The sequence below is a fragment of the Schistocerca nitens genome, chromosome 1, assembly GCF_023898315.1.
Source record: "Schistocerca nitens isolate TAMUIC-IGC-003100 chromosome 1, iqSchNite1.1, whole genome shotgun sequence".
Taxonomy (NCBI): Eukaryota; Metazoa; Arthropoda; class Insecta; order Orthoptera; family Acrididae; genus Schistocerca; species Schistocerca nitens.
This window is the reverse complement of record NC_064614.1, coordinates 1,106,392,935-1,106,537,113: the sequence shown is the minus strand read 5'-3', so window position 1 is coordinate 1,106,537,113 and position 144,179 is coordinate 1,106,392,935. Positions and strand designations below refer to the sequence as shown.

General features: G+C 43.3%; 1 protein-coding gene across 1 annotated transcript; it reads left to right on the top strand.

Annotated features, from left to right (window-relative positions):
- Positions 1-41,840: 41,840 nt before the first annotated feature.
- Positions 41,841-103,867, top strand: LOC126238458 (uncharacterized). The gene is made up of 6 exons (XM_049947792.1): positions 41,841-41,882; positions 49,311-49,405; positions 59,145-59,262; positions 70,758-70,932; positions 95,925-96,123; positions 103,615-103,867. The coding sequence occupies exons 1-6, from the start codon at positions 41,874-41,876 to the stop codon at positions 103,814-103,816; spliced, it is 798 nt and encodes a 265-aa protein (XP_049803749.1). The 5' UTR covers positions 41,841-41,873; the 3' UTR covers positions 103,817-103,867.
- The last annotated feature ends 40,312 nt before the right edge of the window (positions 103,868-144,179 follow it).

Sequence of the window (144,179 nt, the reverse complement as noted above, 5' to 3'; positions counted from 1 at the left end):
CTGGACTTAACGGCGCCATTATCAAAAGAGCAACCACATCCAACTCCAAGGAGGGATCTTATGTTTCGAATTGTCCAGGATGTGGTAAAGTCTACAAGGAGCACAGTACGGACGACTGAATTATCAAAATTACTGAATTATCAAAATTACAAAATCTCCAGGGCTAATCTGGACTTAATGGCGCCATTATCAAAAGAGCAACCACATCCAACTCCAAGGACGGATCTTATGTTTCGAATTGTCCAGGATGTGGTAAAGTCTACAAGGAGCACAGTACGGACGACTGAATTAAGGGGAGCCGGAGGTGCCTATGCTGCCCATGTTAAAATCACTAACTTTGAGGAACATTTATGAATAAACTACCAAATAGAAAAATTTGATTTTTTTTTACATATAGAGTGGTTTAGTATTGCAGTTATGACAGAGGGATTTTGGAGTATCTTTTCTAGTTTCCTTCCAATTATTTTTTTTTATTAATGACCCAATTTTTTTTACAAATAATTGCTTTATAATTAAACTGAAATGAAACTACTGAACATATTGCCAAATGGCTGTGTTACAATGTAAGTTTGACCACTAGGAGTGCTGTATAAAAATTTCATGTCTCCAGCTTGAGTGGATTTTGAGAAAATGTTCCTTAAATTCGAAAAATTCTAATTTACGGGAAATGGCTATCAAAGTTTCTCAATACATTCCTGCACTATAGGATGGATTATCAGGGTCTTCTTCTTCATCCTCCAAAAGCTTCCTCTTCTGTCTTCTTTTCTGGCCTGTTGTTCCATCATACTTCATATGCCTTTCTCTTCTTTCTGCTCCTCTTATCCTTTCTCTGTCAATATTTCTTAGTGCTCGTACAGTGTTCACCCCAGTTGTAAATCCTAATGCCTTCAGAACTTTACACTTCACACTGTTCCCTTGGTTGTAGGTTGCTATTGCATCATAAATGCCAAAGTGCAGTGTTTTTATGCTTACAAACACCCTTTTAGGAATCACTTTCCAAATCAAATTGTTTACGCTCTCATTAGGATTCTGCGTCTTTCCGTGTAGACATTTGTGTAACAATTCTGGCTGTGCTAAGTCATGAAAAATTGGTTTTATTGTTCCCTCCTGATTCTTGTACATACTGCATATTACCCGCTTTACACAAGAAGTATAATACTACCAACAACAGGCGCAACACTGAACTAATTCGAAACGGTAAACAGCAAAGAGACGATGTTCCGCGCTCTTATTCATTGTAGTATTGCAGCTTGGTATTGGTGTTAATTTTCTTTTCCCTACGTTCTTCCTCTTCTTATATACACGGTTACTAAAACGTGGCATCGTAACCAGAACAAAAGTGTACGACAATATTAAATGGAGCAAGATGTTCGAAATTCTGAGGAAAATAGGAGTAAGCTGTAAGGAAATACGGGTAATATTTGTCACAGAAAACAATGTAGCCAACCCTTGCACACTCGCTGTATGCGTAAGTAACATAAGGCGCTGTATGCGTAACAGGCCGAGAAAATCCCAAGCAGTTCGCCAGGAAGTCACGAGAGGGTGTTAGATGCATTCAGCGGCCGCCCATTTCCTCTGCAGGCGTGGGGGAAAATGGTAATAACTCTACTTCTAGGGCGAATAGAACAGTAATTCAAAGTTTACATTAAAGAGGAATGTTCGAATTAATTTTCGGTATCAAAAAAAATCGTAATTTTTTGGATTTGACCACCTCCGGCTCCCCTTAAGTGTGATAATTGCTCTGAAAGGTGGAATGAAGAATGTTCAGGTTATGAAGGATATGGTGAATTTTCTTCTGATTTATGTCAGTGAGTTCTCCTTGACTACATGTTGCGTACTCTTACCAGACGATGTGGCTAAGAGTACGGACGAGCAGTGTCATACATATATTGACTTTTTTTAAGATCTATGTTGAAAGTTAGGCAGTCGTACGTTTACAAATATACCAGCAATAATTTGTTATTAGAAAAGTTTGTTTTCTCTTTCTCATCTAGTAGACATAAGCGGTTGAATACTAAGTGCGTACTCTTTCCCGACTTTCCCCTACTAATAGAGAAGATCGAAAAGAAGACAACACATGGTCACGGAAAACGTTGAAATAAACAGCCAGATTCATGTTCACAGTACCACAAACACCCCAAAAATATCGCAAAACCAAATCCAGCCTCAATTACTACCTCCGCAAACTGTAATGGGTCTTCAATGCTTGGTGTTCAATATCGGTCTGCTAACAAGAGGTTGATTATTTATTTTAAGTAAGTTGCATCGAATCCCTCCTCCACGTCTAAAGCTAGAAAATGTTACAGTACTTATCTTGTTATTTCGTTGGTGGCTTCGTTATATTCTATGGGGTACGATGCTAGTCTCGGATTATTTTTCTGATACTAACAAAAATTAACTGGTGAAATGATTGTGTTATTCAGATGGCTTCCAACGATAATTCAATGGAATAAAGTTTAGTTGTTGTGACCAGTAGTGGCGCTAGAGCTCCACAACACCGACGTGGTCTGTTAAGTCACGTTAGTTGCTGGCGAAATGGTGTCGAAGCAGGAGAAAGCGCAATGTGTGCTTTGTTTTCACGGAACGACATCGCCCATAAGTGTTCAGCGTAAATTTCGGGCTTCTTACAGACGCATCCCTCCTGCAATGTTTAACGAAACAGGCAGCGCTGAAGATCGTCCTCGAAGTGGCAGACCTTGTGTGAGTGATGCAACTATTGATCGAATTCGGCAATAGTTACAACGGAGTCCGTCTAAATCAACTCGTCAAGCATCACGTGAATTTCAAATACCGCAGGCAAGTGTGGTGAAGATTCTTCATGAAAGGCTTAGGTTGCATGCTTACAAAGTGCAAATCGTGCAGGCCTTGCAACCGAATGATTTGCTGACACGTGCTGAATTTGCAACTGAGATTCTCAACAGGATTGATGGCGCTAACGATTACTAAAAACGCATATGCCTTACCGATGAATCCACCTTTCATAATGTCCGTATATGGGATTCAGAGTCTCTACATGCTACTGTACGGTTACAGCGAGACAGCGAAATAGTGAATGTTTGGTGCGGCCTCATGCACAACAAGGTTTATGGAACGTTTTCTTCGCGGAAAAATCCATTACCGCTAACATTTACTTAGACGTTTCCTAAAAGTTTATTGCCCCACAGTTAGAAGAATATCAACCATGGATAATTTTCCAGCAAGATGGAGCACCTCGGCCGGCCGGCGTGGCCAAGCGGTTCTAGGCGCTTCAGTATGGAACCGCGCGACCGCTACGGTCGCAGGTTCGAATCCTGCCACGGGCATGGATGTGTGATGTCCGTAGGTTAGTTAGGTTTAAGTAGTTCTAATAGGGGACTGATGACCTCAGATGTTAAGTCCCATAGCGCCCAGAGCCATTTTTTCGAGCACCTCCCCTCCCCCCCACCCCCCACTGGGCTTTGATAGTACGTGATTTCCTGGATCTGGATGAAACATTCCGGATCGTTGGATTGGAAGGAACGGTCCAACACCCTGGCCACCCCGCTCTCCATACATTACGCCCCTTGACTTTTTTTCTGGGGCTATATCTAGGACAGAGTCTTCGTCACACCATTTGCTGACGTCGACGAACTGAAGGCTAGGATAGAAGCTGCTGTGGGTACTGTGACAGAACACACGTTACGAAACACCTGGCGGGAAGGTCGTGCGGTAGCGTTCTCGCTTCCCACGCCCGGGTTCCCGGGTTCGATTCCCGGCGGGGTCAGGGATTTTCTCTGCCTCGTGATGACTGGGTGTTGTGTGCTGTCCTTAGGTTAGGTAGGTTTAAGTAGTTCTAAGTTCTAGGGGACTGATGACCATAGATGTTAAGTCCCATAGTGCTCAGAGCCATTTTTGAACCTGGCGGGAACTGGAATACCGCCTCGACATTCTGCGAGTTACCAAGGGAGCACACGTTGAGGTTTACTAACGTAAGTGGTCTTAAAAAAAAACTAGTAACACCAAGCTATGTAACGGTATCAAATGTAAATTGTTATGTCAAACAGTTATTCTGTTATAATTTTTATAATCAGGGCAAGGCTTTTTGCTCACCATGTATTTAGGCCTATATACGAAGTTATTTATAAGGTATCGATATACACTGGTATCTTAGGTTTCTCATTGTACGAGGGTTGCCCAGTAAATAATGCCCCATATTTTTTTTCTCCGAAATAAAAAATATTAGAAATGTGAAACTTTAGGTGCGAGTTATTTGAAGTTTCCCGCGTGTGTACGCAAAGTTTCAATTTCCTCCGACAGAGAGCGGTGGTGTAGGAATGTTCTAAAATGGCGTCTGCAAGTGACATCCGTCAGAAACAACGTGCAGTGATTGAATTTCTCGTAGCAGAGGAAGAAACCGTGGGCAATATTCATAAACGCTTGTGCAACGTCTACGGAACATCTGCAGTCGATAGGAGTACTGTTGGTCGCTGGGCACAGAGGGTGAAAGCATCAGAGGGCGGTGCTGCGGAGCTCCGAGATTTGCCGCGGTCGGGAAGGCCTCCCACGGCTGTCACGCCTGACATGTTGCAGCGGGCTGATGTTCTCATTCGACGGGATCGACGCATTACGACTCGACAATTGGCACTGGAGTTGTCAGTAAGCAAAGGAAGTGTGGATGTGATTATCAATCAGCTTGGATACTCAAAAGTGTGTGCAAGATGGGTTCCTCGGTGTCTTACCGTCGATCACAAATCCCAAAGAAAAGACATTTCTTTCGATTTGTTGCGACGCTTTCACGTTGACGGGGAGGCCTTTTTGTCACGGATTGTGACAGGTGATGAAACTTGGGTGCATCATTTTGAGCCCGAAACAAAAAGACAATCGATGGAATGGCGTCATGCTTATTCTCCACAGAAGAAAAAATTCAAAACAGGTCCTTCAGCCGGAAAAGTCATGATGACTGTGTTTTGGGATTGCGAGGGCGTAATTCTCATTGATGTGATGCCAAAAGGCAGTACCATTAATTCAGAGGCTTATGTCAAAACATTAGACAAACTTAAGCAGCGCTTCCGGCGCCTTGGGCGTCATGTTAACCCACAGGATGTTTTGATTCAGCATGATAACGCTCGTCCTCACACAAGTTTGAGGACTTGTGAACACATCGCGAAACTGGGTTGGATAGTGTTACCCCATCCACCCTACAGCCCCGATTTGGCTCCTTCAGACTTTCACTTGTTTGGGCCAATGAAGAATTTCATTCGTGGAAGACGTTTTGCCGATGACGAAGAAGTGATTCACGAAGTGACAACCTGGCTCCGTAGGCAGAGTAAAGATTTTTACCGGCAGGGAATACACGCTCTTGTGTCTCACTGGAAAAAGGCCGTCGAACTTGAAGGAGATTATGTGGAAAAATAAAGCAAGTAGACAAAACATCAGTCTTTCACATATGTAAATTTGATTGTTGTGGAATAAATACTTCTGGAGAAAAAAAATATGGGGCATTATTTACTGGGCAACCCTCGTATTATTGCCTTGATTGCATTACTACACAACGGTTTAACGCCCAATTGCTCTGTTGCAGTTCTCGAGGTCTTTAATTATTTGAAAAGAAGCAAAGCCGTTACTAGTCGGAACACATGATTCGTCTCCTGTCAGTTACTGTCCAGTTTCGGTGTTGTTCGGCCCACTGAAGGCGTGCAGATTTGTGCCTCGCTCTGAGCAATGGCGTTTTGCAAGGTACATGACTGCAAATGTACATTGTATACAGGTCCCTTCGCAGTATTCGCTCGAAAGCTGGTTGAGATGGACATGCAATCACGAACAGTTTACGTCAAGTTTGAAACTGTGTCACTGACAAGGTGTGGTACTTGTTTCTGGTTCATGTCGGTCAGGATCTCCTTACGACCAATGTTCTTAGGCCGTGTTACATGACTGAGTGATACACAATTCCTTGTAAAGTCATTAGACAGTCCGAGTGGACACACCAATACATCGGACAACATCACATAAGGTGTAGTCATGAATAAACCAAAACACGATACCTTGTTTCATCAATTCCGTCACGTTTCTATGTCGATCCATCTCACTGCGCTGAGCCCATACAACCGACTGCACATGCAAATTACTTCAATGCCATGACTCATATCAGTGGTGGAGCGTCATGTGACCACCAAGTGCCTGCTCTACACCACATACAGGGTTCCGAAGCTTTTTTTCCCTTTATTGTTATTTCATACCGCACTTGCCGCATACGGGCGGCGGGGGCGGGAAATGCACTTAGCGGTACAATCAACCTGATCTTCGGCCACGTGAGAGGAAAATCTGGATTTCAAAGAATAGTAAACAGAAATGTGAGATATTTACAATGAATGTAAAACTTTTTAAATGTGAAAATAAAACGGAAGTATTTGTAAATAAGAGAAATGACTTCCGTACTTTTAGTGAAAAATAGTTGTAATAAAAGGTAAAAATCAGAAACACAGAAGATTACATTCAAAAAAGCATTTTAAAAAACCTTGAAGCACAACACTGTTAAAAAGAAACACATCAGCACTAAAGCTGGAAGGCCCTGCTCTGAGGTAGGGACGGGCTATGATCGCGCTCGAGAAACGCGCGACGCGAAGGCAATTTCTCGAGAATGTCTCGGGTACGCTCGAGAAGTTGACAGTGCTGCGCTCTCTGAGAAGTTGCGCAAACCTTCAGTACACGAAGCATTAAGTCGCAGCAGTCGTACTCGTCGTACGTACGTGCATGGAAAACTTTGAAATTCTATAATTGATATCAACTGCACTACCGTTATTAATGTGTACGGAAGTATTAGTATATGTCTCATAAGACAAAAATCATAGAATTGTTGTTTAAAACAAAGCACAGAATTCGCATGAAACAGAAGCTTTATTCTTACAAAATAAATTACCTTGTACATTCTGCATGTATGCTTGCATGCTTAAACGTAAAAGAGAAGTGCTATAACCTTTTATATACAGAAACTGCGCACATGCGTTTACTTACTGAAGAAAGAAAGGAAACAAAAGTTGTTCAGCATAAGGCATTTTTACATCCCATTGCTGCACTGCCGTCGATTTTTGTTTAGAAATATGATTTTATTAATCAATTGGCCTTTTAGTCTGCTTCTTTGTTTGTTTATAAGTAGTCCTGTTTTCGAAAATATTCTTTCACTGGGAACAGAAGTTGAAGGTATTGCAAGATATTTTTTTTTGCCACGACAGCTAATCCTGGGTAACGGTTTTCATTTTTTTTCCAGTAGTGCGTTGTAGGTACGGTTCTTCCAAATATCGTTGTACCTCCAGGTCTATGCTATCACAACCGCTTTTCATTAGATTTTTATTGGAAACCGCTTCATCGAAAGAAGCCCATAAGGAACTACTGGCGTTTTGCACGAAATGGTACTCGCTAGTGTCGTTATCAGCCGAATGAGTGGACCGTACGGTCTCTACCACGTTTGTGCACTCTGCAATTAGGCTTGCAACGGCATGTTTTGAATGAATGGGATTCCTAAATGGTAACGTTTTGAATCTTGGGTCGAGAACGACGGCATGTACTTTCTTTGTTTCTATTAATCCTAGCCGGTCTATTAGTGAGTTGTGCAGATATTGCTGTTGCTCTTGCGCTGTCGTGGTATCCCACTTCCCATTGCATACGGTTAGGATTAGGTGTCTGATTATTGGAATAGCTTTCGAAAGAGAGGTATAGTTTTCAGTTGAGATTTCACTTTTTACCACTTCAAATGGCTCCAGTACACATAAACATTCGCTCAAAATTCGCCCGCTGTGAGGTTCTCTACACCTGAATACAAAGATGATAAACAGGATGTAATGCATTCCTTTTGCTCTACTAGACGTTGTAGCATATAAAACGTACTGTTCCATCGGGTTTCGGTTTCCTGAATCAATTTATGAACAGGTTTTTTCATTAGATCCTGGATCTCATGGAGTTTTTCATTAGCACTGAAACTTGTTTTAAAACAGCTAACAATTTTTCTGGCCTTTTCCCGCATTGTGCAGAGCTCACTGTTGCTGTTCAAAGAACTTTTCACAACTAAATTGATGGTGTGTGCTAAACAAGGCACATGTTGCATATCTGTGTTGCCACTGTGAATAAGTTGTACGGCGGCCGTCATGTTACTGGCGTTGTCACTTGTGGTGCTTAGAACTTTGTTTTCAATAGTCCATTTTGAAATCACGTTATTTAGCGCTGTATGCTTTTCCGGGAAACGGAATGTCTCGAGAGCTTAAGCTTTCAGGCACCAATTAGTGTTAATGAAATGACCAGTTACAGCAATATATGCCCCACTATTGAGTGAGGTCCAAATATCGGTCGTTAAAGAAACAGAAGTAGAGTGTTCCACGGCCAAGTTTACAGCCTCTTTCTGTTTATGGTAATCGTCCTCAATCATGAGGTGCATTTTTTTCGATTTGGTATCGAGTATTGTGGGTCAAACAGTGAAACAAAACGTCGAAAACCAGTGTCCTCGACGATTGAAAGCGGTTGAAAATCGTCTGTTATCATGGCCACTGGTCCTTCATCTAGCTGTTGTTGCAGTTTACTTCCCTCTATGAAGAGAAACGTAAGATTTAGATCAGTGCTCCTGCAAGGGGATACGTTATGCTCGACAACTAGTCCAATAAAATTACATATCGTATCGTGCAAAAGCTAGGATAGTATAGGTTTGATTTTGGGGTATGTTGTATGTTATCGGAGTACGATTAAAAAATCAATGTTTTTTAAGCGTGTCGCAAGGCTTCGGACACTATCCGAACTTTTGCACGGAATTCACCTTTTGTACCATACGTACCTGGATATTTTGTCTGCCTCGCACTACTGGAAGAATGAGCCTCTGTATCCACGGAAGTCGCTGTTTTATTGCTCGATAAATTGTGCAGTTTAAGATGTCTAATCATGCTCGTTGTTTTTTTTTTCGGTACATTACGGAGATTTTTACGACAAATGTTGCAAGTAACGTTATCTCCATCCTCCGTAAAGTATTGCCAGCACCATGATGTTCGTTTTGAGTGTCCATATTGATTTGAATAACAACTTTACTCGAATGAAACCTGGGACATACTATTTAGGAGCACAGCGAGCAGCGAACGTGTTTGTCTAGCGGCGGCATTCATTCATAAAACAACAGCGGCGCGGCGCATGTTGTCGCAGGCAACTGGCGCGCAGCGGCACACGCCGCTGAGCCGTTTCTCGTGAGCTTCTCGAGAATTGCTTGAGAACTAAAGGCTCGAGGAATTCTCGGTGCGCTCGAGCCGCCGCGCCTCGCCATCCCATCACTGCTCTCAGGTAGTCCATTGTTGAAGGCGCAAGGTTGGTTGTTGAGGAGGGTAGAATGGAGGTAGTATATGGATGGAGGACTGGTTCGGATTTATCGCTGAGGCAGGAGTGGCTGTTGGGATACAAAGTAGGTTGGAGCAGAGAGGGTGTTAGTGAGGCTGAAGTTAGATGGGTCAAGGAGCTATGGAAAGAATGGTGTAAGGGGTAAAACACGTGGGGGAGGTAGGAAAAGCATGAGGGGGTAGGGAGGGAGGGAGAGAGAGGACGCTCTGACGACGTGGAGTGGGTGGTTCAAATGGCTCTGAGCACTATGGGACTTAACATCTATGGTCATCAGTCCCCTAGAACTTAGAACTACTTAAACCTAACTAACCTAAGGACATCACACAACACCCAGTCATCACGAGGCAGAGAAAATCCCTGACCCCGCCGGGAATCGAACCCGGGAACCCGGGCGCGGGAGGAATGGGTGGACTGGGTTTAAAATTGGTAGGAGCACACCGAAGTGATCAATCTGCTCGTTTAAGGGGACCATTTTTATTTGGCCTGCTGAGCATATCCTGTAATCTCTCTATTGCTCAGACGTAAGCCCTTTCGTGTATTCGTCCACTGTCGTGGATAATTTTATTTTCACCTGTACGCGCTGTATAAGATTTGTTAGCCACTGGGCGTAGCGTACCTTATGGTGCACACTCTCTTCTATGAGTCTGAATGCCAGTGCCATCTGTTGACCGATATTTGACCTCCCACTGCAAGTGTCGACCGTGCAAAGCGTGTAGCTGAGTGTGACTACTTAACTTTTAGAATTGTATAAATATATTTTTTCTAAATGATCAGCGAAGTTCTGGTATTTTTTCCTATTGAAAGAGGTCTCCATAATTTTAAAACTAGTTACAATCACAAGTTAGCGAAATTACAGTTGCCATGACAAAGTTTCAAAAAATCGTGAAGGACAGTGGACAAAGTGTCAATAGCCATCCTCATCCCTGATTTTCTATGACAATTCACGTGTTGCGTGTGTGCTGGTTCTAAATGTTAATTTTTATTTTTTCATTAGGTTGTTGTTAGTAACCACTTGTTATTATCACCACAGTAATCAAAACTTATAAACAATAACTCAGCGTGGAAGAGATATTAGGAATTGTGGAAAACAGTGATATGTCTGATACTGAAGAACTTGAATATGGTGACAATTTTTCTTCAGTGGCTGACAGCAATGCTGGACTTCCCCAGACAGTGGGTTATCTCGAGGAGGAAAATTTAGATGAAGATAATCATGATGCTCAGCCCAGTTTTAATACAGTAATATACGAGGGTCAGTCAAAAAGTAATGCCTCCTATTTTTTTTTCTACGTTTAATTGTCAGGAAATTTAAATGCAATTACATAGGTTGAAAACCACAACATTGAGGATCATTTTGTCATTTTTCAATGTAATCTCCGCCCATCTCTACAGTTTTGGTCCATCTTTGAACAAGGGCATGTATCCCAGCACGGTAAAAATCACAGCTCTGCTTCCTAAGCCATTGACGCACGGATGTTTTGACGGCCTCCTCATCTTCAAAATGAATCCCACGATGAGCTTCTTTTAGTGGCCCGAACAGATGGAAGTCTGATGGTGCCAGGTCAGGGCTGTATGGGGGATGAGGCAAAACTTCCCATCCAATTTTGACAATCTCGTCAGAGGTGTGACGACTGGTGTGTGGTCTTGCATTGTCATGCAAAAGAAGAACATCTGCCATTGATTTTGTTGGGCGAACTCGCTGAAGACGTGCTTTAAGTTTTTTGAGGGTTGTGACGTATTGAACAGAATTTATTGTGCATCCCTGCTCCAAAAAATCAACCAGAATCACACCCTCTGTATCCCAGAAAACTGTTGCCATAACGTTCCCTGCCGATCGCACAGTTTTGAATTTTTTCTTCCTCGGCGAGCTTGTGTGACGCCACTCCATTGACTGCCTCTTTGATTCGGGTTCAAAAAAATGCACCCATGTTTCGTCCCCGGTCACAATTTTTTTCAGAAACTCATCTCCCTCCAAACGGAAGCGCTGCAAGTGTTGGGAGGCTAGTGTTTTCCTTGCCTCTTTATTCTGATCGGTTAACATTCTTGGAACCCACCGTGCACAAACTTTTGAGTACCCCAATTGTTTAATAATCGTGATCACACTGCCTTTACTAAGAGAAATAATGCGACACACTTCATCTGCAGTCACCCGACGGTCACCACGAATGATGTCATCAACTTGCTGAATGTTGTGTGGAGTCACTGCACTCACCGGCCTGCCGCTCCGCTTTTCGTCAGTCAACGGTGTTTGCCCTTCAGCTTCCTTACAACGACGAACCCATCGTCTAACAGTGCTGACATCCACTGTCACAACACCATACACCTTCTTCAGTCTTTCATGAATGCGTATGGGCGTTTCACCTTCTGCATTCAAGAATTCAATCACACAACGCTGTCTCAAACGAACATCGATGTCGGCCATCTTACAAACTTCTGCTGTGCTGCCACCTGTTGACATAGAAAGTTACTACTGCAGTGGATTGCAGAAGAAGGTTTGAGGAATGGCGCCAAATTCAAATTTTTCACTTAACTTAATTTCTTTAAGTAGAAAAAAAATGGGAGGCATTACTTTTTGACCGACCCTCGTAGACAGAAAGAAAAATGAACCTCAAGGACTTACGCAGGATGTTATCAGCAATGGCGATGCCGTGATCCTCACAAAGTGGTTTGACAACAACTCACTTTGGGTTCAAACTTCGAAGCTATTGGAACCATGGATGTCCGTAGAAGTTGGGAGAAGACGAATAAATTGTACATTGATGCTCCGAGAACTGAGATTGTGGAACTGTACAACGCTGACATGGATGGTGTTGGCAGGTATGACTTTTCGATTTCAGTTTATAGAACATTATTTCGACCACGAAAGTGGACAAGCGCATGGTTACTCAGGCCATTGATTTGGCTGTAACTATAATCAGTTCATGGCTGGAATTCGTACACGAGGTTTCCTGGAAAGAAAATTTTGGATCTACACTATTTTCGGCAGTATATTGCAGTCGTGGATTATGGCACGAAAGAGGTCTATAAAGAACAGAGGCAGACCTTCAAATGAAGCTACCCCGGTGTATGTATCTGTAAAGCGTAGATTATTTACCGTGCTATGATCAGCAGAAATCGGCAGCTGGATGCAAAAATCCTTGGTGCAAGGCTAAAACGCACATACAGTACCAAATGAAAGCTCCGTCTTCGTACAGCAAGAGGGCACAACTGCTTTCTACATTTCCACAGAAAATATGCTTTCCGTGGAGAAACTGTCTCACCAGCATCATTCACTTTTGTAAAGCCTTTTCTAATAAATTTTCATCCCTCTTTTACAAGAGTTTTATTTAAATGTTCCATTCCTTTGAAAACAGATGTCACAGTAGGTTTAGACATTAAAAGTACACAATAAAAAATTCTGAAAACTGTGAAGAATTATAACATTAGGTCATAGTGTCCTCTGTAGTGGACAATCCATATCTCGGATATGGATCGTCCAATTTTGGTTTCTGCTGTATCATAAATTTTCTAAAAATAGTTTTTGTTTGGCTACCAAATCACAAAATTTTCATCACATCCTTTCTTCATGTTTGACAAGTTTTAACGCCGTTCAGTCGCGATATCGCAATGAGTATAGACCTAGGTGTGCTTGTGTTAGCGAGTTACTACGTTTAAAGGAAACACATCTTCCTAAAGACGAAAACAGAATTCCGGAAACTGGTTATCACTGTCCTGTTTACATGTTAAGAACTGAAGCGGATTTGGTAGCTCAGTTAAATATGGTGCCTGATAAACTGCTATTATAGTTTCTGAGCCGGCCGGTGTGGCCGTGCGGTTCTAGGCGCTTCAGTCTGGAACCGCGTGACCGCTACGGTCGCAGGTTCGAATCCTGCCTCGGGCAAGGATGTGTGTGATGTCCTTAGCTTAGTTAGGTTTAAGTAGTTCTAAGTTCTAGGGGACTGATGACCATAGATGTTAAGTCCCATAGTGCTCAGAGCCATTTGAACCATTTATAGTTTCTGATTTAGTCAACACAATCGCTATTTCTCTTCAATTAAAAGAAGCGTAAACAGTTTCAGTCTAATATTTCAACTATCCTCCACTGTAAAAAAAGCCACTATGTTCATATTAACCGAAAATTTTTAAAACAAAACGATACCTGAGAGCCGAGGCATGTTGCAGAATCGGCTGCGTTTACATGGGAACGAAAATCGGTTGCGGAATTGGATAACCGGTAATTAGAAACGAATTTCCAGAATCGATTTTGAAGTGTTTACATGCCCGCCCCGAAACAGTATTGGGAAATCCGGTTTTGGGAGGCCCATGTAAACGGGGTGAGTGATCGCCAAGGAAGCGGTGCGCGCCCAAAACAAAGGGCAGGGCAGAGCCGCATTGTGATCGCGCGGCGTGACGCTTTCACTCTCTCCCGAAGATGTCCCTGCGCTCGCCATTGTCAAACACACTCGCTTTCTGCGACAAGGTCCGCGTCGCGTGCTCACGGCCGCCCGTGTTTGTAAGCGAAAGTCGCTCCGTGTTACGGTGCTCAGCAAGCAAAGCGTCAGCAACGATCTTCTTCCCGTTTCCGGTTTGGCAGACGAAGAATGAACGTCTATTGCTACTACTAGAGGACTGTAATGTACGCGCCGGCCGTGGTGGCCAAGCGGTTAAAGGCGCTACAGTCCGGAACCGCGCGACCGCTACGGTCGCAGGTTCGAATCCTGCCTCGGGCATGGATGTGTGTGATGTCCTTAGGTTAGTTAGGTTTAAGTAGTTCTAAGTTCTAGGGGACTGATGACCTTAGAAGTTAAGTCCCATAGTGCTCAGAGCCATTTGAACCATTTTTTTGTAATGTACGCCTGTAGTTTAATTATCTTGGCGATTCGCGCATGCCCGCCCAGATGCGGGAGATTGCTGCGTTGCCAGTTGTACGTGCCAAGAGAAGCAGCGCCATAGTATAGTTCGCAAACTTACGCTTACGGGGGAGCGCGCAGTTTATGAAGTAAAGCCACAACGGCCGCATTAACCCCTTCGCTGCTACAGAGATGTGCTCCCCGCATTCCGATATGTGCGCGATTTTGTCATCATTGCACTGCTCGCCTGTGGACACACATGGTGTTTCGACTGCTTTGACACACTTTATCATTCGATTTCATAAAAACTATTTGGCCCAAAAATTTCATTTTTACAAATCTTCTAGACTGATACCTTCCCCCCATAAATGACTTAATTTTTTTTCGATGTTCAACGCAGTTATTGTGCAGCACTAGATGTAGTAGACCATTGCACGAAATTTTGAAGAGTTTGCAGAGGTAAAAGTCCATAGCGTATACTTTCCGTATGGTCGATTTTAGTTGCCACTAGAAATTTCAAAAAATTACATTCAAACGAATAAAATTCTTGAAGTAAGACACTTCGATATTGTTTTTAAATAAATAAAATATTAAGCATCGAACAAGGTGTACAATAGGAAATAAACAATTACCACTGTTCTTTATTGCGAAAACCGGTTCGTGAGAATGATACAAACACCTTTCCTTGCTATTGCCTGAATTAGGAGGCTTATTGCTTGTTTTGTTTAATTAATTAATAGAATATGAAGCAACTGATATAAAGAATGTTTTTTTCCAAACTTTCTATAAAAGAAAGTCTGCTATCAAGATATTGCTTTTGTTCAATTACTTTATTTATGACTGAACGTTTCTAAAACTGAAGACACTCGTCCGTGCTCTTCACTGCAGTCAAGCTCTGGCAACATCGTTCTCTGTTCATTGGCTGACTGTGTTTTGTGACGTCAGATGCGCAGAGCGAACCTAAACTGCGCTGCCATCGTAAATGACGCGCACTATAGTAACACATCTCGTATTACAGTACCGTGCAGGAAAGCGGGGATTATTGAACGTTGGTGTTGTCAACACTGTAGTACCAGCAGTTGTTTCGGAACAGATGCCCAGCTGTGGCCACATTGCCGTTTAGTAATCATTAGGGGCCGGATTAATATGTAAATAGCTATTTTCAATCTCTCTGTAGTTTTTACACAAATCCTGACATTTGGAGTCTGAAAATGTAGCTTTCATTTTCCATATTTCAAAGTTTAGTCCATATTTTTTTTATCAAAATTGCTTAAATCTGTCTTTTCAATGCTACGTCATATAATACAGATCTTTTTAAAACGTAACAGCATTAAAAAATCATTAAATGACACTTCGAAGCGCGATTCCTGCCCTCGGAATGGACGACCCGAAAACACAAATCGCACTATCATTCAGATAGCTTGCAAGACTTTTAGTTGCTTCCCAGGGATTATGGGAAGAAGGTAAGAAACGAAAGGGAAGTGAAGCATTCAAATAATGTTTTCGGAGTGATGGGGAGGGGGGAACAGTTTTTGACATGTTGTCCACTGCTGTCACATTTCCTGTAGTGAAAACGTCTCACCGAAGTTACAACCTTTCGTGGAAGCACATTTATTAAACACGCTATTATCAACTGTGGTACTTGTCTGTAGTAATGAACATGATATTAAATTAAGGCAGTTAAAATGCTATTTCTTTCGATGGCAAAGGTTTTTGGTGCCCTCGACGTCCGCGAAATATATCAATCGAAAGTAGGGCGCAACGGATCACTAAGAAGTTTACAACCGGTACATTACATGCCGTCTTCGTGATTTCCATTCCTCCACGTTTTCTGTTTCGTCATTCGATTGTCTTTCGCATAGAATGCAAAACAATTAGGCCTTACCATCAGGCGGGCTAATTCATGCCAGCGATGCGAACAATAAGGCTGCAACGTTAAACGATTCGTCATTGTTATACTCGAGTGTTTCGTTCAACGCTCCTGACGCGCAGCCCCACATGTAGCTATTCACTCTTGATATCGACGAGATTTTCCCCTACGATTCATTGAGTTATTTACGCATCTCCGTTCTTTAAGTATAAAAGTTCTGTATCTCAGTCTGTGTGCGTGTGGTTTTTTTTTACACGCATAAAAGTTTCGAAGGATAAGCAACTTTTGTGTTTCAAATTACAAAAATTTGTTGAAGATTTCCCAAACCAGTCTTTGAGTACAGATGGTAAAGTATTGTTTTGTAAGGGTTCTGAAAAATCCGTGTCGACTGATCAATGGTTTCTAATACTACAGTACATATCAACCACAAAACGTAAGGTAAACATTACAAGGAAGCATAAATTCAAACAACAGTTTTTTCTGATGTAACAGAATTTCTGCCCTCTCGATAGGTTTGCGTTATGTCATGTGCAGATATACTTTTATGGGAATTAAATTACCCAGTGTTTAAAAGTTTCCTAGAAAAGTATTCAGGCAAACATATTCCTGACAAATCTACACTTAGCAAAAATTCTGTCAGCAGTATTTACGAGCATTGTTTCGCTTTGATTCGAGACGTAACATACGGAGGTCCTGTATGGGTCGCAAACGACAAACTGCAGACACCCAAGGGCGGTACATCGGTAATGTTGTAATTGGACGACTATTTGAAGATGAATAGAACAAATCCTTTCTGTTGGCGCGTGAAGAACTTCGTAAGTGTAACCACCAAACGTCAGTAAAGCTATTTGAAGATGCTATGAGAGTTTTATGGCGTGGAACAAGAACCAATTTTTTGGTAGTTACGGAAGCTGTTCCTTATTTTTGTTAAAGCTGCAAATATCCTGAATGTTTTATATCCCAAAATGATCGGTGTGACGTACCTGGCACACGGAATAAACAGACCAGCTGAATTCACAAGGATATATCACTAACGCGAAAAAATGTTTTTCAAAGCTTTCAGTGGAATATCAAAATTTAGAGAGATGCATTACAACCAGAACCAGTACTGTCACATTGGGGTACATGACTAGAAGCAGTTGAATACCAAGCTGAGCATTTCAGTGACATTAAAACAATTACTTTTCATTTGGAGATGAGTCTGCTTGTATTTTGGATGCAAACGAACTTTTTGAAAATGATACATTCCAGAAGAGGATAATGGAATGTAGTCAAATTAAATCGGGTGATGCTGAGGGGATTAGATTAGGAAATGAGACACTTAAAGTAGTAAAGGAGTTTTGCTATTTAGGGAGGAAAATAACTGATGATGGTCGAAGTAGAGACGATATAAAATGTAGACTGGCAATGGCAAGGAAAGCGTTTCTGAAGAGAAATTTGTTAACATCGAGTATAGATTTAAGTGTCAGGAAGTCGTTTCTGAAAGTATTTGTGTGGAGTGTAGCCATGTATGGAAGTGAAACATGGACGATAACCAGTTTGGACAAGAAGAGAATAGAAGCTTTCGAAATGTGGTGCTACAGAAGAATGCTGAAGATAAGGTGGGTAGATCACGTAACTAATGAGGAGGTATTGAATAGGATTGGCGAGAAGAGAAGTTTGTGGCACAACTTGACTAGAAGAAGGGATCGGTTGGTAGGACATGTTTTGAGGCATCAAGGGATCAGAAATTTAGCATTGGAGGGCAGCGTGGAGGGTAAAACTCGTAGAGGGAGACCAAGAGATCAATACACTAAGCAGATTCAGAAGGATGTAGGTTGCAGTAGGTACTGGGAGATGAAGAAGCTTGCACAGGATAGAGTAGCATGGAGAGCTGCATCAAACCAGTCTCAGGACTGAAGACCACAACAACAACAACATTCCAGAATAATTTAGTGTACACCAAAAGCAATTATTGTTTTCTGTCGCGTCAAATTAAGTCACTGAAAAACCCTTCGACATCATTGAAAGACAATGTAAAGATTATGGAAGGCACAAAAATGAAAATTTGCGTAGCGGAAGGACCTGTTGCTGCAAAAATTGAACTACGTACTTGAGAAAAATAAAAATTTTAATCTAGTGAAAAACAGTATACTCTGTGGAAGAATAGATGACAAACTTCACATCCCACTCTCACTTCCAGAATTGTGCAAATTTAAGTTTGCTTCAATCACATCCTGCGACGTTGAAAGATCTTTCAGTCAGTACAAAGCCTTGTTCCATTCAAAAAGAAATAGTTATCATTCTGAAAGGTTATAAAGAAACATGTGATTGTGTATTGTAACAATACAATTAATGCTAGTGAGAGTGAAGAAGCATGAAATTATTAATTTTTGGTATAATAAAGTGAGGTTTATAGCAGTTTTTTATCTTCATATTTTTCCATATTTTACATTTTGAAGTCCACATTATATTCACATATTTTGTCATTTTTAATACATATTTAACCGAACCCTAATAATCATGCAGCATTGTAGCGATGCGGAACGTGCTATCGCAGTGAGAGCGTTTTACAATTAGGGTCGTAGAGAGACTGTTGTGCAAAGGATGTTTCGACAGCATTATTAGCTAGGATGCCAGGCTTAATTTCGGCCGGAACTCGCCAGTACGGCGTCCGACAACTACCAGGGAATTTTCCTTGGACTCATAAGAATAAGCTGGCACCTGAGAACTGAGAATGAAAATAGTATGCGTGCATTAAATCGTGACATACCTATAACTTGCCGCTGCACCGGCACCAATTATAATGGCTGATCAGTGTGATGTGACTGGCAGAGGTGTGGGTCTACCATCTCAGGCGCCACCCACCGATCAGCTGCTACGGTACAAATGTCACACGGAATTTACGTTTCATGAAGACGTATTATAGGAACGATCGAGTTCAAATGTGTTGCTAATGAACAGGCCCGAAACAAGGGGTGGGCGGGGGAGGGGGTGGGGGTAAACTGGGGTATCTGCCTCCGGGCGGCAATTTCATGGGGCGTCAAATTAATGTTCTTGGAGAAAAAAAAAAAAACATTGTTGATCGAAGCGACTAGGATCCGGCGCACTTTGGGCCGCCGTTTGTTCATATGATTTCGAAACACATCCCTGTTGGTTTGTGAACATTTTTAACACATTCTAAGCTGATATCTGACCGAATCATAAATTGATTTTTGAATGCGTGCATAGTGTATGTCATGTTCCTGCCAGGAGAATCCCTGTAGCATCTAGACATAAAAAACTTTCCCGCAGACAAAAGCGGCCGGGGCTATACGAGCTGAACCGAATAAACCCGAACGGTTGAATGCCCATCGCTGTTTGTTTACGTGATTGACTGGGTGTGCGACTGATAAGCGTTGCTATATTTACTAATGAAATTCGTAGGTTCAGAATATCAGAGTGGAAATAAACGACTAACAGGAACAAGTGGTAAGAAAGATTACATATTATCTTTTCGGTGTATCAAAGAAAATGAAATTTTGACAGAAAATTTTTGCCAGATCGCTACACTACTAAGGGCCAGATGTTTAGTCCCCAGTTAGCAGCGCCGCGCGGATTGGCCGCCCGGTCTTAGGCACCTTGTTACGGACTACGCTGCCCCTCCCGCCGGAGGTTCGAGTCCTCCCTCGGGCATGGGTGTGTGTGTTGTTCTTAGTATACGTTAGTTTATGTAGTGTGTAAATATAGGGTCAGATGACTTCAGCGGTTTGGTCCCTTAGGAATTCACACACATTTGAACATTTCCGATTAGCAAAAAATGTTCAAATGTGTGTGAAATCTTATGGGACGTAACTGCTAAGGTCATCAATCCCTAAGTTTTTTTTTTTTTGTCATCGGTCTACTGACTGGTTTGATGCGGCCCGCCACGAATTCCTCTCCTCTGCCAACCTCTACATCTCAGAGTAGCACTTGCAACCTACGTCCTTAATTATTTGCTTGACGTATTCCAATCTCTGCCTTCCTCTACAGTTTTTGCCCTCTACAGCTCCCTCTAGTACCATGGAAGTCATTCCCTCATGTCTTACCAGATGTCCTATCATCCTGTCCCTTCTCCTTATCAGTGTTTTCCACATATTCCTTTCCTCTCCGATTCTGCGTAGAGCCTCCTCATTCCTTACCTTATCAGTCCACCTAATTTTCAACATTCGTCTATAGCACCACATCTCAAATGCTTCGATTCTCTTCTGTTCCGGTTTTCCCACAGTCCATGTTTCACTACCATACAATGCTGTACTCCAGACGTACATCCTCAGAAATTTCTTCCTCAAATTAAGGCCGGTATTTGATATTAGTAGACTTCTCTTGGCCAGAAATGCCTTTTTTGCCATAGCGAGTCTGCTTTTGATGTCCTCCTTGCTCCGTCCATCATTGGTTATTTTACTGCCTAGGTAGCAGAATTCCTTAACTTCATTGACTTCGTGGCCATCAATCCTGATGTTAAGTTTCTCGCTGTTCTCATTTCTACTACTTCTCATTACCTTCGTCTTTCTCCGATTTACTCTCAAACCATACTGTGTACTCACTAAACTGTTCATTACGTTCAGCAGATCATTTAATTCTTCTTCACTTTCACTCAGGATAGCAATGTCATCAGCGAATCATATCATTGATATCCTTTCACCTTGTATTTTAATTCCACTCCTGAACCTTTCTTTTATTTCCATCATTGCTTCCTCGATGTACAGATTGAAGAGTAGGGGCAAAAGGCTACAGCCTTGTCTTACACCCTTCTTAATATGAGCACTTCGTTCTTGATTGTCCACTCTTATTATTCCCTCTTGGTTGTTGTACATATTGTATATGACCCGTCTCTCCCTATAGCTTACCCCTACTTTTTTCAGAATCTCGAACAGCTTGCACCATTTTATATTGTCGAACGCTTTTTCCAGGTCGACAAATCCTATGAAAGTGTCTTGATTTTTCTTTAGCCTTGCTTCCATTATTAGCCATAACGTCAGAATTGCTTCTCTCGTCCCTTTACTTTTCCTAAAGCCAAACTGATCGTCACCTATCGCATCCTCAATTTTCTTTTCCATTCTTCTGTATATTATTCTTGTAAGCAGCTTCGATGCATGAGCTGTTAAGCTGATTGTGCGATAATTCTCGCACTTGTCAGCTCTTGCCGTCTTCGGAATTGTGTGGATGATGTTTTTCCGAAAGTCAGATGGTATGTCGCCAGATTCATATATTCTACACACCAACGTGAATAGTCGTTTTGTTGCCACTTCCCCCAAAGATTTTAGAAATTCTGATGGAATGTTATCTATCCCTTCTGCCTTATTTGACTGTAAGTCCTCCAAAGCTCTTTTAAATTCCGATTCTGATACTGGATCTCCATAAGCTTACACACTACTTAACCTAAATTATCCTAAGGACAAACACACACACCCATGCCCGAGGGGGACTCGAACCTCCGGCGGGAGGGGCAGCGTAGTCCGTAACATGGTGCTTAAGACCGGGCGGCCAATCCGCGCGGCGCTGCTAACTGGGGACTAAACAACTGGCCCTTAGTAGTGTAGCGATCTGGCAAAAATTTTCTGTCAAAATTTCATTTTCTTTGATACACCGAAAAGATAATATGTAACCTTCCTTAACACTTGTTAGTTGTTTATTTCCACTCTGATATTCTGAATCTACGAATTTCACTAATAAATATAACAACGCTTATCAGTCGCACACCCAGTCAATCACGTAAACAAACAGCGATTGGCATTCAACCGTTCGGGTTTATTCGGTTCAGCTCGTATAGCCCCGGCCGCTTTTGTCTGCGGGAAAGTTTTTTATGTCTAGACTGGATTCGAACCTCCGCCGGGACCAGCCGCACAGTCCATGACTGCAGCGCCTCAGACCGCTCGGCTAATCCCGCGCGGCTCCGATCAGCAGCCGCTTAAGATCTATTGTAGGAATAGCGAGGAAAACGTTATACAAGAACGTGATAACGCCTAGCCGGAGAATAAATGCGAGATAACTGAACCTGTGATTCTAGCTGGGTTAGCGAAGTTAACTGGAGAATAAATTTTGACAATGGTAGAATTGGCGATGACAAGATTGTTTATTAGAATGAGGAAGGAGAAGAAACGGGGACATCACTCAGATTATATGGTAAAATATGATGATTTGAAATTTATATAAAAATTTCGTACTACTATTTTTCGATCTCATGCTTGAGAAAGGGAGCATATGAATGAACCATGAATTATATCCTGTGTGTTATTTATGTAAATGAGGTAGATAAAATAACCACTTGTGACAAACAGTCTGGCGTATTTGGCATGTATTACAAGTATTAGACAACGACATTTTGATTTTTCATGTAGCAAAACGTTTGACGAGTTTTGATGAGGTAATTGATTCGTTCGCAGAAAGGAAAGCATGCCGTGTAAAGCTCAACAAGCTTAGACAGAAAAAAATGCTGGGACCTAAGGATCGAAGAAATGTGTACTGTCTCTCTTGTCTCTTATCTTTCCTGCTTTTATGTTTCGTATACTTAATTTTATGTCACACCATAGAGAAAGTTATGAGCTAACAGGTAATAAAGAGTGCAAATTTTCGGAAGAGTTCTTATTTTTTTTAAGGGGGTAGGATGTCAAACTGGCCGACTCGGGGCATGAGAGCACCACAGGAAATTTTAATTTCCAATGACCTGAATATAGGTTTGATGGCTTCCGTTACAAAATATAAACGTTTGAATTCCACAGACTGAAATACAGTGACGTGTGATAGAAGAATGCTGTGTGAAGAGGTGTGGCACTGCACTTTGACACACTTAAGACCAAATAACGTCTTACATTTCCTCGAACATAAATGTTTCACATATCAAAATCTTCAAAAAGGTCCGCAGCTGGTGGTCTCGCGGTAGCGTTCTCGCTTCCCGGGCACGGGGTCCCAGGTTCGATTCCCGGCGGGGTCAGGGATTTTCACCTGCCTGGATGTGACTGGGTGGTGTTGTGTCGTCTTCATCATCACCACTCATCCCCATTACGGTCGGAGGAAGACAATGGCAAACCACCTCCGCTAGGACCTTGTCTAGTACTGCGGTGCGGGTCTCCCGCATCGTCCCCTACGCTCTATCACGGAGTATGGGACTTCAGCATCAATCTTCAGAAAGCTGCGATTTTTCAAATTTTTGGCGTACTATCTCAAACCCTTGAGGGGAGGGGAGTGGCGTCTCTTTCAAGTTTCTGCCGCGGTTCGGAAATATTGTCGATCCGAGGCCGCTTATGAATATGAACTTAAATAAACCCAGATGTAATACAACTTAGTGAGTAGAAGACGGACGACATTTAAAGCATTTACTAAACGTCTGACTCCGTGCCTCTGTTACATCGTGTTTTATTGGAGGATGAAGAGGGGGAGATTTTAACATCCCTTCGACAATGAAGTCATTAGAGACGGAGGACAAGCTCGGATTAGAGAGGGGTGGACAAGGTGAGCGGCTGTGCCCTTTCGAAGGAAACATCCCGGTATTTACCTTAAGCGATTTAGGGACATCACGGAAAACCTAAATCAGGATGGCCGGACGCGGGTTTGAACCGACGTCCTCCCGAATGCGAGTCCAGTGTGTTAACCACTGCGCTACCCTGCTCGGTTGTTTTATCGGGGAGCTGGAATCGTGAGTGACTCCGAAGCGCCAGGAATATCTTCATCGTCAGTCGTCGATAAATACTCTATTAATTAATACTGGACACACGTTCACCGAGCTGCTACGGACGTTGTGTCTGTCAGCATATGAAAACGTGACCTCACAGTCACGAACAGTATCGACTTCTGCCTGCATGAATCGAGCAGAACCAGAGAACAAACTGACACTGCTACGTGGACAGACGGTAGCACTTGTTGTTTATATCAAATCTCGCGGTTTGATTACTAGAAATTATGTTTCAAAAATCTTTATTTAAGAACAGTATTTTCTAAAGCAGATTTCTCGTTGTACGTTTTATAACAAACAAATTTTCAAAAATCGAAACTTGTGATTTCTATGATCGGAGGGGAGTGAGAATGGATGGTGGCGGGGGGGGGGGGGGGGATTGTATGGTTGCAGAGGTGTGTTCCTGTACCTAAAATTTTAGAAATTAAGCATGCTAGGACACACTAGACATATCCGATCTGCTAATGCGATTACAATATGGTTGCGAAATTTTCAAGAAACTGGTTCAGCCTCGAAAAAAAACCTCCAGGTGGCGTTCGAACGCTGCGTACCCGAGAGAACATTGCAGCTGTTCGAGTTTCCATCGAGAGGAGCCCTCGCCGCTCTATTGGACAACGCGTCCGCGCTAGAGATCGAGCGACGAGCGCGGATTAACGTTCCATCCTATGAGATACACATTGTGCAGCAGCAAAATCTACGAGAGACCGTGCCGTATAAGGAGTTTAGCGGAAGACTGTTGGCTAAAATCTAAGGGGCCCACAATTTCCTTAATAAAATCATGGACATAAGACGAACCACATGACCAGCTTAACGGATATGTTAACAAACAGTTTGCGCTACAGGACACAGGAAAATGGTTGTGAGTTTGTTCAAAAATGTTCAAATGTGTGTGAAAGTCTTATGGGACTTAACTGCTATGGTCATCAGTCCCTAAGCTTACACACTACTTAACCTAAATTATCCTAAGGACAAACACACACACCCATGCCCGAGGGAGGACTCGATCCTCCGCCGAGACCAGCCGCACAGTCCATGACTGGAGCCCCCAAGACCGCTCGGCTAATCCCGCGCGGCGCTTGTGTGTTTGACGAGCGTCCATTACATAACGCCAAGGTTACAGTCTGATGTAATGTGTGATGTCATGGTGTCACTGACCCTACTTTTTTGAACGCGAGGGTGACACTGCATCAACAGTAATATCCGTTCGGTATGGTGATAGGCTTGAAATATTCTTTACACCGAGACTGCACGATATTAATATAGAAAACACGGGGTTTCAGCCGGATAGAGGCACATCACTTATTGCTCGACAAATCTTTGAAGCCATTCGAGAATTGCACGAAACGGTGACATTCCACGGCCTGCGTAGATCCCCTAATGTTACTGTACGCGATTTCTTCCCGTGGGTACATCTTAAAAACAATGTGTACCGCACGCGTCCTGCAACTATCCACGAAAAGAAGATTGAAGACAATATCACTGCCGTTGTCCCGAGAGACCGTACACCGAGCATACTGGCTATTAGAATGTCAACGACAAAAGGCAGCATACCTTCCCGATGTCAGCTGTAAGAAGTAAAGAGGCAGTTGAAACACGTATGTATTCAGTGTATTCATTAACAGCGATGGCGAGGCATGACAGAATCTCTGACCAGAGAGTTTTTTATCGTTGCTAGTCTGCGCTTGACCGCGCGAGTGTTCAGTTGCGAGTGGGCAGTTGCGTGTAGGGAGTCGCGAGGAACAGTTGTGAGTTGGACTCAGTCGGAAGTTGTGTGTGAGGAGTCGGCAGTAGCAGTAGCGAGTGGACGGTTGTACTGAGCGGGCGTCGAATGGGCCTCTGGTCATGGTTCTGGACGAGGTATATTGTTATCGAAGGTAATGAAGCAGCATTGCGCTCAGCTAATAACACATGTTAATTGTAATTAATTTGTTCAACAATTGCCCCAACAATAATTTTTCTACAAAGTTACCTTTTTTAAAGAAAAAGATTCATTTCAAGTTAAATAATATTTCCTATGCATTCCCTCCAAGAATCAAAATTAAACATGGGCCAGCATTGCACGAAGCTGTGCCATAAAATAAGAGCAGATATAGATGCAGTTTAGTGAGGTAAGAATTTTGGTTTTTGTGTTCAGGTTTAATTATTGCACAGGGCCGAAGGTCAGCACAGCTGCCCTTATAAAATTTATCAGGTTCATCTTAACGTTAATTTTGTGGGGACTTAACATTTTTGCACATTTTTATTATCATTGAGTTTTATTACTGTGGGAAGCTGACATTTGGCACTATTTGCATTTTTATTCAATTATTGTCTTTTAAAATTTTGCGGGGATTATTATTCGCTTTTGTGGGAAGACAACATTTGGCTCAATTTCATTATCATTGTCTTTTTTATTTTCACGGGGAGGTTACACAGTTTCTGGTATTTTGTTATTAAAATAAAAATGGCATACTGCGTACATGCGCTTTCGTCACTAAGAATGTCCTTGCTGTGTTCATTCGTACAAATTACGTTACTATTGCACCTTCCCCGTTCCTCTGTTCCTCGCGTACAAATTCAAAGGAGGAAATCTACCACTAACCGAGGAGACAAAACAGTGATTTATCAGATTTTTGTCCGTAACGTAATGAGAAGAAAGCTAGGGCTTAGCCTTATCTACATGTTACTAGAGATACAGCACAAACCAGGTTCGAGAAGAATATGGAAAACAAACTGACTGTGCTGTTGAAGCACCAGTCCCAGTATTTATTTGAAGTGTTTTAGAGAAACCACAGAAGTGGTCCAAACGAGAAATGGCACTGTCGTTCTTCTGATCCATCTATATTTTAAAAGGCTACAGTCACTCAATCCCATTTGCAGGGTTGCGGCTTCTAAGAACAATAAAAATTTGATTTTTATTATTTCATGAAATTATTAACCCAATTCAAAAGTTTAAAATACTGTCATCTACTCAACAAGAGGTACAGCCTTACTGAGTGAAGCATAAAAGTTAAAAACTGAGTATATATCTTGAGACAGTGTGATACATGGCGCTCAATTTACCCATATTACACTCCTGGAAATGGAAAAAAGAACACATTGACACCGGTGTGTCAGACCCACCATACTTGCTACGGACACTGCGAGAGGGCTGTACAAGCAATGATCACACGCACGGCACAGCGGACACACCAGGAACCGCGGTGTTGGCCGTCGAATGGCGCTAGCTGCGCAGCATTTGTGCACCGCCGCCGTCAGTGTCAGCCAGTTTGCCGTGGCATACGGAGCTCCATCGCAGTCTTTAACACTGGTAGCATGCCGCGACAGCGTGGACGTGAACCGTATGTGCAGTTGACGGACTTTGAGCGAGGGCGTATAGTGGGCATGCGGGAGGCCGGGTGGACGTACCGCCGAATTGCTCAACACGTGGGGCGTGAGGTCTCCACAGTACATCGATGTTGTCGCCAGTGGTCGGCGGAAGGTGCACGTGCCCGTCGACCTGGGACCGGACCGCAGCGACGCACGGATGCACGCCAAGACCGTAGGATCCTACGCAGTGCCGTAGGGGACCGCACCGCCACTTCCCAGCAAATTAGGGACACTGTTGCTCCTGGGGTATCGGCGAGGACCATTCGCAACCGTCTCCATGAAGCTGGGCTACGGTCCCGCACACCGTTAGGCCGTCTTCCGCTCACGCCCCAACATCGTGCAGACCGCCTCCAGTGGTGTCGCGGCAGGCGTGAATGGAGGGACGAATGGAGACGTGTCGTCTTCAGCGATGAGAGTCGCTTCTGCCTTGGTGCCAATGATGGTCGTATGCGTGTTTGGCGCCGTGCAGGTGAGCGCCACAATCAGGACTGCATACGACCGAGGCACACAGGGCCAACACCCGGCATCATGGTGTGGGGAGCGATCTCCTACACTGGCCGTACACCACTGGTGATCGTCGCGGGGACACTGAATAGTGCACGGTACATCCAAACCGTCATCGAACCCATCGTTCTACCATTCCTAGACCGGCAAGGGAACTTGCTGTTCCAACAGGACAATGCACGTCCGCATGTATCCCGTGCCACCCAACGTGCTCTAGAAGGTGTAAGTCAACTACCCTGGCCAGCAAGATCTCCGGATCTGTCCCCCATTGAGCATGTTTGGGACTGGATGAAGCGTCGTCTCACGCGGTCTGCACGTCCAGCACGAACGCTGGTCCAACTGAGGCGCCAGGTGGAAATGGCATGGCAAGCCGTTCCACAGGACTACATCCAGCATCTCTACGATCGTCTCCATGGGAGAATAGCAGCCTGCATTGCTGCGAAAGGTGGATATACACTGTACTAGTGCCGACATTGTGCATGCTCTGTTGCCTGTGTCTATGTGCCTGTGGTTCTGTCAGTGTGATCATGTGATGTATCTGACCCCAGGAATGTGTCAATAAAGTTTCCCCTTCCTGGGACAATGAATTCACGGTGTTCTTATTTCAATTTCCAGGAGTGTATATTCATCCAGTATCTGAGAATGAGAGTACAAGGCGGCCTTCAACATACTTTACACATAACTTCAAACCATTTCGAAACTTTACCTGCCTGACACCCCTCACAATAATAATGAAAGGAAAAAAGTTTATCTCTTGCTACAAGGAGCAATCAAAAAGTTTCCGTTTGAGTATATTGCAGCTCTACCCCCATGAACCATGGACCTTGCCGTTGGTGGGGAGCCTTCGTGCCTCAGCGATACAGATGGCCGTACCGTAGGTGCAATCACAACGGAGGGGTAACTGTTGAGGGGCCAGACAAACGTGTGGTTCCTGAAGAGGGGCAGCAGCCTTTTCAGTAGTTGCAGGGGCAACAGTCTGGATGATTGACTGATCTGGCCTTGTAATACTAACCAAAACGGCCGTGCTGTGCTGGTACTGCGAAAGCCTGAAAGCAAAGGGAAACTACAGCCGTAACTTTTCCCGAGGGCATGCAGTTTAACTGTATGGTTAAATGATGATGGCGTCCTCTTGGCTAAAATGCTCCGGAGGTAAAATAGTCCCCCATTCGGATCTCCGGGCGGGGACTACTCAAGAGGATGTCGTTATCAGGAGAAAGAAAACTGGCGTTCTACGGATCGTAGCGTGGAATGTCAGATCCCTTAATTGGGCAGGTAGGTTAGAGAATTTAAAAAGGGAAATGGATAGGTTAAAGTTAGATGGCTGGCTCAAATGGCTCTGAGCACTATGGGACTCAACTGCTGTGGTCATTAGTCCCCTAGAACTTAGAACTACTTAAACCTAACTAACCTAAGGACATCACACACATCCATGCCCGAGGCAGGATTCGAACCTGCGACCGTAGCAGTCGCACGGTTCCGGACTGCGCGCCTAGAACCGCGAGACCACCGCGGCCGGCTAAAGTTAGATATAGTGGGAATTAGTGAAGTTCGGTGGCAGGAGGAACAAGACTTCTGGTCAGGTGAATAAAGGGTTATAAATACAAAATCAAATAGAGGTAATGCAGGAGTAGGTTCAATAATGAATAAAAAAATAGGAATCCGGGTAAGCTACTATAAATACCATAGTGAACGCATTATTGTGGCCAAGATAGACACGAAGCCCACGCCTACCACAGTAGTACAAGTTTATAAGCCGACTAGCTCCGCAGATGACGAAGAGATTGATGAAATGTATGATGAGATAAAAGAAATTATTCAGATAGAGAAGGGAGACGAAAATTTAATAGTCATGAGTGACTGGAATTCGATAGTAGGAAAAGGAAGAAAAGGAAACGTAGTAGGTGAATATGGAATGGGGGTAACGAATGAAAGAGGAAGCCGCCTTGTAGGATTTTGCACAGAGCATAACTTAATCATAGCTAACACTTGGTTCAACAATCATAAAAGAAGGTTGTATACACGGAAGAATCCTGGAGATACTGAAAGGTTTCAAATAGATTATATAATGGTAAGACAGAGATTTAGGAACCAGGTTTTAAATTGTAAGACATTTCCAGGGGCGATGTGGACTCTGACCACAATCTGTTGGTTATGAACTGCAGATTAAAACTGAAGAAACTACAAAAAGGTGGGAATTTAAGGAAATGGGACCTGGATAAACTGACAGAACCAGAGGTTGTAGAAAGTTTCAGGGAGAGCATTAGGGAAAGATTCAGATGAATGGGGGAAAGAAATACAGTAGAAGAATAATGGGTGAAGGCAGCAGAGGATCAAGTAGGTAAAAAGACGAGGGCTAATAGAAATCCTTTGGTAACAGAAGAGATACTGAATTTAATTGATGAAAGGAAAATATACAAAAGTGCAGTAAATGAAGCAGGCAAAAAGGAATACAAACGTCTCAAAAATGAGTTCGACAGAAAGTGTAAAATGGCTAAGCAGGGATGGCTAGAGGACAAACGTAAGGATGCAGAGGCGTATATCACTAGGGGTAAGATAGATACTGCCTACAGGAAAATTAAAGAGACCTTTGGAGAAAAGTCAACCACTTGCATGAATATCAAGAGCTCAGATGGTAACCCAGTTCTAAGCAAAGAAGCGAAAGCAGAAAGGTGGAAGGAGTATATAGAGGGTCTACACAGGGAGGATGTTCTTGAAGACAATATTATGGAAATGGAAGAGGAGGTAGATGAAGATGAAATGGGAGATACGATACTGCGCGAAGAATTTGACAGAGCACTGAAAGACCTAAGTCAAAACAAGGCCCTGGGAGTAGACAAGATTCCATTAGAACTACTGACAGTCTTGGGAGAGCCAGGCCTAACAAAACTCTACCATCTGGTGAGCAAGATGTATGAGACAGGCGAAATTCACTCAGACTTCAAGAAGAATATAGTAATTCCAATCCCAAAGAAAGTAGCTGTTGACAGATGTGAAAATTACCGAACTATCAGTTTAATAAGTCACAGCTGCAAAATACTAACGCGAATTCTTTACAGACGAATGGAAAAACTGTTGGAAGCCGACCTCGGGGAAGATCAGGTTGGATTTCGTAGAAATGTTGGAACACGTGAGGCAATACTTACCCTATGACTTATCTTGGAAAATAGATTAAGGAAAGGCAAACCTAAGTTTCTAGCATTTGTACACTTAGAGAAAGCTTTTGACAATGTTGACTGGAATACTCTCTTTCAAATTCTGAAGGTGGCAGAAGTGAAATACAGGGAGCGAAAGGCTATTTACAATTTGTACAGAAACCAGATGGCAGTTATAAGAGTAGAGGGGCGTGAAAGGGAAGCAGTGATTGGGAAGGGAGTGAGACAGGGTCGTAACCTATCTCCAATGTTATTCAATCTGTATATTGAGCAAGCAGTAAAGGAAACAAAAGAAAAATTCGTAGTAGGAATTAAAATCCTTGGAGAAGAAATAAAAACCGAGAGGTTCGCCGATGACATTGTAATTCTGTCAGAGACAGCAAAGGACTTGGAAGAGCAGTTGAACGGAATGGACAGTGTCTTGAAAGGAGGATATAAGATGAACATCAACAAAAGCAAAACGAGGATAATGGAATGTAGTCAAATTAAATCGGGTGATGCTGAGGGCATTAGATTAGGAAATGAGGCGCTTAAAGTAGTAAATGAGTTTTGCAATTCGGGGGGGGGGGGGGGGGGGCACAATAACTGATGATGGTCGAAGTAGAGATTATATAAAACGTAGACTGGCAATGGCAAGGAAACCGTTTCTGAAGAAGAGAAATTTGTTAACATCGAGTATAGATTTAAGTGTCAGGAAGTCTTTTGTGAAAGTATTTGTATGGTGTGTAGCCATGTATGGAAGTGAAACGTGGACGATAAATAGTTTAGACTAGAAGAGAGTAGAAGCTTTCGAAATGTGGTGCTACAGAAAAATGCTGAAGATTAGATGGGTAGATCACATAACTAATGAGGAGGTATTGAATAGAATTGGAGAGAAGAGAAATTTGTGGCACAACTTGACTAGAAGAAGGGATCGGTTGGTAGGGCATATTCTGAGCCATCAAGGGATCACCAGTTTGGTATTGGACGGCAGCGTGGAGGGTAAAAATCGTAGAAGGAGACCAAGAGATGAATACACTAAACAGATTCAGAAGGATGTAGGTTGCAGTAGGTACTGGGAGATGAAGAAGCTTGCACAGAATAGAGTAGCATGGAGAGCTGCATCAAACCAGTCTCTAGACTGAAGACCATAACAACAACAACAATAATTCAAGTGCACCAGCGGAATTTTCCGCCTTGTGGCCGTTAGTGTTCCTGTTACCTGCCCTGGCCACTAACGTTATTTCACGCAGTGTCCTTTCCTCACCTGTTATCGCTGTCCAACACGGTGTGTGGTTTTGATAGCTTAATAAATATACATATTTGATTGTGGATATTCACACCCGTAACATTTTGCGTTTGAATTCTCATGTACCGATTGGTGGCAAGCAAGTCGTTTGTCGGTCGGTCCGTGGCTGTCTCTTAGTTGGGTTCCGACGCATCAAGTGTAGTTGGGCTCACCACCTGTCTCACCTAAGTGAACGAGGGCAGACCGATCCCCTGGAGGTTTCTGAGAGCTGTTGTCTTTGCTGTCTTTCTCACCGGTGTTTAATTGTCTGTTTATAATCTATCAATGCCAATGATAAAAGAAAAATTCTTGTTTTACTGTGTTTTATGTAAGTAAGTTTGAATTCCGGCAAGTGGATATTTGCTGAACGGTTATTTCCATTGTGTTGTCTTTTCTTTTAGTCCGCTTTCAGCTACTTAAAACTTAAGACTTATAGTTATATTTTTTTTTAAATTTTGGAAAATTAATTGTGGGCCTTCAGCCTTGGAACCTTATTCTTAAAATTACCTTTAAAGCTAGAACATTGCGGCTTGGAACCTTATTCTTAAAATTAACTTCCAAGTTTAAACAATGCGACCTTCTGCCTTTGAACGGTTATGGTAATTTATTTTAAAATCTTGAAAATTTTATTTTGGGCCTTCAGCCGTTTTTATTGCATCTTGTTTGTTTGTCTATCCATCGTTGCCTTGAGGCTTTCAGCCTAGCTGTGATATATATATATATGTATATATATATATATATATATATATATATACATATATATATATTTTAATTATTTTAATTGTTTTATTTGTAATTGTAAGTGCCTGTTTTCAGTCACTTGAAACTTATCTTGTTGATTTTTAAGATTTCCTGTTTGGAGGCCTTCAGCCGTGAAAGATTTGGAGTTTGAAACTCGTAGTTGTAGAGGTTCGGCTGTGTGCTGCTTTGGTTGTAAATGTGCTATTAAATTACAATAAATTACAATTTTAAGGTGAAACTGACCCCAAGAGAAGGTCCATTCCACAATCCTAATCACCTGTTCTGCCCAGCGGGTTTCCAGGCAGTGCATTGGTGGAACTGTTATTTTTCTTAGATGATTCACGTGAAAATGTTTTGCGACCGTCCTTCACTCTGATCCCGGCGGAGGTTCGAGTCCTCCCTCGGGCATGGGTGGGTGTGTGTGTTTGTCCTGAGGATAATTTAGGTTAAGTAGTGTGTAAGCTTAGGGACTGATGACCTTAGTAGTTAAGTCCCATAAGATTTCAAACACATGCGAACATGCGTCCTTCACATAACGACCGAGAGCAGTGGCGTTCATGTAGAGTTTTCATTGCTAACCGATAAGGAACACTGCGTGAAACAACCGCAGAAATCAATGTGAGGCTACGACGAAGGTATTCGTTAGGACAGTGCGGCGAAACTTGACGTTAATGGGCTGTGCCAGCAGACGACTGACGCGAATGCTTTTGCTAACAGCACGACATCACCTGCGGTGTCTTTCCTGGGCTCGTGAACATGTCAGTTGGATCCTAGACAGCTGGCCTGGTCGCTTGAGTCCCGATTTCAGTTGGTGAGAGCTGATGGTAGGGTTCGAGTGTGGCGCAGACCCCACAAGCCCATGGACCCAAGTTATCAACAAGGCACTGTGCAAGCTAGTGGTGGCTCCATAATGTTGTGGGCTGTGTTTACATGGAATGGACTGTGTCCTGTGGTACAACTGAGTTAGTTGGAGAACATTTGCAATCTCTCATGGACTGCATGTTCCCAAACAATGATGGAATCTTTATGGATTAAATTGTGCCATGTCACCAGGCCACATTTGTTCGCGACTTGTTTGAAAAACATTCTGGACAATTCGAGCGAATGAGCACACTACCTAGCTCTCTCGAGATGAATCCCATCGAATATTTATGGGACATTATGGAGAGGTCAGTTCGTGCACAAAATCCTGCACCGGCAACACTATCGCAATTATAGCCGGCTATAGAGGATTAATATTTGTGCAGGGGCTTCCAACAACTCGAAGTCTGTGTAAAGTAAGGATAAAAAATGGCTCTGAGCACTATGGGACTCAACTGCTGAGGTCATTAGTCCCCTAGAACTTAGAACTAGTTAAACCTAACTAACCTAAGGACATCACAAACATCCATGCCCGAGGCAGGATTCGAACCTGCGACCGTAGCGGTCTTGCGGTTCCAGACTGCAGCGCCTTTAACCGCACGGCCACTTCGGCCGGCCTAAAGTAAGGATATTTGCGCGTCATGGATTACACTAGTTTTCACTCCCACCCCAATCCCTTTGATAAATAGGTGGTTCTTACCCCCTACAGTGATGCTTTCCAGACATCAAATGATATGTGTACTAATTTTGGCTGAAATCGAGTCTGTGGTTTAGTAGGATATGTGGTAGAAATATACATACACATGTACTCGTACATACATAAATAATTACATACGTCCATCCATATTTATAATACGTATGGCTCCTTCCAATGAATCCTAGCCTGTCGTCTGTTTTTCGTACGATAGGTTTTATGTGTCCTTTCCACTGTAGGTCATTCCGGAGGGGATACTCCCCAGTGTTGTAAGGTAGTTGCTGTTTCGGGCAATTTGGCGTCAGTAGTGTGATGGGACAGTAATGGAGCTCTTAGCCTATTTATGCCCAGTACGTTACATCTACTTCTTCAGGATCAACTGCCGGACGCTGCACCAATAGTCAGTCCTCTGTAGGCCTTCCTGCATTTCGCTACGATCTTCTGGCGTTGCAGCCTTCGTAAGGGCAACACAACTGCCTAGGAACAGCCTCGCGTAACTTCCGACGCTATTCCCTGCAAAACAAACGTATATTGTAAACAGTAGCGCCGCTACAGCACTCCTCTGGAGTAATCTCTAAATTACCTGTCGTCGATTGATTTTGTCCCATTAACGACGACTCCATTATTGGCCGCCGAGTTTTTCGCTTGATTTAAGATCCATAGTTTTTTTATATATATATACTTCGTGGCATCTATAAAGTGTTGTCAAATGAAAACCAGAGAGATAGGAAAAGTAAGCAAACTTTTTATTATTTCAAAACTATTCGCCATAACTGTTAATACATTTATCCCAGTGTGAGACAAGACTGTCAATGCCCAGTCATGCACCTCGACGTCCAAAGGAAATCGACGGCCTCAAATGTCTTTCTTCAGGTCTCCAAAATTACGGAAATCGCTTGGGGAAGGATAGGCACTGTATGGAGAATGTGTAAGGGCTTCCCAGCGAAACTTCCGCATCGTAGTCGAAACAAAAAGCATACCATCTCCTGGAAAATCATGATAGGCCTAACCTTTTCTCTGACTGCAACGGCCCGCTACTCACTGGCTTTCTGGAGCACGTCATCACAATGAACGCACAGTAGTACGTGAACACGTTGCAAAAATTGAAGTCCAAACACTCGGCTATGTTGACGGTCGGCGACATTCTGTTGCAGGATAATGCCCGCTCACATGGTGGCATGATTGTTTCGAGTATGCTGCACGCTGGTAAGGCCTTGCACGTTCTCCATACAGTCCTGATCTCTCCCCATGCAACTGCCATACTTTTGGTGCCCCGGAGGAAAACATTCTTGTCCGTCGGTTTGCTTCGGACGAAGAGGTGCAAGTCTGGGTACAGTCACGGTTCCCTAGGTAACCCCAGACATTTTTCCACGAAGGCATTGACCGTCTTTTGTCACACTAGAATAAACGTATTAATAGCTTTATGAACAACAAAAAGTTTCCAGAATGAGATTTTCACTCCGCAGCGGAGTGTGCGCTGATATGAAACTTTCTGGCAGATTAAAACTGAGTGCCGGGCCGAGACTCCAACACGGGACTTTTGCCTTTCGCGGCCAAGTGCTCTACCATCTGAGCTACCCAAGCACAACTCACGCCCTGTCCTCACAGATTCACTTCTGCCAGTACCTCGTCTCCTACCTTCCAAACTTTACAGAAGCTCTCCTGTGAACCTTGCGGAACTAGCACCCCTGAAAGAAAGGATATTGCGGAGACGTGGCTTAGCCAGAGCCTGGGGGAGGCTTCCAGAATGAGATTTTCAGTCTGCAGCGGAGTGTGCGCTGATATGAAACTTTCTGGCAGATTAAAACTGTGTACCTGACCGAGACTCGAACTCGGGACCTTTGCCTTTCGCGGGCAAGTGCTCTACCATCTGAGCTACCCAAGTACGACTCACGCCCCGTCCTCACAGCTTTGCTTGTGCCAGTATCTCGTCTCCTACTTTCCAAACCTTACAGAAGCTCTCCTGCGAACCTTGCAGAGTCTCGGCCCGGCACACAGTTTTCATCTGCCAGGAAGTTTCAACAAAAAGTTTACTTACTTTTTTCCATCTGTCTTGTTTTCATTTGACTGCCCCTTATACGTTACCGAACGACTAAAACGGTCACCTGATCACACGTACAAGTTGCAGGATGCCTATCTAGCGTCATCCAGGGGCAACAGAAATTTAATTTTCAGTATTTCATATAGTTATTGAACGAATAAAAAAATCCAAGGTGCTGTCATAAACTACTCATTAAGAGGTGTACTCTTACGTTAAACGTTTAACGCAGTAAGTCAAGTATTAAAGTTAAAAACTGTGGATAGGTGTCGAGGCAGTCTAAACTCGGAGCACACAAATTATTGAGTCTAAATTCATCCTTTATTTGAGAATGAGAGCATTAGAGACCTCCAGTATACCTTACACATAATTTCAAACATTTTCGAAACATTTCTCTCTGATACCTTCCAAAATAAATTTAAAGGAAAAAAGTTTATCGCTTACTACATCTTCGCTGATCGTGCAAGCATTACAAACTATTCACTACTACTCTCGTCGTAATAAATTTTACGTACAGTATCCATGTATAACATTGAATCTATCTGCAATGTTATATCATTGTACGACACACAGTTCAGGAGACGAAAAACTATCTTTCTTAAAACGGAGCGGAAATTATCCCAAACTGATCTAATTCTGTGACGGATAATAAGAGCACTTACCGACCTCCAACAAACTTTTAACATTATTTCAATGAAAGGAAATTAGTTTTTCGCTTTTATTGCGTTTTTCGCGAGGTAAAACTTCAGCATCAAGTTTGATGTTCTAGTTTATTATGTCTTTACTTCTAGCTCTATCCGCTACCCATTTCAGAGACAGTATCCACTTATACCATTGAAGCGGGTTTGCATCTTCAACCATAAACGTTAAATATTTAAGACATTAACTTACTTCTAAACTAATCAGACGTTTGATGCTGTGTTATGCGTGAGAGTTCGAGTCTTTGGAGCCCCCCCTCCCCAATTCCCTCCCCCTCCGGCTTACTAGTGTACTGAAAAGAAAAACAAAAAAGACACTTCTGACAACCACACAAACATTATTTTTATGAAATTTATTTTCAGTTGCAGAATCTTCCTGCCATTCCCAGAATGAAGTTTTTACACTACAGAGGAGTGTGCGCTGATATGAATCTTTCTGGCTGATTAAAATTGTGGGCAGACCATGAATCGATGACTCGATTTTGGAGCCAACTTCTTTTTTTTTTGCATTTCGTTCGTTGTGTTTGGTCGTAGCGGACGTCACATGACATCCGTTGAAGTTCGTTGTTGATCCTTTCACTCAGTTTTTTATTACAGAGAGCAGCCAAATCTCCGACCGAAGCGACTGAGCTACCCAAGCAGGGCTCGCGACCCGTTCTTACAGCTGTACTTCTGTCAGTACCTTATCTCCTACCTTCCACATGTCACAGAAGCTCTCCTGCGAAACTTGCAGGTCTAACACTCCTATAAGGAAGAACTGGCTAAGCCATGTCTCCGCAATATCCTTTCTTCCAGGAGAGCTAGTCTTGTAAATTTCGCAGGATAACTTCTGTGAAGTTTGGAAGGTAGAAAATGAGGTAATGGCAGAAGTAAAGCTGTGACGACGAGTCGTGAGTCGTGCTCGGTCGTGAATCGCGCTTAAGTAGCTCAGACGGTAGAACACTTGCCTGCGAAATGCAAAAGTCCCGAGTTCGAGTCATGGCCCGGCACACAGTTACATTCTGACATTAGCTGCAGCACGTGTGAAGATGTTACCCATCGATGACGCATGAAAATTTGTGTCGGACCGGGAGTCAAACCCAGATTTGCCACTCGTCACCAGTGCTCGCCTTTGCAACTTCGGGTATTCGATCATGTTTCCACGACCGACTCCAACTTCCGCGCGTCATACTGCCTACGACCCCATCGTTCGCAACTTCATTTGGTTTCCCGCCACAGGGTTTGAAGGAGACAAACATATTCAACGGTAGTATTACAATTGTCATTTAGCCTATCTAGGCTTCTAAATTTAGTACAGCTGCAAGATTGCCGCCAATGACTGTTTCTTCAGACTTCGTTAACAATAAAACATTATTTTAGTTTGTAAGATACACATGATGCAGTGTGGGGCGATATGTACGGTTGGCAGTGAAGAACGCATTTCGTAAGCCGTGATGGCTGTGCTGACATTTTTATTGTTCAGAGGAGACCAGTTTCAACAGTCTAATGCTACCATCGAATGATCTCATGGAATGTGTTATAAAATTGTCATGTTACAATACATGAAGTCAGAGCACAAAAGACACTCCATTGGTGCACATACGAGAGGCGTTTGAACGTGCAAAGTCCCAGAGATGGCACCACCGACGCGTATCGAGGACATGTTTAGTTAGTAGCATCTCTGGAAAGAACGCACACCAAGTTTCAGCCATATTGATCTATTTATTTGTGTTTGGCATTCGTGTGAATCAAGGAAGTCGAATGATTGTCAAAGAATGGACGAAAAAGAATTTAGTGTGGTGATTAAATATTACTTTATGAAAGGCAAATCGCCTCAGGCGACTAAAGAGAAGCTTGATAAACATTACGGTGACTCTGCACCTTCGATTAGAACAGTTTATAAGTGGTTTCAAAATTTTCAGAGTGGCCATATGGACACAAGTGATGCTGAACGTTCTGGACGCCCTGTGGAGGTTACGACTCCAGAAATCATTGATAAAATCCATGATATGGTGATGGGTGACAGAAGAGTTAAGGTGCGTGAGATTGCTAGTGCTGTGGGCATCACGAATGCAAGAGTACATAATATTTTGCATAAACATTTGGACATGAAAACGCTATCCGCAAGATGGGTTCCGCGATTGCTGACGACCAAGAAGGGAATCATGTGAAGTGTTGCAAGGATGGTTTACAGCTGTTCAGGAAGAATCCGCAGGACTTTAAGCGTCGTTTCGTCACTGTGGATGAAACATTGATACATTACTATACTCCTGAGACCAAACAACAATCTGAACAATGGGTTACCAAGGGAGAATCTGCGCCAAAAAAGGCGAAAACCATTCCTTCGGCCGGAAAGGTTATGGCGACTGCCTGTTGGGATTCGCAAGGGATAATCCTCACCGACTATCTGCAATGGGTAAAACTATTACAGGTGCATATTATTCATCGTTATTGGACCGTTTGAAAACCGAGCTGCAAGAAAAACGCCGACGATTGGACCGCAAAAAAGTCCTTTTCCATCACGACAATCCACCAGCACACACCTCAGCAGTTGTGGTCGCAAAATTAATGGAAATAGGATTCCAACTCGTTTCACATCCCCCCTATTCTCCAGACTTGGCTCCCTCGGACTGCTATTTGTTCCCCAATTTGAAGAAATGGCTGGCGGGTCAATGATTTTTTTCAAACGAGGAGGTGATTGCAGCAACTAATAGCTATTTTGCAGACTTGGACAATTCCTAATATTTGGAAGGGAACAACAAATTAGAACAGCGTTGGACGAAGCGTATAAGTGTAAAAGGAGACTATGTCGAAAAATAAAAAAAGGTTTACCCCAAACACGTAAGTAGTTTTTATTTTTGCACGGGCTTTTCAAACGCCCCTCATATTTGGACAAAAATCCAGTTGTTAAAATGCACGCATTTTGTAAAATGGACACAGTTCATAACATGCGCGTAACATGCATGCATACCAGCGACGAACATGACACTCCAAAACTCGCCTCACGCCTGTAACCACAGAAAATGATCAGTTCGCTTGTACTAGTGCATTACGCCATCCAGCACCGAGATAGGTAACTTTTTAGCGGGTCCGACTTTGTGTTAACACTCGCCAGCAGCTGAGTGCCGTGCGGCAAGCATGGGACCGAGCATTTTATCAACTGTGTCCATTTTAACAACTGGGGCACTTTTATAAGAAATCAGATGATGGCAGCAGAAGAGTGTTGAAACCGGTCATCTTTGAACAACAAAAGTACACTACTGACCATTAAAATTGCTACACCACGAAGGTGACGTACTACAGACGCGAAATTTAGCCGACAAGAAGAAGATGCTGCGATATGCAAATGATTAGCTTTTCAGAGCATTCACACAAGGTTGGCGCCGGTGGCGACACCTACAACTTGCTGACATGAAAGTTTCCAACCGATTTCTCATACACAAACAGCAGTTGACCGGCGTTGCCTGGTGAAACGTTGTTGTGATGCCTCGTGTAAGGAGGAGAAATGCGTACCATCACGTTTACGTTTCCGACATTAATAAAGGTCGGATTGTAGCCTATCGCGATTGCGGTTTATCGTATCGCGACATTGCTGCTCGCGTTGGTCGAGATCCAATGACTGTTAGCAGAATATGGAATCGGTGGGTTCAGGAGGGTATTACGGAACGGCCTCGTATCACTAGCAGTCGAGATGACAGGCATCTAATCCGCATGACTGTAACTGATCGTGCAGCCACGTCTCGATCCCTGAGTCAACGGATGGGGACGTTTGCAAGACAACAACCATCTGCACGAACAGTTCGACGACGTTTGCAGCAGCATGGACTATCAGCTCGGAGACCACGGCTACGGTTACCCTTGACACTGCATCACAGACAGGAGCGCCTGCGATGGTGTACTCAACGACGAACCTGGGTGCACGAATGGCCAAACGTCATTTTTTCGGATGAATCCAGGTTCTGTTTACAGCATCATGATGGTCGCATCCGTGTTTGGCGACATCGCGGGGAAGCGTGTATTCGTCATCGCCACACTGGCGTATCACCTGGCGTGATGGTATGGGGTGCCATTGGTTACACGTCTCGGTCACCTCTTGTTCGCATTGACGGCACTTTGAACAGTGGACGTTATTTTTCAGATGTGTTACGACCCGTGGCTCTACCCTTCATTCGATCCCTGCGAAACCCGACATTACGGCAGGATAAATCACGACCGCATGTTGCAGGTCCTGTACGGGCCTTTCTGGATACAGAAAATGTTCGGCTGCTGCCCTGGCCAGTACATTCTCCAGATCTGTCATCAATTGAAAACGTCTCGTCAATGGTGGCCGAGCAAGTGGCCGTCACATACGCCAGTCACTACTCTTGATGAACTGTGGTATCGTGTTGAAGCTGCATGGGCAGCTGTACGTGTACACGCCATCCATGCTCTGTTTGACTCAATGCCCAGGCGTATCTAGGCCGTTATTACGGCCAGAGGTGGTTGTTGTGGGTACTGAGTTCTCAGGATCTATCGCCCCAAATTGCGTGAAAATGTAATCACATGTCAGTTCTAGTATAATATATTTTTCTAATGAATACCCGTTTGTCATCTGCATTTCTTCTTGGTGTAGCAATTTTAATGGCCAGTAGTGTATTTAGATTAGTGACATCCTTTAGCTATGAATGTGGCGTTATTTAACCACGGCCGTTGTACGGGCGCGTTGCGTGACGCGGCGTTTGGCCTTTCTCCTCCCCCGGCAGAGAGCAGCATCCGCTACGCAGGAGCACGCGTGCGTAAAAGAACGCAAGACAAGAGGAGGCGGCGTGACGCGTCCCGCGACAGCCGCGGCTATAAGTGGGGGCCCACGTCCTGCAGCCGAGCACTCACTCACCGCACCACGGCACCTCAGGACGGCGAGACATGGCACAGGTGAGTCACACAGCTCGCGCGGACTTACCAGTACGGCAGTGATAACGAATTTCAAGGATCCACCTCCTTGCTAAAACACAATTTATATTTATTCCATTTTTGACCTTTGATGTAATCGCAACACCAAAAAATAATTAATGTAATATGTGGTGTCACCGCCATACGCCACACTTGCTAGGTGGTAGCCTTTAAATCGGCCGCGGTCCTTTAGTGTATACGTCGGACCCGCGTGTCGCCACTATCAGTAATTGCAGACCGAGCGCCGCCACACGGCAGATCTAGTCTAGAGACTCCCTAGCACTCGCCCCAGTTGTACAGCCGACTTTGCTAGCGATGGTTCACTGACTACAGACGCTCTCATTAGCAGAGACGACAGTTTAGCATAGCCTTCAGCTACGTCATTTGCTACGACCTAGCAAGGCGCCATATTCAGTAACTATGAATGTCTTCTGAACAGATAATATTGTGAATCATGTACCGTCAAGAGCGACGTTCATCATTCATGGATTAAAGTTAAATATCGAACTAATTACGTCCGCTTTGTGAATTCTAATTCCTTGGCATGTTCCAGACCTCACGTCAGTATAGTCCTTCCCTCCTCACGACTGCCTGCGTGAGCTAAAACGCGTGGATTTCGGCCTCCTCTACTAACACGTTGTTGGCTCTTCTGCCAACACAACATAATGAAATTTGGGGAATAATTTGTCTAACAAGGGAACCTCCCCATCGCACCCCCCTCAGATTTAGTTATAAGTTGGCACAGTGGATAGGCCTTGAAAAACTTAACACATATCAATCGAGGAAACAAGAAGAAGTTGTGTGGAACTATGAAAAAAATAAGCAAAATATACAAACTGAGTAGTCCATGCGGAAGTTAGGCAACATCAAGGAGAACGTGAGCTCAGGAGCGCCGTGGTCCCGTGGTTAGCGTGAGCAGCTGCGGAACGAAAGCTCCTTGATTCAAGCCTTCCCTCGAGTGAAGAGTTTAATTTATTTTATTTTATTTATGATTATCACATCCACAAGAACACCTAAATCGGAAACGTAGAAGAATCTTTTTACCCATTCGCCAAGTGTACAAGTTAGGTGGGTCGACAACATATTCCTGTCATGTGACGCACATGCCATCACCAGTGTCGTATAGAATATATCAGACGCGTTTTCCTGTGGAGGAATCGGTTGACCTATGACCTTGCGATCAAATGTTTTCGGTTCCCATTGGAGAGGCACGTCCTTTCGTCTACTAATCGCACGGTTTTGCGATGCGGTCACAAAACACAGACACTAAACTTATTACAGTGAACGGATACGCCCACGAACGAACGGACCGATCATAACTTTGCGAAAATAAAGAAAGTAAACGTTTAACTCGAGGGAAGACTTGAACCAAGGACCTCCCGTTCCGCAGCTGCTCACGCCAACCACGGGACCACGGCGTTCCTCACCTCTTATTATCCTTGATGTTGCCTATCTTGCGCATGGACTACTCAGTTTGTATATTTTACTTATTTTTTTCATAGTTCCTGTTTTCTCGATTTATATGTGTTCAGATTTCAAGGCCTATCTAGTGTGCTAACTTACAACTAAATCTGAGGGGAGTGCGATGGTGAGGTTACCTCGTAAGTAACACATTTAAATCATTTACATTGCAAGATCACAGGTTAATATGAGCGTGAGATGAGCCACTGCAATTGTGAAATGCTGATACATTAATAACAGATGTAGCCGCCAGGATGTTGAATGCAAACGTGCATGCATTGTGTTGTGCAGTTGTCGTATGTTAGTTTGTGGGACGGCGTTACGTGCTTGTTGCACTTATTGGTCAATCCAGGGACCGTTAATGCTGTTTTTGGATGACGCTGCAGTTGTCGTCCGACGACTGGAGACAAATCTGGTGGTGGAGCACGCTAAGGCAACATGTCGACGATCCGTAGGGTATGTTGCTTTACAAGAGCGGCGTGTGGGCGAGAGTTACTTTGTTTGAAAACGTCCTCTGGAATGCTGTTCATCAATGGCTGCACAACAGGCCGAATCACCAGAGTGACGTACAAATTCGGAGTCAAGGTGCATGGGATAACCATGAGAGTTCTGCTGCTGTCATAGAAAATCAAACCCCAGATCATAAAACAAGGTGTAGGTCCATTGTGTCTAACACGCAGACTGGTTGGGTACTGAAACTTCCTGGTGGATTAAAACTGTGTGCCGGACCGAGACTCGAACTCGGGACCTTTGCCTTTCGCGGGCAAGTGCTGTACCAACTGAGCTAGCGAAGCACGACTCACGCCCCGTCCTCATAGCTTTGCTTCTGCCAGTAAAGTTGCCTATAAGATGAGCGACTATGAGCCGCAGACATTATTCAAACCAGTTTCTTTTGAGCAGTGAATATTTTTTGTCTAAGTGTTGAGTTACCCCAAAATATTATTCTGTGTGACAGCAAAGAGTGAAAGTATGCAAAGTATGTTATCTTGCTAATTTCTATATCCTCAAAATTAGCAATTATTCTGATTGCAAAAGTTGCTGAGCCTAGTCACATTAGGAGATCCAAAATATGAATTTTCCAATCAAGATTTTCATCTATATGTACACCCAAAAACTTAGTATGCTCTACTCTGGCTTGCGACTTCTGTTGATGTGTCATATTTACTCAAGGAACTGTACTCCTTGCAGAAGAAAATTGGATGTAATGTGTTTCTTCAAAGTTCGGAGCAAGCCCATTCGCAGAAAACCAACCAATAACTTTTCCAAAGACATTATTTGTATCATTTTGTATTGGAGTTTCTTTTACTGGATTAATAATGATGCTTGTATCATCAGCAAACCAGTGTCAGTTTAGCTCCTTGTTTAAGATAAGAAGGGAGATCATTCACATATATCAAGAACAGAAGGGGACCCATGATCGAACCCTGTTTGACGCCTAACGTAATATCAACCCAATCAGATGAAATGTACTGTGGAGTGCGAATATGAATATGAATGGTGAGCTCCATGTGGTTCCCAAGCCGTGCAGCGACCGTAAACCATAAAATTACCAAATATGCAGCAACCAGTCGCAAAATCATCTTTTATTTATTCGCTTTTGGAAATCGATTTCAACTGATTAACAGCCATCATCGGTACTTTAACCTGTATGTCCAGTGAGTAGTAATACTGTCTTAAACAGAGGTCAAACATAAAGGCAATAAAAGTGAATAAATAAAACATGATTTTGCGACTGGTTGCTGCATATTTGGTAATTTTATGTATATGAATATGTTGACATCTGAATTTTGTTGTTGTTTAGATTAATTATTGTGGCCGTACTTTTCCTTTTGTTACATTATATGTAACCTATGGCTGTCAAATGAAATGAGTCACAAGTCTGCATCAATACGAGATGTCATCTGCAACACAGATATGTCTATACTCCATTTTTTCCTAGAATATAACCTCAAAACTATGTTGTTGTTGTTGTAATGTTCAGTTCGAAGATTGGGTTGATGCAGCTCTTCACGCTAGTCTGTCCTGTACAAGCCTCTTCATCTCTCGCCGGCCGCGGTGGTCTCGCGGTTCTAGGCGCGCAGTCCGGAACCGTGCGACTGCTACGGTCGCAGGTTCGAATCCTGCCTCGGGCATGGATGTTTGTGATGTCCTTAGGTTAGTTAGGTTTAACTAGTTCTAAGTTCTAGGGGACTTATGACCACAGCAGTTGAGTCCCATAGTGCTCAGAGCCATTTGAACCATTTTTCTTCATCTCTCAATAACTACCGAAGCTCACATCCAGTTTAGCCTGCTTCAGGCCTAGATATCCCTCCACAATTCTCACTTCCCATACTTCCCTCCTTTATCAAACTGACCATACCTTGATATCTCAGGGTGCGCCCTATGGACCCATCGCTTCTTTTAGTCAAGCTGTGACATAATTTTTTTTTCCTCAATTCGATTCAGTACCTCCTAATTAGTTGTTAAATCTGCCCGTCCAGTCTTCAGAAATCTTCTGTAACACAACATTTCAAAAACTTCTATTGTCTTCATATCTAAACTGCTAATCGACCACGGTTCATTTCTGTTCAAGACTACGCTCCAGACAAATACTTTCAGAGAAGACTTCCTAATAATGTAAGGTAAATTATATACTGATGTAAGAAATCTGACGTATGCTCCATTTTACACTTACCAATGTTCCAGTTAATATATTCCGAACTGTACTTGATTTGTATTTGGCTGCTAAATGAATTGTTATTGTTAATCTTCTATATAAAGTTACCTGCGACCGTCAGAAAAAAAAGATTAGTTTTTGTTATGGAACACTGTCTAGTATGCTGTGCTATTTTTGACAGAGTTGTGGATTTGTAACAGCATTTACTTACGTTTTCTCGTGCTGACTGGCGAATTGCGGTTGATTTCTCTCTGTGTGGCTCACTCGCACTCTCACTACATATCTACAAATAAGCTATTGGCAGTCATCTGTTTCGCCGTTTTGTTTACGACCGTCGCCAGTGTAGTTCACTTGTCTCTTGACAGCTAAACGATGCAAGGTCCAAGTGCCGATTGTGAATGTTGAAGGCGCCTTTTGACAACGTTCCAGCTTGGAATCTACACCACTAGATCGAGAAACACGTGTTTTGTCTAACTGGAAAATCAATACCTTAATAATGTAATGATCACTCGCTTCCTTCTTCACCCCGATCATTATCACGTCCTGAATAGCACGCACCTACGAAACATTAATTCATTAATGTTCTCTGTACGTTTCATACACTTGACGGAGGCAGTCCACTATAGTCAGCTCCGCGCTTTAAAAAATCGAATCCCGTGGCCATTTCGAATCTGTATAAACGTTTTACAGGAAAATACCTGAAACTGTTATAATGTTGTGCGGGACGGCATATTAATCCTTTTACAAGAGGGGACCTCTGACAGGAAATGCATTCTTTGAGCCCTGCGGGGCGTCAAAATTTGAGAACGATTCTTTCAAATTTTCTTTCGCTTTTTTTGTCGTACCATAGTTGGTTATGCAGTCCAGTAGCCATCGGTATAAGATGGACGCATTGAGAGTGTCTAATAGCCATCCTGCGCCTGATTTGCATGTTTCCATAGACCACTGTTCTCATTATAATTTGGTAGTTGTATTCTGTACCAGTTCAGTGATCTTACAGGCATCAGCAAGACATGCACTATTGCATTTTTTTGTTTGTCCTCTTTATCAGGTGCCATCGATGGTGGCCTGTATGCCCAAATACCGGTCTTACAATTAACTGTTTTTCATGCAGCTCACCGTGTACAGCAATACGTCTTTTAACAAACACTTAGAAGCTGCGGGCCACCGAGCACACAAGATTTTCAAACAGGTGGTTCTCCATACGGCAGTGAGACCACTAGAGGACCGAACATGATGCAGGATAGGGGTCTGCCCTGCCACAACGAATATACAGGGTGATTCAAAAAGAATACCACAACTTTAAAAATGTGTATTTAATGAAAGAAACATAATATAACCTTCTGTTATACATCATTACAAAGAGTATTTAAAAAGGTTTTTTTTCACTCAAAAACAAGTTCAGAGATGTTCAATATGGCCCCCTCCAGACACACGAGCAATATCAACCCGATACTCCAACTCGTTCCACACTCTCTGTAGCATATCAGACGTAACAGTTTGGATAGCTGCTGTTATTTCTCGTTTCAAATCATCAATGGTGGCTGGGAGAGGTGGCCGAAACACCATATCCTTAACATACCCCCATAAGAAAAAATCGCAGGGGGTAAGATCAAGGCTTCTTGGAGGCCAGTGATGAAGTGCTCTGTCACGGGCTGCCTGGCGACCGATCCATCGCCTCGGGTAGTTGACGTTCAGGTAGTTACGGACAGATAAGTGCCAATGTGGTGGCGCTCCATCCTGCTGAAATATGAATTGTTGTGCTTCTTGTTCGAGCTGAGGGAACAGCCAATTCTCTAACATCTCCAGATACTGTAGTCCAGTTACAGTAGCACCTTCGAAGAAAAAGGGACCAAAAACTTTATTGGCTGAAATGGCACAGAAAACGTTCACCTTAGGCGAGTCACGTTCATACTGAGTTGTTTCCCGAGGATTCTCAGTGCCCCATATACAGACATTGTGACGGTTGACTTTCCCGTTAGTGTGGAAAGCTGCTTCATCACTAAACACAATCTTTGAAACGAAAGATTCATCTGTTTCCATTTGAGCAAGGATAAAATCACAGAAATCGATTCTTTTAATCTTATCAGCTGCAGACAGTGCTTGAACCAATTTCAGACGATAAGGTTTCATAACTAACCTTTTTCGTAGGACTCTCCATACAGTTGATTGTGGAATTTGCAGCTCTCTGCTAGCTCTGCGAATCGACTTTCCTGGGCTGCGAACAAATGCTTGCTGGATACGTGCTACATTTTCATCACTCGTTCTCGGCCGTCCAGAACTTTTCCCTTTGAACAAACACCCATTCTCTGTAAACTGTTTACACCAACGTTTAATACACCACCTATAGGAGGTTTAACACCATACTTCGTTCGAAATGCACGCTGAACAACTGTCGTCGATTCACTTCTGCCGTACTCAATAACACAAAAAGCTTTCTGTTGAGCGGTCGCCATCTTAGCATCAACTGACGCTGACGCCTAGTCAACAGCGCCTCAAGCGAACAAATGTACAACTAAATGAAACTTTATAGCTCACTTAATTCGCCGACAGATAGTGCTTAGCTCTGCCTTTTGTCGTTGCAGAGTTTTAAATTCCTAAAGTTGTGGTATTCTTTTTGAATGACCCTGTATACCAATTGAAATGAATCACTGACAAGTAGGTAGAGCTAATGGGAATTAAATCAATGCATACGCAAAAGATATGAAATGATGACAATAAAATAATGATAATAAAACCTTACTGCCAATGTAATGAATATTTCGTGATAGGCGGAAGCAATGATAATGAATGCTGAATCCGGCCTGGAGGAGTGCGTTAAGGCGACTGGTCATGAAACGAGGGTTCAAGTCCTGGTCATTAGCCACAACAAATTCATTTCCAGCATCTGCTTACAACTGGACTAGCGGCTTATTAGACGTCACTTGATTGTTGTGATGCTCACAATCCTCAGATTGTGAGCGTGCTTGCATAGTTCAAACTGCCTGATTGTCAAAGAATCTTCATACTAGACCGACAGAAACTTGTATTTCGACCCGACTATTCGTTGCATCAATTAGTGCGAAACCTTTTAAATCTGCTTGTATACGCTCGCGGCAAACCTGAACGAAGTCTGAGATGAGCCTACATTTCATTCAGCTGCAAGTTCTGCGCGATCACTTACAGACTGCTACGTACATAGTTTCATTGGGATTTTCGAAAGTTTGACGTTCTCCAAGCTCCCAGAACTCTCGAACTTAGCTGCGAATGATATTAAAGACTGATATGCCCGGTGTGCTTGCGTTTTTTTGCAGAATAAGGCGTTCGCCTCGGTGGCATTAACGGCCATTGTGCTGGCGCTTCTTACTCAGGGAAGCAGCGCAGGGCCCAAGAAGTACGACTCCCACAGGTAAGTCTGCAAATCAAGCAAGCTGGTTTTTTATAACAATAAGTTCTGACATGAAATCACTTTTAATCGCAGATTAATAGCATACCCGTGTAAAACATTCATCCAAACCGTATACGAGGGAGAAGAACTGTTACACTGCATAGCAGAATTACAGAAAGAGGTGGACGTGGAATGTACAGGAGGAAACGTTGTTTAACGTCCATTCGACAGTAAGGTCATTAGAGACAGAGAACAAGCGCGGATTTCGAAAGGCCGTGCCCTTTTCAAAGGAACTGTGGTGTGCGTACTGGAAGACCTTCAGTACACACCCCATCAGATTATTTGACTTGTCGCTCTAACGAAGCAGGCGAGTGTCAGCAATATGTCTCGTGGTCTTATCGTGGCGTGTTTATCTTCTGCCGTTAGGTCAGACAATAGAAATGCCACTTGCACGCTTAGAGTAGCAGATTGATGGTGACCAACTTTAAACAGAACTTTATTAATTTTCACACACATTTATTATAATAATAACAAGCATAAAAATTACTTAACTTGGTTCTGGGTGCTATTTACAATTGACAATCTGAAGTTCCTTTGGTGTTGGTACGTTAATCTTAGTCTCACATATATGTCTGATACTTGACAAAAGTGTCTATACATTTATCTTCATGGCTATGTACAGGAATATGGTAATCTTATTAGGCGCAGACTGGAACTTGACAATAGACTGGTACAGACAAATGTAGAACTCGTACAAACTGGTACAGACTAATGCTGACTGACTAATCGGAGGTCTGTACAGTCGTTATAATACCTGGCGCATTCATGTATCACTGCGCGAGTGTGATCCGAGAGGAGAAAATGTTCTACGTAAGCAGCAATCTCATTGGCTGCGTTACACGTTAATACGCGGATTGGCGGAAGCAGAATTTGGTCCGTCTCTATAGCAGCGCCATCTCGTAGTGCGGAGACGGACGAGCGCTGCGCCTGCGCTGTTGTGCTTAGCGGGGCGCGCTCTAGTGGGAAAGTTGTGTACGTGCTGACTACGCGGAACTATGTACACAACAGGAACCGTCCCGGCATTTTGCTGGAGTGATTTAGGAATATCACAGAACACTTAATTCTGCATGGCCGGACAGGAATTTGAAACGTCGTCCTCCCAAATGCGAATCCAGCGTGCTAACCACTGGGCCAATTTGCTTCGTTGGAATGTTTATATGATCTACAGCGGTCTCTAAAATGTGACATGACACTGAAATACGTAAGCTCAAACGAAGAGGTATCGATAAAACACTACCGAAATTACTAAATCTGAAACATATTTAAGGTTAACAGGCACTAGAAAATTTAGGCCTGGAATTCAAATTGCGGGGAGGACGTCACGCTGTTGAAGCAAGCATAGGCGGATAATGGCGAGCACTGAGGTGCGGTTGGTTAATATGGGATTGATGTAACTACAAAGCACATTTGGGAATTTACGTTGGAAAAGTCAAACCTTCGATAGTAAAAGTGTTGAAGTGCAAAGGTAGAGGAGTGACGACAAGTATCTAAAATAATTTAAGTGAGAAGTCATGTCGGTAAGGAGAACTAGCAGCACGTCTAAATGCAACAATGGCCAGCTACGAGTTGTCAACCATTCTGGTGAAGGAATGGAACGGCCTGCCACAATAACTCCTTACCAACCTCGTACCCTGCTTGGCAACAGGTTGCAGAGCATTCACTGAGATGACAAAAGTCATGAGATACCTCCTAATATCGTGTCGGACCTCCTTTTGGCCGATTTAGTGGAGCTACTGGACGTGGCATGAACTCAACAACTCGTTGGAAGTCCGCTATTGAAACATCAAGCCGTGCTGCCCCTATAGCTGTCCATAATTGCGAAACTGTTGCCTGTCCAGGATGTTGTGCACGAACTGACCTCTGGATTATGTCCCACAAATGTTCCATGGAATTCACGTTGGGCGATCTGAGTGGCCAAATTCATTCGCACCAATTGCTCAGAAAGATATTCAAACCAATCGCGAACTATTTTGACCCGGTGACATAACAACGTTGTTAGGGAAAATACACTCCTGGAAATGGAAAAAAGAACACATTGACACCGGTGTGTCAGACCCACCATACTTGCTCCGGACACTGCGAGAGGGCTGTACAAGCAATGATCACATGCGCGGCACAGCGGACACACCAGGAACCGCGGTGTTGGCCGTCGAATGGCGCTAGCTGCGCAGCATTTGTGCACCGCCGCCGTCAGTGTCAGCCAGTTTGCCGTGGCATACGGAGCTCCATCGCAGTCTTTAACACTGGTAGCATGCCGCGACAGCGTGGACGTGAACCGTATGTGCAGTTGACGGACTTTGAGCGAGGGCGTATAGTGGGCATGCGGGAGGCCGGGTGGGCGTACCGCCGAATTGCTCAACACGTGGGGCGTGAGGTCTCCACAGTACATCGATGTTGTCGCCAGTGGTCGGCGGAAGGTGCACGTGCCCGTCGACCTGGGACCGGACCGCAGCGACGCACGGATGCACGCCAAGACCGTAGGATCCTACGCAGTGCCGTAGGGGACCGCACCGCCACTTCCCAGCAAATTAGGGACACTGTTGCTCCTGGGGTATCGGCGAGGACCATTCGCAACCGTCTCCATGAAGCTGGGCTACGGTCCCGCACACCGTTAGGCCGTCTTCCGCTCACGCCCCAACATCGTGCAGCCCGCCTCCAGTGGTGTCGCGACAGGCGTGAATGGAGGGACGAATGGAGACGTGTCGTCTTCAGCGATGAGAGTCGCTTCTGCCTTGGTGCCAATGATGGTCGTATGCGTGTTTGGCGCCGTGCAGGTGAGCGCCACAATCAGGACTGCATACGACCGAGGCACACAGGGCCAACACCCGGCATCATGGTGTGGGGAGCGATCTCCTACACTGGCCGTACACCACTGGTGATCGTCGAGGGGACACTGAATAGTGCACGGTACATCCAAACTGTCATCGAACCCATCGTTCTACCATTCCTAGACCGGCAAGGGAACTTGCTGTTCCAACAGGACAATGCACGTCCGCATGTATCCCGTGCCACCCAACGTGCTCTAGAAGGTGTAAGTCAACTACCCTGGCCAGCAAGATCTCCGGATCTGTCCCCCATTGAGCATGTTTGGGACTGGATGAAGCGTCGTCTCGCGCGGTCTGCACGTCCAGCACGAACGCTGGTCCAACTGAGGCGCCAGGTGGAAATGGCATGGCAAGCCGTTCCACAGGACTACATCCAGCATCTCTACGATCGTCTCCATGGGAGAATAGCAGCCTGCATTGCTGCGAAAGGTGGATATACACTGTACTAGTGCCGACATTGTGCATGCTCTGTTGCCTGTGTCTATGTGCCTGTGGTTCTGTCAGTGTGATCATGTGATGTATCTGACCCCAGGAATGTGTCAATAAAGTTTCCCCTTCCTGGGACAATGAATTCACGGTGTTCTTATTTCAATTTCCAGGAGTGTACAATCAATTGATGGCTGGAATTGGTCTCCAGGTAACCGAACATAACCATTTCCAGTCAGTGATTGCTTCAGTTGGACCAGAGGAGGCAGTCCATTTCATGTGAACACAGTCCACACCATTATGGAGCAACCAGCAGCTTGCCTAGTGCCTTGTTGACAACTTGGGGATCCATGACTTTTTGGGGTCTGCGCCACGCTCGAAGCCTACCATCAGCTCTTACCAACTGAAATCGGGACTTATCCGATCCGACTACGGTTTTCCAGTCCTCTAGGGTCCGATTAATATGGTTACGAGCCAGAAGCAGTGTCGTGCTGTTAGCGAAGGCACTCGCGTCGGTCGTCTGGTGCCAGAGCCCATTGACGCCAAATTCTGCCTCGCTGACCTAACGGGTACGTTCGTTGTGCGTCACACGTTGATTTCTGCGGTTATTTCACACAGTGTTACTTGTCTGTTAGCACTGACAACTCTGCGAAAACGCCGCTGCTCTCAGTCGTTAAGTGAACGCCGTCGGCCACTGTGTTGTCCGTGGTGAGAGGTAATGCCTGAAGTCTGGTATTCTCGGCAGACGTCTGACACTGTGGATTTCGGAGTATTGCATTCCGTAATGATTTCAGAAATGGAATGTCCCATGGATCTAGCTCCAACAGCTATTTCGCTTTCAAAGTCTGTTAATTCCCGTCTTGCGGACACATTTTCACATGAATCATCTGAGCACAAATGACAGCTCCACCAATGCACTGCCATTTTATATCTTGTGTAAGCGACACTAATTCATCGGAGCTGAGGGTATCGTCTGCAGTGCCCCAGGGAAGTGTGGTAGCCGGCCGAAGTGGCCGTGCGGTTAAAGGCGCTGCAGTCTGGAACCGCAAGACCGCTACGGTCGCAGGTTCGAATCCTGCCTCGGGCATGGATGTTGTGATGTCCTTAGGTTAGTTAGGTTTAACTAGTTCTAAGTTATAGGGGACTAATGACCTCAGCAGTTGAGTCCCATAGTGCTCAGAGCCATTTGAACCATTTCTTTTTTTTTGAAGTGTGGTAGGTCCGCTGTTGTTTTCTATCTACATAAATGATGTTTTGGATAGCGTGGATAGCAATGTGCGGCTGTTTGCTGATGATGCTGTAGTGTACGGGAAGGTGTTGTCGTTGAGTGATTGTAGGAGGATACAAGATGACTTGGACAGGATTTGTGATTGGTGTAAAGAATGGGAGCTAACTCTAAATATAGATAAATTTATATTAATACAGATGAAAACGAAAAAGAATCCCGTAATGTTTGAATACACCATTAGTAGTGTAGCGCTTGACACAGTCACGTCGATTAAATATTTGGGCGTAACATTGCAGAGCGATGTGAAGTGGGACAAGCCTGTAATGGCAGTTGCGGGGAAGGCGGATAGTCGTCTTCGGTTCATTGGTAGAATTTTGGAAAGATGTGGTTCATCTTTAAAGGAGACCGCTTATAAAACACTAATATGACCTATTCTTGAGTACTGCTCGAGCGTTTGGGATCCCTATCAGGTCGGATTGAGGGAGGACATAGAACCAATTCAGAGGCGGGCCGCTAGATTTGTTACTGGTAGGTTTTATCATCACTCGAGTGTTACGGAAATGCTTCAGGAACTCGGGTGGGAGTCTCTGTAGGAAAGGAGGCGTTCTTTTCGTAAATCGCTACTGAGGAAATTTAGAGAACCAGCATTTGAGGCTGACTGCAGTACAATTTTACTGCCACCAACTGATATTTCGCGGAAAGACCACAAAGATAAGATAAGAGAGATTAGTGATCGTACAGAGGCATATAGGCAGTCATTTTTCCCTCGTTTTGGTTTGGAGTGGAACAGTCCGCCACGCACCGTATGGTAGATTGCGGAGTGTGTATGTAGATGTAGATGTAGATGTAGATGTAGATCTGTATATGTGCATGTCTCTGTCCCGCGATTTCTGTCTCCTCAGTGTACATTGCCGTCCGTGGGAACCACACACCGTACTAAAAACCACGTCTCGCCGTTTGTAATGTGCTGGGGGCCATCATAACTCGTGGTGACTCCAGTGTAATTGTTGTCTTTGAACGGAAGTGTAATTTCTGTTCGTTTCATGGCGTATTTCTTACAGTTATCTTCTGTAGCAGATCTTTCTATGTATAGCTGAAGTTTCGTCGAGCTATGTTACTTCGCAGTGACACCTCACGCGAAAGTTAGTTTCGTCGCTGAGTTTTGGACACCAATGTACATCGCGACTGAATGTTTTATAGTGTGACTGGACTGTAGCCGCGCGGGGTAGCCGCACGGTTCGCGCGGATCCCCCCGTCGGAGGTTCGAGTCCTCACTCGGGCATGGGTGTGTGTGTTGTCCTTAGCATAAGTAAGTTTAAGTTAGATTAAGTAGTGTGTAAGCCTAGTGTGACGTCCCTTTTCTCCTTCTTCACTCGCCGGTAGGAGACGCGACTCGTAACAATGTTCGTCCCCGTCGGTGTAACGTGGAACAGCAGCTGTAACTCTCGTAAGAACACGACTCCTCGCGTGGTTTAGAAATATTCTGTTATCTGTCCGCAACAGTCTTCTCAGTTTGTGCGAACTGGTAAACTGCAATAGTTTATTTTTATTTTTATGCCCGGTTACTTCCGTGATGAAATAAAATCTTGAGTCTTGATTTCATCATTACGGTCGTTTTTCACATCATACACAGCGAGGATAAAAATTTGCTGTCTACTATTCCGTTGCTATGCCGTTGCTACCTACGTCCAGTTATTAACAACGGTCCGACGTAACTCCAGAGATATGTTGGAGTAAATGTTCTTTTTTTTATACGCCGTAATACTGCTTTAAATTAATCACTCTTCACTGTCCATTATTCATGCATTCACTAAGTCACTTAAAATGTTTAAAGAATTAAGCGACACGTACGATTTACCTTTTGACTCAGATTTTATTGTTCTTTCTGTAATTAAATGTTTGTCCTTACAACACACACACACCGATATGTCATTCAAGATTAACTTCAGTTCAGTAATCGTGACGCTGACGACAACTTTTGACTAATCGGCGTACTTGTCTTTCTTCGTGTCTTCGTTTTATTGTGTCCTACTCAAGACAACGAATTGTTTTTCTGTCCTTGATCCATTGCTCTCAAAGTTTGTGACTGTTCATGAGTACGAAGGCTACGTCCGATAAACCAATATCACTTAATTGAAGTCTAACACTCGTCTTACTATACCGTCGCGTTGAGAACGGTAAAGATTAACTTTCATCAGTTGAATGACTGAGCAATGCTTCAGTCTCTACCTCAAGAATTATCAAACTTCCACAATCTAATAGCGTTTGCGTCCAGACAACTATCGCAAAAGTACTCTAGAGTGACTCAAGAGCAACTAACCAACTGACAATTCCATATCGGAGTTGCATTGTAGTCGCGTTGCATTTCCTTTTCGATGTGGTTACAACTCTCTTCCGTGGAAAATGTTATCTTTGACTGAATTACTTTCTTGGATTTAACCTTCGTTCATATGATTTTGAATTTATTCTATAGATGTTTAATAAAGAATGTATGATAATCCTTTCCTTTTATCTCCCCTTTTTGTATTCTATTCTCAATATTGGAATAATATAGGTGTTAATCAACATATTAGCAGTGTAGATTTTATCGTCAATAGTTACCGTCACTGTGTGGTGTGCGTACTGTAAGACCTTCGGTACACACACCATCAGATTACTTGACTTGTCGCTCTAACGAAGTAGGCGAGTGTCAGCAATATGTCTCGTGGTCTTATCGTGGCGTGTTTATCTTCTGCCGTTAGGTCAGACGATAGAAATGCCACTTGCACGCTTAGAGTAGCAGATTGACGGTGACCAACTTTAAACAGAACTTGGATTAATTTTCACACACATTTATTAAAATAATAAAAAGGATAGACATTACGTAACTTGATTCTGGATGCTGTTTACAATTGACAATCGGAAGTTCCTTTGGTCTTCGTACATTAATCTTATTCTCACATATCTCTGATACTTGACAAAGTGTCTATACATTTCTCTTCATGGCTATGTACAGGAATATGATAATCTTATTAGGCGCAGACTGAAACTTGACTATAGACTAATGCAGACTGAGTAATCGGTGGTCTGTACACTCGTTATAATACCTCGTGCGTTCATGTATCACTGCGCGAGTGTGATCCGCGAGGAGAAAAGGTTCTACGTTAGCAGCAATCTCATTGGCTGCGTTACATATTAATACGCGGATCGTCGGAAGCAGAATTTGGTCCGTCTTTATGGCAGCGCCATCTCGTAGAGCGGAGACGGACGACCGCTGCGCCTGCGCTGTTGTGCTTACAAGGGGAGGCCGCCAATTGTGAAATTCAGATTCGATTCATACTGCGCATAATAAAAGCTCATGGCCAGAGGTGTAATGTGGCAAAGCACCAAGATGCACTTCTCAGCCGTTGTCGAGAAAATCGACAGTTAAACAAACCGTTGCTGTGAAATACTCTCTACGATCATTAAATTTCTAAAGCGTCGTGGCGCAGCGGTACGCGCTCGGGTTCGTAATCCGAAGGTCGCCGGATCGAATCTCGCGCCATGCAACATTTTTTTTAGTGTTAGTTTATATATATATATATATATATATATATATATATATATATATATATATATAAACTATTAATGAATTGCTTATGCATGTTGGTGAAGGCGGATCGCTCCCAAATTGTACCGCCTCCATTTTTCCGTTTGTTTAACAGGGTGTACCAAAGCTCTCACGTCCGCACTGATTTTCGGCGATGTTATAAGTTGCGCTAGGGACCGCATCTACCTTCTTTCGAAGTTAGCAGGCAGCTACGCTGTTATGCGGCGGCTCGTTTCGGCCCATTCGACGTCTGTCCTTCAAGTGTAACGAGCGAGTAACGGAGTTTATATTTCATACCTGCCACAGCAAATTTGTGTTCATGGGGTTTCTATTCTAATTCGAACATTTGACTTACGCTATACGTATTCGTTTCGGAATATCGTTTCTACGTCTTCCGTTAACTATACGTGGGTATCATTATGAAGACAATTAATAACATTTGTGAAATACAACTTTGTTTTTCCACGACAAACGACTTTCAACAACTTATTATATGCATAATTATTGCAACTGATTGCCGGGAATTGCATATATATATATATATATATATATATATATATATATATATATATATATAGAGAGAGAGAGAGAGAGAGAGAGAGAGAGACTTACCAAACAAAAGCGCTGGCAGGTCGATAGACCCACAAACAAACACAAATATACACACAAAATTCAAGCTTTCGCAACAAACTGTTGCCTCATCAGGAAAGAGGGGAAGGAGAGGGAAAGACGAAAGGATGTGGGTTTTAAGGGAGAGGATAAGGAGTCATTCCAATCCCGGGAGCGGAAAGACTTACCTTAGGGGGAAAAAAGGACAGGTATACACTCGCACACACACACATATCCATCCACACATACAGACACAAGCAGACATATTTTTGTGTGTATATTTGTGTTTGTTTGCGGTCCATCGACCTGCCAGCGCTTTTGTTTGGTAAGTCTCATCATCTTTCTTTTAGATATATTTTTCCACGTGGAATGTTTCCCTCTGTTATATATATATATATATATATATATATATATATATATATATATATATATATATATATATAATTCAAATGTATATGTATATATATATACACATTTGAATTACAAAAAAACACTTAAAAAAAGTTGCATGGCGCGAGATTCGATCCGGCGACCTTCGGATTATGAACCCGAGCGCTTACCGCTGCGCCACGACACTGTAGAAAATCGTTAATCCTAGAGAGTATTTCACAGCAACGGTTTAACTGTCGATTTTCTCGACAACGGCTGAGAAGTGCATCTTGGTGCTTTGCCACATTACACCTCTGGCCATGAGCTTTTTTTATGCGCAGTATGAATTGAATCTGAATTTCACAATTGGCGGCCTCCCCTTGTTAGCGGAGCGCGCTCTAGTGGGAAAGTTGTGTACGCGCTGACTACGCGGAACCATGTACACAACACACTGTCAAGACTCACTTCCCTACTTTACGTTTCCACAAAGTTTTTTTTAAATTGGGGTTTTCTGTCCTTGCGGCGTTACACAAGGGACCGATTAGCTCAGCAGTTCGGTCACATAGGAACTTACTACAAATTTCCCCAAAGTGTGACTGTATTTTGATCTACTACATTTGAACCCGTCCCCAATATTTTCCAAGCGCCGTGCGTCAGCGAGTTGTTTGTACGCAGCACGAAGCAGTCGGTGGAGCAGGTGGACCAGCAGGCGATGGAGAGCCAGGGCGTGGCCTCGGTGTCAGCGCAGGACCCAGAAGCGCGCTTCGGGTTCGCCACCACCGGGCTGGGAGCGGTAAGTACACCAACCAAACACATGCCCGCTACTGCTACACAGTCTGCAAATTACGTTCCTCACACTGCGTTGTATCGTGCATGCAATGGCCGGGACTTGATACAGCAGGCAACTCCATCTGTGGATTAGGGCGACTCAAACTGCTTGCCGCTGGTGCACGTGGAAAACGCGCTTGCGATTGCACCGACAGTCTGCCGTCCTTACAAGCCTGTTATATTTAGTTTTCCCAGTAACAGTCACAGATCTGCTACGGGTAACTATAATGAACGCTGACATTGCTGTACCTGGTGTGTGACAATCAACAGCGAAATCTGACACTGATGACTGCTGCTCACGTGCGCAGGTTTAATCACATAATTGCCATGCAAGTGTGCCCTGGATCGTGCCAAACGAGCAACAAAATACTGGAAACTAGACAATCCTCGAGATTTCCTAATAAATTTCGGCTCACTCATCAGCAGGTGAATAAGTCGAAAAATACGGCGTTAGTAAAGTGAAATGCCAACTGTTGCATAAGATCTTGTATTGTATAGTATTGTATGTTAACCGGGGACCTAGGAACGACGAGGATGCTCCGTCCCCGCCGCAGCAGAAGTGGTCCACAACCCCACGACGACCACCGCGGTCCACTTCACCCCTCCGCCGCCCCACACCGAACCACTCTTTCAGGGTTATTGTGCGGTGACCCCCCCCCCCCCCCCCCCATGGAACGTCTCACACCAGACGAGTGTAACCTCTATGTTTGCGTGGTACAGTAATGGTGGTGTACGCGTGCATGGACAACTTGTTTGCGCAGCAATCGCCGACATAGTGTAGCTGAGGAGGAATAAGGGGAACCAGCCCGCATTCGCCTAGGCAGATGAAAAATCGGCTAATAACCATCCACAGACTGGGCGGCTCACCGGGCCACGACACAAGTCCGCCGGGCGGATTCGTGCAGGGGACCAAGCGCTCCTTCCCGCCCGTAAAGCCGTGCGTTAGACCGCACGGGTAACCGGTCGGGCTGCATAAGATCTTAGTTGACAACAAAACTGATTTAGTTGAAATCCAGGAAAACAACGAAGCTAACGAAGCTCAACTCAGTCCAAGAGGACTATTACCCGGACATTACTTATGCCTACTACCTATGACAACGTTTAAGGTGTGTGAATACACATATAATTCTATATTTTGATACAGACAACTCACACCTTACTCTTGAAGTTGTAACAGGAGTAGCCGATATGACTGTACTTTTATGAGCCTCAGTTGGTCTTCTAAAGTGCTTAGAACTCTGGATCAGCCTACAATATCTCTGGAGGACTTGAACAGCCATCATGAACTGTGGAAATGCAGGGACAGTAATGAAAAGGGAAACGCTTCGGTGGACTGGCCCGAAGAGCATGACATTCATCTTATCTGCGAGGCTAAGTATCAGGGAACTTTCAACTGAGGTGCCTGGAAAATGGATCATACTTCTGATCTTTGCTTTGTCTCATTTAACAGGAAAAGCCAACCACTTTTAATATCGAGAAAAGTCTTTCAATATTTCCCACACAGCGCTCAATTTTTCTTGTAATTAGGATTAGTAGGCCTTTAACAACAGCATTTCCTAGGCCGAGATGGAATTTTCAAGAGTGCGATTGGGACACTTTCTCAGAAAGTCTGGATAAATGTGTAGGATGGATCCCACCAGTAAGTTCAAGCTACAAGTGGTTCTTTGAAGCTCAAATTAGCACAGAAAAGAAGTGTACTCCAAGAATTATATATTCTTGGGTGGAAAGAAGAGTGTGGAAAACTATACAATCAAACGGCAGATGCGATGCGGCGTAAGATCGGTACAGCTACACGTATAACATGGACTGAGACCGTTGAATCCGTTGACTTCCGCAAATCTAGTAAAGAAGTTTGGTTCCTGCTCAGAAAACTACGTCGAGGCACTCCGCGAGATCACACCTACGATTCTGTTACCACCAAACAAGCTGCAACCATCATCGTGTCCAGTTCCAAATCTTCTAAAGTCCGAAGGCACACTATTGCGGCTAAGAAAAAATCAAATGAGCCTAAAGCAACTTATAAAGTCGAAACTGAATATTCTCTGTCATTCGACATTGAAGAAGTAACGACTGCCTTAAAAGAAATGAAACCAGGGAAAGCATCGTGCTTTGATGCCATTCACGCAGAGTTGCTTTTGCACTGTGGCAAGTATGTCAAAAAGTAGCTAGCTGAGGTCTTCATAAATATTCTGCAAATGGGTAACATGCCATTTGAACTGAAACCACGTAAACCACATGACAAGCCAGAAAGTTATAGCGTTACTTAGTATGTTGTATAAGCTCCTGGAAAGAATGATCTGCGATACAGTATGTCACAAGATCTTTGAAAATAAACCGGTTGAGCGGTCAGGATTCAGACCTAAACGCAATCGTGCAGGTGAAGTTCTCTCCCTAACAACCTTCACGGAAGCTGGCTTCCAGAATCAGAATATGTGATATCCATTAATCCCACAGCTGCATATGTTCCTGTGTGGAGGCAAGGTGTCAAACTGAAACCTCCGCAAGTTATCCCAAACCTAACAATAAATGAAATGCTCAATAACCGATGTTTTTAAGTACTAATGGACAACAAGATGAGTCCACAGATGAAGGTAAAATAATGGGCTGCCACAAGGTTCAGTACTGGCTTCTTTGCTGTTCAGTTTGTACACATCAGATGTACCTGGAACATCATCGAGAATGTTTGGGTATACTGACGATTGGGCATTCATAATGAGGCATTTAGATCTTGAAGTTACCGACTCCGAATTGATCAAGGATTTGGCAATTACTGGTAAATTTTCCCGCAGCTAGAAGTTGCTGCCGAATGTCGATAACACAGAAGTGCCAACGTTTCACCCAAACAAGTTGGCCATCAAAGACCTAAGGGTCTACTGTGAAGGGAAGCTACTGAGACATAACAGAAACCCCAAATACCTAGTAGTCACGCTTGATAGAATGCTCAGTTACGAACAACGTCTTTTAAGGATAGCTCCCAAAATCAAAACCCGAAATAAAGTTCTTCAGAAACTCAGTAGCACATCATGAGGATCCTTTGCATCAACAGTGCGTATTTCAGCTCTGAGATTTCTCTACCCATTTACGGAATATTGCTCCCTAGCTTGGGTGAATAGTGCTCACACAAGACTTCTTGACACAGCTCAGCCATACCACAAGTCTTGTAAATGGCGCTATCAAGCCTGCATCTACTTTCTGGCTACTCATACTTAGCTACAGACAGGAGCTCTGCAACCGGAAAGTGCACTAGTATGGGAGCACAGAAAACTACAGAAAAATACTTACTTCCCTGTTCACGCAGACATTGAAAATATCAGGAAAGGGAGGCTTTGCTTTCATCAGGCCCCTGGAAATTGCAAGGATGTTACTTAGCAACGGCTTTAATGCTAATGACTGCTGCAGACACTCACGGTAGATTAAAGCTACGACAGAGCAACTTAAAATGTCGTGCACATCGACCAAGCCACCTGATTTTGAATTACCACGCAAGATCTGGTCGGTTCTTAACCGAATAAGAACTAGCACTGGCAGATGTGTCGATTTTATGAACAAATGGAGGAAAATAACGTCTCCTAGTTGTGACTGTGGCGCTGAAAATGAGACTATTCGCCATGTTGTCCAAGTACGACCTGTGAGAGCTTTCCCAGGCGATTCAACAGAGTTCCTGATGATGACAGAGGGATCAATAGAGTACATTCGTGGCCTTGATATTTATTTGTAGTCTGAGGTAATTGTCAGTCTTACTTTTTATAGATGTAGCCATAAGCTAAATAAATAAATTGACATGGATGAAAGTATGCGATAATAGAAGCAAAAACGGGTCTGTAAACGTGTCGTTTACAAAATAATTTCAGATGTGGAGTTAAGCGCCTCCACTGACTTCAGTAAGTAATATTATCCTACTTAGTACAAATGTAGCAAACGCCGGCTTGCCGTTGTAGGTAATGTACGGTTTTCATCAGACGCGAGTATCGTCAGAGAATCATTGGCCTGGTGCCTGGTTCCCAACGAACACTGGAATAGAACCGTGCTTTTACCCCCTAATTTGCTGCTACCAGAACAAAGGTTATCTGACAATGGTCGCGTCTGATGGGCGATACAGGTGATAAAATAATGCGAATTGTGGTTGTTCTATCTGTATCTTAGCAAACACGTGTTTTAAATGTAAACTCTTCAAACAATTGACTCTCATCGATGTGTTAGGCAGTCTTTTTTCTATGAAACATGAACAGTTGATAATCACGATTCTCACATGGATTGTTCGTTCAAGGTCTCATACTGCCTGAACTATTCAATTCCAATAACTGATTACTTATCTCAAAATACTGATTTTAGAAAGCTCTGACTGTAATTTTGACCCTACTGTTTTGGGACACCGTACATATCATTTTAGGTGAAAAATAGAAATGGCACCACTAATATTAGCATAGTAACAGCTAGACTGTAATAATAGTTATGAAAATAATGTACTTAAACACGTGGAGACTGGTATACACAATTAGAACGTTAGAAAACGACTAATCTCTGGGTGGTGCACTACAACATTAGAAACTGCTATTCATTTTAATGTCTTCAAAGGTTTATCTCAACAACAGTGGACAAAAATTTCAGAAAGAAATCACTGTTATTCTGTTGTAAAGCGCAATAGATCCTCATTGTTTTCAATACGAGTTTCGTTTAGGCAGAAAATCATCTTCATGTCCCATTGCACGTAATGTTGAGATGGTAGCGTTACCCACATCTAGTTATTATCAAACTAACTACATGGTTTTATCCATTCCAATAGGATACATAGAATTTTTGGGAACATCGTCTGAGAATTGTGAGAATTATTCTGAAAGCTAATAAACAATTTTTTTTCATTCAAACTCTATTCCAAAATATTTTATCGCCATATGATTTTAATAGTTCCTAAAGATTTAGAGAAAATTTGTAGTGAGATTATGTTGTTATTAATACGAATAGAAAGTATTTATAATTTTCAGTGCGATAAGGTTCGCAGCTGCAATGAATTTTTTGAAAGATTTCGCGATGCCTTCAGCTGCCAGTCTCTTTATTTCATGTACAGTTGTACAATTTCGGCCTTAAGTCATTTTCAACTATTTTATGGATGACTTAAGTAGTAAATTATGCCATGTATGGCTCCTATGACTCCATGTTATGCCCATAAAATAAATCCGATATGTTCTGTGCTATTTTAGGAGCACGCTACTTTCGAGCACTTGTTGCAAAGCTCTTCCAGGAGCTTCATTGAGAATTTTAAAAATGTACCTGTACTGAGACAGTCTGTGAAGTATTCCTAGTTGCCTGCAGGCAGGCAAACCCCTCGACACCCTTCTGTCCGAGACGCCTGCTAGTAGGCGCCTAGGACTGCTTCACAGGTTGTCTCAGTACAGGTATGTTTTAGAATTCTCAATAAATTTGGGCAGTGCCCCCGAGGCTGCTGTCGAACAGTGGGCGTCTTACAGAGAGACTCTTCGCCGTTTTATTGACATATGTGTCAATGTTGCATTGCCGCTCCTCCTCCCTTTCCCGTGATCACGTCACAGAAGGGTGCCAAACAGGAGGGCTGAAAATGCATAAGCACCCTCTGCTGCTCCGGATCACGTTCAAATTTCGTCGAATGGCTTTCAACGGTCCTTAGTGGCTTCAAACTGTACACAACAGCAAAAATAGCGGTCAAAGGGGTGCGATTGGGTTCAATTAGGAAGGAGCTCCGCACGGTCGTTAGAGAAGGGTTAAAACTTCCAGTGATGTTGTTGTTGTGGTCTTCAGTCCTGAGACTGGTTTTATGCAGCTCTTCATGCTACTCTATCCTGTGCAAGCTTCTTCATCTCCCAGTACCTATTGCAACCTACATCCTTCTGAATCTGCTTAGTGTATTCATCTCTTGGTCTCCCTCTACGATTTTTACCCTCCACGCTGCCCTCCAGTATTAAATTTGCGATCCCCTGATGCCTCACAACATGTCCTACCAACCGGTCCCTTCTTCTTGTCAAGTTGTGCCACAAACTCGTTTTCTCCCCAATTCTATTCAATACCTCCTCATTAGTTATGTGATCTACCCATCTAATCTTCAGCCTTTTTCTGTAGCACCACATTTCGAAAGCTTCTATTCTCTTCTTGTCCAAACTATTTATCGTCCATGTTTCACTTCCATACATGGCTACACTCCATACAAATACTTTCAGAAACGACTTCCTGACACTTAAATCTATACTCGATTTTAACAAATTTCTCTTCTTCAGAAACGCTTTCCTTGCCATTGCCAGTCTACGTTTTATATCCTCTCTACTTCGACCATCATCAGTTATTTTTCTCCCCAAATAGCAAAACTCCTTTACTACTTTAAGTGTCTCATTTCCGAATCTAATTCCCTCAGCATCACCCGACTTAATTCGACTGCATTCCATTATCCTCGTTTTGCTTTTGTTGATGTTCATCTTATGTCCTCCTTTCAAGACACTGTCCATTCCGTTCAACTGCTCTTCCAAGTCCTATGCTGTCTCTGACAGAATTACAATGTCATCGGCGAACCTCAAAGTTTTTATTTCTTATCCATGGATTTTAATGCCTACTCCTAACTTTTCTTTTGTTTCCTTTACTGCTTGCTCAATATACATATTGAATAACATCGAGGATAGGCTACAACCCTGTCTCACTCCCTTCCCAACCACTGCTTCCTTTTCATGCCCCTCGACTTTTATAATTGCCATCTGGTTTCTGTAGAAATTGTAAATAGCCTTTCGCTCCCTGTATTTTACCCCTGCCACCTTTAGAATTTGAAAGAGAGTATTCCAGTCAACATTGTCAAAAGCTTTCTCTAAGTCTACAAATGCTAGAAACGTAGGTTTGCCTTTCCTTAATCTATTTTCTAAAATAAGTCGTAAGGTCAGTTAGCAGTGTCAAATGTTATCAAGAACGTTGTCCTACTGCTCGTCGTACTATAAACTGTCGTTTTCGACCGCGAAATCTTTGAAATCAACGCCCCAAGAAAAGGGATGGTTTGACGCCATTTATGCCACCCCCTGAGGCTCTGTCGCGTCGTTTTTGAGCGGCGGTCTGTCTGAAATGTTTTCCTCGGCCACCCACAAGAAAACGGCTAACTTCAACGCTGGGCGTTGCGGTTCTGACCTCCATCGCAGAGGCGTCAAAAGAAGGTTTGAAACGTGGGTAAGAGGGCAGTGACGATCTTCCCATCGTGTGACTTGGAGCAGAACTGATGCGAAATTTGTTGCCAATGTGACGTCATTAACCCACGCTCTGGCTCTTTTTTTCGCAAATGTCGACACCTTGTTTGAAGCGTCTCCTTGGTCGACAGTGAGGTCTCTGGGCGCCAAGCTTTTGCACCGATACAGAGAAAGGTTGTAGACACCTTTGTGCCAAATCTCTAACTTCTGCGCCACGTTGGGAGACAATTACAGGGTTTCAAAAGCTGATCCTTTAACTCTGTTGCACAATAGTTGCCTGATATGTCATATCTACATCTACATCTACATCCGTACTCCACAAGCCACCTGACGCTGTGTGGCGGAGGGTACCTTCAGCACCTCTATCGGTTCTCCCTTCTGTTCCAGTCTCGTATTATTCGTGGAAAGAAATATTGTCGGTATGCCTCTTGTGGGCTCTAATCTCTCTGATTTTATCCTCATGGTCTTTTCGCGAGATATGCGTAGGAGGGAGCAATATACTGCTTGAGTCCTCGGTGAAGGTATGTTCTCGAAACTTCAACAAAAGCCCGTACCGAGCTGCTGAGCGTCTCTCTTGCAGAGTCTTCCACTGGAGCTTATCTATCATCTCCGTAACGCTTTCGCGATTACTAAATGATCCTGTAACTAAGCGTGCTGCTCTCCGTTGGATCTTCTCTAGCTCTTCTGCCAACCCTATCTGGTACGGATCCCACACTGGTGAGCAGTATTCAAGCAGTGGGCGAACAAGGGTACTGTAACCTACTTCCTTCGTTTTCGGATTGCATTTCCGTAGTATTTATCCAATGAATCTCAGTCTGGCATCTGCTTTACCGACTATCAACTTTATATGATCATTCCATTTTAAATCACTCCTAATGCCTACTCCCATATAATTTATGAAATTAACTGCTTCCAGTTGCTTACCTGCTAAATTGTAGCTAAATGATAAAGGATCTTTCTTTCTATGTATTCGCAGTACATTACACTTGTCTAAATTGAGATTCAATTGCCATTCCCTGCACCATGCGTCAATTCGCTGCAGATCCTCTGCATTTCAGTTCAATTTTCCATTGTTACAACCTCTCGATATACTACAGCATCATCCGCAAAAAGCCTCAGTGAACTTCCGATGTTATCCACTAGGTCATTTATGTATATTGTGCATAGCAACGGTCCTACGACACTCCCTTGCGGCACACCTGAAATCACATTTATTTCGGAAGACTTCTCTCCATTGAGAATGACATGCTGTGTTCTGTTATCTAGGAACTCTTCAATCCAATCACACAATTGGTCTGATAGTCCATATGCTCTTACTTTGTTCATTAAACGACTGTGTGTATCCGATTAATTTTCTTTCAGTATTATGACAAAACACAACGCTGCAGAAAAGTTTCATGTGCAAACTTTTTCTTTAAAACAATCTATGAAGCTTATTTTATGAATATTTTAACTTTCCCATTATATTTCCTTTCTGCATCTTGTAGTTCAGTTGCTTTGCAATTACATATTTCAGGAGAACGGCTATTTTGTAGGAGTACACAACTGAAAACCGCTGCCTGAATTCCCATAGTAGCCAGCAACTGTCCTCAACCCTGTGTCGAATGTCGCCATTATGTATCAAGAAACAGGAGGTGTGCTTACGGCAAGAAAGGAAGAATGAATTGATTGATTGATTGTTGGTGTTAATAACGATCATCCTCCTTTACCTCCTCTCCATTACTGCAAATGACGTGTCACTGAGCACATTTGTTCTGTGCATGCAGTACACGTGAGGCGCCTATTGTTTCCACTGCACTGTGTGGAATACGAAGGTATTGTTATACTTCACTAACCTGCTGTCTTCAAGTTGATGTCCCCAGCGCATAAAACAGCACGCAGATCGTAGGTTCTGTATCTTGAGGCTGAAACTGACTTTTAGCGATGTTCTGTTCTGAAATAATGTATCACTTCTTTGGTTTGGCATGCCACTCGCGTATTTTAATATAGCCACACGAGAAGACTACATGATCTTAATACAACACCTTCTGCTACAGCAAAGTACATGATCAAACACAATGTTTACGAAAATGTATCTTTACACTATTTGTGGCACGTGTCTGTGCCTCATGACTACTGGAGTGAATCTTTTAATACTGAATACTGACAAACACATCCTGCCACAGACAACATGACTGTACATCTCGACTGCCTAATCCAGAGTGACGAACAGGAACTTAAATAAAAATTGGAAACACATCCTACGACAGGCAACATGTGTGTTCTTCTCGACTGCCTAATCCAGAGCGACGAACAGGAACTTAATTAAAAATTGGAAACACTTACTACGACATACAGCAACATGTCTGTTCTTCTCGACTGCCTAATCCAGAATGGCGAACAGCCCGAAACACTTCGCGCGCCATACCAGAAAAGGCGTGAACCGAACACTTCCGAAGTGCTTCGTCTGCAATTTCTTCAGTCTTTTGTTTTTGATTTAAATTGTTTTTAATAATTCTTAAATGACTGATTGATAGGCAGCTGTTGAGAGTATTTATATTAAAAAGTGGAGTCATTCCAATGAGTAATTTAACTGATACACTACTGGCCATTAATTTTGCTACATCACGAAGATGACGTGCTACAGACGCGACATTTAACCAACAGGAAGAAGATGCTGTGATATGCAAATGATTAGCTTTTCAGAGCATTCACACAAGGTTGGCGCCGGTGGCGACACCTACAACGTGCTGACATGAAGAAAGTTTCCAACCGATTTCTCATACACAAACAGCAGTTGACCGGCGTTGCCTGGTGAAACGTTGTTGTGATGCCTCGTGTAAAGAGGAGAAATGCGTACTATCACGTTTCCGACTTTGATAAAGATCGAATTGTAGCCTATCGCGATTGCGGTTTATCGTCTCGCGACATTGCTGCTCGCGTTGGTCGAGATCCAATGACTGTCAGCAGAATATGGAATCGGTGGGTCCAGATGGGTAATCCGGAACGCCATGCTGGATCTCAACGACCTCGTATCACTAGCAGTCGAGATGACAGGCATCTTATCCGCATGGCTGTAACGGATCGTGTAGCCACGTCTCGATCCCTGAGTCAACAGATGGGGACATTTTCAAAACAACAACCATCTGCACGAACAGTTCGACGACGTTTGGAGCAGCATGGACTATCAGCTCGGAGACCATGGCCGCGGTTACCCTTGACGCTGCATCACAGACAGGAGCGCCTGCGATGGTGTACTCAACGACGAACCTGGCTGCACGAATGGCAAAACGTTATTTTTTCGGATGAATCCAGGTTCTGTTTACAGCATCACGATGGTTGCATCGGTGTTGGCGACGTCGCGGTGAACGCACATTGGAAGCGTGTATTCGTCATCGCCATACTGGCGTATCACCTGGCGTGATGGTATGTGGTGCCATTGGTTACACGTCTCGGCCACCTCTTGTTCGCACTGACGGCACTTTGAACAGTGGATGTTACATTTCAGATGTGTTACGACCCGTGGCTCTACCCTTCATTCGATCCCTGCGAATCCCTACATTTCAGCAGGATAATGCACGGCCGCATGTTGCGGGTCCTGTACGAGCCTTCCTGGATACAGAAAATGTTCGACTGCTGCCCTGGCCAGCACATTCTCCAGATCTCTCACCAATTGAAAACGTCTCGTCAATGGTGGCCGAGAAACTGGCTCGTCACAATACTCCAGTGACTACTGTTGATGAACTGTGGTATCGTGTTGAAGCTGCATGGGCAGCTGTACCTGTACACGCCATCCTAGCTCTGTTTGTCTCAATGGTCAGGCGTATCAAGGCCGTTATTACGGCCAGAGGTGGTTGTTCTGGGTACTGATTTCTCGGGATCTATGCACCCAAATTGCGTGAAAATGTAATCACATGTCAGTTCTAGTATAATAGATTTGTTCAATGAATACCCGTTTATCATCTGCATTTCTCCTTGGTGTAGCAATTTTAATGGCCAGTAGTGTAATAATAACTATACTTTAACGTTTTGGCGCCCTTGCTCCGATCACAGCAGCCATTCACAGAGCAGTAGCACTATGCAGGCGGTCTTTCTCACGGGAATGGTACCGAATCTAACATCTGTCACAGGTACCTCACACCACATTTCGTCATCTATATGCTTCTTGCATCTCCACTGCTCTGGGAACAGCTTCTTGTAGCCTAATATGATGGTTGACTAAGCCAGAAATATTACATGCTTCTGAGTTGTTTTGGCTGGCAGTGCGTTCCTGGAGCTGGCTGGGTTCTTGCAGGTGGGCGCTACGAGTCTCCTACCTACGGTTGGCAGCACGCTGCGCCTGGACCTGGGCGGCGTGCTCCTGGGGGCGGCGCTTGGCTTCGGCGTGGTGCTGCTGCTGCCGAAGCTGCTGCACGTGCTCGACGTCCAGCCGCACTCCTACCACGGCTACGACGGCGGCTACCACAGGAGTGAGTAACCAGCCCGCCACCATCTCCCACACTCTCACTGCCCTTACTGCCCGTGGGCTGGGCTCACGCCTCTACACTCTCATTAAAAACTTCTTGTTCTTCGACCGTTTGTCGTGGGTCAGTGCTGCATTGTGTAGCGACCCTTTTTTCTATCCCAACTTCCATATCTTACATGTAAGTAGGAATGTTAATTTATCTATACAATGACTGGTATTGAGGGGTTTTGTTTTATCCCGGCTAGTTCTTAAATTAACCCCAGTGAGTCACTACACGTATTGTCTTCCCAGTTCTGAAGGAAAAAGCCATAAGTAAATTAATACTAGTGTTTTCAATAGATTCTCAAAAATGGCTCTGAGCACTATGGGACTCAACTGCTGTGGTTATCAGTCCCCTAGAACTTAGAACTACTTAAACCTAACTAATCTAAGGACATCACACACATCCATGCCCGAGGCAGGATTCGAACCTGCGACCGTAGCAGTCGCACGGTTCCGGACTGCGCGCCTAGAACCGCGAGACCACCGCGGCCGTCAATAGATTCTCGTTCATTTGTTTGTTACTAGTCTCCAGTTTATTCTTGGTGAAATAGTCAGTTTCAAATTAACACGTTGTTTTATTTGACAATAATTATTAATAAATCAGTTCATTCACACGATCGCATTCAAAGGGGTTCTTTGAATAAGTATCTAATCTGGTATCCCGTCAATATCAGAGATACTAAACAGTGTTCTGTCACTTTCGATAAAAATATTGTTCCCGTTTAATATCCATAAACTGTCACGAACTATGATTGCTAGTCGCGTGAAGTAAAGCTTTTCCACTATCACAATACAAAGTCCGAATCTGTCCAAAAATCGTTAATTCCGTAAAATATTTAAATCTTCATACGAAGTGACGTTACAGTCAGAGAGATTATTGATCACCTCCCCGTTCCTCTAATATGACAAAAGTTCTAATTCTGATCTGAAATTAATGCTTCCCAAAAAACAATCTCGTCGCGATTTATTCTTGCGCCCTGGTTTAATAAAGCTCCTATTGTTGCTCCCTAAAGCTGTACGTCCTAATTGACTTCGAACAGACTAGAGAATAGAGACTGGAGTATCATAATTGCATTGTATGTCTATTTATACTTTAGTAAACGCTATCTTTAATGTTCAAGACCTATGTTCTGTGACTATAATATTGATTTTCTATATATAAGAATAACTAATAATTTAACCATTTCTATCGTTTTTCCCCCTCTCATGCTTCCAAAATTTATGATTAAAATTCTTTTCTTTTTCTATTATTTTTCTACTATAGATTTCCCTCTATTTGCATCTTATTTCTATTTCGTAAATTACTACTTGTGGAGGGGCTTGTGACATTTTCTGAATTTATATTTCGAGGACATGGGAGCTAATTTGGGAGGTATTTTGGTTTATTAACACCGAGACGCGTTGTAGGTGTTACAATTGCCACAATAGATATCAGGTGCCTTTCTTTTTTCCTTTTTTGTTATTTTATCCCTCTTCGTCCCAAATGGGCTTTCTGTTGGATGAACAGCCAGTGAGGTTTCCACGTTAGCAGCCGGTCAACTATTAGTACAGTCAACCTGCTCTTCAGACAACTGACAAGGAAACTAAATGGAATGATAAACACTAAACGGAAAGGTGAGATACTGACAGTGAATTTAAAAAATTGTTTAAAGTGAAAAGAAATTAAAAGTTTTTATGCACACACCAAAAAAAGTTTTGCATCTCCTCGGTTCCGAGAGTTTCGGAATCTGTACACAAAACTAGAATAGAGATCAATATAAACATCATTTCCACCCTCTTTATTGCTCATGAAAACCACACATTGCATGTTGACCCACCAAAAAATGTTCAAATGTGGGTGAAATCTTATAGGACTTAACTACTAAGGTCATTAGTCCCTAAGCTTACACACTACTTAACCTAAATTATTCTAAGGACAAACACACACACCCATGCCTGAGGGAGGACTCGAACCTCCGCCGGGACCAGTCGCACAGTCCATGACTGCAGCGCCCAAGACCGCTCGGCTAATCCCGCGCGGCGTTGTACCACCATACAGCGAGACCTTCAGAGGTGCTGGTACAGATTGCTGTACACACTGGTACCTCTAATACCCAGTAGCACGTCCTCTTGCATTGATGAATGCCTGTATTTGTCGTGGCATACTATTCACAAGTTCATCAAAGCACTGTTGGTCAAAATTGTCCCACTCCTCAACGGCGATTCGGCGTATCCTTCAGAGTGGTTGGTGGATCACCTAGTCCATAAATAGCCTTTCTCAATCTATCCCAGGCGTGTTCGATAGGGTTCATGTCTGGAGAACATGATAGCCACTCTAGTCAAGCGATGTCGTTATTCTAAAGGAAGTCATTCACAAGATTTGCACAATGTGGGCGCGAATTGTCGTCCATGAAGACGAATACCCGCCAGTATTCTGCCGATATGGTTACACTATCGGTCGGAGAATTGCATTCACGCAATGTACTGCCGTTACAGCGCCTTCTATGACCACCAGCGGCGTACGTCGGCCCCATATAATGCTACCCCAAAGCAGCAGGGAACCTTGCTGCACTCGCTGTACAGTGTGTTTAAGGCGTTCAGGCTAACCAGGTTCCCTCCAAACACGTCTCCGACGATTGTCTGGTTGAAGGCATATACGAAACTCATCGCTGAAGAGAACGTGACGCCAATCCTGAGCGGTCCATTCGGCATGTTGTTGGGTCTACATCTACATCTACATTCATACTCCGCAAGCCACCCAACGGTGTGTGGCGGAGGGCACTTTACGTGCCACTGTCATTATCTCCCTTTCCTGTTCCAGTCGCGTATGGTTCGCGTGAAGAACAACTGTCTGAAAGCCTCCGTGCGCGCTCTAATCTCTCTAATTTTACATTCGTGATCTCCTCGGGAGGTATAAGTAGGGGGAAGCAATATATTCGATACCTCATCCAGAAACGCACCCTCTCGAAAACGGGCGAGCAAGCTACACCGCAATGCAGAGCGCCTCTCTTGCAGAGTCTGCTACTTGAGTTTGCTAAACATCTCCGTAACGCTATCACGGTTACCAAATAACCCTGTGACGAAACGCACCGCTCTTCTTTGGATCTTCTCTATTTCCTCCGTCAACCCGATCTGGTACGGATCCCACACTGATGAGCAATACTCAAGTATAGGTCGAACGAGTGTTTTGTAAGCCACCTCCTTTGTTGCTGGACTACATTTTCTAAGCACTCTCCCAATGAATCTCAACCTGGTACCCGCCCTACCAACAATTAATTTTATATGATCATTCCACTTCAAATCGTTCCGCACGCATACTCCCAGATATTTTACAGAAGTAACTGCTACCAGTGTTTGTTCCGCTATCATATAATCATACAATAAAGGATCCTTCTTTCTATGTATTCGCAATACATTACATTTGTCTATGTTAAGGGACAGTTGCCACTCCCTGCACCAAGTGCCTATCCGCTGCAGATCTTCCTGCATTTCGCTACAATTTTCTAATGCTGCAACTTCTCTGTATACTACAGCATCATCCGCGAAAAGCCGCATGGAACTTCCGACACTATCTACTAGGTCATTTATATATATTGTGAAAAGCAATGGTCCCATAACACTCCCCTGTGGCACGCCAGAGGTTACCTTAACGTCTGTAGACGTCTCTCCATTGATAACAACATGCTGTGTTCTGTTTGCTAAAAAATCTTCAATCCAGCCACACAGCTGGTCTGATATTCCGTAGGCTCTTACCTTGTTTATCAGGCGACAGTGCGGAACTGTATCGAACGCCTTCCGGAAGTCAAGGAAAATAGCATCTACCTGGGAGCCTGTATCTAATATTTTCTGGGTCTCATGAACAAATAACGCGAGTTGGGTCTCACACGATCGCTGTTTCCGGAATCCATGTTGATTCCTACATAGTAGATTCTGGGTTTCCAAAAACGACATGATACTCGAGCAAAAAACATGTTCTAAAATTCTACAACAGATCGACGTCAGAGATATAGGTCTATAGTTTTGCGCATCTGCTCGACGACCCTTCTTGAAGACTGGGACTACCTGTGCTCTTTTCCAATCATTTGGAACCCTCCGTTCCTCTAGAGACTTGCGGTACACGGCTGTTAGAAGGGGGGCAAGTTCTTTCGCGTACTCTGTGTAGAATCGAATTGGTATCCCGTCAGGTCCAGTGGACTTTCCTCTGTTGAGTGATTCCAGTTGCTTTTCTATTCCTTGGACACTTATTTCGATGTCAGCCATTTTTTCGTTTGTGCGAGGATTTAGAGAAGGAACTGCAGTGCGGTCTTCCTCTGTGAAACAGCTTTGGAAAAAGGTGTTTAGTATTTCAGCTTTACGCGTGTCATCCTCTGTTTCAATGCCATCATCATCCCGGAGTGTCTGGATATGCTGTTTCGAGCCACTTACTGATTTAACGTAAGACCAGAACTTCCTAGGATTTTCTGTCAAGTCTGTACATAGAATTTTACTTTCGAATTCACTGAACGCTTCTCGCTTAGCTTCTGTTTGTCTGAGAGGTTTTGGCTGCGTTTAAACTTGGAGTGAAGCTCTCTTTGCTTTCGCAGTAGTTTCCTAACTTTGTTGTTGTACCACGGTGGGTTTTTCCCGTCCCTCACAGTTTTACTCGGCACGTACCTGTCTAAAACGCATTTTACGATTGCCTTGAACTTTTTCCATAAACACTCAACATTGTCAGTGTCGGAACAGAAATTTTCGTTTTGATCTGTTAGGTGGTCTGAAATCTGCCTTCTATTACTCTTGCTAAACAGATAAACCTTCCTCCCTTTTTTTAAATTCCTATTAACTTCCATATTCAGGGATGCTACAACGGCCTTATGATCACTGATTCCCTGTTCTGCACTTACAGAGTCGAAAAGTTCGGGTCTGTTTGTTATCAGTAGGTCCAAGATGTTATCTCCACGAGTCGGTTCTCTGTTTAATTGCTCGAGGTAATTTTCGGATAGTGCACTCAGTATAATGTCACTCGATGCTCTGTCCCTACCACCCGTCCTAAACATCTGAGTGTCCCAGTCTATATCTGGTAAATTGAAATCTCCACCTAAGACTATAACATGCTGAGGAAATTTATGCGAAATGTATTCCAAATTTTCTCTCAGTTGTTCTGCCACTAACGCTGCTGAGTCGGGAGGTCGGTAAAAGGAGCCAATTATTAACCCAGCTCGGTTGTTGAGTGTAACCTCCACCCATAATAATTCACAGGAACTATCCACTTCTACTTCACTACAGGATAAACTACTACTAACAGCGACAAACACTCCACCACCGGTTGCATGCAATCTATCCTTCCTAAACACCGTCTGCGCTGCATGGTGTCGTGTTCGCAAAGATGGACCTCGCCACGGACGTCGGAAGTGAAGTTGCGCATCATGCAGCCTATTGCGCACAGTTTGGATCGTAACACGATGTCCTGCGACTGCACGAAAAGCATTATTCAGCATGGTGGCGTTGCTGCCAGGGTTCCTCCGTGCCATAACCCATAGGTAGCGTTCATCCACTGCAGTAGTAGCCCTTGGATGGCCTGAGCGGGGCATGCCATCGACAGTTCCTGTCTCTCTGTATCTCCTCCATGTCCGAACAACATCGATATGGTTTATTCTGAGATGCCTGGACACTTCCCTTGTTGAGAGCCCTTCCTGGCTCAAAGTAACAATGCGGACGAAATCGAACCGCAGTATTGACCGTCTAGGCATGGTTGAACTACAGACAACACGAGCCGTGTACCTCCTTCCTGGTGGAATGACTGGAACTGATCGGCTGTCGGACGCCCTCCGTCTAGTAAACGCTGCTTATGCATGGTTGTTTACATCTTTGAGCGGGTTTAGTGACATCTCTGAACACTTAAAGGGACTGTGCCTGTAATACAATATCTACAGTCAACGTCTGTCTTCAGGAGTTCTGGGAACTGGGGTGTTGCAAAACTTTTTTTGATGTGTGTAGTAAGAGACATGACTTCCTTCGCTTTTAGTTAAAAACAATAGTAACAAAAGGTAAAAGCTGAACACAATAAGAGTACATTTAAAAATATGATGCAGAACACTGATGTAACATGAAGCACTTCACTGGCATTGAAGCTTGAAGGACCCGCCCTAGAATAGGTAGTCTGTTGTGAAGGGGAAAAGGTTGGTCATTGAGGATGGCAGAGGGGTGGTCGTATAAGGATGGAGGACTAGTGCGTAGTACCAATGGGATAGGAGTGGCTCCTTCGATTCAAGAGCAGTTGGAGTAGAGGGAATATCGGTGAGGCTAAAATCTAGTGGGGAAAATGGAGGTAGGGAAATAAGGGTGAAAGGGAAAAAAGAGGGTAGGGAAATATGGGGAACACAGAGAGAGGAAACGAAACCTTTAGAGATGGAAAGCTTCGAATGTGTTTAAATTTGATAGGATGGATAACTGTAGGAACAGATTTCATGTTCTGGGAGGGGAAGACATTTGAAGTGTCTGTGGGAGAGTATGTGGAGGGTGCATTTGTGTAGGGTAGGTGGAAGGTACTGGTAGAGCGGTGGCAGCATACAACGATTGGAAAATAGGGAGCAAACTATGGGATTGTTGAAATTATTTGCAGATGGTATAGGTTGTTCAGAGGTGTTCAGTGTGAGTGGGGAGAAGCGAGAATTTAATGATTTGCTAAAGGATCCTTGTGGGGGCAGGTAATCGGATGTGGAAGGCGAGGCAAAGTGCACTGCGTTCAATGATATGGAGGGACTTAACTTGGGGGGGGGGGGGGTCTGATATCAGTACAACATTTGCATAGCAAAGGATGGGCCTGATCAAGGTTCTGTAGGTGTGAAGGACAGTCGAGCGATGCAATCCCCAAGTTCGACCAGTTAGTAGTTTTAGAAGTTCTGCGCTTTCTGTTAGAAAATTAGTAGGTGAAGTTTCAACATTAGTTCCAGACCGAGCGAGGTGGCGCAGTGGCTAGCACACTGGGCTCGCATTCTGGAGGACGACGGTTCAATCCCCGTCTGGCCATTCTGATTTAGGTTTTCCGTGATTTCTCTAAATCACCCCAGGCAGATGCCAGGATGGTTCCTTTGCAAGGGCACGACCGAATTCCTTCCCCATTCTTCCCTAACCCGTTGAGATTGATGATCTCTCTGTCTGGTCTCCTTCCCCAAAAACAACACAACAACATTAGGTCCAGGTCGATGCTTAGTCCAAGTAGGATGGTCATAAATCCGAAGTTAGAAGCCATGGAGACAGAATGTGTGGATGGTGCATCCTATAATTGGAATGGTTGGAACGCCACACCTCAAGAGTGTCAGCACTGTGCAGTCTATAACCTCCTAGCTCCAATAGAATTGGAGATACGGGCAAAAACATGTTTTCCAGCCTCTGTCGTATGGAATGTCTTACATAATAAGCATCTTGTATGGGAACAGTATTGGTCTGCCATATCAACCTGATTTGCAGGACAGCCTAAATTTCAGGGTCAAAAAATTGGTTTTCTGGCTCAAACATGTAGTGTGGCCTGCGTTACAAATGTGTTGTTTCAGAGTACTACGGGCCTGCTTTGTATGGTGGCCTTTACATCAGAGACAAATAAATAATTTTCAGGCCCCTGATGTGCAGCATGCCCTCTCTCACAAGCATGTTGTGGGAACAGTTCTGACCGACTTACGCCAACTGTATTGTGGGGGCTATCAAATGAAGGCAGTTTATCAGTTTGTAATTTGTGCTTTACTTGCAGCGTTTCGAAATAAACATACTCTTAGGCATTAGCAGCGTTGTAACATTGGCATGTCTGCACTTGTTCATATGTCGTATCAGAGAAATTATTGCTTTCCTGGTTACACACGGAGGTAAACTGATTGAGGTGAATTTGGAGAGATTGTTGTGATTTCTGTAATATAGGATAGAGGGTAAGGAAAGCGATGTCATGAGCCTACTGAAGGAGGTGGATTGATGTAGTTGGTTTGGCCATATCAGGAGTGTAGAGGAGATAAAGGAGAGGAGGATGGAGTTTTGGGCCACGCCTGCAATAGGATGGTGTTGTTGTTGATGATAAAGGATGGGTCATTTGAGAGGAAGGATGCAATAAGGCTGATAAGTTAATTTATAACTCTATATGTCTGGAGTTTGAAGAGGAGACCAGAATGTCATACACAGTTGTAGGCTTTTTCTAGGTCAGGGGAGATGAAGATAGTGCATTTAGGGGTGTTGAGCTGAGGGAATAGGAGATGGGTGAGGTGCAGGAGCTGCTCATCACAGGAGAAGGTGGGAGAAAGCCACACTGTTTATTGAGAAAGGGGCGGTGTAGGTTCAGGTGTTGGTTAATGCATCTGGAGAGGATGGATTCGAAGACCTCGTTAAACAGTAAGACAGATGGGACGGTAGGAGGAGGTATCAATCAGTATGGGGTTTGTGCAGCTTGAGGAAAAGTACGATTTTGGAGGTTTTCCAAAGTTAGGATAGTATCCTGTGGAGAGGATAGTGGTTTAAAGGGTTGCAAGGGTGACTGGAGAGGAGATACGGCATTCTTTAAGATGTTGATATGTAATGCAGTCGTTGCTAGGGAATGTTTTGTGTTTTCTGTAAAGTATTTGTTTTATGTTGTGAGCTGTTGGGTGTTCAATTCAGTTTGTGGTATGTTGCCCAAGTACTGGAAGCTGGGAGCCAGAGATAGGATTGTAGTATCTGTGTTGGTATTTGTGTACTCATGGATGGTGGGGAAGGGGGAGTAATCAAAGTGAGGGTCGTTGGGGATTGAGAAGATGTCAGAAAGAGAGTATGAAAAGTGGTTAGCTTTGCTCAAGTTGTCAGGTAAGGGACAATTGTTGTGGAGGAATGGGTAGTAGCCGGCCGGCGTGGCCGTGCGGTTCTAGGCGCTACAGTCTGGAACCGAGCGACCGCTACGGGCGCAAGTTCGAATCCTGCCTCGGGCATGGATGTGTGTGATGTCCTTAGGTTATTTAGGTTTAATTAATTCTAAGTTCTAGGCGACTGATGACCTCAGAAGTTAAGTCGCATAGTGCTCAGAGCCATTTTGAATGGGTAGTGAAGGATGGAATGACTGTCAGATAGTTAATGGAATGTTTTGCAGTACTTGGAAGAGTTAATGGGGAATGTGGCGTTGAATTTAGTGCACGTCATGCGCCAGTCCCGGTGATTTTCAGCGTTGAGTAAATTACTGAAGTGTCTCTGTATTTGCCACTGGAGTACGAGTGTATCCCAGTCAGAAGCTGCAGGCTTCTCAGAGAAGGAATAGGACTTGTGGGCAAGAGACTGGTATAAAAAGATATATGATCTTAGTAGGGATGTGGGCAGTCATAATGCCCGACAAGGAGTGCTGCAGGAAGTTCGTGGCATGGGGAACATAGTCATGTTGCTGGAAGATTAGGGGGTGGCTTCCAATTTGGGCATCTATGGATTCTCGGTAGGCATTTCAGTTTGTGCAGGAGTAGTGGTGGATAACTACAGGACAGAAATGGGATGGGTGCTTGGGCATAAGGTAGTGTGTACGAGGTAGTGATTAGGATAGGTAGGTGTCACTTCCAGTGGTATGGAGGACTTCTACACTGAGCCATTCAAGGAGGTTGGAGATGCTGGAATGACACGTGGGGTGGTGTTGCTTTCAGAACAGTTGTGCTGTTAAGATGGAGACAGTGTCATCTTGGAGGGGGTGGTAAATTGGCGCCACCGCTGAAGTTCTGCAGGGGATCTACTATCGATTTTGGAATCAGTGACAATAATATAGGTGGAAAAGGTACAATATATGTGGGTGAGAAAATCGTAGGGGATGGGATGTTTTTGCTTACTTTGGCTGCCAAAGTGAAAAGGGTTGCTAGCAGTGCTCAATAATGATTATAGGCGTGGATAGCAATATGTGAGTACTAAAAGAAACCCCTTGGCTTCATAATAGATACATAATTATTTTAGAATTGACTATATTCAACAAAGACAGCACTCCAAATACACTCCTGGAAATTGAAATAAGAACACCGTGAATTCATTGTCCCAGGAAGGGGAAACTTTATTGACACATTCCTGGGGTCAGATACATCACATGATCACACTGACAGAACCACAGGCACATAGACACAGGCAACAGAGCATGCACAATGTCGGCACTAGTACAGTGTATATCCACCTTTCGCAGCAATGCAGGCTGCTATTCTCCCATGGAGACGATCGTAGAGATGCTGGATGTAGTCCTGTGGAACGGCTTGCCATGCCATTTCCACCTGGCGCCTCAGTTGGACCAGCGTTCGTGCTGGACGTGCAGACCGCGTGAGACGACGCTTCATCCAGTCCCAAACATGCTCAATGGGGGACAGATCCGGAGATCTTGCTGGCCAGGGTAGTTGACTTACACCTTCTAGAGCACGTTGGGTGGCACGGGATACATGCGGACGTGCATTGTCCTGTTGGAACAGCAAGTTCCCTTGCCGGTCTAGGAATGGTAGAACGATGGGTTCGATGACGGTTTGGATGTACCGTGCACTATTCAGTGTCCCCTCGACGATCACCAGTGGTGTACGGCCAGTGTAGGAGATCGCTCCCCACACCATGATGCCGGGTGTTGGCCCTGTGTGCCTCGGTCGTATGCAGTCCTGATTGTGGCGCTCACCTGCACGGCGCCGAACACGCATACTACCATCATTGGCACCAAGGCAGAAGCGACTCTCATCGCTGAAGACGACACGTCTCCATTCGTCCCTCCATTCACGCCTGTCGCGACACCACTGGAGTCGGGCTGCACGATTCGTGAAATCTTCTCGGGTGATCAGCCGAGTAAAGGCGTCGTCTTCTCGACGACGCCTTTACTCGGCTGATCACCCGAGAAGATTTCACGAATGGAATACGCCGAGAAAGTCTCAAATCACATTTAACATACCTCTACGGGGAGGATATCCATCGGGCTGCACGATGTTGGGGCGTGAGCGGAAGACGGCCTAACGGTGTGCGGCACCGTAGCCCAGCTTCATGGAGACGGTTGCGAATGGTCCTCGCCGATACCCCAGGAGCAACAGTGTCCCTAATTTGCTGGGAAGTGGCGGTGCGGTCCCCTACGGCACTGCGTAGGATCCTACGGTCTTGGCGTGCATCCGTGCGTCGCTGCGGTCCGGTCCCAGGTCGACGGGCACGTGCACCTTCCGCCGACCACTGGCGACAACATCGATGTACTGTGGAGACCTCACGCCCCACGTGTTGAGCAATTCGGCGGTACGTCCACCCGGCCTCCCGCATGCCCACTATACGCCCTCGCTCAAAGTCCGTCAACTGCACATACGGTTCACGTCCACGCTGTCGCGGCATGCTACCAGTGTTAAAGACTGCGATGGAGCTCCGTATGCCACGGCAAACTGGCTGACACTGACGGCGGCGGTGCACAAATGCTGCGCAGCTAGAGCCATTCGACGGCCAACACCGCGGTTCCTGGTGTGTCCGCTGTGCCGTGCGTGTGATCATTGCTTGTACAGCCCTCTCGCAGTGTCCGGAGCAAGTATGGTGGGTCTGACACACCGGTGTCAATGTGTTCTTTTTTCCATTTCCAGGAGTGTATAATTATTGTTTGAGTTTTTACAATGTTTTGGAGAAACACTGCAATTTTACTGGTGGGTCTGCTTCTTGTGACATCTCGTGGTCAGTTTCACATTGCAGAGGGTTGTCCAGGTGCTTTTAGTCAGTTAGTGTTCAGTGAGTGGCCAAAGCTCATAGGAAGGCGATAAATTTGATGTTAATAGCGCGTCTCTCCTCGGTGAGCCTTCAAAACTGTAATAAGACGTCGATATACGGGCTCTACGAGGTATTGAACTTGTTTTGGAGAGATCTTGCAGTTCCACCTAGAATCGTTCTTGTGTAACTGATGCTGAATTCATCGAGCATACACAGGCATCGGCAACAAGAAATAAAAGCTCAATTGGAATCAGACTGGGTCACCTGCAGGTCCAAGCTAACCATGATCGTGAGTTCAATGGACTGTTCATGATGCAATCTTCGTGAAGCCAAAGAGCGGCGACATGTCGCATTATTCTGTCGAAACGTGACATATTACTAGCTACTCTAATGCAAGAAAGGGATGCAAATGGTCAGCAATAATGTCCATATAATGTGCGCCTGTATGTGGTTCCTTCAGCCAAATAGTGAGGCCTAACTGCGACCATGTGAACGTAGCTGACCCCATAATTGAGCCACCTTCTGCGTAGAGAACAGAAGTCGTAAAGTAATGCAGCACGTGATACATTCTTGTGTGCACAGCAACTGGATCCAAATGAAACTGAGATTAATTGCAAGTGCAGGATTTGCTTCTGTGGGGTCACAGTCTGCCATTCCCTCTCTCTGCCCAGATATAACTCGCCGTCACCCCCACTTTTAACAAAGTACAGATTTGTACGATTTCCGTAACAATAATGTCCACAGCTAGTATGATAGAAGGGGAAAAAATAGTGATCAGCCTTGCTGCCTCTATATTGCAGGGTCTTGGGTTCGATTCCCAGCTGGGGTAGAAATTTTTCATGCGAACATTTCATTTTATCATGTGATAATTAAATATAATAACACAGTAGAGCCCCGTTAAATCAAGCTTATTGGGGGATGAGGCTACCATGAATTACTAAAAACTCGGATAATACGGAAATATCACTAAATCAATGGGCAAATCATGAATAAATGTTTACTGAGCACAGTAATGATTAAAAAATAAATAAAAACAATGTAATATATACCTGGGTTATGTGTACATATATGGCTACACATTTACAAGTTGCAAAAATATAATATACATTTTAAAAATTGTCCGTAGCTTTTTGTTTTAAAAAAGAATCTCGCTTTTTAGCAGCAATGTCGCGCCATCTTCTAAGAAGCATGGTCTCAGTTGGAGTAGCTTCCGTTTGCTGCTCTATATAACGTAATGCCATACCTAGCGCTGCCAAACCCTCGGCGTGAGTGATCACTGGTACAATTTCTTCAGGCAATCCTCATCGTCACTGTCTTCAGCGGGTTTCGCTAACCGTTTCAACAATTGCAAAATCGGTCACTTCAAATTGTTCATCACTGTTCATCCATTCTGAAACATCACTCGCGTTCGCATTTTCACATTCAGTAAGCTTTTTCATCAGTTCTGCCAATGGTAGGTCAACTTCATCTATACCATAGGTGTCCGTTTCATTCCGTAAAATCCGGCTCCAAGACTTTTTTAGTGTCTCCGCCTTTATATCAGACCATAAAACGGCTCTCCAGTAAACTACATCTTTTATCGTAGCTTTTTAGAAATTCTTTGATGGTTCCTTCACCTTCTGTTGTTTGTAGAAGCGTGTGAAGCAAACGACGACAATTCCTTTTTTTTCAAGCATTGTAAAACGCCTTGGTCCATAGGCTGTATTAAACTCGTCAAGTTAGGGGGTAACAACAATACACGAATACCACACATAAAAATTGTTCCTTATCAGGGTGTGAAGCAGCGTTGTCAAGCGCTAAGATTGCTTTGGAAGGCAAGTACTTTTTCTTTACTTATGCCTTGGTCTCTGGAACAAAATCGTTGAAAATCCACTTCTTAAAAATATTTTTGTCCATCCAAGCAGATTTTTGGTGGACTTGTGTAACAGCCAGTGCAGAAGCAGTGATATTTTTTAAATCTCTAGGCTTAGCAGACTTCCCTATTACCAGCAATTTCAGTTTATGGTCTCTTCTTGCATTCGATGCAGCAAGAAGGGGTAACCTCTTTTTACATTTTTTATAGCCTGGAGCAGCCTTTTCTTCTTTTGAATCTAGAGTTTACACAAGCATTTTTTAAGTTAGCCCTGTTTCATCGTAGTTATACCATTGGTCAGCAGTAAGGATTTCTTCTTGTATAATTTTTATTTAATTTCTCACAAAATTATGTAACAGTTTGAGAATCCACAAAAAATTTTCACCGCAAATTTCAAGCTGCCGTATCACTTCTTCCACCTATCCAACCATATTGAACTTGCAGTGAAATCGCCTCACCTCCCATTAACTCATTTCTAAAAAGACAGAATACTCCCTGAAAGTAGATTTCCTTTTTGTCTTTGTTGAATAAACCAAACGAACAGTGATTCACTCGTTTTTTCATACTCAGATATCTTCACTCACAGAATACTCTAGGATACTTGTTTGATGAAAACTTCTTAATTTTGTCTCTGTTTCTGCACCAGTCTCCAACTGTCACTTCACCAACTCCACAGTCAGCAGCAATTTTTTAATGTCTTTCATTTCTTTAGCCTTTTCAGAGCCTCCATTTTCACATTCGACGGTACAAATTTTCTCTTACTCCTACCACTCGTAGTGATGAATGAATTAAAAAATTAAAAAATACTCAGTACATATGCACAGTACACTATACATACCATACAACACTTTCAAGTTAACGTGAACACGTGGGCTCACCGCAGTGCAGTTCTCACTACACAACCAATACAGTGCATACAACACGGTTGCTGAAGAGGCACAGTAATAGCGTTACAAATAAGGATGCTGTGGACTGTGCAACTGATTGTCAGGCGATCCCAGTTAGTGATGGAAAGACAAAGAAAGAGCAAGCGCGCTCCTCGAAACCTAACAGAACCTGTCCAACTGTAATCGTAATGCAGTAGCCGTCTGAGGCCAAAGTTATTTCTGTGCATTGTGAACGAATACCTAAGTGAGGCAGTTGTACCTGTATTGAACGTGGAAAACTGAAAGAAAGTTCAAAATGTAACACATTCGAAAGAGCGTAAAACGTACATGCAGACAAAGTATGAAAAACGATTTTTACTCCAGTTTTATGTAATGTATTAATTCTCTTAAGACTAGCTCGAATTACATGGAACCTGGAAATACCAGGGCTCAGATTACCAGGGCTCTGCTGCAATCGTAAAATGTGTAAAATGTTTTTATGTAATAATAATAAATTGCATAATTGCAATAAAATGAATGGATTGTTGGACTGCTATAGGTACAGACGAAAGGGTTGGTAAAGGACAACGGGACATGCAGACAATTCCAGTTAACATTGGTCTGGAAACCAATAATTTCTCTGATTCGACATATGATAAAGTGCAGTCATGCAAATGTTACACACTTATAATGTCTAATGGTGTGTTACCTCGAAACACCACAAGGGAAGCGTAGATTACAAACTGATAAACTTCCTTCATTTCATTTTATCATCATGGACGGCTAAGAACCGGCAAATAGCGTTCTGACATTAAGTGTGTTTGGTGTTGTTCACTATACCAAGTGTGTAGTTTTAGTGTTTTTCAGCCCTGTTGATAGTATCGATGAGCACCATGAATGCATTAGGATGGCTGTCAATACATTCGGAACACAGAACAGATTTTTGAACATGTGTGGGCGTCGTTGAGACGATGCAACGGAGCCGTCTTCATACGAACAGTGACCACATGGGACACTATTTGTTATTAGTTTGTCCTGGAGTGCACAGCTGCACTTTGTATCCTCAAGAACTGTTATAATTTGATCAGGTGCTCAGTGGCAGTATGTCGTATTGGAGAAAAAATAATTTTCAGGACCTGTATTTGATAGGATTAGTAGCCTTATCCCTGCAATTTGCCCACATATGCTTTTGACACACATATTGAGCACACCTTCTGCTCCCCTTCTATACGTTCACTGCTTCCTCCCTCAGTCTGTCCATCTCATCCTCCCACCTCTCTCTGTCAATCCTCCCCATTCTCTCTGTCTGCCCAGCTCATCTTCCTCCTCTATTTGTCCTTTTCTTCTACCTTCTCTCTGATACCTTCTCTCTCTGGTCATTTTTTCTCCCCCCCCCCCTCCCTCTGACCATACCCTCCTCCCTCTCTGTCTTTCGATCTCCATCTATCCTCTTGCTTTCTCACCTGCCCGCTAACCCCTTTAAACCTTCCACCTACCTCATGCATCTCCTCCTCTGTTCTCTGCATTCCTCCTCCCCTTACTCTATCCATCCCCTACTCTATGCATCTCAGCCAGTCAGCACGTGTAGCCTCCATAGTACAATTCAATAAAGTAGGCAAATACTATTTCCACAACTTGCCTGTTATGCAGGACAGGCTACATATCAGGGGCATGAAAATCATTTATTTCCCCTGACATGTAGGCTGCCCTGCAAATCAGGTTGATTTGGGAGGCTGATACCATTGCACACAACATGCTTGTCATGTAGGGCAGCCTGTATACCAGAGGCTGGAAAAAAGTTGTTGCTTGTATTTCCACTCCTATTGGAACTGGGAGGTTATAAACCACACAGTGCTGATACTTGTGAGACCCAATGTTACTGTGCCAAATTTGGTAGAAATCGATGCAGTGTTACAGGAGGAGAGCCTGGACATACACACATATACTGCTTTGTACACAGGGTGACTAGGAACAGTCTATAAATCTTGTGAAGGTGCTTCAGGTTAGGGAGTCGTGAGAAACAATTGTTAAGAAAAAAATTCCATACATTGCCCCATTTGCAAGTTAATTAGCTCAGAAGTTAGTCAATTAGGCTGTCACGTGCATAAATCCATATGGCCCACTAGAGGTGGTGTCACTAAATGTGTTTTTTGTTTCGTTTCCTAAAACTGAACAAGAGAAGAATACAAAAGTTGGACAGAGGATGGTAGTAAAGAACAAATCCAAGCCGAAGTTTGAGCTATCTCTGCAACCACAACAAACATTATGTTAATACCTTCACTGCCATTTTTTTAGTAAAAGACATTAATTTATGGCTATTTTAATTAATGTCATAGTCAGAAGTCAATACGAGCATTCAGTTTGTGGACACGAATTGTCTGGAAGGCGTGACAGCAGCCCTCTTTGCAAATTTGTTGGTTGGGTTGCCTCTCTACGGACGCAAACTAATTTGATGCGACAATGCAGAGCAAAGTGTTAATGATTAAACTCAAAGACAGTACAACCTATCTGTACAAGTTATAATTATAAGAATTCTGCAAACTATTGGCACACTTTTCTTTAAGAGGGGGACATTGATACATAGCAATAAAATGTGGGTAATTCCCACTGTTTCTCAGATAACCTATCATGGGGTGGGTATGGTCCAATGGTAGTGAAAGCGTTAAAAGTGAGAGCTAGAGTTTTCCATGCATATAATTTCTGTATGGAGTCAGAAACAGAAACAGTGAGACAATGTATTGGTCACCCCAGTGTTGCCAGTTACCAGGGTATGCAACAGTTGGACTGTGAGGCACAGGAAACAGACAGGCAGCACACCGGCGACAGTGGAAAGTATTCTTTATCCCTCTCTGCACAAAACACATAATGCACCAGACAGGGATGATAGAAGAGATAGAGAAGATCCAACGGAGAGCAGCGCGCTTCGTTACAGGATCATTTAGTAATCGCGAAAGCGTTACGGAGATGATAGATGAACTCCAGTGGAAGACTCTGCAGGAGAGACGCTCAGTAGCTCGGTACGGGCTTTTGTTAAAGTTTCGAGAACATACCTTCACCGAAGAGTCAAGCAGTATATTGCTCCCTCCTACGTACATCTCGCGAAGAGACCATGAGGATAAAATCAGAGAGATTAGAGCCCACACAGAAGCATACCGACAATCCTTCTTTCCACGAACAATACGAGACTGGAATAGAAGGGAGAACCGATAGAGGTACTCAAGGTACCCTCCGCCACACACCGTCAGGTGGCTTGCGGAGTATGGATGTAGATGTAGATGCAGCCGCCTTCTTAATTGCAACCTACTTTAGCACAATCAGCGAGAGATAATCTTTGACAGTTGCGGTAGACAATGGTCTTGGGGCGGTTATTCCTCAACCAAGCACGTAACACAATTTTGTATTCTCTATGGCAGGGCTTCCCAACCTTTTCAGCTGGTGGACCCCTTCTTCAGTCGAAAATCCATGGCGGACCCCTAGTCAGTCAAGAGCACAGTAACTTTAAATTTCAGAGCGAAACCCATGGGAACTGAAATCTTCTTAATGCAAGTTCCATGTTCCAAATTACCCCCCTCCCCCCCCTCCGAAGAATCAATAGTCTTTGGTTTAGAGATGAATGAAAACAACTTGAAGGTCAAAAATCGACTTACGAAACAGGTAGTGCACTGACAAAGCAAGTTTAACATTTAATGATGCCTGGGGTCGCATACGTGCCAGCGAGCGCTATGATTGGTCGACAAAGCTCGCTCCGCGCATGCGTAAAAGGTTTCAGTGCATCTACCGCGGTGAGCCGGTGCACAAACGACCCCCATATTGTTGCGAAACAGTCGATCAGAGAAGCCGCATTCTCTGGCACTAAACTGTGTATGCGTTCTCACTTAGGAACCGCAAAGGCTGCTTGGGAATACGACCTGAAGTAAAAGTACACATGTTTTTCACACGAAAAAAAAGTGATGAATTTGATTTTCACATTTTTATTCAATAATTTTACTCATTATTTTACACGATTTGGTGAAGGGTGGCCGCGGAACCCCTAGAAAGAGCCGGCGGACCCCTAAGGGATCCACGGACCACACGTTGGGAAGCTCTGCTCTTTGGCAATGCCTCAGTATTGTCGCAACTCTACAGTGTGTTTGACTATTCTATATACAAGTGCAAGGGCGAGTAGGGGGCAATGAAACAAAGAAATAATTCCAATAAACATAGGTCTGGAAACCAATGGTTGTCCCAATATGAAGTATGCGCAAGTGTTGCCATATCCACACAACCAAATTGTTAATGTATAAGTTTACAGTTATGGTGCAGGTTTGTTGCTGGTACATTGCTGTTGGTTAGCCGAGTACTTCACTTTCACTGCTGCAGGGCGAAGACTGATCTTGAAGCAACCAATCATAGCTCAAGTTTCGGGCAGTGTGGGCAATGTGCGATTAGTGCTGCTGCAGCTTAGTATGGCCTTATGTTCCAGGGACCAGCTACCACGTGAAAAGCAAACACAATATACACATGTAGCATTTGGAGCGGTTGACACAGTGCCACACACCTTTTCATGTGAATAAATAGCTCACATCAACTTGGTGTATGGGTATGCTGATAGTAATGCATAGTAGACCTGTGTGTGTATCCACAGAGAAGACAACCAGACAGCAGTGTGTTCGCTGTGTCTCATCAGCACCTTCGTGAGTCAACTTCTTTAAAATCCACCATGCAGCATTCAGGTAGGCCAAAAACAGTGCTGATACCACAAATGAAGATGTATGTTTTAAAAGTGAATGTAATGTCAGAAGCTAGTAGCAGAAGGAATGCTGCAGCGGTAGACATTTTTGCCTTCCACCATATGGATGATATTACACAGTGGACAGTTGTACCCGTATAACCATGCGATCCCTCGCTGCATCTGACTTTCCAGCTCAGGTTGACCTCTAGCACTGGATCCTTACATGCATAGGAATGATCCACAGTTCCTCATAGACAAGTTATTTGCAGACGAAACATGCTTGTCCCGAGATGGTACTATGAACATATAAACTGAGGACCCATATGCTTTCATTGAGAAACACCAGTGGAGACTTTCCATTGACGTTTGGGTAGATGTCATTGGTATCAGTTGATAGTGCCCCGTTAACTACCTGGTCAACTTACTGGTCATGTGTACCTTCATTGGCAGCAACACAAACTAATCGAGTATTTGAACTATGTTCCTTTTGGTGAAAGGATGCATGTGTGGTATATGCATGATGGTGCACTGACAAACTCTCATATGGCTGTTTTGAAATATGTAGCACAGATCCACGACAACAAGTGTATCAGTCATGGTTCGCCAATACTATGGCTTCCCAGGCTTCCTAAGGTGAACCTGCAGGATTTTTTTTTGTGTGGAGGTATTTAAAAGCTTTCGTGTGCTGAAGTCCTACTGATAGTGTTGAGCTCTGGGGATGCTTTATGGATGGTTGATAATGCGATCAGGATGCATCTGGGATTTTTAAAAATGTACTGGCATCCATGAGGAGACATTCTGAAACGTTCCTTCATAAGAATGGTGGCCATATTTGCTGTAATGTGTTTATTTTCAAGCGCATATCTGCAATTTGGATCCTTGGGGATTTTGTTATAAGGTTTCATAAATTCGGTGGTAATATGTAGTACTTGCATTGGAAAAGGTACGACGTGAAATTGGTAATGACAGGGAGATGGATATGATTGGAACTGACATAATCTTGGCCTTTGCCGATGATGTGGTGATTATGGGAGACTCACTTAATCAGATAGTGTCTGACACCACTAGGTTCATGAAAGAGGCAAGCAAAGTGGGATTAGTTGTCAAAGACGAGAAAACCAAATATATGATTCGCGTCGACAGGATTTCCCTACCACTATCAATATAGATGGACACAATTTTGAACGAGGAGAGAAATCTAAGTACCTTGGACCGATTCTGTCTAATAAAAGCGAGGTTGAGAAAGAGATTCAACAAAGAATAATTAATTCTAATCGTGCCTTCTTCAGTCTCAATAACTTATTCAAGTCATGCTTGGTCTCAAAACAGCAAGATCATACTGTACATGGCACTGGTAAAACCGGTTGTGTTATGTGGCTGCGAGACATGGGAGACTACACAAACACTTGAAGAGCACATTTGCGCATTTGAAAGCAAAGTGCTCAGAAAGATCTATGGGCCTACATTCAACAGAGAAAATAGAAGATGGGAAATGAGGCAAAAAGAGGACTTGTACCAACGTTTTGGGAGAGCCGACATTGGCAGAACCATCAGAGGACGACGACTGCAGTGGTTGGAACATGTCTTAAGAGCTGGAGAATCTGTCCCCAACCGAGTGTTCAATTCCCAGCTGATTGGAAGACGCCCAAGAGGTCGTCCAAGGACTAGGTGGAAAGATAGGGCGATGAGGACGTTGCAGAAGGTAGAACAAACAGTATCCCTGGGAGATGCAATGGACAGAAGAAAGTGGAACAACACCTGCCAGAAATACCTGCAACTGTGATCAGGACAATGCTCCTTCCTGTGTCACTGATTGTGTTATTGATCTCTGTATAGCGTGTTATTCTGGTTTGTAACCGAGCGAGGTGGCGCAGTGGCTAGACACTGGACTCGCATTCGGGAGGACGACGGTTCAATCCCGCGTCCGGCCATCCTGATTTAGGTTTTCCGTGATTTCCCTAAATCGCTCCAGGCAAATGCCGGGATGGTTCCTTTCAAAGGGCACGGCCGACTTCCTTCCCCGTCCTTCCCTAATCCGATGAGACCGATGACCTCGCTGTCTGGTCTCCTTCCCCAAAACCAACCAATCTGGTTTGTAATATTGGTTTTGCTATCTGTCATGGGCCTTTATGGCCTGTTATGTGCAATAAATGATGATGAATATGTAGTACTTGGGAACAATTGGATTCTGGACCTTGTTTCTTACAAGAGAAACTCCCGATCGCACCCCCCCCCCCTCCCCTAGATTTGGTGGTGGTAAGAGGGACCAGTGGACAGCCTGTCAAAAACTGGACACAGATCAAGCATGGAAACAGGAGCAGGCGAGCTGTGTTCAAACCTACCTTGAACCATTTTTTTTTCGTTGTCCACTGTTTTTTTTTTTTTCCTCGCTGTTCGCTGTATTCAAATTTGTCTCTGAGTTGTGGAGTAACGTCCGTTTGCAACAGAGAGGTGTAAGGAAGGGACCTATAACGACAATTGATCCTGCACAACTACTCTATTTGCAGCGGAAAGGAAGTGCATTTCGAAGGGAACCGCAAACGTTTGATGACAAGACGACAAGTCAACCGGATCTTCCATCGGAAAACACGTCTGTGTGCCATACACGGCATTAGTGACAGTACGTGTGTCATAACAGGAATCTCTTACCGACGCACCTAATTTGTGTACCTGGTAAGTGTATGCCTCCTTGCCCGGTTTAGGTGTTTGTATGAATGTGAATGTGATCACTCCCAAGGAAATGATGAAAACATCATAGTTTGCCACATAAGCTGCAACAAATGAACGCAACAGCTTCACTATCACACAGTTTCTCTGCGCTGTTTCTCTGTGCTCTGTCAAAACATACAAGGTGCTATCCAAAATTTTCGGGACTGGTACTGCCATCTATTGAAAACCTTACCTTTGGACTAATCTGCACGTACACACCAGTCGGAGCGCTTCTGCCACTGGTCAAACGTTTTCTGGAAGTCCTGTTCTTCGAAGGTGTTTATCAGTGCCAGCGATGTTTCTTGAATCCTCTCTAGAGTGTCGAACCGACGGCCTTTCAACTTGAGTTTCAGTTTTGGGAATAGCGCGAAGTCGTGCCAGATCTGGCGAGTACAGTGGGTGGGGTACAACCGCCATGTTGTTTTTCCCGAGATTCGCACAGAATTTGATACACACGCGCTGTTCTGTTCGCGGATCCATCGTAAAATCACCACACACCAAACACAGAGTGTTATGGAAATCACTGTGGACAAGCAACACGACTTCGCAACTGAACGCCACTCCTCACACTGACTCATCAGATATGCAGCTCTCGCCACCTAGCGGTGCAACGATCTACTACTCCTACTTTCCAGATGGCAGCACCAGTCCCAAAAATTTTGCATTCCACCTCGTATGTTTCTAACGTTTCTCAAGTTGCGTTCAGTTTTGGAAGTCATGAGTCTTGAGTTATTTGTTCGCACCAGTTTGTTTTTTCATTTCTGTGAGATGTCTATATGGTATTTCACATCACGTTTACTTACCTTGGTAACATATGCTTACCACATGACTCGTATTCTATAACCAATTTTGTATGACAGCTGCTAGGGCTATAGAGAACGAACATTTCAATCACTGGACGGACAATTCATAATTTTGTGAACAAAAAATAAATAAATAAAAATAAATGACACAAGGGACTTTTGAACAGAGCTCGTCTGCTTGCCTGTCCAGAAACGGAACCACTTACCCACGATGCCATGGCTCTTCTTGCTCTTTTTATTTTGCTTATTTTTTCACAGTTCAGTATAGCTTCTTCCTGTTTTTGGTTCAAATGGCTCTGAGCACTATGGGACTTAACATCTGAGGTCATCAGTCCCCTAGAACTTAGAACTACTTAAACCTAACTAACCTAAAGGACATCACACACTTCCATGCCTGAGGTAGGATTCGAAACTGCAACCGCAGTGGTCTCGCGGTTCCGGACTGCAGCGCCTAGAACCGCTTGGCCACAAAGGCCGGCTCTTCCTGTTTTCATGCTTGATCTGTGTTGACTTTTTGACAAGCTATCCACTGGTCCATATTACCACCAAATCTGAGGGGAGTGCGATGGGGAGTTTCCCTCGTCAGGGTTATCTGCCTGCCTTGTCTGCCATTGTCCTCTACACTCATCTTTACTTTGTACGGTCAAACATTCTGTATAGATGTTATTTTCGGCAGTAGCCGTTTGAGCTCAGCAATCGCAAGCTTGCAACAGTGTTTCCAGTACCAGAGGGCTCACCGAGCGAGGTGGCGCAGTGGTTAGCACACTGGACTCGCATTCGGGAGGACGACAGTTCAATCCCGCGTCCGGCCGTCCTGACTTAGGTTTTCCGTGATTTCCCTAAATCGCTTCAGGTAAATGCCGGGATGGTACCTTTGAAAGGGCACGGCCGACTTCCTCCCCCATAATTCCCTAATCCAATGAGACCGATGACCTCGCTGTTTGGTCTCTTCCCCAAACAACCCATCCCAAACAGAGGGCTCACCTCTCGCTGACTGTACGAGGTGCGGCTAGAAAAAAACCGGACTGATGCTGGAAAAAACATTTATTTACAATTATTTACAATTTCATGTTATCTGCTTCAATGTACTCTCCTCCTCGGTCTCTACACCGTTCCATACAAATTTTCCACTGTTCATAGCAATGCTGCAGATCATTTTCGGTAAGTCCATACATTACTTCCGTCGCTTTTTCTTTTACTGCTTCAACAGTCTCAAATCTAGTTCCTTTCAAAGCTGACTTGACTTTAGGGAAAAGAAAAAAGTCACAGGGGGCCAAATCAGGTGAGTAGGGCGGATGATCTAAGATGGGAATGTTGTGTTTTGCCAAAAACGTCTTCACTGACAACGCACTGTGAGCTGGGGCATTGTCTTGGTGAAGGATCCATGACTTTTTTCTCCACAAATCGTTCCGTTTTCTCCGTACTCGCTCACGTAGGGTAGCCAGGACGCTAATGTAGTAATGCTGATTCACTGTTTGTCCCTCTGGTACCCAATCAATGGCACAATCCCTTTGATGTCAAAAAAAAAAAAAACAATCATCATTGCCTTGAATTTCGATTTTGACATTCGTGCTTTTTTTTGTCGTGGAGAACCATGAGTTTTCCAATGCATCGATTGGCGTTTAGTTTCGGGATCGTAAGTAAAAAACCACGATTCATCGGAAGTAATAACATTTTGTAAGAAGGTGGGATCACTTTCAATGTTTTCCAAGATGTCAGAACAAATCATTCTTCGGCGTTCCTTCTGTTCAATTGTGAGACACTTTGGAACCATTTTTGAACACACTTTGTTCATGTTGAAACTTTCATGAAGAATCTGCCTAACACTTTCCTTGTCAACTCCTGTTAACTCAGACACTGCTCTGATTGTTAAACGGCGATCTTGTCGAACAAGTTTACCGATTTTTTCAATGTTTGCATCAGTTTTTGCTGACAATGGTCTGCCAGTGCGAGTGTCATCACTGGTGTCTTCGCGGCCATCTTTAAATCGTTTAAACCACTCAAGCTCTTGTGTTCGCGATAAACAATCATCGCCGTACACTTGTTGTAACATTACAAACGTTTCACTTGCAGATTTTCCTAGTTTGAAACAAAATTTGATGTTAACACGCTGTTCTTTCTGTACGCTCAACATTTTCCGACGCACAGACAAAACGTCAACTACTTAAAACAGACGCCACGGGCAGACTGAGTGCAGGAGGCAGATGAAACTCGAGCAGTAGGCGGAGCGAGAGTCACGTGACAGGCCACGCGACTTTCAGCCTTATTGCATTCGTTTTATTGTTTCACCAGTACTAGTCCGGTTTTTTTCTAGCCACACCTCGTACTGTAGCTAGAGGCTGTCGACGGTCTGACAGTTGGCTGTACACGTGTCGGCAGGTGAGGAGGGCTCGGCCGCTGCCGCCACGGACATGGCGCTCTCGCTGCTGTCTCGGGTGGACGCGGCGCTGTCGCGCCACCACGTCGACTCGGCCGCCTGCGTGCAGCGCGCCGTCTGCTCGCAAATCCGCAACTCCGGGCAGCGCGTGGCGACGGGCGGCGCCTCCGCCTGGGATGAGGCTATCGCACAGATGTCCAGGTGAGTCGCAAATTCTACAACCTTACTCCATGTTGTATACACTACTGGCCATTAAAATTGCTACACCAAGAAGAAATGTAGATGATAAACGGGTATTCATTGGACAAATATGTTGTACTACAACTGACATGAGATTACATTTTCACGCAATTTGGGTGCATAGATCCTGAGAAATCAGTACCCACAACAATCACCTCTGGCCGTAATAACGCCTGGGCATTGAGACAAACAGAGCTAGGATGGCGTGTACAGGTACAGCTGCCCGTGCAGCTTCAACACGATACCACAGTTCATCACGAGGAGTGACTGGCGTATTGTGACGAGCCAGTTGCTCGGTCACCATTGACCAGACGTTTTCAATTGGTGAGAGATCCGGAGAACGTGATGGCCAGCGGAGCAGTCGATCATTTTCTGTATCCAGAAAGGCCCCTCAGGACCTGCACAATGCGGTCGTGCATTATCCTGCTGAAATGTAGGGTTTCGCAGGGATCGAATGAAGGGTAGATCCACGGGTCGTAGCACATCTGAAATGTAACGTCCACTGTTCAAGGTGCCGCCAATGCGAACAAAAGGTGACCGAGACGTGTAACCAATGGCACCCCATACCATCACGCCGGGTGATACGCCAATATGGCGATGGCGAATACACGCTTCCAATGTGCGTTCTCCGCGATGTCGCCAAACACGGATGCGACCATCATGATGATGTAAACAGAACCTGGATTCATCCGAAAAAATGATGTTTTGCCATTCGTGCACCCAGGTTCGTCGTTAGGTACACCATCGCACGCGCTCCTGTCTGTGATGCAGCGGCGCTGCAGTCATGGACTGTGCGGCTGGTCCCGGCGGAGGTTCGAGTCCTCCCTCGGGCATCGGTGTGTGTGTTTGTCCTTAGCATAATTTAGGTTAGGAAGTGTGTAAGCTTAGGGACTGATGACCTTAGCAGTTAAGTCCCATAAGATTTCACAGACATTTGACATTTTTTTGTGATGCAGCGTCAAGGGTAACCGCAGCCATGGTCTCCGAGCTGAAAGTCCATGCTGCTGCAAACGTCGTCGAAAGGTTCGTGCAGATGGTTGTTGTCTTGCAAACGTCCCCATCTGTTGACTCAGAGATCGAGACGTGGCTGCACGATCCGTTACAGCCATGCGGATAAGATGCCTGTCGTCTCGACTGCTAGTGGTACGAGGCCGTTGGGATCCAGCACGGCGTCCCGTGTTATCCTCCTGAACCCACCGATTCCATATTCTGCTAACAGTCATTGGATATCGACCAACGCGAGCAGCAATGTCGCGATACGATAAACCGCAATCGCGATAGGCTACAATCCGACCTTTGTGAAAGTCGGAAACGTGATGGTACGCATTTCTCCTCCTTACACGAGACATCACAACAACGTTTCACCAGGCAACGCCGGTCAACTGCTGTTTGTGTATGAGAAATTGGTTGGAAACTTTCCTCGTGTCAGAACGTTGTAGGTGTCGCCACAGGCGCCAACCTTGTGTGAATGCTCTGAAAAGCTAATCATTTGCATATCACAACATCTTCTTCATGTCGGCTAAATTTCGCGTCTGTAGCACGTCATCTTCGTGGTGTAGCAATTTTATTGGCCAGTAGTGTATTATCGAAACGAATGAGTACAGTATACGGTAGTGGTAGATAATGTGTCAAGTAACTACAAAGTAACATTTAACTGTTAGATCTCAATGATTACAGCGAGAGACGATATTATCCCTGATTACAGCGGATTAACAATAGATAATCGGGGTGATTCCCTGGTGATGTTACAAACATTCAGGGACGTTGGACACGGCTAACTGTATCAATTTGAGGTAAGGGACTCTGGTCCAGAAATGAACGACTCGAAAGTTACAGTCCGCAGCCCGTGATCTAGTGGATAGTGTTGCTGCCGCTGGATCACTGGGTCCGGGAATCGATTCCCCGACGGTTTGGGGATTTTCTCTGCCCGGGGACTGGCTGTTTGTGTTGTACGCATCATTTCATCCTCATCATTCGTGACTGTGGCTATACTGGACGTGTAAAAAATTGGAGTGTGAAAAAATTGGGGCCTTGTATGGGCGCTGATGACCGCGCAGTTCAGCGTCCCACAAACCATACATCATCATCTAAAGTTACTGGCGAAAATCGTTCTGATACCACTGACAGAGGGATACATTTACCGGTACTGTTGTTGCTAAGATTGTAGAGTAGGCATTCCCGATGAGCACAGATGTACAGATAGGGATGGTTATTCATCTAATCCAATGTAGATGGCGTACTGTCTACTGACATGAGCAGTCTTGGCGTACAGTGCCCGTACTGCAGCCTCCGTTTAAAGGCTGAAGTACGGACATCGATCAGCCCTCACCAGATGGAATTGTTCCCGGTGGCGGAACATGCGGGCATCATATTCGTCTATGGGCAAGCAAATGGAAGCAGCTGAGAAACGAAAGGGTTGTACAGGACCAAATATCCTCGAATAAGACACCAGCTCAGACCATGTTTACAAGAATGTTTCAACTATTAAGTGAAACAGTGATATTGGTACCACAGTTCACAGATCGAGGAGGTCGACGAACAACAGGAATTGCCGACTTAGAAGATGCAGTGCTTATTTGAGTGGATGAGGCGCCTGCATTCAACACTAGATCAGTTGCGCGTGAAATTAATGTTTCGCACAGTAGTGTGCGACGAGCATTACGGGAGAGATAGGGATAATAATTCAAGTCATCCAATGCAGATGGTATACTGTGTACTGACATGAGCGGTCCTGGTGTACAGTGTCCGTGTCTGCAGTCTGTGTTTACAAGTTGAACTACTGGCGTCGATCGGTCCTAACCGGATGGAATTGTGCCTGGTGATGGAATGTGCGGACATGATTTTCGTGTATGGGCAAGGAGATGGAAGGAGCACAGAAAGTACACACTGTGACTCTTGCTGACGTGTCGAGTGTCAAGTTCTTACGGTGCCTTACAGTCGATCCTCACTTTTCTGCGTGTGTACTGTTTTACCGGTGACAGAAAGCTAAATAGTCGCAATAATCATGTTTGAGAATCCCCATGCAACAGTTGTGAAGAGCCATCAACACAGGTTATCAGTCAGCATGATTACCAACTAGGCCGGCCGCTGTGGCCGAGCGGTTCTAGCCGCTTCAGTCCTGCCCAGAATGATGAGTTAGAATGCCTAATTCGATCCAGACCCCAGAGTCCAACAACAGTGATCTTCTCTGGTTTCGGCTCTTGATGAAGAATGGACTGGCATTCTTCACAATAAGGATTATCCAAGTAGTCTCTTTTCAATATAAGATAGCCAGACACAAGTTGCGGTTTTTTTTTAAATCTATTGGTATAAAATTACACATTCTACATTATGGATAACATATTCAACATAAAATAATGATAAATACACTATGTGATCAAAAGTATCCGGACACCTGGCTGAAAATGACTTACAAGTTCGTGGCGCCCTCCATCGGAAATGTTGGAATTCAGTATGGTGCTGGCCGACCCTTAGCCTTCATGACAGCTTCCACTCTCGCAGGCATAGGTGTTGGAAGGTTTCCAGGGGAATGGCAACCCATTCTTCACGGAGTGCTGCACTGAGGAGAGGTATCGATGTCGATCGGTGAGACCTGGCACGAAATGGGCGATCCAAAACATCCCGAAGGTATTCTATAGGATTCAGGTCAGGACTCTCTGCAGGCCAGTCCATTACAGGGATGTTATTGTCGTGTAACCACTTCGCCACAGGCCGTGCTTGATCGTGATGAAAGACGCAGTCGCCATCCCCGAATTGCTCTTCAACAGTGGGAAGCTAGAAGGTGCTTAAAACATCAATGTAGGCCTGTGCTGTGATAGTGCCACGCGAAACAGCAAGGGGTGCAAGCCCCCTCCACGAAAAACACTACCACGCCATAACACAGACTCCGAGTTTTACTGTTGGCACTACACACGCTGGCAGATGGCGTTCACTGGGCATTCGCCATATCCATACCCTGCCATCGGATCGCCACATTGTGTACCGTGATTCGTCACTCTACACAACGTTTTTCCTCTGTTCAATCGTTCAATGTTTACTCTCCTTACACCAAGTGAGGCGTCGTTTGGCATTTACTGGCGTGATGTGTGGCTTATGAGCAGCCGGTCGACCATGATATCCAGGTTTTCTCACCTCCCGCCTAACTGTCATAGTACTTGCAGTGGATCCTTTGTGATGGTCTGGATAAATGTCAGGCTATTACACATGACGATCGTCTTCAACTGTCGGCGGTCTCTGTCAGTCAACAGACGATGTCGCCCTGTACGCTTTTGTACTGTACGTGTCCCTTCACGTCTCCACTCCACTATCACATCGGAAACAATGGACCTAGGGATGTTTAGGAGTGTAGAAATCTCTCTTACAGACGTATGACACGAGTGACACCCATTCACCTGACCACGTTTTAAGTCTGTGAGTTCCGCGGAGCGCCCCATTCTGTTCTTTCACGATGTCTAATGACTAATGAGGTCGCTGACATGGAGTACCTGGCAGTAGGTGGCAGCAGAATGCACCTAATATGAGAAACGTATGTTTCTGAGGGTGTCCGGATACTTTTGATCACATAGTGTACTAGCCTACTCTAACATAGCAAATGCTGATTCTAAAAAATCCCTGATGTTTTTATGAATACTGACTCAAAGGAGAAATTACATCACAAAACATTTTAAGCAGCAATTAACAATAAATTCCTTTTCCATAGACAAAGATTTTTTGTGTAGGAAAGTCTGTACAAATATACTTGTCATGTATTGAAATCTCTAGTAAATAGAGAAATCCACAGTATTTGTCATTTGTTCGATAGCTTCAAATAAACACTGGACAAATAATTGATGTATTGAACACAGAAACATTTGTGTTACATACTCTGTGTGGAATCATTGTTAACAATAGTGAGCCTAAATATCAATACATTAAATTTAACACAGTATGTTTCACATCTCACTATCGCGCACACTCTCATTCGTAATTAACTACCTCTGCTTTACTCATTATTCCATTTCAAAATGAGAGAAGAATTGTTAGAGACAAAGTAAAACCATCTAACATGTATCTATCATTGTTGAGAATTGAGGAGTCGGTTAGGGACGTATCCGTCAGCTAGAAAAAATATGACCAAACCACTGTATCTCTTCTCCCCTCATATTTGACCATTGTTTGGCTTTCCAGACCACTGGTACTGCTCTTCTTTTGTACTTCATTCCCATTTACCTTCCATGGTATTATAGACGGATCCACAGCTGTTTCGAAGTACCTTCCTCTCGAAAGCACATATTGCTTCTCCAGTTGTTGTTGATGTTGCTCAGGTTCCACAACCATATACAATTTCCAGGGGCACCAGTATCATGAACAGCTGAAAAGGCTGAAGAAAAAAAAGCCTCGTCTCACAAACCGCCTAGCATCCAGCGCACGTTGGTCTATCGGTTATTCATATGGTTTTGAAACTCATTCCTGTTGGTTTTCGAAGATTTTTGACATATTCTAATTTGATTTCTGAACGAATCATAAGTTGATTTTTGAACTCCTGCATAGTCTACGTGATGACTCTGCCAGGGGAATCCCGTCGCATCTAGAGATGAAAATCTTTTCTGCAGACAAAAGGGGATGGGGCTATACGAGCTGAGTCGAATAAACCCGAACGGTTGAATGCCAATCACTGCTTATTTATGTGATTGATTCGGAGTGTGAATGAGAAGCCTTGTTATAATTATTAGCGAAATCCACAGATTGAGACTGCCAGAATAGAAATAAACGACTAAGAGGAATAACAGGTAAGACAGATCACGTATTATCTTCTCTGTGTATCCAGCCAATTGAAATTTTGACAGAATATTTTTACCAGATATTACGTTATTAAGGGCAGTTGTACAGTCCCCGGTTAGCAGCTACTTATGTTCTATTCTTGGAATAGCGCGGAATCGCATTGAAAGAACACGTAAAACAGATAACTGGAGAATGTACGCGGATAACTAAACTGGTGATTATGGTAGGGTTACTGAAGTTAAGCGTAGAATAAGTTTTGACAGTGGCAGAAATAGCTACAGTATCAGTGATGACTAGATTGTTTGTTAGAACGATGAAGGAGAAGAAAGTGGGACATCACAAAAACTACATGGAAGAGTATGACGATTGCAAATTTATGTAAAAATTTCGTACTGCTACTACTTTTTGATCTCATTTTTGGGAAACTGAGAGCATATAAATGAAATTGACACTATTTCCTAACATAAAAACTTTTTGCTTGTTGTGGACCTAATAGGCATTTGATATTAATACTTCGTGAATTATATTGTCGTGTTCTTCATGTAAATGAGGTAGATAACAATGACCATTTGTGCCAAAACAGGCTCGCTTACAATTGCTGCAACGTTATGAAGACCTATTTCGTTTTACCTAGCAGACAGTGACAAAACAGACGCAATCAAATCGAGAAACCACACGAGTCTTGTGTGCTATTTGTATTAACAGCTTTTTCAGTACTAGACAGCAACAATTTGATTTTTCATGTAGCAAAACGTTTGACGAACTTTCATGAGGTAATAGATTCTTACGCAGAAAGGAAAGCACGCCGCGTAAAACTGCAGCAAGCCTAGAGAGAAAAAAGTGCTGGGACTTAAGGATTAAAGAAATGTGTACTATCTTGCTTGTCTCTTATCTTTTCTGGTTTTATGTTTCGTATGTGTAATTTTATGTCACACGAAAGAGCAAGTTATCAGCCAATAGGCAATAAAGGGTGCAAATTCGCCGAAGAATTCTTGTTTTCTTGGTTACAAATAATCTCACCCACTATTAATTGTAATTTTTTTTATGTAGGCTGACTGGGAGAAGAAGAGGCACCACAGAGCATTTTAATTTCGACTTTCCTGAATATAGGTTTGATGGCTTTCATTACAAAATATACATGATTAAATTCAACAGAGCGAAATACGGTGACTTGTGATAGAAGAATGCTGTGTGAAAAGGCATGACACTGCGCTTTGGCACACTTAAGGCCAAGTAACATTTTCTCGAACATATATGTTTTATGTATCTAACTCTTCAGAAAAATGTGCACTACAAAATCAATACACTTTTGAAGAATCGTTTTTTTTTTAATTTTTACTCCTTATCTCAAACGCTTGAGGGGGAGTAGGAGTTTTTGCCCCGGTTTGGAAATATAGTAGAGCCGGGGCCGCAGCGGAATGTTATTCATCTGTGATACTAGATGTGACTTGAATAAATCGTTCAGACTAAAGAACATACGATTAGCATTTATTTTTCGTCATTTCATTTTATTACCCAGTATGGACTGTAGGTACCTGAATTCTTGAACTCGTTCAAAGGTACCCGCAACTGCAACAATGGAGGGAAGAAAAGTTAGTTTGTTACCTGTAAAATACGCATATTATTTTAAATTTACTAGCAACCATATCAAATCCAACCGCAGATGATTAATGAACATTCTTTTATTTACAGTAACTCGTTGACAAGCTTTTTGCTGGACGGAACGAGCATCAAGCAGGCGGTGGAGCTGGGTAGAGAAGGCGGTAACTGCGAGGCAAAGTTCGCGCGTTGCTCGCTCAGCAAGGAGGCGCTGATGGCAGCGGTGCGAGGATTACTGCCAGAACCAGAGCCCCAGCAGGCCACGCAGCCGTCACCTGTGCGCAGGCGCAAGTAGAGGCCGAAACTCGGAGACAGCTCACACGCAGACAAAATGGACGAAGTTTGATGTTATCACTTGATTTTTGTAACGATGTCTTTGTAATAAATGCCAAAAATTTTAGATAATGCTCTTTTTCTCCTAACCATTTCTTATCGTTCGCGTAAAGGACGTCTGATGTCAACAACGACGTGTTCATTACCCGAGTTTGGAGCAGAAGAGAGGAGGATTGAGAGATTTCACGACGAATGTGTCTGGATACACATTCTACTATGTCAATATATGTTACACGTAGGACTGAGCCTTTGAACAGGCGATACGCCGCTGCGTTCGAAACGGTATTGAGCCTGTTCAATCACGTGAAATTTGACTCGCGCGGCGCATGTGCAAGGGATATGTAAGAAACTACGAACCAGCCACAACAGTAAGCTATGACTTGCATGACTTTGACGATTTTGTGAAACAGTGGACGAAACAGCTTAAATCCTACCAATGCACAAACTCCTATTGTGTTTGAACAAATTTGCGATACGATGCGATGCGATACGACAAGCAGTATCGATATGTGTGGATGCATAAACATTTATGCCGAATTTTAGTAACGTAAGAGACAAAAACGAAAATGTCGTCCTCCAAAATTTCTTGACTGAACCCGGTATAATATTTCATTCGTATGTGAAAAGTGTTACTGATTAATCAAGTAGGTTGTAAATGAGCAGCCGACCTCAGTGGCCGAGCCGTTCTAGGCGCTTCAGTCTGGAACCGCGCGACCGCTACGGTCGCAGGCTCGAATCCTGCCTCGGGCATGGATGTGTGTGATGTCCTTAGGTTAGTTAGGTTTAAGTAGTTCTAAGTTCTAGAGGACTGATGACCTCAGAAGTTAAGTCCCATAGTGCTCAGAGCCATTTTTTTTTGTAAATGAGCAAAGAAATGTTCAAATGTGTGTGAAATCTTATGGGACTCAACTGCTAAGGTCATCAGTCCCTAAGCTTACACACTACTTAACCTAAATTATCCTAAGGACAAACACGCACACCCATGCCCGAGGGAGGACTCGAACCTCCGCCGGGACCAGCCGCACAGTCTATGACTGCAGCGCCTTAGACAGCTCGGCTAGTCCCGCGCGGCGTAAATGAGCAGTTCAGTCTCTGTTCACATATTACAGTAACCGGTAAAAACTTTACAAGATCTTAATTAGTCAGAAAAGACTACTGCACCATCCAGGTGAAACAATCAAGACTACTAATCAAGAATTAAATGCAGAACCACCGACATGTACCATAGTAAAATCACTGTAATTTTTACCTCGATAATAAATTACAGAGGAACGACCCGTTTTGGAGATGATACCATCACACCTCACTAGATCGCGAGACGAGCGAAAGCTCGAGAAATGAACAGAATCATTACTGCAATCTTTTATACATTTATTACCTGCGGCTGTTAAGCATGACCTGCATCCTAGAAGATACATTCATGTTTCAGTTATTGTTGTTAAAATCTATAGAGCGTTAAAAATGTCAAGAAACGTTGTTGTGATAGTACCAACAAAAGCCATTATATTGCAGGCCTACCAGAACATCTAACAGAACCTATAATCTCCCGAACTGTGACGTAAACTGTTCGAACAGTTCGAGTCGTGTTCAAATACGGCTCTATTTAAACGCACTGGCTTCCTACAAACTACACCTGAACTGATACATTTGTCTGTTTGGCATGGTAGGATGCCGGTTCCATTTGCAAAGATTCTTTTTTATATGGTGATGAGGCATGAAATAAGTATTTGTGGTAGGTAGTCAAAATTTTTCACTGTTGTCAATAGCTTGAGAAACACAAGTATCGTAGTTTACCCATCCTAACTTGACATAGAATGAATCAAATGTACAATACATTTATTTTATTCAGCTGGGGACGATGTTCAGATTATTAACTCTAACATAGCGGCAAACAGGGTTTAAAATAAGTTCCTAAGTTCACCAGTTGGGCATGAAACAGAGTTTCCAAAGTAAAAAAATAGATGAAAACCATGGAAACTGACTGTGAGTTTACGAACATAATCAGGGTATTGTGTGATTTAACTTGTGTGTTGCAGACATTGTGTAACACTACGCTACTGCGCACGATACTTATTAAAGCCTGTACTATGGTAAGTTGACGGGCTTCACCTTATAAGAAAGGATTTTGGTATATATGTTGACCGCGTGTACCTGAGTGGAGGTAAAATCAGACTTTCACCCACTCAGTAACAACAATGATACGTCAAGCAAGTCTGAAGTGCAACTACACGTTAGGACGGACAAGAAACAACACAGCAGATGCTACCAAATTGTTAATAATACGGTCGCCAGCCTAATTAGGCATTAACTGAGTTTCTTCCCAGTACAAGTTGAAGTACGTTCATACAAGACAACACGTAACTACACTGCATAATATGGTAAATTTTAGAACCAGAAAATCTACTGAACTAATAATTTCATTTTTGTACTAATATGGACCAGCCAAAAATACACAACAATACACTATAATGTTTATTACAAACTTCGTACTGTCTATTGATCTGATTAAAATCGGGCATAGGTTACCCTAGAAACAGCACTTTCGAAACACACATACAATGTAAATTTTGAAAAAGGTAAAACACTAATAAATTTTGGTTTTATATTGACTTTAACTTTGCTAGTCAAATCAGTTCAGTACACTTCAGAATTTAAATGAATAGAAAAGAAAAAAGGGGGGGGGACCCTGAAACTGTTGTGATCACTGTACTGAAATTTGGATTATTGAAAGCATTAAGCAGTCAAGATTTCCAATATACGATTTACTACTCTTTTTGTCTTATTTCTTGCTCATTTAACTACCATTATTTTTGTCTCAAATTGACTAAACTTCATTACTAAACCAATTTCAAAATTATCTTCCAACTTTGTCAGACCTATATTATTAGCTTATATATTCTTTAACAACAAAATTCTTTAAACAATTTTCTAACATAGATAGGTCTGCAGGTAATTATTATTAACATAAACTTTATATCTTCATCTCGGGACACTCGGATTGCACAACATGTGGAAAGGACCCTGTCTACGTTAGTGATGAGGATAATTAAATGATAGGACTGTTCTGGTAAAAGTTAAGTTGTTATTAAACAGTCAGGAACAAAAGTGACACTGGTCCACACCAATACAGTACTAAAAGTTTCAACCTGTTCGTATCGATGCGGCGGTTGGCGGGCGGCGAGATGGCGAGACGCAGAGCACACATACAATCACAGCTATGGCTCTTGATGTATCGGCACTTTACTTCTTCATAACGTCGCAATAATTTTCCATTTAGTGCCTATGGAATATAGCCATGCAATATAGTCGTCGGAAACGGCACATCCGAGGCTCAATGAAATCACGTTTTCCAGGAGAGCCTCCTCGATCCAGAGCGTGTTTCTCAGACCGATGCCCAACTCCGACTACTACTGCTGAGCCCGTTATGCCGTGCAGCGCCCGTGTGCATTTTCCCGCGCTCGCCTGCCATCCACCTTTTACCGCTCCCCTACAGACAGGGTATTCACCAAAGGTTTTACATTCCACATATCCTAATACATTGCCTACGTATGGACCAGGCGCATAAATACGACTTTAACATCTTACAACAGTTTCAACATTTCTTACATTTCCATTTTGTTATAATATTGCTTGCAATTTGACATAAACATTAATATTCACATCAAAAATTGGTTACAGTTCGTTTAACATCATGGCATGAAAAGAAAAAGAAATGAAATCAGAACATCGATTGCACTAATTTAACGAAAATCAGAAGAAAAAAATTATTATATGTACAGTTGTTGTTGTTACAATTGAACGGTCAGAGAGATGATTTGTGAATCGTAGGTAGAAAACAAGCAGTGTGTGGCAAGAACTAAACTGCAAAGCTAATCTACACTACGCAGAACTTGCATATTTTGAAACTTCCTGGCAGATTAAAACTGTGTGCCCGACCGAGACTCGAACTCGGGACCTTTGCCTTTCGCGGGCAAGTGCTCTACCATCTGAGCTACCGAAGCACGACTCACGCCCGGTCTCACAGCTTTACTTCTGCCAGTACCTCGTCTCCTACCTTCCAAACTTTACAGAAGCTCTCCTGCGAACCTTGCAGAACTAGCACTCCTGAAAGAAAGGATATAGCGGAGACATGGCTTAGCCACAGCCTGGGGGATGTTTCCAGAATGAGATTTTCACTCTGCAGCGGAGTGTGCGCTGATATGAAACTTCCTGGCAGATTAAAACTGTGTGCCCGACCGAGACTCGAACTCGGGACCTTTGCCTTTCGCAGGCAAGTGCTCTACCAACTGAGCTACCGAAGCACGACTCACGCCCGGTACTCACAGCTTTACTTCTGCCAGTACCTCGTCTCCTACCTTCCAAACTTTACAGAAGCTCTCCTGCGAACCTTGCAGAACTAGCACTCCTGAAAGAAAGGATATGGCGGAGACATGGCTTAGCCACAGCCTGGGGGATGTTTCCAGAATGTCTCCGCTATATCCTTTCTTTCAGGAGTGCTAGTTCTGTAAGGTTCGCAGGAGAGCTTCTGTAAAGTTTGGAAGGTAGGAGACGAGGTACTGGCAGAAGTAAAGCTGTGAGTACCGGGCGTGAGTCGTGCTTCGGTAGCTCAGTTGGTAGAGCACTTGCCCGCGAAAGGCAAAGGTCCCGAGTTCGAGTCTCGGTCGGGCACACAGTTTTAATCTGCCAGGAAGTTTCATATCAGCGCACACTCCGCTGCAGAGTGAAAATCTCATTCTGGAAACATCCCCCAGGCTGTGGCTAAGCCATGTCTCCGCTATATCCTTTCTTTCAGGAGTGCTAGTTCTGCAAGGTTCGCAGGAGAGCTTCTGTAAAGTTCGGAAGGTAGGAGACGAGGTACTGGCAGAAGTAAAGCTGTGAGTACCCGGCGTGAGTCGTGCTTCGGTAGCTCAGTTGGTAGAGCACTTGCCCGCGAAAGGCAAAGGTCCCGAGTTCGAGTCTCGGTCGGGCACACAGTTTTAATCTGCCAGGAAGTTTCATATCAGCGCACACTCCGCTGCAGAGTGAAAATCTCATTCTGGCTTGCATATTTTGTTTGTTAAATTAATTTCTCCACCTAGACTAGTTGCAAAATAGTAATGAGAGATGTAAAGAACCTTAAAATTAGATACATTCCACCAGTCCAATCTACTCAGATGTTGTGACCCAGTTTTGGAAACACTGAAGTACTGTTGCGTTGTTCCTTCGTTTCCCCCTGTATAGTCTGGAACGTGAATGCATGTGTGTATGGGGCACAGTGATGATTGCTTTGTATTGCAGTATAGTGTCGCTTTTATGTTGTAATGGATAATTATTGAGCAGAAGGACGAGAAGAGGATTAAAGGCTTCTTGGGCAAACAGTTGATTCCTTTTGAAGAAAAAAGAAGGAAGATTTGGGTCCATAGCCCTATCACCGACTAAGTCATTATCCGCGTATTAGGCAAGGGTGAGGAAGAAAATTAACTTTTCCAAAGGAACCATCCCGGTATTCGCCTTAATCTATTTAGGGAAAACAAGCAAAACGTAAATATAGGTAGTAGCACATTAAGTTCTGAGACGTGACGCATAGCGGCGGTGTGGTGCACTAGCGCAGTGATTCTCAACATGCGGGTAATTACCCCCTATGGGGTTAACTGAGATTTTCCTTTCCTAGGGGTAAAAACCAAAAGGGCTGGACTGTGTTTCAAACATGAATCTAAATTGTTTTTGAAAGATCATTACTATTTTCACTGTTTTGCAAGACTCTAAATTGATTATACATATCAGACCGAATAAAGGAAGGAGAAGCTAATAATCTTCTTATAACTGTTCCACACTCACATTCGGTAGACTTCTTTCTTCCCCTCCCTTTATTCGATCTGTTCGTCACATTCACCAGTTTGTCCATATGACGTAGTACCCTATACCATTACTCACTTGTGAAACATTTCTGTTTCATACACTCACATAGTTCCAATATTTGAATATACTGTAATATAAGATTTATTTTTTCAGAATCTCTTTAGGTATTACATAACGCTTGTGTTTTGTATCGATATAGTCATAAAATGTCACACATCTCTGCACTACTACGAATTCTCGGGTGAAGGTGTGTGGACTAACTGTTTTGTATTAAGTTGTCTGACGATGGCCTAAGAAGCCGAAAGTCGGTTCAAACGAACTAATAAATGTTATTGTGGAATATAAATAGTATCTATTCAAGTTAGTAATACGTCTATGTACCTCCAATAATCGAGGGAATATTCATTAAATATTATTATCAATTAACTACTTTTTTCTCCACTACCAGTATTAATGCGTGAGACTACGTGAAGGAAGTTACGGGTACCTCACATAGCATACATACAACACACATACTGTGTGATTTGTTCCATATATAGCTGAGGGTAAAAGTGAGGCATAGACGTAAGAAACACTAAATATCTCATGAAAATCTCATCTCCACGATGTAGATAATTCCTACAATAGATTAGAAACTACTTCGCTACTTACATGAACTAATTGAGAGCACGACACCACAGTAGTTACAAAAGGGATATTACAGTGCTGTACACAGTAATATTATTATTATTACTTTTACTATCGGAGTTGTCAGACACGAAGTATTAACAGTCTTCCGGTTTCTTCCAGTTCGGAAGTGGAATCTAGCGATTTACAAGCAGTAAGTATTGTGCACACATTTTATCTTGATTGATTTTCAATGGGGGTATAGGGTACATGTAAAGCAAGTGCCGCTAAGATGAAGAGAAGTGCAAGGAAGGCACCTTTTACAACGAGTGTCTATTCTCACTTTGGAGAGTTAGCTTTCTTATCTGAGAAGAAGTTGTAGGTAGCACTCGCGATGCTTAGTTATTTATTCATTATAACACACACACACACACACACACACTACCAGAGTACATGACACCGAAAAGAAATGTAGAATTCACGATTTGCCGGCCGCGGTGGTCTAGCGGTTCTGGCACTGCAGTCCGGAACCACAGGACTGCTACGGTCGCAGGTTCGAATCCTGCCTCGGGCATGGGTGTGTGTGATGTCCTTAGGTTAGTTAGGTTTAAGTAGTTCTAAGTTCTAGGGGACTTATGACCTAAGATGTTGAGTCCCATAGTGCTCAGAGCCATTTGAGCCAATTCACGATTTATAGATGTGAAAGTAGATTTTGTACTGCGATAGCAATGAAAATATAAATATGGAACTTCGGATTTCGAGAATGATTTGTAATGTGCACTGGCTGAGAAGAACTCAAATATAAAAAAAGACTATTAGGCATAAGCAGTATCAGTTGTCTCATTGACTCATTAGTTCGTGGCTCACAGTAACTAAATGTCATTCATCTTTCATCATTTTGAAAATAAAAGTGTTGAAAGAAAATTATTTTTCATTCTAATGCCGTTCTAAAGATTAAAGTTGGTATGGTGCATGGTGGGCGGAGCATGAGTGGTGGTGGGGGATGGTGCTGACTAATATGTAATTGCATTCAGGGGTAACTGTCTAAGAAAGGATAGTGTAAGTAGGCTGTTTAGGTTTTTTATTGGTTACGCCACCTCTGTATAAAAATCACTGGCTGTGCCGTGTGCAGTCTGTGGCTGCTTTGCATTGTTGTAATACTCGCCATTGTAGTGTTAGGCAGCTGGCTGCGAACAGCGCGTAGCGTTGCGCAGTTGGAGGTGAGCCGCCAGCAGTGGTGGATGTGGGGAGAGAGATGGCGGAGTTTTGTAATTTGTCATGAACTGCTATATATATAATGATATCAAGGTAAATACATTGTTTGTTCTCTATTAATATCTTTCATTTGCTAACTATGCCTATCAGTAGTTAGTGCCTTCCATAGTTTGTATCTTTTATTTAGCTGGAAGTAGTGGCGCTCGCTGTATTGCAGTAGCTTGAGCAGCGAAGATGTTTGTGAGGTAAGTGATTTGTGAAAGGTATAGTTTAATGTTAGTCAGGGCCATTCTTTTGTAGGGAATCTTGAAAGTCAGATTGCGTTGCGCTAAAAATATTGTGCGTCAGGTTAAGCACAGTCTAGTAAAATTGATAAAAGGGGACGTTTCATATGTCGACCGTTAGCCGAGGATACCTCACTGGAATCTTCTGATTTTTTCTTGTAGTTTGTGCAATTAGTGCAGCCTTTGTCTATTACTAGCGCGTAATTATAGAGAGAATTTCCTTTGTAGTTGTAGTTTTTCATTGTTGTACAGTAAAACAGTTGTGGCATGCATGTAGATTTGCAGCAAGTATTTCGCAGCTGCGCTTGCAATTAACTAGATATTATTTTCAGTGCTATGTTAATGTGTTCCCCTATTTTTGCTCTTCAAATTGTGTTTTTCTGTGTTGTCGTGTGAAATATTGTGACAATAATGGCGTGTGAAAAACGTAATACTAGGCTCCAAAGTAAACTGAGAAATGACAGTGAAGACGAAAGCAGTGTGTTAGCGCCGCAGAGTAATGAATTAACTAATGTTCAAAGTAATGATTTGGTAATTGTGCATAGGGAAATGGAGCGGGCGGCAAACAATCGCGTAGACAGTGAAACAATTAGTGAGCAGGGAAGCATTATCGATCAGTCGGTCGGCAACAGCTCGCCTCAGGAATCCGAAATGACAGGACACAATTTCGCAAATACTGTAGATTCAGGTTTTGGGTCATCACCGTTTTCTCAAATAAGTCAAAACACATTTTCTGCTTGTGAAAATGTGAATGTTGCCGGTGCAAATGCACTGCCGAAAAGCGTAGAGAAACAGATTCCAGACACTAATACATTATTATTGCAATTAATGCAACAAATGGAACAAAATCAGAAACAAATGGGACAAAAGCTTCAAAAGTTAGACATAATGGAACAAAATCTTCAAAAGTTAGACACAGTGGAACAAAATCTTAAAAAGTTAGACACCACACTTGAACAAACACGTGAGGATTTAACTAATGAGTTACATCACATTGAATGGAAATGTCAAAAAGTCTGTAACGACGTAAAAACACAAATTTGTGAGCATTTCCAACCTATTTTTTCGCGTCATGAAAATGCACTACAGAATCACGAAGCAGCCATAAAAGAACTGCAAACTACTGTTCATGAAAATCATGAGACCTTACGAGCTAAATTTGACTCAGTTGCATCTACCGATTCGGTTACGCAACTTGCAAAAACTCAGGAAAACTTGAAGGACACAGTAGATTCGATTTCAACACAAATGGACAATCTGAAACTTGGTTCAGAAAAACACACTGAGGAAATGTGTTCACTATCGGAGAAAGTAGCCGAACTTTCGGATCAGTTCACTAACTTATCTACGAAGGTAGATGATAATCTGAACGACACAAAACCGGTAGTCTTTAATGACACAGAAGAGAGCGAACAAATTAGGAAACTGAAATAAAATCTGAATCAAATTAACACGCAACACCAAAGAGAAATCCGGGAAGTACAAGATCAGCTGACACAGGTAATACAAGAATTACGTATTTCAGAGGACACTCGCGCTCCAACACGGGAAGAGGGACTTAGAAATACGGAAAAGCCGCAAAATAATAACACAGGGCATTTCGGAAATTATGAAAGAAATTGGCAATGTGCACCGAATTTTGAGATGGAACGGCCGACACGACCTAACAATGACCGATATGCGACTCGCCGACATGATGATTTTGACTATAAGCTGTTCATTACTACACGTAAATTCAAAACATTTAAGAATTCTGGCAACGACATTCATCCACAAGCATGTCTCCATCAATTCTCTCATTGTTTTCCTCCCAACTTGTCATTAGAACACAGATTAGAATTTATGTGTGGCTACTTAGAGAATGAACCAGCTGTAAGAATGCGATCGGTCATTCACGATTGTCACAGTGAAGGAGAATTTTACCATGCCTTCCTCTCAGCATATTGGTCTCAAGCTACACAAGACCGAGTAAAACGTAGCATCATGATGATGAAACACTTTGAACAATCTGAATTTTCCAGTCTTGTCAAATATTTTGAAGACATGTTGCATAAGAATCAGTATCTTTCAAACCCATACAGCCCCTCAGAACTCATCCGCATTTGCTTAATCAAATTACCTGAACATTTACGACATATTATTTTGGCAGGACGTTGCAAAGACGACATTGAAGCTTTTCAGGGACTGTTACAAGAACTGGAAATTGACACTGACAATCGGGGAACGCGGAAACAGGAGCACAACAATTACAGATCACATCCGTCGCAATTCCGAGATGAAAGAAATAATAACTGGACGCGACAAGGCTATTCTCACAACACAAATCGTGACCAAAAAAGACACCACCCATATGACAACCGTTGGCAGAATAGTAGGTACAGAGAAAGATTGCACTTCCATAGTAGTGAATATGATAGAGATTACCATGGAAACAGACAATATGGGAACCAAAACAATTATTATCAAGGGAGACAGAATAACTTCAGACGCAACAGTTCGGCGCACAGCTACGATTCAGGGAGAAATTCTCCACCACGTGACGGACAAGGAAGAAACTACGGAACCTACCGACATGACGACAGACGATATATTCGTAACGACAGACCTGAATTGCATCAGAACTGGCGGGATTTAAACAGGGCAGGGCCTTCTCGTCAAAGTGAATTTGTAGAAGTTAGGTCTCCTAATCCCAATAACGGCGCGCGCCAACAAAGAGACAATAGGCAATGACTCACACCGCTGGCAGCCACAAAACGTTCTTATGACACTAACGACGCAGCTGCCGTAGCTAGTAATTACGTAAAAATGGAAGACATTAGGGACATCTTACTCCAGGAACACGACGTAAAACTTAACAACATTGCATATCCTGTGATTCACATTACTGTAAATGACGTAAAATTTACGGCAGTACTTGACTCTGGCAGTCCCATTTCAGTAATCAGTGAAACAGCCTTTAGCAAATGCAACAAATCGAGCGATTGCCCCACACTTCCGTTACGTAAGATTAAATTACAAGGTGCAATCTTTGGAAAAAGTGTAGATGTACGCCAACAAACCTACTTAGAATTCTTTTGTCAAAGCCACAGCTTCTCTATGAACTTTCTTATTGTTCCATTATTGTCGACGGAAATTATACTGGGAGTAGACTTTTTGAATAAATACAAAGCAATCTTAAGCTTTCACGATGCTGAAATAAGTTTAGAAAAAGAAGGTAAGTCAGTAGCTTTGAATTTTGAAGATTGGCTCTCAAACCATGACGAAGAAATTAATCGGCTTTACCTCCTGTTAGACAACAGTTCTGAATTTTCGACGGAACTTGACACTAACAATCACTCTGCAAGTACTGACAGGGGTGATATCGACGGCGCATTTGATACTAATGAGTTAATTCAGAATAAAATTCAAACAATTGAAAATTGTAATGACAATGATAGGCAAGACCTTTTTGAGATTTTACAAGCACATTCCAGAGTTTTTACTCACAAAACAGGAACAATCAAGGGATTTCAATACCAATTTCGTGTTCGTGAGCATACTAAATTTTGTGTTAGACCATACGTAATTCCGGCGCATTATAGGGACCGTGTTAGAACAGAAATACGATCTATGCTTGACGAGGGCATTATTGAGCCTGCAGTAAGCTCATACAACAATCCATTACATGTTGTTGAGAAGAAAAATGGATCAATCAGGCTTGTCTTAGATTCGAGACAAATCAATACTATCATTATTCCTGAAACAGACAGGCCGCAAACGTTGGAAGAACTTCTTCAAAATTTCAATGGTGTAAACGTGTTGTCTTCCATTGATCTCAGATCCAGCTTTTATCAGATCGAACTTCATCCAGAATGTAGAGAATACACAGCTTTCCTTTGTTTCGGCGTTTGTTATCAGTTTCGGAAACTTCCTTTTGGGTTGAACATTTCTTCAGCAGCATTCATTCGCGGGCTAAATTCCATATTACCTGAGTTCTTAAAACGTCACATCACCTTATATGTGGACGATATTCTAATAGCAGAAGCTTCATGGGAACAACATAATCGCATCCTCAACAGTTTGTTATGTATTTTTGCAGAATCTGGAATTACAGTTAACTTGGAAAAGTCTGAATTCGGTAGGTCAAAGGTGAGGTTTTTGGGACATATTATTTCTTCTGAAGGCATTCAGCCGGATCCTGAAAAGTTAGAAGCAATCAGAGCCATTCCAGTTCCATCCACAAAAAGACAAGTCCGTAGTTTTCTAGGTCTCGTAAATTTTTACCGTCGTTTTCTGAATATGCAAATCCTTGTTACACCAAAACTTTGTTCTCTCACTGGAAAAAATACTATTTGGAACTGGGACGAACAAGCACAATTGGAATTCAATTCTTTGAAAGAATCGCTACTTAACGCGCCAATACTAGATCATCCAGATCTGTCACAAGATTTCTGCCTTAGCACGGATTCTTCTAAAGTCGGTCTTGGTGCCCATTTATTTCAAGAAGCCATAGAAAATGACACTATTGTTCAGAAAACCATTGCTTTTGCTAGCCGAGTGCTAACAAAATCTGAAAAAAATTATTCCGTTACTGAATTAGAAGCTTTAGCTATCGTTTGGGCATTTAACAAATTCCGTTTCTTTCTTTCTGGTAAGCACGTAAAAGTATACAGTGATCATCGTGCATTACAATTTCTTATGTCTTCAAAATTAAATCATGACAGGTTAAAACGTTGGGCATTGTTTCTGCAAGAATTCCGCTTCACAATAGTCTACATTCCCGGCAAGGAGAACATTGTTGCGGACGCACTGTCACGCGCACCAGCTGGGCTTGAGAAAAGTAACACAGAAGGTAACCTCGAGAAAAACTTCAGTATTCTTTACATTCAGAAAGTCGCCTTTGAAAACTTCATCACCACATCTTTAAAGGACATTGCTCATGAACAAGATAAAGATCCGATTTGGAAAGACATCAAAAGCAAATGGCATGAAAAGACACACACACAGATTCGGCATTATTATCTGGTTAGAAACAACATACTGTTCAAACGCTGCACTGTTGATGACAAGCTATGGGTACTTTGCATTCCTGACGATTTTATTAATAAGCTCATTTGGTACATTCATTTCAGCTACGCACATTTTGGCCCACGAAAATGTTATCATATTCTTCGAACGACTTGTTATTTTAACAATATGGAAAAGAGAATTCGAAGAGTCTTGTCTATTTGTAAACTTTGTCAAAAGGCGAAACCATCTACTATCTCCCATCGTGCTCCGCTGTTTCCTATCATTCCTTCTAAATTAAAAGAATTTGCTGCTGTTGATCTCTTGGGACCGCTTGTCAGAACATCTAATGGATTTTCGTACGTTCTAGTCGCTGTTGAACTTACTTCAAAATTTGTTTCTTTCACACCGTTACGTAAAGCCACTGGACGGTCTGTATCCAACGCCTTTGTTAAAAATTTCTTACGTGAAGTTGGACACGTTAGTAAAGTCATTTCAGATAACGGACCGCAATTCAGATCTGCTGTTTGGTCTCGCATGCTTTGCAACCATAAAATCAAACCTGTTTTTATTTCATTGTACTCACCACATTGTAACCCCTCCGAACGGATTATGAAAGAAATCAATAAGCTTTGCAGACTTTATTGTCACAGAAAGCATCAGCATTGGGACAGATATTTACACTTATTTCAAAACGTGCTGAATGAAATGCCTCATGACTCCACTGCTTTACCACCTACTCTTGTACTGAAGAATGAAAAACCACCGAACAGAATCAGAGAGCTTCTACCTTTCCCGAATACACGTAAACTTCGACACAAAGACATAATTGATTTGGCTATTAAAAATATAAAATCTGCAGCAGACAAAAGGAGAAAACTACACGGTAAAGCAAATGTAAAGAAATTATATATTGGTCAGAAAGTTCTCATTAAAGCTCATTCATTGTCACATAAGAAGAAACACTTGAGTCACAAATTCTTTCTAGTTTACAATGGACCTTACAGAATCCGACGTATACCACATGATAATTGCGTTGAAGTTGAAACTCTGCGTACTAGGAAGAGTAAAGGTTTACACCACATTTCACATGTAAAACCGTTTATTGAAAGATAATCTGCTTTTTTTAATGCAACATTTTGGTTTACTTGCAAATACATTATGGATTCAAGGTGCTTTCTGAGAGATACCAGGTGACACAGTGGTTAGTTTATTTGACAGCTACACGACTATATCACGACGCTACTAATGTGTGACACAATTCACCTTGTTGCTTTTGCGGTGTATCTGTTTTACATCTGCACAGTTTTTCTGAATTCTTCTGGAAAGTAAAACATGTTTTAGTAGTAACTTTTGTGGTATAGCTACAAGGAGACAGCCTTTTCTGTAGCACAACAATACGTTACAGCACAGTACTTTCTTCATCACGGTAATAAGCGTAATAACTAAGATATCTATACGCAAAGCATTTCACTTTTGTTTATCATGAGGTAAGTACATTGACTTCTGCAGAACTTAGCTTTCGGAGGACGATAACTACGAGACTTCCACAGAGATTATCTTACAACATGACGCACAGTTTAACGCTACAGTACATGTATTTGAGTGATTAATTTTGTACTTAAAACATTTATTTTTAAAGATATTTGAAGTACAATGATACAAAGGTATTCCGTGATACATTTCATTCCATTGCTGTAATCTGTAACACCTGAGGGTATTATTCATTTATCCTCAGGGGGGTACACGCTTACTTTGTGTACCATGTGTGTGGCAACCACAAGGAACCCTAGGTAATATGGTATTTGCTTATACAACTTTACACATCGGTACCATATTTCTCTAACACACAAATTACACAGCTATCTGATCATGTAACTGAGAGATAAACATTTTTTTTACTACATTAGTGACAGATGTTTACGTAATTACACAGTTGAATAACTTCACACGTATGAAATTGCATTTTGTCAGTACTTTGTGAACTGTTCATATTTTTTTGGAACCATTGTGATACTATGAGAACTTTGAATGATGTATTTGGTAAGGGAGCATGATTTTAAAGTACATTTGAGGTAGATGACACTTTTGACATGAGCAGAGAATTTTTTTAGGTTTTGAAATTATTGGAGGAAGCTACGACGTTTTTGAGATTTGACTGAGGTGTTATGATGTTATTTTTACGACGACGATGTGTATTATGCTGTTGAGGTATGTTTATGATCAATAAGCTGATGCTATATAAGGAATGTGATTACGTGTTTATATGTATATGAATAATGGAGAGAAGTTAGGGACTCTTGACTTGTGAAAAAGGATGTTGGAAACCAAGAATCGAACTTTAAGAGTTATGAAATGTGTGTAAATGCGTGAATGTATCACAATGACTGCGAAAATTTCTTGGACACTGTTATATTCATAGGATTTTGTTTCTACACATTTGCAACGTAAATTCTCGACCTGTGAAATTTTTATATGAGACTGTCACTGTAGCGGAAACTGCTGTCGTAAATATTTCCGTAAGAAAGTTAAGTGACCACCTGCATGTGCGGCGTGGGCACACAGCTGTGTCAGACACCTGGAGAACAAGCCATTAGGGTGTGCCTTTCCGGAAACACAGGTAGAGAGAAAAAAAAAAAAAGGGAGGCCATTATCCTCGCTATTGACATTCGTTTGTAGAAAGCATCGTAAATACGACACGCTAATAATAACTTGGAAACATTCTTATATCTGCACACCTGATTAGGACAAGTGTCTATCTACGAGAATTGAGAGAAATGCCATATGGCTTGCTTTATGTATTTATTTACTCATTTTGTTTAATATCTAGTTTCTAGCTGCACTGCAGCACTGGTTAAAATAAAATTTTATAGATGTACTAATATAAATATTTTCTGTCTCCAGATCCAGTAAATAATAGTTTTGTGATATATTTCCAAAAAATGAGGGAGCATAAAAAGACATATCCCTTCACAGAAATTGCATAAACAATTTCTTTACGATTTGGTAACTTATCTGCTAGTGTAAGTTCTCGTGATGCACCACTCTAGTGTTAAGATGTGACGTAAGTTTTAAACATGGCCATTTTTACTGTAATATTTTTTCTGCTTGAGCTATGTCATGTTTAGGTATAAGTTGCTGCTGTTTGCCAGGCATAATGTTACTGAATTTGACTTTGTATTACGCTGTTCAGCCAGTTTTACTACTGATTTATTTTTCTTGTTTGCTGCGCATTGCCTCATATTAGTTGTAATGTTGAATTGCGTGGTAATTTAGATTTACTGTAGCTTGCTTTGCCAGCTTGAAATTTTTGTCATTGATGTTTGTGTTACTTGATTTGTTCTGCTGCATTGCCTCATCCCTTAGTTTAGCATCTGAGCTCAGTAGATTTAAGTTAGCTTAAGAGGGGGTAGACTATATAAGAAACTAGTTGTGATGAATGGAAAGAAATGCATTGAAGGTATATGAAAACGTTTTGGGCCAAAATGAGTATTGTACAATGATCCGTAATTATTTTGAAAGAAATATGGTTAGAATACAGAAAAGAGGTATAAATAGGACTTTTTGGGAATAATGATGAACGAAGGGAGATCTCCAAGAACAAAAAAAAGGTTTTGTTCGCAAAATACTGCAGTACCAAAAGTTACACTGAAAACGAACCCTGTCCTTTCCATTGTGTTATCCCCCTATGTGTTTGTGTACCCTTGTGTATTTGTTTTCTTCCTGTCTCTGTGCACTGTTTCATAGAATTTTTTTCTCTTCTAATACTAAGCTACATTCACTATGATGAGGAATACTGTTATTCTCAAATATAGTTGGCATTAATAATAAGTTATTTACTTTGTAAAGATGTTTAAACATTATTTGTTCTGTTTTGTTTTAATGCACATGTATGAAGTTGATGTTTCAAAAATTATTCTGATCTTTTATACATTCACTTATGTCATAATTCCAGTAACACTGATGTATATGTTATTTCTATTCTTTTGTAAAGCCTGTACTACAAATGTTATCTGTATTGTTATGTTCTTTAATGATGTATTTTGTACCTTTGTAATTGTATTCTTATGTTATAAAATTGTAATTGACACCAGTTCATCAAATTAAGTAACTTGTAAGTTACATTTCACTGCACACGTTTCTGTTGGTCATAGTATATGGACAATATGTGAGAAGTAGGGACTGATAGTGTTTGCACGTGTGTTAATAATTCAGCAAGGGACTGGATAACAGCATTGCTGGTTCTGAGGACAATTCTAAAAACTTTGTGAGTGCACAAGTGGTGGTTATGGACTTGCTACATTATCCGCAAGACTCTTCGATGGTGATTGTGCACCTGCATAGTCACAACAGATGGCTGCTGGCCATCTCTACAAGGACTACAGTGAGTCTGCATCTTTGGTGGCCCACCAATACCGTAATCTCTACCAGGACTACAGTGGGTCTGCTCTGTGATGACCTACCCACCAATACTCTTCAAAACTTCGACTGACTCCGCTGTGGGTTTGCTCTGTTGTGGCCCATTACCTGTCAGCATGTCAAGAGTCAGCACTGTATTTCCATTGGAAGGACAACGCTACTTCTTCAAGACTGCATGGAAATCCACTACTTCCGTGTGCATTTTCTTTTACTGCTCAGACTTTGAGAAAAACACTGCAATGTGATGAATGATCAGGACTGTCTTTATGGTCTGTGAGAAAATTTTAGCTTTTGACCAACATCGTATCAATAAGTGTGTGCATTTGATTTCTTTGTTATTGTGATTACGATTATGAAAAATTTTAACAAATATGTATTGCCCAGTGCCCAAACCAATTTGTAAAATTTTTTGTGGGGAGCATGGGGGCTATGTAAGTAGGCTGTTTAGGTTTTTTATTGGTAACGCCACCTCTGTATAAAAATCACTGGCTGTGCTGTGTGCAGTCTGTGGCTGCTTTGCATTGTTGTAATACTCGCCATTGTAGTGTTAGGCAGCTGGCTGCGAACAGCGCGTAGCGTTGCGCAGTTGGAGGTGAGCCGCCAGCAGTGGTGGATGTGGGGAGAGAGATGGCGGAGTTTTGTAATTTGTCATGAACTGCTATATATATGATGATATCAAGGTAAATACATTGTTTGTTCTCTATTAATATCTTTCATTTGCTAACTATGCCTATCAGTAGTTAGTGCCTTCCATAGTTTGTATCTTTTATTTAGCTGGAAGTAGTGGCGCTCGCTGTATTGCAGTAGCTTGAGCAGCGAAGATTTTTGTGAGGTAAGTGATTTGTGAAAGGTATAGTTTAATGTTAGTCAGGGCCATTCTTTTGTAGGGAATCTTGAAAGTCAGATTGCGTTGCGCTAAAAATATTGTGCGTCAGGTTAAGCACAGTCTAGTAAAATTGATAAAAGGGGACGTTTCAATAGAAACCACTGCACTAAAGCGCGTTGGTATGGTATCAATGTCGATTTGTGTCGTCCCGGAGAGAGACAGTTTAGTGCATGCGCTGTAAGCATAACTACGATGCTTGTTGTGATGTTGACTTGACTGCGCGCGTCAGAAGTTGAGTGTTTCGTCGTTGGAACACTTTTTTCACAAGAGGAGGAGGGAGGCGGGGAGAGAGAAAGAGAGAGAGAGAGAGAGAGAGAGAGAGAGAGAGAGAGAGAGTAAGAGTTTGGACGATGAGGTGCGAACTGATCGGCACAAATGGTCCGACCTGAACGCCAGAATCAAGCGGTTAAATTGTTGGTGAGTGCCAACCGCTCGCAAACGGTAGGCGATCTCGCAGCAGCAGTGGGAGTGGACCAGGGTACGTGCTACAAAATTCTGACTAATGACCCGAGCGTGTCGTGTGTTACCCAGCACGGTGTACGCCGTATTGCTCGGCAGCTCGTGAGACATCAAAGTTCTTATGGGTGCCTACACACCAGGCGTCACTCTCAAAACTCAATGGCCGTAGTAATATGTGTCCAGATGGCATTCGAGTAGGGCTCCTTTCAGAAGCACGTCCATTATCTTAGCCAGTGTGTCACCTCACCAAGTCCTGTCAAGCGACACTATGAAACTGCTCGGCTATAAGTTCACATCAGACGGAAGGATCACCGGCAACAGCGTTTAATCTAATTTACACTGGAGGGAATGGTAGCGAACACAAGCGAACTAGTATTGGCAGATAATTTTTGAATGTTACTGACGTTCGCTGGAACCTGAGAACAAGACTGAGACTAGAGCAAACGGAAGAGAACTCTAGATAACGAGTACAACCTTTTACGCTGCGTTATTGTTTTTCGGCGCTAATAATCGGCACACAGCATACAAACCTATACAGGGTGTTTCACACTTCCTTTTACAGATTTCTACAGGCTTTAGAGGGCACTTAACAGATACAGTTTTGAGAAGGAGCCCAAGACCAGGAATGTATCGTTTGGATGTAAAATGAGAATGAAAATAGGATAACTTCCAAAGCTCCTGCTTGACAATGCTTGACATTACACACGCAGCGGAGACCGAAGTTGATAGTGTAAGTAGGCTGTTTAGGTTTTTATGTTGGTAACGCCATGTAGCGCTCTATATGAAAATCACTGACTGTGCTGTGTGAAGTCTGTGGCTGGTTGGCATTGTTGAAATATTCGCTATTGTAGTGTTGGGCAGTTTGATGTGAACAGCGTGTAGCGTTGCACAGTTGGAGGTGAGCCGCCAGTGGTGGTGGATGTGGGGAGAGAAATGGCGGAGTTTTGAGAGCGGACGATCTGGACGTGTGTCCATCAGAAAGAGTAAATTTGTAATATTGGATATCATGTATATGATGACTTTGGAACATTATTAAGGTAAATACAAGAGATGAATACACTAAGCAGATTCAGAAGGATGTAGGTTGCAGTAAGTACTGGGAGATCAAGAAGCTTGCACAGGATAGAGTAGCATGGAGAGCTGCTTCAAACCAGTCTCAGGACTGAAGACCACAACAACAACAACAAAAAGTACACTGTTTTTGTTCTACAGAATGGTTCAATTGGCTCTGAGCACTATGGGACTTAACTTCTGAGGTCATCAGTCCCCTAGAACTTAGAAGTACTTAAACCTAAGTAACCTAAGGATATCACACATATCCATGCCCAAGGCAGGATTCGAACCTGCGACCGTAGCGGTCGCGCGGTTCCAGACTGTAGCGTCTAGAACCGCTCGGCCACTCCGGCCGGCTGTTCGACAGATTTTTGTTTATTTGCAACTAGTTTTCGGCTTATTAGGCCGTCTTCAGGAAACAACTGACTAACGTCTGCAAGGCAGCCAAACATTGTAGGAGATGGCTCTGAGCACTATGGGACTCAACTGCTGAGGTCATTAGTCCCCTAGAACTTAGAACTAGTTAAACCTAACTAACCTAAGGACATCACACACATCCATGCCCGAGGCAGGATTCGAACCTGCGACCGTAGCGGTCTCGCGGCTCCAGACTGCAGCGCCAGAACCGCGCGGCCACCTCGGCCGGCCATTGTAGGAGAAGAATCAATCACTTGCATAGGGTGTAATGCGTCAAATTTGTTTCTTAATGTTGAAATTACACTTTGTACAATGGAGAATGTCAAGCACAATAAATAATTAAACTACACAGTACTATAGGCTAAATTGATTTTTGTTCTGAGATAAAGTTAAACTGAGTACTTTTCATTTATGTGGTGAACAATCATTTTTTTTCGCCATTGTAAACTAAAAACTAGGCAGTGGACAGTATTATACACAATAATTAGAATACGTAGTCTCACATCATCACATGATACATGGTTATGATGCCATAACTAAGCACTTTCAACTTAAAGTGACAAACAAACATGTTTAACATTGTAAATAATATTTTTATGCCTGGGGAAATATGAAACATAGTACATAGTTAAAATATACAGTATTGAAGTATTATACGTAATATTGTTGAAGTTCGTGGGGTAAGGAATAGAAAATGTTATGGTTTAATTTTGTGTAGCAGTATGTGCCGTTGTGGTGGTTTGTAGGTATATGGCTGGTTGATAGCAACATCTGAAGCTTGAAAGTGGGGATGTGCTCAGCTGTAATTATCATTTAGAACCAGCTGGGTATTTTGGGCTAACTGTTGGTTTATCGCAAGCGCTTCTAATAGGCTTAGTTTTCTTCCTTTGTTGGCTGTATGTAGTACTTCTGTGTGGATTTGGTATTTGTGTCCTTCCTTCAACACATGTCCGGCAAATGTGGAGTGTGACTTATGCAACCTCCAGCTGCGTTTGTGTTCAATCAGCCTAGTTATTACGGCCCCGCCTGTTTGACCAGTATACAGTTTGTTGCAGTCATTGCAACTGATTTTGTAAACACCGCTGTTACTAAATAAACCTGTTTTATCCTTGCTGTTGAATAGGATACATGCTGTACTATATCTTACGTAAACTGGAGTTTTGTAATAGCAAGATTTGAGGGTTTCGGCTAATTCGTCGCCTAACTTTCCTAAATATGGGATAGTACACCAGTTGGTTTTAGAAATGGCTGCTGCTCAAAGGGGGCATTCACATAGTGTAACATTTTTCTTTTTTGTGTAAAACGTTATCAGTTAATTCAGGGGTATAGCCATTGTTTGACGCAATAAAAATTTCAAAATTCTACGTTTCAGTGGGACGCAATTACGGGGTTTCGAAAAAGTGCTCCTTTAACAGTGTTGCGCAGTACAGTTGCGAACTTACCAGTTTCTAGCAGACATTGTTGCAGTCTGAAGAATATGATATGTGATGTCAGAATCACATGTTCTGACGACGGCGCTCTCTTCTCACGCTTCACCATTTATTTCCCAATTGATCGTGTAGGTTCATTTCTTTATGCCACTACTTTAGATGTTGTGTGGTTACAGTCTATGTATTTTAATCACACACTGCCTTCAGGCATACGTCTTTTCCTGTTTTGTGTGGCAGTGTGAGTGAGAGGGTCCAAGGATGGCTGCGGATTACATTTTCTAATTTTCGTTTTGTTGCATGCTTCTCAAAATTCATCTACATCTATATCATACTCCGCAAGCCACCTATTGGTGTGTGACGGAGGATACTTTCGGTACCAGTATCTGATCCCTCCAACCCCGTTTCACTCGTGAATACTGCGTGGGAAGAATGATTTTCGGTAAGCCTCTGTATTGGCTCTAATTTCTCGAATTTTCTCCTCGTGGTCAGTGTAGTGTCGGCAGACTTGCCAACACTACGCACACTAATTGAAAGAGGCGGCCAAGATGCACGCGCTAACTCACGAAGGATGGAGTGAGGTCTGAAACAGGATAACTAATGAATGCTAAAAAGAAAAGTACGTAGCTCCTTGAATACTTAACTTTTAATACATCCTTGTATACATCGTTCTTGATGAGACATCTGGAGATTGTGGCGATACAAGTGAGACTCTTTTGATACAAGCTATCTAAGGCTAATGGCGCCTTGCTAGGTCGTAGACATGGACTTAGCTGAAGGCTATTCTGTCTCTCGGCAAATGAGAGAAAGGCTTCGTCAGTGTAATCGCTAGCAAAGTCGTCGTACAACTGGGGCGAGTGCTAGTAAGTCTCTCGAGACCTGCCGTGTGGTGGCGCTCGATCTACGATCCTGACAGTGGCGACACGCGGGTCCGACATGTACTAATGGACCGCGGCCGATTTAAGCTACCACCTAGCAAATGTGGTGTCTGGCGGTGACACCACAGTCAGTACGCGAGATGTGTGTGTGTGTGGGGGGGGGGGGGGGGGCGGAAAAGTGCTGTCCAGTAATTTCAGTACTAAATCTCTCCGTGATGCACAACGTCTCTCTTGTAACGTCTCCATGTGGAGTTTGTTTAGCATCTCCGTAACGCTTTCTCGCCAGCTAAACGACCCCCCTGTAGAAACGCGCCGCTCTTCGTTGGGTTTTCTCTATTTCCTCTTATCAGCCCTACCTGGTAGGGATCCCAGATAGATGAACAGAATCGGTTGAACAAGCGCCTTATAAGCCACTTCTTTCGTGGATGAGATACATTTCCTTAAGATTCTCCCGATGAATCTGTGTCTCGTGTCTGCTTTTCCCACTATCTGTTTTATATGGTCATTCCACTTAAGGTCACGCTGGATAATTACGCCTAGGTATTTTAGGGTAGACGCTGTCTGTTTGTCATCAGTAGTGTAGCTGTATATAACCACACTTATGTACTGTTAGATGAATATGGGCGCCGATGACCTCGAGGTTGAGCGCCCTATACACGCCGCTACTACCACCATCTCTTCTCAGTTTGTGTGAGTACTGTGAAGCGGAGGTTCGAGTCCTCCCTCGGGCATGGGTGTGTGTGTTTGTTCTTAGGATAATTTAGGTTAAGTAGTGTGTAAGCTTAGGGACTGATGACCTTAGCAGTTAAGTCCCATAAGATTTCACACACATTTGAGCATTTTTTACTGCGAAGCGGGAGATGTGATAATGGTCTGCTCTTCAAACTAATTTTATATTCAAATGATTCACATGCGGACATTTCTTTATCAAAACTTTATCTACTAACTCCTCTTTACAACCTCAGAACTCTGTAGTAGGAACTGTGAAACACCCTATGGTGTTGGAGCCACGATGCAAGACTTTGATATTCAGAGAGGACTATCTTGCATGGCGCGCGGACTGTTTTCGACGAAGCAAAATGGTGAAGGAAAAGAAGAATTTAGGTGTCTGAATTTGTACATAAGCGCGAAATGCTTGGAGGTATTGGACTCCAGACTGTACTACAGCTCCGGTCTGCTCTTCAAACTAATTTTATATTCAAATGATTCACATGCGGACATTTCTTTATCAAAACTTTATCTACTAACTCCTCTTTACAACCTCAGAACTCTGTAGCAGGAACTGTGAAACACCCTATGTTGTTGGAGCCACGATGCAAGACTTTGATATTCAGAGAGGACTATCTTGCATGGCGCGCGGACTGTTTTCGACGAAGCAAAATGGTGAAGGAAAAGAAGAATTTAGGTGTCTGAATTTGTACATAAGCGCGAAATGCTTGGAGGTATTGGACTCCAGACTGTACTACAGCTCCGGCTGTCCTTAGTCAGAGCATTGTAGACACGATGGTTGCCGCTTTTTGCTGGCTTCTCATTACCCTAGAGGAGAAAATTTAAGAGCGGAATACTAATTACCAACGATCAACAAAGCTATCTCTGATTGTTAGCAACCGGAGACATTTACGTTAGTGACTGTTTCGCATTTCAGGAGCTGCTATGTCGCAGATAGTTTCTGATGTCTTCAATGAATAATACGAAGCACTTCAAAATTTTTATTAAAGCACATATAAGGAAGATAGTGTCAATAAAATATGATTAATGGTTCAAATGGCTCTGAGCACTATGGGACTTAACATCTATGGTCATCAGTCCCCTAGAACTTAGAACTACCTAAACCTAACTAACCTAAGGACATCACACAACACCCAGTCATCACGAGGCAGAGAAAATCCCTGACCCCGCCGGGAATCGAACCCGGGAACCCGGGCGTGGGAAGCGAGAACGCTACCGCACGACCACGAGCTGCGGATATGATTAATGAAGTGTGAAACATTCCTATGATCTGTCACATAGATTATAATTTGTTAGAGGGAAAACGGCACTGATTGGATCCGTTTAAGAGAAAGGAGACTAGTGCGACAACTATGGGGTGTAATAGGAAGTGTTTCCTGATCGCCTACAAAATCCTTTCAAAAATACTTATTAAAAGAATAGATGTGACCCCAGACAAACCAGTCGGAGGGTGTTAAGGAGTGTTCTGGAAAGACCCCAAAAGCCCCTCCTGCACCGAATAAATCCTTAATTTTAATTCAGTCATCTGTCACAGAATGCAGAATCCCAGGGAAATCGTGATGTCTTTCATAGACTTCAAAAAGCCTTTTGACTCAGTGGAGAGAAAGGCCTTGGACAGCGTCATTACGGAATTCGGTGAAACACAGCTCGGCGAACGTCATTACAGAGACTTTAAGAGGCACAACCTCCAGGGTGAATTTAGTAGGAAAAGTGCCCTGCCCCTTGAATTCAAGACTGGCGCGAGACAAGGTAATGGTTTAGTGTGAGAAGCTAATGACACTTTCATACTATGTTTTACGCCCTTTTACTTTCCCCAACTCCTTTTGGAAATTGTTTTCCTAGAGACTTTTTTGCATGAGGAAAAATGTACTGATGATCCTGCAGTTTGATCCCTTTACACCCCAAACCAACCAATCAACCAGCTTCACACTGAGCTGTATTGAACCCCTGAGCGAATACAGACGAGACGACGTTGTAACAAATATATGTTAAAAAGGATTTTGCATGAATTTAAATGTATTAATTTGTATAGAACAATATTACATACTGCATAAAAGTTTTCTTTTTGCTGTTTCATGTCGAGAGTGCGAGCGACCAAACACCGTCGGCACACAGAGGGGCAACTCGCTTCAAAACCTAGAAATAATAGAAAAATTGATACGATATCCTACAAAAAAAAACTGTATTCTTTTTACACTCTTTGGTTCACTGATTAGCTTACCGATGTCTGAATTACAAAATTCAAAATGGCGGATCCAATTTGGCGGATCAAAAAATGCAAATTTAGATAATTAGAGTAAAATTTCGTACGTAAAGTATCGTGAGGTTGCTGGTAATGTGTTAGAAGTCGAATCTTCCGTAGTGAAATGTTTTCTTCGATATTTTACATTTTTTAGTCGAAATCGTAGTCACATTCGTCGCTTGTGTCATTGGTTCCAGAGTTGTCCACTGGGAGATGGTTCGGAAAGCAGACATTTCATTCCATGTGGCATCTGTTTATGTTCTTCAGTTAGTCGTTTTCTGGACTCTCGAGATGATGGGTCAGAAGGTGCCAGAAGACGATTCAGTACGATGCGCACCATCACCTCACGGAAATATTTGCGTGTAAAATCATCTCGGTAACCCCGGATGTCCTTATTCCGAGCGTACTGCGCATCTTCAGACAGCCGACCAAACGGCAACGCAGCGGCTTCGATTACGGCATATCTGTGCATCAAAACTACGTGGACTGATGTCGGCATCGGACATTATTACAGAATATTGTGTCTGGTAAAGTTGTCACGCAACGGTCGAGAAATGTACATTTTTTCAGTGTTCTTGATAGATATGTTTTGGTTCTGGAATCCTCTGTGTTAAATTTGAATAGGTCTGCAACATTTCGCGAAAAAATATTACTCTTATAAATTTTAATCTTGCAAATAAAATTATTTACCAATTGGCAAAAAAATTTTTGATCACTATTCCGAATAGCTCTCCAAGAATTATGAAGAAAGCCCTTGTGATATTTTTTGTTCAGATAATAGTTTATAAGATAGCTGTAATAATGAGTTACCCATTTTTACCATGTGGCACTGCAGCACGGTAGAAGAATGCCCGTCCACTAAAAACGTGCAAATACGTGCACGCAAATACATTTGAATTCGCTAATTATACTGTTAAGGTAGTAGGAGAGCCATTTACAAAAGTGGAGCCATGAAGAGGAAATTTTATAGCCAGATAATATCTGAAATAGTTGTTCGGTTTTATGTCTGTATAGTCATTACACCTGTTGAAAATGCCATAAACATACCTTCTTATTTTATCTTAACAGCTAAGCAAGATCACTGTCATATATTAAATAGGCCACGCAAACAATATCTGAAAAAGTGTAGTCGTCCGATTCACTATTTACCGTCAAATGGCACGGCACGAATCATATAGACTTGATAGTGGAATGTTGGGCAAGTATGCACTCGTACAATCTACATAGGATTTCTCGTTATTAAATTCGGAACGCGTACCTTTATTTTTCCATTCACTGCAGGTTTTGAAGTGAGTTGGCCAGCGTGCGGCGGCAGAGTCTTCCTTGCAGCGACCACAGACACTGAGCCGTCCAGCCAAAACTTTGCGAAAGCCTGCAGTCGCAAGAAGATCCCGATGTCCATTGTTGCCGAACTCTGCCTCCATTTTAAATTATTGCCAAAAGCGAAAGAAACTAAGGGGTTTATGTATCTGTAATGTATTATGTCATATTTAATGTTCACTTGCGTCATCATGAAGTACACTTGCTCTGGAATTATGTGCTACATTCTATGTGTATAGCTGAATATATGATGACACTAAAATACGTTACAAATAAAATATGTTGCATGGAGACTTATTTACCTTCATTGAAAATACTTATTAGAGAATTGTCGCGATTTTACATTGAAAGATGGTTTAATCGACAAAATATAAATGATGTTACTAAAAGGAAAGGAAACAGAATTATCTGCGAATCGCTCGGGAAGCTCAATTAATACCTTCGCAGTATGCAACAAAAATTTATTCTCTGAAAAAGAAAAACAATAGAAAAGGAGTAAACGCTGTAGTCTACGCGAACAGTTATAGAAATCCGTCGTGGTTCAAATTACTACCAAAGAACCTAAAAATTAAAACGTAAAATATTTTTACTTCATTCTAAATTAAGAAAATCAGTTTAGCTTACGCTCTGGTGGGAGATATTCTGAGGATACTCGAATTAATATGCAAAACTTTTAAGGACCAGATTGTAAAGCATCAATGGACTATGAGCGCTACTATTCAACTGTGCTCTAGAAAAGACTGCGACAATTTGGAAATAAGAACAGCCTGGCCATTGCGGATGACTCTGCGATACTGTCGGAAATTCTAGACGAAGCGACCATCTAGATCAACCCTCTAGAAAGGATCGCGAATAGTAAGGAGCTGAAGATCTCGATAGGAAAAACCAATGTCTTGACGAATGACAAATATTGACCGAAATTATTTGAAACAGAGATAGGTCAGATTACGAGGCTAATTAAATTAAAGTACCTCAGAGGGACGGACAAAAAAGACTAGAAAAAGGTTCGAAAGGCGATCATGTCTCAACAATGAAGAGAGTATGTAGACGGATTAAAAATTTTGATAATAGTAAGTGCACCTCCAGGAATTCTAAAGTAAGACAGTGTAGTACTATGGTCATAACAGAATGCCTGTACACCAGTGAATGCCTCTCGATTAACTACAAGCTAGAGAAGTTTGAGGTCCTGGGAAGAAGAATCCTGTGAAAACTGTTGGTTGCAGTCCAGATGGAGTCCGGCTGGAAACTTCTGACTCTGGAAACTTCTTAGACGCCTATACAGAATGGACAAACTAATATCAACAAATATTTGTTTACCTCTGAAACGACTTTGATTCAAAAACTTGGGAAGACCTTGAGGGGGCCATCATCTGAGAGCCCTCATGTTAGAACGGAGCGTGTTTCGAAAGTTTGGAAGTATCTCAGTTCGAAAGAACAACAAAGACTGAAAGAGGATGGACAGAAGCATAACAGCAACAGTATAGCGACGGTATGAAGAATTACCAGGGTTGACTGAAAAGTAATGCCTCCACCTTCGTAACTCTTCAAGAGTTGGCAGCATTGGTATGCGGCAGGTACTGGCTTGTTCCGTAGCCTTTTCTCTACAGCTCCAGTTGGCGGGAAGCCTTAGCATTGACCGGTTGTGTTGTTACAGTGTAAAGTATGGAACCCTGCGCAGACAGTCGGTCAATGCGATTTAAGCCACGTGCAGTCACTGAATTCTTGACAGCAGGTGTCACCCCAAAGGAAATTTATCAGAGAATCAAAGCAGTTTATGGTGACTGTGGTGATGCGAGTACTGTGCGTCGTTGGGCGAGTAAGTTTAAAGAAGTAGAGGCAGGAACATCTGACCTGCGTGAGAAACAAAGTATTAGACGTCCTGTGACAGCAGCCACCGAGTTTCACAAGGAAAATGTTGACAGGTTGATAAGGACGATCGTCGTATCACTCAGAGAGAAATTGCAAGCACAATCGGCATTTCACAAGAACGTGTGGGTCACATTATTGCTTTGCTTGGCTATCGGAAGATCTGTGCACGACGGGTACCGCGGATGCAGACTCCTGATATGAAAGCGCACAGACTTGAAATTTGCCAGGAACTCCTCTCGCGTCACGAGAATGGAGGTGACGCCTTTCTCCATTAAATTGTGACAGGAGACGAAACGTGGCTACACCATTACAACATGGAGACGAAACGTCAGTCTATGGAATATCGACACAAAGACTCGCCCCAGAAAAAGAAATTCAAGACGCAGCCCTCAGCTGGAAAAATCATGGCCTCACTGTTCTGGGACGCAGATGGCGTTATCCATGTTGATTTCCTTGATCGTGGAACAACAATAAATACAGAGCGTTACATCACAACACTGCGAAGTCTGAAACGACGGCTAACAAGGGCCTGAAAGAAAAAGGGAAAGGTTTTCTTGCAACATGACAATGCTAAACCACACAATTTGCCGGCCGAAGTGGCCGAGCGGTTCTAGACACTTCAGTCTGGAACCGCGCGACCGCTACGGTCGCAGGTTCGAATCCTGCCCCGTCCATGGATGTGTGTGATGTCCTTAGGTTGGTTAGGTTTAAGTAGTTCTAAGTTCTAGGGAACTGATGACCTCAGAAGTTAAGTCCCATAGTGCTCAGAGCCATTTTGAACCGCTCAATTCACGTGCCACTACAGCAGAACTTTAGAGACTGAATCTCACCAACGTACGGCATCATACAGTCCACATTTAGCACCGTCTGACTTCCATCTGTTCCCGATAATGAAAGACGATCTGCGGGGACATCATTGTTCTTCTGATGAAGACGTTGAAGGAATTGTGAGACAGTGGTTGCGGTAACAGAGTTTCGACTTCTTCCGTGACGGCTTCAGAAAACTTGTTCATCGTTGGCAGAAATGTATCCAATTGACTGGTGATCATGTGGAAAAGTGAATATTGGTAATTAAAGATCAGAGTCTAAGGATTATTTCTGCGTTTGATTAATTAAAATATTCCCATTCAAACCTAATTAACGAAGGTGGAGGCATTACTTTTCAAAATGGTTCAAATGGCTCTGAGCACTATGGGACTTAACATCTGTGGTCATCAGTCCCCTAGAACTTAGAACTACTTAAACCTAACTAACCTAAGGACATCACACACATCCATGCCCGAGGCAGGATTCGAACCTGCGACCGTAGCAGTCGCGCGGTTCCGGACTGAGCGCCTAGAACCGCTAGACCACCGCGGCCGGCCATTACTTTTCATTCAAACCTCGTACTTCAAGTGGATCAAAACTCCAGACAAAGAGGACAAACTGAACTTGTAGTGGGATCCTTAGTGATCAGTTCGCCAATTAAAATAAATGGTATAGATATGAACTTAAGCGGCCACATAGGCTTAGCTCGCCAATATGGTGCAGGAAACCAGCTGCCATTCGAAGCAGCTTCCACTCGTCTCGGAACGGATAAGTACAGGTCCTGTGTCGTTTACAAAGGAATCTTATACGAAATGACGGGCTGCGATTCATTGGTGGGTAGCTGAAAAAATACAGGTTTACTATAAAAGAGATTGCACATAACATGCTGGTGCAACTAATGCTTGAAGACCAGTAACACAAAGAAGAGCGACGCGAATGTTCGCACTATTAAGTGGGCGAGAGGGTGTTAACGGAAGTTTTGAAAAATCTAAAAACGATGAACACACGAAGAGAGCCGCAGCATTCCTCGCGAGACTCTGCTCAGGAAGCAGACAGAAAGCATGAACATTCTTCAGCCCCCAATATAAAGGGTGTCCGAAAAGTCTTTCCCTGATTACATAAATTGATAACTCAGGCTAGAAGTAAGATACAAATATGAAACTTGTGTCGAATTGTTTACAACTATCAAAGTTTTTTTTTCTGTTTTAGGTTCGCAGTACGTAAGTAGTGATGAGGTTCAGTGCCCAAGAAGCCATGTTAACCAGTCAGGAGAAGACACGGTGTGTCCTGTGGTACCATGAGACACGATCATCAACCACAGTGCAGAGACACTTCCAGACAACATTTGGAAGGAATCCACCTGATGTCAAGAGCATTAAAGCCTGGTATGGATCGGTTGCTGACCTTCCGAGGTCTGGTCGACCAAGAACCTCAGCAGACAGGTGGAAGCTGTAAGGCAGTCTTTTCTGCGAAGTCCGAAGAAATCGGTGCGCAGGGCCTCACGTGAATTACAGATGCCAAAAAGCTCTCTCCATGACATTTTACGCAAACGTTTATTGTTTCGTGCATACAAAGTGCAAATAGTTCAGGCCTTGTTGCCCAATGACAGTACACGTCGATATGACTTTGCGGTCTAAATGCCTAGATGTGTTACGTGCTACCAAGGGTGCTCATGTGGAAGTTTCCTGATGTGTGAAAAAAACTTTGATAGTTTGTAAATAATTAGACAACAGTTTCATATTTGTATCTTACTTCTAGCCTGAGTTATCAATTTATGTAATCAGGGAAAGACTTTTCGGACACCCTGTATATATTTCGTAGTGATCCTATGGACGAAATTAGGCAAACAAGAGGTCCCACAGAGGCTCAGAGGCAGACGTACGTACTTACCACGCTACATTCCTGAATGGCACATAAAGAAATATTAGTATTTCAAACAGTAAAAAGTACCCTTTGGCACGCACCTCGCAGAGATTCGCAATATATGCAGTCAACGCTAATTCAACAACCAATTAAGACCTGATATGTGCGGAATTAATGTAAAGAACTTACAGGGGGTGGATAAAAATATGGAACCACCACAAACGCAACACATTGCTATGTTTAATACGGCCCAGGAAACCAGATGGCATTCAAAACAGCTTCCAGTCGTCGCGGAATTGATAAATAAAGGTCCTGTGTGGTTTTCAAAGGAATCTTATCCTACTCTTCCTGCAAAATCGAGGCAAGTTCAGGTAAAGATGATGGGGGTGGACATCCATCATTCATCTTTTTGTCCAAAGCATACGACAAAGGCTCAATAATGGGGACTGTGGCAGCCAGGGGACACGCGACAATTAGGGTAATTGTGGACGATGCGAGCTGTATGAATAGGGCTCTGTCGTCTTGGGACACAGGATCATCTTTGGTCAACTAACATTGCACCATGAGATGAATCTGATCAGCCATCGTCATATAAAACTTGGCAGTAACGCGACGCTGCAAAGTAACCTTCGGGCCCGTGGAAAGTTGGAAACAGTGGGCAACAAGGCTCGTCCGACCAAATGGCTCTTTCATTGCTCCATTGTCCAGGATTTATGGCTTCGTCACCACGTTTTCCTGTTACAGGCATTTGCAACACTGATGAATCGTTTTTGAATTCCGATTCGGGCTGCTATTCCCTACTTACAGAGCGCCCTTCGTGTTGCTTTGGTGCTGACAGGATTCGCTAGTGTGACATACAGTAGTACCGTGAGTTTTGTATATGTCATCCTCTTACTTATCGTCACAATCCTCTTCAATGGCCATCTGTCTCGATAACTTAACACACACTTTCGTATGCTTTTGTGAAATTTTTACGCTTTCCCTGTATGAATCTTCGATACGGGGTCTCTTCAAGCGCGAAACAGTTCGGCTATCTTAGCTACGGAAGCTCTCACCATACGAACACCAACAATGTGCCCACGTTCGAAATCACTTCGCTACGACATAATGATTTAAATAATGAAAACTGCACCAGTTACTTGTGTTTTGATGTTTAGCACAACGCGTTTCCAGAATTTATTCTCATTTTCAACTGCATTTCTGCATTTGTTTACACGAATATGCTTGGTGATGTTAGCACGTGTGATTTTCTGCCTCTCTTGTGTCAAAGCGTGAAGTCAGCTCAAGGCAATTGTTCTCAATGTTTAGTGTATAAACAGAGTTTTTCGGCGATATAAACATATCACGTTTAGTGTATTAAGAGTTGAGAATAAATAATATTTTGTTGCTTATTTAACCCTGCATTGTGGCAGAGGAAAGATTTCAGTGCGCCCAAACACATTCATGTAAACAAATGCCGAAATGCAATTGAAAATGAGAATGAAATGATCGTATGGCCGGGATATCGCCTTCTGGGTTCGGCCGCCGTATTACAAGTCTTTTTAGTTGACGTCACTTTGACGACTTGTGTGTCAATGATGATGGACACACAACACCCAGTCCCCTGCCGGGAATCGAAGCCGGGGCCCCTTATGTGATAGACAGTAACGCTACCGCTGCGCTTCGGAGGCGGACGAAAATTAGAATAATTTCAGGAAATGCGTTGTGGTTCAAAATGGTTCAAATGGCTCTGAGCACTATGCGACTTAACTTCTGAGGTCATCAGTCGCCTAGAACTTAGAACTAATTAAACCTAACTAACCTAAGGACATCACACACATCCATGCCCGAGGCAGGATTCGAACCTGCGACCGTAGCGGTCCCACGGCTCCAGACTGTAGCGCCCAGAACCGCACGGCCACTCCGGCCGGCCTAAATGCGTTGTGCTAAGCATCAAAACATAAGCAATTGGCGCAGTTTTCATTATTTAAATCATGAGTGACTCAGTTGCAGACTTTCCTGAAACATCTAATCCGACACAATACACACTCAGCTACACAGAACATTGTTGTGACCACGACTGACAGTTGCAACTCATTGAGGACGTCGATTAAGTGCCATCCGTCGCTGTAGGCAGTCCGGTGGTCCCGGTCGCCTACGGTGGACTGGAGGCCGAACGGTGACCTCTGCATTTGTCAGGATACTAGGAAATGACTGTGGACGCGTCAGAAACGCCAAAGAAACATTATTAATTCATAACACCTTTATTCCTGCCAAGTACAATGTGGCCCGCGTAACACAGGCTAGCTAAGCTTGGTGATATCAACGACCTTCCCTGAGTCCTCGCTGACTCGTAGCGATGACACCAGTTCCGGGCCGCACCAGTCTTACTAGCGCACCGCTGCATGCTGTGACGTAGCGGAGGAATGCCCTTACTTTGGCCGCGTGTGGCTGGCGGCGCCCGGCTGGCGGACAGCACGAGGCTCCGGGTTGGAGTCCCGGCGCGGTCGGGACGAGAGGTGTTCTCGTAGTGCGGAGTGTACTCTATTCCACCCCGTCTTCTTCCCTGCTCCTCCTGGTGGCTCGTCCGCGGTGGACGGGCGGAACGGGCGGCAGTCCCCCAGCGTCGTTGGCTCACCCGGTTGTGACGGCGGATGCACAGGGGCTAGGCCCCACACGATCTCCACGACGGCTCACTGATGTGGTCAGCATTGGCGGCGAGCGAATCTGCCGCGATGTCTGCTAATCCTGGGTTGATGATTGACAGCGGCAGCAGAGAGGACCAGAGCTGGTACTGTCCCCTCTCGTCTGCTGCTGGGTGGGCCGCCCATACTGCAACATCTCCTTAATAAAGATTAACATGTCGATCACCGAGCTGAGCGCTATGCAGCGACCCAGTACACATCTAACTGCAAGTCTAATTGCGAGTGCCTTGTTGCTATCAAAGCTGGCGTCTTTAAAGGAAGCACGAGCGACGTCTTGGCGTCATGCTCGTTTGTAATGAACGCATTCGTTCCACTTATACTGCTGATTTATCTGTCGTACTCGCCCCTTGGGTGTTCTTGTGACAGAGTTATGTGTTGTTACGGCAGACTTACGCGAAGTTGTGAAATGCAGTACAGCTGACGTTATACCTCTGTCTTACACTCTATGAAAGTCTCCGTCCAACACAAACCCGCGTGCTATGCAATTCTCTCTCGCCTGTTGTGTGTAACCAGGCCATTGCCCCTGCGTGACGACACATTCCGATATATGTGCAATCCTCTTACCTCTTGGCTAACCTACTGACTCTGGCTCTCGGCATAGGCAACGAAACTTTGACAATATTCCTCGTTTCCAACTCTTTACTATTCCGCGACACTACATCGCAAATACAAGAGTGTAACATTCAGGCTTGGCTAACATCTGCATTTAGACGATATTTCAGTGCCTGTTTTATTCCAAATTACGGTTTAAAGTTCCTTCCGACATGCATGCACGTGGTACGGAACACGTGAAATTTATTCGCAGCTGCGAATATGGACAACCGTCAGCTGTATTATGGAATGACGACAATGAAAGTTTGTGTCGGACCAGGATCTAAACCTGGATTTCCCGTTTATCACGAGCCGTCGCCTTACCATTTGGCTATCCGTGCTGGTTCATGGCAAACTTCCATATGTCGTCAACCATGTGTACAACCTGTAATCTTACATCCACTATGTATATTCCCTTGAGGCAAGACATTTTACTTGGAAATAACTTGCTCCGTGTACGTGGATGCATGTTCCAAAAAAAACTTTGTAACATAATTTCGAATAACATAGACACTGCAATATAGAATGTTATCCACTGACTCTGGGCAAGCGACTTTCAAGTAAAATGTCTTGCCTGAATGGGTATATACGAGGGTTGGAACTTAAATGGTGACAACTATTTATTCACAACCGATACAAAAGAGTTACACACTTGCACCTGCTAATGTTCTTCAGAGAAGACACCAACGTTGTGTAGAACCCATTGCCAGCGATGTGGAAGGCGTAATGTACCGTTAGCAGAGCCTGTTCTGTTGATGGTGCGAATGGAGCCGTCTACCTCCTGTCGAATCTCTCGAACAGTTCTGAATTGAATGCCACGAAGCGGCTCCTTCATCTTTGGAATCAAATCAAATTCACAGGGACTTAAGTCTGGGGAGTATCGTGGATGGTACAGTACTTCCCAGTCCCATAGACCGAACAGAGCAGCCACAGCTTGCGCTGTATGTGCCTGCACATTGTCGTGCAAAATAATGGGTGGGTTGTGCAGAAAGTGTCGCCGCTTCTTTCGTAAACCTGGTCGCAGGTGATGCTCCAAAAACGAACAGTAATACTGTGCATTGACGGTCTGCTGTGGAGGAACGTAATGTGTTAGGATTACACCATCAAAGTCCTGACATCGTTACGTTAGACCGCTCGCTCACAAGTGACTGTGTTACCCTCGGTTGTGCGCAGTCGGTGACGTGGGACGGCGAGTCCATTTGCTCGGAGGTAAGGTAGGTATGTCAGCAACATGTGCTATCAGCGACAATAGTAGATTCCATTACATACTGTCTCCACAGCAGTGTTGTCACTATTTAAGTTTCAACCCTCATATATAGTTGATGTACGAGTACAGGTTGTAGACCAGGTTGAAAGTTTGAGTCTGACCGTGAGATGTACCCACATAGCCAAATGTGAATTGTGAATATATTTCATCTGCCGGCATCAGCATGTAAGCCCCTCACCCCCTGGTTGCTCCTCTCCTCTCCCATCCCAACCTCCTGCCACGTCTTTACTGTTGTGTCCCCCCTACCCTCCACCTCTACACCCTTCAACTCCTTTCCCAAGGTGGCTTCCGTCGACTCCCCCTCCCGGATGATGCCCTCTCTCCCTCCATTTTTCCCTCATATCAACTCTGATCCTCACTCCCCTCCTTTCCTCTGTCCTTTTGCTGGGCTCCCTCTGCCCCCCCTTCCATCCTCCTTTTTCCCCACCTACCCTCTCTCTGCCCCCCTTCTCTCCCCCAAGTCCTTTTGCATTTTCCTTCTCTGCCTTTTCCCATTCCCTCTCGCATCTGCCCTGCCCCTCCTCCCCTTATGAGTCCTCTCCCTCCTTTGGTTCCCCACCCTATCGTTTTTCCTCCCCTCCCTCCTTGTTTTCCCCCTCATCTGTCCAGGTCCCCCCACCCCACCCCAATCTGCCCTTGGCTATGGTGTGTCATCTTTGAGCCGACATTTTAGTGCAGTGTTTACAGTGAGTGTTGAGTGTTGTGTGTCTTTTCTGAAGGATTGCGAACGGACATCATACTGTCGCTGAGTGTGATTTTTATATTTCTTGCGAACAGAAACCAGACTGTCGCCATATTTTTTAATTGTTTGTCTACTATGTTACCTGTCTGCTTCCTGTATTTTATTAGCATTGCCAACCCTTTGCTTTATGTTTTAACTTTCCACAATTTTCCGCCGTTTTACAGTTTAAGTCACTGTTTTATCGCCTACTTTTATTGTTTCTTATCTTCTTCTTACGTTTTAAAAAGTCTGTATGCTGCAGAGCAGCGTACTTAGCTGCTGCCAGCCCACCCCCTTCGGGGGGAATCGAAATTCAATAAAGGAAAAAAAACAGCTTGTTAGGTCAGAGGGCTGGTTGCCCTCTGTAATAAAAAAGAACAGTAAAAGAATCAACGGTCAACTTGAACGTATGTCATGTCATGTTATGTCCGCCCAGACCAAACGCAACGAAAAATACCATACAAAAGTAAGAGACGTAAAAAAGAAAAATAGTAAGGCGACCGCTTGCTATAAGCGGGAATCGGGTTAGAGTCCCGGTCGGACACAAATTTTCACTGCCGTCATTTCATTATACAGATGACGGTTGCACATATTCGCCGGCCGCTGTGGATGAGCGGTTCTAGGTGCTTCAGTCCGGAACAGCGCTGCTGCTACGGTCGCAGGTTCGAATCCTGCCTCGGGCATGGATGTGTGTGATGTCCTTAGGTTAGTCAGGTTTAAGTAGTTCTAAGTCTAAGAGACTGATGACCTCAGATGTTGAGTGCCATAGTGCTTAGAGCCGTTTGAACCATTTTTGCACATATTCGCAACTGCGAACATATTTCATCTGCATTTATGGTAAGGTATGCCTTTCTCGCGGCGTTGAGATATTTCTGCCTCTGCATGAAAGAATCAAGACTAAATCCAAGATACAGAAGTGGATGCATTGTATTTTAATTGCAGAGGGAAGAATTGTTGCATATTATTCAGCTTGATATTAAAGATGTACACTACTGTAAACATTTCAGAATTTCTTACAGTTGAATTTTTGGCACCAGTCGATATAACAACTGACTTCCTCTAATGAGTTTCAGCAGTCTGGAATAATTTCGTCTTTAGTAATACTTAGAAGAGCAAGCATCTTTATCAACCATTAATTATAATTACCATTGCTAATTTGCGAATCTGTGATAAAATATCTGATCGCAAATAATGTAGCTATTGATTTATTTCCTCGAGAGCAGGTGCAGCTACCGTCTTGTAAGCCAGTTACGGCAACCATATGGGCGACGAAATAAATTCAACGGCTTCTTTTATGTTATTTTATCCACACGTTTATTTTCTACATTTTTACGACACACTCCAAACGAACGTTTCACAATGCGTTGCCGACAGGAAACGCTTGAAGCCAATTCTGGTTTAATTTGAAGATGAGCACCTGCTGGTCGAAGCCAGTAAAGATGTTGTGATACACTCATATGGCTGTGTCGTAAAAATATAAAAGATATGCGGGTAGAACGTATGTCAGTAATTTAATTACCAAGACAGCATGTTATTTCTTCGTCCGCAGCTCGTGGTCTCGCGGTCGCGTTCTCGCTTTGCGAGCACGGGGTTCCGAGTTCGATTCCCGGCGCGGTCAGGGATTTTTACCTGCCTCGAGATACCTGGGCGTTTGTGTATATCCTCACCGTTCTTCAAAAAATGGCTCTGAGCACTATGGGACTTAACATCTATGGTCATCAGTCCCCTAGAACTTAGAACTACTTAAACCTAACTAACCTAAGGACAGCACACAACACCCAGCCATCACGAGGCAGAGAATATCCCTGACCCCGCCGGGAATCGAACCCGGGAACCTGGGCGTGGGAAGCGAGAACGCTACCGCACGACCACGAGATGCGGGCTCACCGTTCTTGAAAGTGCCGACATTGGACTGAGCAATTGTTGGGAATGTGTACGGGCGCTCGCTGCTGAGCGCCCACCAAACCAAACAACATAATCATCAAGTTATTTTTTCCTGATTCATTAGCATCATGATTATGAAGTGTGCAACTAGTAAATGTATGTACAGTGAACAGGAGAACGTGCAGCGAAATTCATGTTTAATCAGTAGTTGGGATAATTGACTAGACCTGTATAGTATAATTAAAAATCATCTTCCTGAGGTTAGGAACTCTTGTAGTCGCTCTTCCGCGTTTCCAAATCAAGGTCAAGTTTTTGAAAGCTCACCGTCTGGGAAACAAAAATATTTCCTCTTCCTTATTCTTTGGACAGACATTTTTCGATATCCGTGCGTCACCTTCGGTTGGCCTCGTTTCACCTCTGTTAAATGTTACACAAGACGTTAGGTTGATTTTCCGTTTTTGGCCTATAATCCAAAAGGCATAACATGCCCACTGCATTTTGTTGCGACTGGTCTACTGAAACTGCAGTGACCTTAAAGACAGGATTGTAAAAATTAGCCTGATTTTATGGCCTGACAACACGTCCTCTGTAAAGCAGTCGGAAAAATATGTTTCTTTGTTCAAAAAGTAGCTGTTTATGTGCACTGTTTTAACAGCAAGTTCGTCGAATGGATCCCTAGAACTACATTGGCAGAAGTGAGAAGGCTTTGGCCGTTAGCCATTATTTTTGGTTACAGCCAACATTACCTGATATAGCCATTTTTGTTTTCCATATTACTGTTCATTGTTCGCTCTTCTGAGTGTTTGTTATTGTGTAACGCTTTTTACAAACTGTAATTGTTGCAGTTAGGCTCTTCATTAAACATGTCAATACATAGACGACTTAAGTTTCGATTACGAACAACACTTACACGATTGTTACAGTTATTCGCGACTTCTGCTTTCGCAGAAGCTTCACGTACAGGTTATGGTGTATGCACTGCAGCGAGACTTAAAACCTGTTCTTCACCCAGTTACGCTCCATGTGGCATCCGAGGCCTCTTCTTCAGCTATATTTTGTTCTGAGAGCATCAAGTGAATACTCTTTCCTTAAATTTTTCGTCATACTATGCATACATTAGTGTGTTTCGTGGTTTGTAATCATGCGAATGGCGAATCTCTTCGGAGGCTTAGCCTACTCAAAAATTTAAAGAAAATTAAGACTTGGAGTTAAAATACACTACTGGCCATTAAAAATGTTACACCACGATGATGACGTCCTACAGACGCGAAATTTAACCGACAAAAAGAAGATGCTCTGATATGCAAATGATTAGCTTTTCAGAGCATTCACACAAGGTTGGCGCCGGTGGAGACACCTACAACGTCTGACATGAGGAAAGTTTCCAACCGATTTCTCATACACAAACAGCAGCTGACCGGCGTTGCCTGGTGAAACGTTGTTGTGATGCCTTCTGCAAGGAGGAGAAATGCGTACCATCACGTTTCCGACTTTGATAAAGGACGGATTGTAGCCTATCGCGATTGCGGTTTATCGTATCGCGACATTGCTGCTCGCGTTGGTCGAGATCCAACGACTGTTAGCAGGATATGGAATAGGTGGGTTCAGGAGGGTAATACGGAACGTCGTGCTGGATCCCGACGGCCTTGTATCACTAGCAGTCGAGATGACAGGCATCTTATCCGCATGGCTGTAACGGATCGTGCAGCCACGTCTCGATCGCGAACAGATGGGGACGTTTGCAAGACAACAACCATCTGCACGAACAGTTCGACGACGTTTGCAGCAGCATGCACTATCAGCTCGGAGACGATGGGTGCGGTTACCCTTGACGCTGCATCACAGACAGGAGCGCCTGCGGTGGTGTACTAAACGACGAA

What these genes read in the sequence shown, in the direction of transcription:
- LOC126238458 (XM_049947792.1), top strand. An exon ending in AAGAAGTACGACTCCCACAG is followed by an intron (nt 49,406 to 59,144) that starts GTAAGTCTGCAA and finishes GTTTGTACGCAG; the next exon opens with CACGAAGCAGTCGGTGGAGC. An exon ending in GCTATCGCACAGATGTCCAG is followed by an intron (nt 96,124 to 103,614) that starts GTGAGTCGCAAA and finishes TTTTATTTACAG; the next exon opens with TAACTCGTTGACAAGCTTTT.